A 144,179-nucleotide genomic window follows, 5' to 3' on the forward strand; every position below is an offset into this window, starting at 1 on the left:
AGAGTGACTTGACTCTATTTTCTACAATACTCTATTGTGAAATAAAGAATTGAAATTGTGTAGACCACTGATATGCTGTACATGCTGGGCAGCGATGCAGGTTATGTTCTTTGCAGCCCTTCAATGTGTTGAGTTGGTCTATCACATTCAGTCATTTAAAGATGTAGACACTAGCGTACCTATGGGGGGCAGGGGGCAGACTGCCCCCCCCCCTCTGACGAGTCCCAACCCATGCAAGACCCCCTTCTTTGAAGTTGAAAACCTTTTTTTTTCCTGGTACGAGATTTTGCCCCCCCCCCCTGTGGAAAATCCTAGGTACGCTATTGGATGTAGATATACATTTATTTGGACTCGAGTTCATAATAAAGTTCTCCAAATGATAGGTTTCGCTTCAAAAATAATTTTACCGGAGGCCACATTCCCTCTTTTGTCGTTGAGGGGCGGGGAGTCAAACGTCTCTAAAATTTGTAAATATTGCTCTTGAAATTAAGATTTTTTTGCTCGTTCACTAGGCTCCCTCACGTACTAAAACAACTGGAGATAGTAACAACTCAGGTAACCTTCCTGATAACCAGTCTTGTTCTCATTGTCGTGAAGTGAAATCCTTATGCTCTGATGGGTGTTAGACATCGAGATGAAATAGTTTTGAAAACATTTTAAAGCATTTTGCATGTTATGTTTTTTCGCTTGGTTGCTACACTCTCTCGCATAATATTCTAAATATTTTTAAGCGGTGGGGGCAGCTGCTTGGTTAGTATTAGTCTCCCTTGTACAATATGCTGCCCACGCAATGACGAAAATTTCTCAAGCTCCCGGAAGCCCCAAAAACTTTTAGTCCGCGCCTTGGATTTCCGACCATTAGGCATTGACCGTGTTACTCCTTTGTGGTCGTTATACCTTCAGCTGTCACAATTCAAAATCTAAAGTTTTTTTTTGGGGGGGGGGGGTCGGAAAAGTACGGTGGTCATTGAACTTCATTGAAAACATAAATCTTTGTAGGAATATTTTTTTTATAATATTGTAGAATTAATGATTGAAGAAAAACTAAAATATAGATTATTCTAGTTGGCTGGGAATGTATAATCGGCATGTTAAAAAAAAGAATGAGTATTATTACCAAAAATCGGAGTATAATGTAATAAAAGACTTATATCATTTTTGCAATAATAATACAATAATTCATTCCATTTTGAAATATAATTTTTCGATCAGTCCGATCTTTTTTTCTCTTCTTTTTTTTTCAAATGTGTTCCATCCGTAACCAAAACCTGTATTTCAATAACTTCATCATTAATCTTTCAAGGGTTTCTTTCTATTTCCCTCATTCTTCCCTAATTGCCAATGGTAATGTCTTTGCGCATGCGCGCTTGCCAGTGACATATCATTGACTACTCTACAAACTTGACCCGACGAGGTCATGACCTTACGAGACACTTACAATCCATCCTAGCATTTTGGTTTCTCGTCCCACCCTTTCTTTATGCTTCCAAACTTATTTATCGTGCAGTCAGTAGGTGGTTAATGGTGTCTACTCCGTGAATGCGTTTGCAGGCAAATGATTATGATAATCATGGAAATTGAATCTTTAAAAAGACAATAGTTCAAAATCTATCAGGTTTTTTGTTTTCAAGTACTTCGCCTTCTCTAAAACAGATTTTGACAAAATAATTCGAAAAACGTGGCACACCTATACTAGGTTTAAAATCCAAGGTTAAGGAAGGTGAATGAAACATGGCTTTGAAAATGAAAATGCAAAATTTATTTTTTAGGTAAAATAATGACTGCAATCATCATTTTGCAGTTATATCTGGTTACAATAAATCTTACGATTTATTAGGTGTTTATGATTGATTAGCGAGTTAGACAATTAGATAGAAGACCATCTCTGTCATCATCTTCGAAAACCTTCAAGAATTATTTTCAATCATTTTATAAATTTTGTGTTAAGTCCCCATATAAAGCCAAAACCTATACGAGTCAATGAACTGATGTAAAAAAAAACGCAGTTGGAAAAAATATAAACAGCCGGCTAACCAATCAAAATAGTTCTTTAGAATTCGCATTTATTTTTAAGATGTCTTATTTATGCCATTTACTTGTCGTATGGGGAACATGCTAGTAATAACTATATAAAAGCGTGGAGAGTGTCAAAATGTGAACTGACGTCTTGTAAAAGAAAGGCCGCTGTGGGATTCGAATACCGACCTCTGATTTTAAGTCATTGGTCAGAACCACATCACTTCACGCTTCTTCATATAATATAATCTTATTGTTTTAGAATGAATACATTAATTTAAATTCAGATTTTTGTCTACAAATTAAAGGTTATTAGACATGCTGTGAGCTCTTACCATGAAGTGCTTCCACTGCAACTTAATTTTGACTCCGAATCTTATATTATTTTTAGGAAAGGGGGTTTAAAGTAGTCAAACCATATTTTTTCCATGAAGCAAATCTCTATGAAAGGACATCCCAGAATGAAGAAGCAGTAAGCGGTAATTCATTGTACTTTGGCTGCCTCCGCTGGCAGCCAGTGACTGGTCCTGATTGAAGGGGCGGATTTAAATAGCAAACAACAATGTTTAACGAACAATGGTTGAACTACGTGAACATGATGTTCTAATTGTAATCGACATCCCAGTCAGAGTTCGAAAGAGAAGTGAGAGTTGGGCTGCTGAGGTGCCAAAAATAAATGCATTTAGTTTATTTTCCTCTTTTTCATAGTGAGGGCATGCAATTATGGTATCAAACAACATTATCCAAAATGCAGTTTATCTTATTTTGGGATTTTGGCGAGGGAACTTGTTTGATAATGATGTGCCAATTGATAATACCAACATGATCTTTATTTAAATAATAATGATAATCAGTTGGAAAAAACGATTAGAATCATTTAGGCCTTAGTGATGATGCCCTAAAAAAACATTTAAATGAATATTCCGTCATTTCACTTTGGTTTCATAAATGCTACTACCTATCGATTGCAATCCTTGAAATTAAATTTTGAAGGATCATTCTACCCGACATTGTTAAACGTGACATAGAAATATCCCCGTATGCTACAGTCAATAATCAGAGATGCACGACATATTCGTAAAATAGGCCTCGACAATTCTTCCATAAACCTCCGAGTTTCCCGTGACTGGGTCATTGAGACGACCCACTTGACCCACATCTTGCCCATTACAGCCCGCAAAACTTGACCGGTCAGTGTCGCCATAGTAAACATAAACAACATAAAACAAGATCAATTATGATTCACTAGTCATATTCATATCAAGGGGTTCTGTAGGCCTTGCCCCACATTTGAGTTTGCTTTGAGTTAAAGAGCTCACAAAACAGATGGTACAACATAATAGCGGATCATGAGGAGATAGGTGTTTAAATGCCATATGGGCCTAACCATGGTCATTAACACAAAAAAAATGAATACACCACTACCTCTTTCAAAATAACAAACATTTAACGAAACAGTTGGAACCATACTATAACAGGATTGTCTCTATACTGTAATCAACGGATTCATTTTAAGAGTGACCCGTCTAGTTTTCTGAGTGAGTACATGGCTGTTAAAGACTAAATTTACCTTATTTCATACGTGTCAAGAAGCATCGTGGTAAAGGGTCTACAAAACTTCTGTTTTTTCAGTGGGGTATGATTGCTTTTATTCATCTGTCGTTTTTATCATTTCCTGTATTGACTTTTTTTACATTAAGTACTCGATGTAGACATTATACTCATTCTTGAGTATTTACAGCAAAAACCAAGTCTTCAAATCAAACGAAGATGTTGCAAATAAGTGAGAGAAATATTGAGAGAATGATATATACATCCTGAATTATTACTCATTTCATTCATTCGTTCTGATAAACTTTTATCCTCTTCCATTTTCACAAAATATCATTTTCAACATGAATTAGACGTATCCAGTATACATGGTATATATATATATAGCATGTATAAAAACTACCACTGTGACTTTTGATACGTCACAACTTAACATTAAGTGTACGATCACAAATTCTAGCTGACATGGCTGAAGTTGTTGAGTAATTTCATATCACACATTGGTTCTTTAATAAAATACAAGAAAAATCTTGTAAATTCATTTTTATTTTTGTTTTAATTCTGTCTTAGTATCTCAGTGGTTTTGACGATTAGTACAGGAAATGGCAAAGAAATGTAAGAGTGAAAATTTTACTTTCAAAGAAAGTAATATATGTATATATGTGCATATGTATGTGTGTGTAAATATATGTATATATATATATATATATATATATATATATATATGGGTGTGTGTGTGTGTGTTTTCGAAATATTCCTCTGCATACATTTGCAACGAATTTGACTGAATACCTTTTAAAAGTAAAAATAAAAGGGATGTTTGTTTTTTCTATACGATTCCAAGATTATTTTATTTCACAGTTCATATCAATGTCAATCATAAAATGTAAAACAACATTTTAAAGCATAATACTGCCACTTGCATTACTTTATATTTATTCAGTTATCATGTGTCATATCAATTTTGATTACGAATCATTTTTTCAAATTATTATCTAAAGTAAACATATAATAATTATGCGAAATTACTTCTTATCTTGTGTGTAACAGGAAATTATGCTATCACAAAGATATATTTTCGAGGCTTTAGAATAAAAGACAATAAACACAAAGTGAGAGATACTAAACATGGGAGACAAGACATGCACAGTTTTTATCGTGTTTATGGCGGAATATAATACATCACTGCACGATATACAGATCTAAAGCTGGAATAAATTATGATGATTTGTAATAACGACTGATTTAAGAGAAGGAGAGGGGTTAAAGTCGACTTCGAGGCAAACAACGCCGGGCTTATGTCAACGACATTAATAAAAACGGGCCGATTTTTTTTCGCATTTTAACCCCCTTCTGGAAGGGCATAGGCGGCGGAAGCGGGGGGGGACGGGGGGACGTGTCCCCCCCCTAAATTTTAGGTGGGGGGGACGGTCCCCCCCTAAATTTTATTTTGATAACCTTTTTTTTTCTTTTTTTTTTTGCTTGTCAATTTTTTTTCCTGCGTCCCCCCCTAAATTCACGTGGCCCCCCCCTCAAACGTGTGTTGTCCCCCCCTAAAATTTAGGTTGATGACCTTTTTTTTTTTTTTTTTTTTTTTTTTTTGCTTGTCAAAAAAATTTGGGGCGCTTGTCCTATTTTTTACATGTGTCCATCCCAAAATTTCAGGTGGACACCCCCTAAATTTATTGGCTTCCGCCGCCAGTGTGGAAGGGTCATGGTTTTTCGTTTTCCTTCTTTTTCTTTTGCAATGCGGGTGAACGTAAAAAAGTGAACGCAAACGCTTGAAGGGGGGGGGACTTTACTTTCATGATATCCCCCTCTCACTCACATCTCTCTCTCTCTCTCTTTGTATATTGACGAACATTTTTTGTTCATCTCACACACCACACCCCATTCGCTTCATCTCCGTCTCATCCGTTCCATCTGCCCCAGACTGTGTTCCACTCCCCCTTCCTTTGTGACCCTCCTCTCTCTACCCCCCCCCCCCCTTTCACTCTTCCTCTCATCCATCTCCTTGTTATAAAATATCATTCAAAACAATGGTCAAATTATTTTCCTCATGTCCCCTCCTGATCTCTCTGTTTGTTTCCATTTCTGGACCGTGGCTTAAACCCTTCCCCTTTACCCTAAACTTTAAAGACTGCCAACACATTCGTGCTCTATGCAAATGTTGCCCGTCTTAAGGCCTCCCATTCCGTCATTAATTCAAACCTGGTTGTCGAGGGTAAGACATGATACAGTCTACATCGAGAGACCATCCCAATCTTCCGATTCATGAACATTGCCAAAGTCCTGACAACATTGCATTTGGCGTCTGCTGCAACGTTATGTTTCCAAGAGAAATTAGCGCGCCATTAATTGTAACACCTGGTGACGTACAGAGTGCGTTGTAAAGAGCTCTCTTTTGGTTAATATTTAACCAAACAATTTCTATTAGCAGTTTCTGCTGAAGTGAGGGTGTATGTTTTCTCTTTATTTATGACGGCGCACTTGAAGATAAGGCTGGAACTGGCACGAGAAACTTAGTGGGAGAGAGACGAGGCGCCGTAACAGGGTCAAGATCACTCGACTAGCTGAGGTCCGCATGCAAGAGACGTGATTGTCTGTGAGCTGCACCTCCAAGAAAACGCGGGAAAGTTAGTGCCGAAATGACACGAGAGGAGACATCTGTCCTAAGAGAGGCTATTCTACAGGTAGGTCTTGGAAAACCTTCCCAATAATTTACAATATTATTTTATTCCACAGATATTAAGATAAATTTTGGAATTCGTTATTAACATGTTAAATGTAATCATTTAGGCTTTCCAAAGTATATCTATTCTGGCGTTAAAAATATTTCAATATTTTTGTCTATGACCATGACTTATTTTTGTTATGAATAACTTTTTAAGCTGCGTAATTCCCATCAAACTTTTGCTTATAATCATATTTTCGTGATGTTTTTCCCCTCTGATCCACCCCTCATCTGTCAACTGAACGCCTCTAAAGGGCCATGGGCATACTATACATCACCATGCGGTAACAAGTATTCCAGCTATGCTCTGTGATCCCCTGTGGAAAATAAGACCCGTCGTATAATCTCTACCAGCGCGGCCTCTGCCCCGGTGATCATGATCATGACCATGGTGTAGGGGCCTATGATCACCTCAGTTACGACCTCTCTCTCTCTCTCTCTCTTTATTTCTTTTCATCTGTCATCAAATTAGTTCGTTTCTTTTACCGTGACCCTATAAGAAGCTTCCCAGGTTCAATTTGAGTAAGACCTGTTTAGATTTCTCGTATATAAGAAAGGCATATGTATGAGATGGTGCCATATCGTCTTTAAACTCCATTAGCGTAACACACGGTGTATTTCAGTTCCTCTCTTTGTATTTTACACCAGTTTTGTTCGTAGTTTTTGACAAGAGAAAAGCTCTGCACTGCAAGTTGTGGCAAAACTAATAACTGCATTGTTTTAGGAACATAATTATGGACCAAGGCGTTTACTTTTTCTAACCGTTAAGAACTGCACTTCTAAGAAAAATGCGGGAGCGGGGACTTTTAAGAAACAAAGTAATCATTATTATTAACAAATTAATCTTTCGGGTATCCCTATGTTGGTTCTCAAATTTTCTCTGTCTCGAAAATTGTCTGCATCCCCTGTGATTATATCGTGGTTAACGTACATGCTTGTAATTCATATGACATTGCAAACTAAAAAAAAGTGATTTACCGAGTTGTGCCCTCGATCATGAAGCCTGAGTTCAAATATGAATCCAAGGGGTATGAATGCATTTAATTGTGTATCTTTATGTACCTTGTGCACCGTGCTATGAAGATCCAAATTTGAACGTTATAATCGTAAAATGTTATCGTTACTTTGCAAGATACAACTTTACACTCTGATTTAGGGCCTAATATTACAACCTATGAGGTGCTGCTATAGGCCTCTTTATCATGTCTATTCCTTGTAGTATAGCAAAAGTTAAGACTGAGTACACTGTTAGAAAATTTGTCTTTCAAATAAAAGAAGTTCCTGCAGCAGAGTCTCCAGAACACCTGTAATCTTACCAGATTGCGCAATCTTACAGAAAATTGGTATTTGGTGTATGGAATCTTATAAACTTCCTTAAATAAAATACCCTTTCCCCCCTTTTTAAACAGACCTGTTCTGTTAAATTGCAGAAAAAATAATGTTTCATGAATTAACAGAATGATTCTGTTATTGCTTTCTGCAATTTTTTGTTCTTTTTTCTGTAAAATCAGGGTTTTTCTTTACAGTGTAGGATGTGTATGAAAAATGGCAGAGACACAAGCTTGCAAACACACCAACAAAAAGTTAGGTCGGTTATAGGTTTTCAATTTTAAAATGTATACAAATCGTTGGGTTCAGTCATGTAAGTGTTTCGAAAGACATTATTAACAATCTATAAAAACAGATATGAAATGATCGCAAGACTTGCAAACGCTCTTATACTTTTTTGATTTCATGTTCACTTTAATGAAAATAAAATACCGCTCACTAAATACTTCGAAATTTGCGAATAAGTGCGAATAATAACTAGCGATGATTGTGGCTGACGTTGATGCGGATAAAATGGAATGGGTTAATATTTGTCATCTGCACCCCTAGAGCTAAGGGCGTACAATTGTCATGATTTGTATTGTTTAAACAGGGAATATTTTCCGGTGTGTAGATACAATATATCAACCTTTATACATATGGAGTTATAGAGAGAGAAAAAGATAAACATAAAACTAGAAAATATATATTGTGATGCCCAAATTGGCATAATACATCATTTAGCACAACTGTTATTACTGTAGCTGATAGCAATGGTTTATTAATCAGTAAAAGTGCTGTTTTTCTTTCAAAATAAATCTTGCCCAACGTTTTCACGACATAGGAACAAGTAATGGAGTCCACCCATCAGCTCATTTCTTGGTAAGTATATTAAGGTAGGGCATATACCTTCAATTATAAATAGAGCAATCTTCTCTCGTACTAAGTAGCGTAGAGATAAAACATGCAATATGGATCTATTGTGTACCATCAGCCATCTTTGTTTATCATAATTTCGTCATATCTTAGATTACTCATAATAATAATAATATTGCCCCGCTACTCTTACAAGCCCAACGCACAAAGGAACCTAATACATGTAAAACATGGGGCGTTTCCCTGTACATGACCGCTACCCGTAGTGTGCCTGATGTGCGATGCCAAGTCCTACATCTGGCCAACCATCGAGGGCTTACGTTCCTTCTCTCCCGGGAGTACTCGGGCGATCACGTTCGTTAGATGATGGCGGATAAAGTTCGACACTGTACAGGGTTCAGTGGAAAGGGCTTGCTAGATGGAACGACACGGAGCTATATTTTGTAACATGATGGGTTTTTTTTGGGGGGGGGGCGAAGGCCCAGATCATTAAGTAATGACTATATATTTCTGTGTACATTGCACATTTATCAATGGCCTAGTACATCACAATTTTAAGGGAGAGGATTACTTAGCCGAGTATTGATGCATCTAATACACTATGGACAACATAATATAACCACATACATATATTTAAGAGGACCGTTCATTATTATATCGAAAAACATACAACTTCGATATTGTTTCATAAGTATATTTTGTTGAATCAGGATTTCTGCCATATATGGGCCTACTAGTCAATGTTTTCTTTTAAACATATTTTACCGTTAATGCTGACCATTCGAATTTCTACATTAAACAAACACATCAATGCTGACCATAATAAACTGGTAGAAACGATGCTTCATGGGCTATAATAATTCGATGATTACATTAAAGTTGTTTATTTATCTAATCCAATTCAATAATCATTTTCTTATGCTTACAAAGCGCTACACATTTTATTTGTTTTTGTGGATAACATGTTATGTTTCTGTCAACTAGCTCTAGCTCATTTATTGTGCTGACTGTGCTCTCACTTTTGACCAATTTCATAAGTTTTACACATCTCTTGTAAATATACTGATTTTATTTGATGTCGTTTCATTAAACAGAAAACGAAAAATAATTTTCCAACCCTAGCAATATCTGGGACTTTTCACTTATTGGTGTTGCAAAATTATGTAGTTATGTAATTTTGTCTTGCTCTTTATTGGGCAAAAATAAATAAGTTTACTAGTTATAATTATCTTTTAGCCAGTGACATAATGAGCAAAAAATTTCGAGGGAGCTAAATACGGCGTAGCTGGCAAAACTTATAAAACGCGGCGGGCGGGAGAGCAAAAATTTCGATGATTTTTTTAATGTAAAAATCAATTTTGTGATAGATTTTGACATAATATTCAGAAAATAATATCACATTTCACTCTTATCTCTTTCATTTTCTTTCCTTTTCATTTTCTTGGTCATTATTATTATTTTTTTTTTGGGGGGGGGGCAAGCGCCCCATCCGTACGCTACTGCTTTGATCGACTGCATATTAATGGATTATCGGTTCCGTATCAGTGGGGGTAGCCACAGATAGGAATATATTATTCTATCTTTGGTATACATGGTATAGGACGCTTATCATAATTATATGGTGGGATAGGATAGGTTAGCTTATAGTATAGTGCTGCATTTCTAACATGTTAATTACACAAATAATTTCATCCTATAGGTGTATATACATCTCTATTTCATCATGTTCATCATGCATAATAGGTCTTTGTCATGCATTATTTTGGCCGTGGTTAAAAAAAATATTTGTGATTTGGGAGATCGTTTAACATACAAAATGTATGGTTTTCGGTTCTTCCAAAATGATTAGTTCAATAATTATCATCCATTCTGAATTTAGTATGTACACCATCATTGAATTGAAAGGTGTAGACCTAACAAAATTGAAAAAAGGAAAATTTCAAACATAAAACAATATCCAATAATGTTATTAGTATAATGCCACGTGATTTTTATAAAGCTGAGTGCAGAAAGACGTAACAAACAGCCACTTTAAGCCGAGTAATCATGTGATATTTATGACAGATCGTGCTTTATGATTGCAAAATCATAAACACTGGGCGTTAACGCTCGTTTTTCTATAATACGCACGAGTACTGTGGCCAATAAAATATCGTTCTAGTACACACCCGACTAGACTATAAATCTCCTTTTTGTAGGCCTACCCCCCCCCCCCCTTCCCCTTGTTTCAGATATGCCATTTGCCTTTACGCGCATTTTAGACCCGTGATGGTGGTCCAAAGAAAGCAAACACCGAAACAAACTGAAGTAAAACACAGAACGAGAGTAAATTTAGAGAAAACGACCCAACCATATATACAGAAGGTCAGTTTGATCTAATTTGCTACAATCTGCACAGCTTCGCCCCCTACATTTTCATGATTTTCCTCACTATTTTACCTAAGAAAATACCTACATGTAAAAATACCACTTATTTCTTGATTTATGATTAGCTATGTAAGCGAAAGAATGGTTGGTATTTGTCAGGATGTAATTTTGAGTACAAAACTTCATAGTTACACGTACCAGCCGCTCTATGTTTGGGATTTCACTCTTAACAAATCAACAGTATGCAGAATGTAATATTGTTTTTTTTTTCTTTACTTTAACCAGATCATACGCCTTTTCATTTCTTAAAAAAACTTGCGGTTGTTCAGCCATCTTTCTTTCACCCCTTGCTATATTCGCCATCTTTTTTATAACTAAAGAAACCAAATACATTTTGCAGCCCCACTCTTGTGAAAATGGGGGCCATTTTCGATGTTCATGAAGAATAAGGAAAAAAAGTTTTGATGAAGAATATGATTGAAGAGGGTCCAAACGTTACCCAAGGGTATGATAAACCTAGGTCTCTCCTGCCGACATCGTTAATCATCACCAAGTTCATTTGCTATAGGGCCAAGGATGTTGTACACCAGTCATTATACGCCCTTCACTGCCGGGGTGTATCTACACTATTTTCCTACAGGATCCTGAAATGGGGGGGGGGGCGCAGGCTGTTATGAATACAGATGCAAATACCTTTGTTGAAAATCGACAATTAAAATACTGACCATGTTGACAGAGAGACATATAAAGATCTTGCAAGTTCAAAGGATTTTTATTTTTGTTGAAATTCTTTCTTAAAACAATTATTTAATTTCAAGGTTTATAATTATTCTTCTTACTGAAGTTTATAATATTTTCCATGCATGAGACAATTTCAAACAATTATTTGGTTTGAAAGTTTCAATGGTAAGAAGTAAACCCTTAAGCCCCATGCGTTAGATTTCTCATGTGCTTATCTCTCAGGTGTTTGTCCATTTTTTAATGTACCCAAATGGTGCAAAGGGCGAAAGCTAAAAGGAAGAAGGGATCATGAGACTTCTGACCGGAAAAAAAGAAGCTTCAACTGTAATCCTCAGGCATGTCTGGGTATACTATTATGGGTATAATAAATCAATTTATAACTGGCACATTTTTTAACTGTCGAGTGACTTTAAACAATTAGACAATATATTATATATATATACATATATAAACAAGAACGAATTAATTCAAATGATTGTGATAAAGGAGGGGTTCTATCTTTCGTGAGTTGACGTCAATGTGGTTTAGATTTAGAAAAAACAACAACGAGTTATTAATGAAAGTATTTACGCAAATACTCCTTACATTTTTTTTTGTTCTATTAATTTGTGATGTCACTTGTGAGTTTGCTATCCCACATGTCATGCGATATAAAGTAAAAATGCCATTTCCTCAGAATTTTTTAATAATCTACCTATTCTTTCAGTATATCGGATTCTTAGATCATGAACTTATGGAAAATGTGAATTCATGGAATTTCATATAAGGGGTTAGTTGTACGGAATGTGAAGTCACTAAACAAAAAAAAATGTAAATTTGTTATTCTTTGTTCGACTCAGATCAAACTTTTCAAAATTTCTTCCTAATCTCTGCCTTTCTAAAATCAACTTGATTCATATGCCCCCCCCCCTTGTTTGTAGACAGCTGCATGAATACATAAAGATGGATTTATTTCCTATGTCATATTGTTCAATCGTCTTTGGTGTTTCTATAGTTCAAACATTTTAAGCTGGTGATATGTTTTAGATAAACATTTCGAGTTATTAAAAAAGTATGTAAAATGATGAAAAAGGATTTCAAACGTTATTTCTTCCTTCTTTTTCTTGCAATGAAATATTGTCTGCTTAATGTAAATCTGGTCTCCTGTAATATTTGTAATTGATATCATTTACCTTTCAGTAATATCATGAATATGTAGGGCTGCAAACTTGTACTAATACACTGACACGGGACCAATGAAATTGAGATTATAATTCATTTCGTCCACTGGCTCGGATCATTGTAATATATAGGTCACCTATTAAACATGTCAAAAGTGGATGTTTTGAATCTCAATGCAATATTTTAGAATGTACTGCAAGGCAAAAACAAGGAATAAAAATGTCAAAAGGTCAAGTGAAATATGAAAAAATAAGGAAATTGATTAATATGAATCAATAAATAAATAGACAACTAATCAAATGAATGCTTTGATGACGAATTGTAGAAAACATAATGGAACTTAAAATGCAAATCCATTACTATTATTTGACAAGCCTATATAGAAGCATGGATTGATAGAAGGTAATGCATGCCTGTCAAGGATCAGAGCTCTACACTGCGAACAGATGGGGGCGCTCTGGGGAGGAGGCTATGGATCCCTAAAACGTAATTGTAATAATGATGATTGTGATAATAATAATGAATATATTAAAAAAAAATCTCAACCAAGACAAAGACAATTAAATGTGAAGAAATATGTGAAAATGTATCACGAACTAAGATTTTTGTATCAAAAAAGATCAAAACGTTGCTCGATCGCTTCGCTCAATCGCTCGCAGGTTTCAAGAAATTTTGCCCCATACGCCATTTCTGGCCCCTCAAAATGTACTGGAGCTCTGTATCCACTTGATCTAGAGGCAGATCTCAGACAAACACTTTGTCTACTTTGGTAATTCCTGTTTGGTCCAATCATCGTTTGGTCTTTTGCTCACTTGGTCTAAATGTCATTACATCTTATGCCCCATTGGTCAAAATTTCACTTCTACTGTGCACTTTCTCAAATAAAAAATAACTTCAAAACCAGCTGATCTAATCAAAATAGACGAAGTGGTGTTTGACCAAGTGCATATTAGATGAAATTTGTAGCATTTTAAATAGACTAGCTGCCTGAAAATTAGACAAAGTGGTAAATCGATAGACCAAATGGTAAGTAGACCAATTGACTGCAGACGAACTAGAATCATACCATGTTGGATGAAACTATAGACCAAGTGACACTTAACCGGTCGGGATATACCGCCCTGGCCCCCGATCAGATGTGCTTGTAAAACTGTATCTTATCCTAGCTGCGCCGCCAGGGTCTCGCATAACCCTTCACTGCAAGTTTCCAACCACAACTTTCTTCAGGCTTCACTTATCGTATGAAGTAGTTCTGTGACTGGTATGCACATTGAGTGAATGTCTGAGGATTTGGTTTGTATTCCCAGCAGATAGGTCTTGAGTGTCGGTCTTGAACTCTTTAACCATAGGATAGAGGGAGAGAGAGAGAGAGAGGTGTGTATCGGATTATTATATCTCTCTGAACAATGCTTGTCAAGTGCCATCGTGTCTAAATCGGGGGTGGATTCAGTTAAGGGCTAGACGAGTGGGGGCATTAGAGGCCCTTCCCCTCCCTCATGTAAAAAGAAAATATGTTGAGGTCCTCAAATAAAGTCCCCCCCCCTCACCTGGAAGCGTTATAACTTTCTTTTCTCAATTTATCTTGTGTCATAATTTCTTTCAGAAATTAGTTCCAGATCATCCCTGATCAGTAAGTAATATATAATCATTACGACATTTCTGAGGTGAAGTCTTTTCCAAGCACACTGCTATGCTTAACAGCAAATACGGGTTTGGAATCCTATAAAACTATTTTGTTTATACCACATGAACAAGAATATGAGGGGGCGAGGTCGTGCTGTGTATCGCTAATTATTTCAATAAAGACAACAAATTTCATGTCATAAATGAATTTGAATTTCAAATAGAATGAATCTCATTTAGTGCTAGAAAGTCGCAAATAACAATAGTTCAAATATAGAAATTATGAAAGTAAAGTTCTCAAGCCATTCTCTTTGTTTTTTAAACAGATTTATTGAAATTTTATGAAATGCCAAAATAAACTGAAATCTTACAAAACTTCAAAATGCAATAGACTTAAAAAACACTGTGATGAAACTTGAAGCACTGTACTGTATGAGTATGTTATTGGTAACTGTACTCCCCGAGCATTGTACCACGTTTCCTGTAGGTACTTAAATCCATTTAGGTCATAAGCCAGGTGAAGTTCGCAAAGTATAAATCCCGCGCAAACATGGCAAATATGACCGTGAAGTGAAGAGAGGTGCAAAAATTGAAAGGTGAATACTGCAGGCTGACGAACACTATACCAACGCCTTGTTGGACAAGCTCTCTACAACTGAAAACAGCACAAGCAGAGGGTATGATTACCAAGGGGGGATTCGAGGGGAGGCAGGAATTTGTTCTCCTCCTGCCTGAAGCCGACCCGCGAGATTTAAGAAGATCGGAGAGGTCAGCTTAAACTTTTCTTAAGATCTCGTCTTTAAGCGGTGTCGTCTGCACAGCCAACATTCCCCATAGCAAGTCATGCAGCGCGCTCCGGTCCAGTTTAGGCCTACACTTTCTCTGTGTGCTGCCGTCGTACTGCGTGCGCGCCTGATGGTGCATTGAACACAGACATCAGCTGTTTGGAGGATTGCTCAGGAAAAGTGGCATGGAACCGGCCCTCCTTTAAAATTTTCTTTGGCGAATATTTCCGTCTTCGAAACATGGATTCGACTTAATAATTTCTTGGGCTTACATCAACCCTGTAGATCCGAATTTGTGTCCGAGTTTCTCGCCTCTGGAAGTCACAGATTCGGGTCTCTGGGTAACTGTATCCCAGGGTTAACAACGGCAGACTAACGATGCTCACAATGCCTACGGGAGACCTACACCCATTTTCCTGGTCATGCTGGTGGCAGCCATCTTGGAATTATTTTCTCCTTCCATATTTTACCATCATCTAAATTGTGTAAGTCCACTCATTCAGCTTGAATATCAAATATTTTATTTGAAAGAAAGGTCAAGCAAGTAGAAAATATGATTTGGTTCCTTATGGTAATAATTTATATTTTATTGTATGATAACTAAGTATTGGATGTCATAATCTGGCTGTCACTTGATGAATAAACGATTAGTCTATGCTGTTAATTACAATCATATTATTAATTTCAACTTTTACATCACTCATTGCTGTGTATTGTTTTTTTAAGATTCTGTGACCAAAATATATGTTATTCTTGTTTTAAAATGTAAGCTTGTCCATTCGCGGAAATGTCATAATTTACTCTATCCATTCAAGGTATTAACACACTTATTTTCGTTGGTTCATATTGGTTTCACATTCTATGCCTTGCCAAGATCATTGTTCTGTGATCTCCTGCTCGTTGGGCTAACATACTTTTTTTAATGTGGCGTTTAATGCCTTATCAATACTGATGTGATGCATGTAGATGGATCACTAATTTATATGCATTCCCCCCCCCCCCCCCGTGATGGAAAAATCTATTCATTAAGTCTTTTCATTTCATTTACATCCAAATGTAATACAAAGTCATATAATTGGAATAAATAAACTGATGAGCATTAGGTTGCCAATATTGAGAGAGAAGGAAAGAGCACGCTTTATTATATTCGCACATGCATTATTAAACGGAATTATCACATGAAAAGTGCTTTCCGGTTATCCAAAGCGGAACAAAGATATATTTCATTTTTATTCGTTATGAATGTGAAATGCAACCCCGAAATAAAGCAATCAATAGCTTTGACAGAACGCAAATAAAACACGGTTTCTTCTCAAATATTTGTCTGAAGTCAAATATGTGCATTGCCCGGCATAATGGGTACGCTAGAACTACATTCTAGGAGTGAAGTCGTTAAGATATGCTTGGATCAAGCATATTTGAAGCATGATTCATTATGGCATACGTATGCCATCTTGGGGTTTAACAGTATATATGTAGAATAAATCCTGCATTCGTTACTTTCTTCATTATATTATGTTTATAGGATATTATCGTGCATTATTATTCTGTTTATTATTGAGCTAACTATCAATATATTTGAAGTATTATGTGCAATTTTGTTTTAATACTTTTGCAGTAATACTCACACAACACAAACTGCAGGGCTTTGAGAAGAGGAATTGTAATTTCGAAATGCACATTCGTTTTACAGATTCTTAGAATATCCTTTATGTACGGTCATCATCTTTTCAATTGATTTATTGCACTACGATATTTACCTTTCCAACCACTTTGATATGCAGTTTTCTTCATTGAAAATTACTGATCTCATAGAAAAAAAATTGATGAACATACACCTCGATTGATTTCTTTGAAGCCTGTCTTAAGTATTGGTAAATGCTCAATAATGTAAATTATAGGCAGTATCGCAATCTCATAAAGGTGTATTGGCTGGGAATTTATTTTTCCTCCGTTGATTGTTTGCGGAAAATTGAATTTTGTATTTTAAATTCCAGTGCCCTCTCTTGGTAATTTCGCATTATTTTCAACGAAGGACCCTCTAAAAACCTATTTTACAAATTAAGTGATTGTGTTTCATTAAGCTTTATACCTGACAAATATATCATCCTTAACTTTTTGGCTGAATGTCAATGTCAAAGGAAGCAATATTTTTATATTGGTTAGCATTCAAACCAAATAAATGTTCCTATAGAGCCACTAAAATAATTATTTAATTTCACATCAGCCAGACGATAACAGTTTACGGATATTCACTTATAAAATGAACTGTAACACCGACATATTTTTTTTGCCGGGGATTCACCAAAAACTGAAGGATATAAAAAAGATAGCATTACCCTACAACTTCCGTGAAATTAATATGTTTTTATACATTTATATCTCGGTCTATTTGACAATGAATGAAGGCTCAGTTCTAGATGAATAATACAATACTTAAATAAATAATTTTGACATATTTTCATGAATTCGTGTAAATGCTGGTACAATATGAAGATTAATGTGAAAAACGAAAGGATTATAAAGGGCTCTGCAATTATTTAGCAACATTTTTAAAGTCAGAAAAATAGTCTAAACATATAAGTTCATCTTTACCAAACTTTATATAAATGATTTTAATCATCAGAAATACTTTTTTTATTCGTGAATTTTTAAGTCTTGATCACAATGATATGCATTGAAAACAAAATCATTACACTTTTATTTCAAGATCAAATAATATTTACAAAAGAACGATGATAGCTATGATAATAATCAGTCTACTTTAACATATTCTTTATGGCTGTAGAAAGAGGATTAAACTGAAGCAATTTTTTTAATGAAATGTGCTAATTAACATTGCAATATCTAGACAGAAAGGACAACGGTTTTCAAAAGAGTCTATCAATAAAGCAGGCCTACAAAGTTTACATAGGCCTATATTGTGTAAAGAAAATGTTTACTTGCGCCAAAATGCCATGCTTTACAACCGACGAATACAAATCTTTAAAGGTTTTTGGAATAACCAAAAGTTGAAGTGAAGGCCATTTGAGGTTGTACTTCCTTTAATAGAAAAGGGGGGATGTGTTCATATGTACATATTTATGATTACCTAACTAATTAAGTTCCCACTTTTTGTTTTAAAGGGATTATTTAAACCAAAAAAAAATAATTATCATCACTAGTAATACAAGAACATGTATATATGTACAAAGGTTAAGATGTTGTTTCGATAGCTCGAATATACATTATGAGCAAAGTTCAATCAAGAGTAGGCCTATCTCTTTTCTTTATGATAATAAAACCACAACAGCGATATCCTACTCCTTTTCTCTGGTTTCTCCTTTTTTGTCTTTTCATCTAAAATCCCAGTCATCGGATTTCCTTTCATATACCAAGAACTGTCTGTTGAATTTTGTCATGTTGAAATACATCGGCATATATGATTTTATAAGTCACATGTATACTATTATTCAAGTATTATTTCATCATTTCCTATATAGGCATTATAGGTTAATATGAATAGATATATGTCCAGTTCTAAAGTAATACACGAATCCATATAGGCCTCGCAAATGTCTCGAGAACAGAAGACCAACGCCTTAGGATTCTTATTCAAATTAATCAATATTGCTTAGGCTATAAGTCGATTGGCCTGTTCCTTGTGTCATCATGATCGAGGGAGGAATTCGTGTGTACACTAGATTCGGAAGGAAAGCATTTAGGTAGTTAGGGATGTATTTTTTCTTTCTCTTATATATTGGTGTCTATAGTTCTGTATCAAACAATCAAGCAATCATAATCGATCAAACAATACGGCCTGTTGGTACAGTTATCGGTCTGTCCAGATCTACACATGATTACAGTCCAAGAATGAACCGACCTATATTCGATACCAACAGACACTGCTTGGTCAAGGGGAGCTCATTATGTGCGTTCACCTCCCGTGTAAACCATGAGTAAGGTGACCGCTGGAGATGCGCACGCATCTTCATCATGTTCACGTGATGACCTTGCGATGTCACATCTTGCCCAAATCTCACTTGCAGTCATATCTCGTGCGAATATCGTAAGCCTTGCCCATGTTGTGCAAAGTGTTAATAATGCAAATTATTCGTTACTTCCTCATTTTAATCGGTTATGGATGTATTTCTATGCCCTAAAATTACTACTTAAATTATATACTTTTTAATCGTAATTTAATTGTTTCTTTCGTAGCACGGCAGTTACATTACGTGTATATGTTGCCTAAAATATTTGCAATATGAGATCGTCACCCTCGACCCTTGCTATCACAATTCATCTGATGCCCATGGTGTATAAAGAGAATACATTTCGTTAGTACTCTGTTAATGATTGGGTTTCGTTGTTGTGAAAGAATGAAGAATCGATGTATAGAGGAAAGTTAACAAATACAATATTATTCAGAAGTTGTAGACGAAAACTTGTATAAGATAATACTTCTCCACAGAATAGTCACCATGAAAAACTGCATTTACAATAAGAACTGATCGGGTATTGTTCGAGCTTTAAACCAATTGTGAACGATTTACATTTACACTGCTCAATTTGCAAAAAAAAGAAAGAAATGTATCAACTTTACTGTTTAGCTTTTTAAAACATTTTGTTTAAACTATCTTTACATACTTAAAGAACAGCAGTAAGTTTATAATTATAGTAAAACAGATTTTATTAAACTTATCAATAATGATTAACTTACTTTTTAAATTGCACACACATGTGTATAACAAACTTGCATTGCAACATACAAATTGCAGATCTAGTGCATCAGATTGTATTATGAGGAATAAACAAGCAAAAATGCAAAATAATAAACCACCCCGAACAAATTAATGAATAAATGAATAAAAATCACATTGAAAAAGTGATATTGCTAACAACCGCAATAAAAACTTGGGCGACGTGGCCTACGTGTATATTTTTTTCCATTTGGATTTCTGGCAAGGGAAATACTATATCATAAAATTATATATCAGCGGCATTTTTGCTTTCTCAGCGAGATCTTTAATTTTATATTTCATTTTCTATATATTTATAACAAGTTGTACATTGTGTGACTTTCGTTTTGATTTTCAAACAGTTCCTCTCATCATAGATATTATCAAAGTTTAATGATGCGCTTATAAACTGCATTCCATAAAATGATTATTGTCTGTTTACTTACACCATATCACGACTATGCATAGAGTAAATATCATGCGTTTCATGATTTAAAACATTACGACTGAACTTGGAATATCACGATTGTTTCAGGGGTTTATGGAAACGAAAAGGGGAGGATTGTTTGAGTTGAGATTACAGCCTAGTAATAAATTACCTTTATCAATATCATCTTTCCTGTATGTTACATACTTGAAATGAACTCTTTCGATTGAAGCTGGCGTTGGTTTGGTGTTTAATGATTAACTTTGTAAGCATAGTAAGGGTGATAAATGTGTTGCAACTGCATGCCTAATATTGCTTTATGATAATGTTTATTACCAGGAAAAAAACCCCGCTCATTTCTCTTCTACCTTATGATAGTTGAGGTAATTACATAAAGCTTTCAAGAAGAAAATGTATATTAGAACAGAACAATATTAATACGTAAAGGGGAGGTTCACCCTGACGAATTGTTTATCGTAAAAATAGAAATATTGGTGAAGGTTTGAGGAAAATATTATGATTTAAACGATTATTAGAATTGTAATATTTGTATTTGTGATGTCATGTGCGAGCAGCTTACCATGAATCGTGAATTAAAAATATCAATGAATAGTTATTTTCTCAAAAAAGTTGAAAATAGGTTTCATTGTACCTTTAATTCATCAACAGACAAATTATTTCAAGAACCATTATAGGCAAATACTCTCTTGTTTTTGCATGTGTCTCATCCTCCCTCTCTTACCCTTCTGTGTCTCTCCTTATATCCCCAAATTTCTCTCTTCTCTCCTTCTCTCTCAATTTCTCTCTCTCATTCACACACTCTCTCACCCTTTCTTTTGTTATTTCTCGTCTTTATTTTTATCCCTTTTTTCTTAATAAATCCGTTTCATTCTAAGATCTCTATTATCCCCTTTGATTTATCATTGTGAATATTGAAATATAGAGAACATTCAATGTTTCTTCTCGTATAATCCAAAACATGATGTAAACGCTGTTACTGAAACGTATTATTGTTCATTCAACATGTTCAAGAGATTATGTATGACTGGTCTTTCGCGTTTTCGCGGAAACAATGCCTGATTTAAGTCATTCACGTAGTTTCCCTAGCAGGTCAGAAGTATCATCAGCATCGGCAGGAGATAAAATGATATTAATAACAAAACTTAGGGTTAATATAGCGTCTTTCCCACTTTGATTAAATGCTCAGGGCGCTTAGAAAAGAGCAACAAAAAAAGTAAGAATTATAGATAAACACATTACAAATGAGGAAGAAATGTTTGTCTTCAAACCTGGTACCTGCTGATGAACAAATGCAATTTTAGGTTGCCCTTTTTAAAGGATGTCGCCGAGTTTGAGTTTGAACATCATGCGAATGTTCGATTCGCATGATGGGAACTTCGGCAGAATTTATTAGAATCAGAAAACAGCATGAAACAGCAAATCTCATCTTGATTCTTGTTCAAAAAATATTTTCCCATTCAAAACGATAAATATGCACAATTCATGAAAGTATTAAGTAGTTATACATTAGATGTAGGCCTACAGGCATATTATTTTATTGACATTTTTAAACCAAATAAAATGTATTGTAATGGAAAGATCATTTTATATGCTCTCACATTTATTGTGTTGTACTTAATATCATTTAATCACCCCCCCCTAAAGTCCTACAAAGTCATGTGAATTATGGAAATCCTTGTAACTCCCCAGTTTGAAAAGCTTAAATAATGACTATATTCGATAGTATTTCAGACGGTATTTAACGAACTAGAATAGATAAAAGGTAAGAATCATTTGATCCATATGGACTTGTTCTCTGCAAAGCAACATTTGATAACCCCTTTGCCCCTTTTCTTTATAGAGTAGCCCCTGCCCATTAAAATAAGAAAAATAGTTCGTAAAACGCTGGTATCGCTGAATATATAGGGCAGAGATGGGATGGAGTGACAAGTGTTTATAAATATCCGCATCAAACTCGCAAATATCCCATGGCAACAGCGATGTCTTGGCTCTGCTTATTATCGATGCCTTTTACATCTCATAAGAAATTATTACTTCAATTCAGCCTCAAGTTCGGAAAATTTATTAAAGGTAGGTATTCTAGAGTCATTTCAATCACATTAAATATATGTATTTCTTAAAAAATAGATAAACTTTCAATCTGTGAGTAATTTCTATCTATATTTTTTTCAATATTGTCTGTTGTAAGGGATGTGCCAAATTTATCTATGATTTTTTTTGCAAATCCCTTTAAGAGAGTGAAAATTGAATTAATGATACTGTTACATCATTTTTTTGAATAATTTGCTGAAAATGGAAGAATCCACTTTGTTGAAAAAAAATAGCTTGGCTTAGGGAGGGGGTATGTCATTATCCGGCTGTAAAATAATTTTTAAAAAGTCGAGAAATATTGAAGGTCAAGTCACCCAAGAAAAAACTTGATTTTAATCAACATAGAACAATAAAAAAACAGCATAACGCTGAAAATGTCATCAAATTCAGATGTAAAATAAGTAAGTTACGACATCTTAAAGTTTTGCATATTTTTCACAAAATATTTATTTGCAAAACTCAGTGATATGAAAATGAGAGAGTTGATGATGTCCCTCACTATTTCTTTGTTTTTCTTGTTTCAATTATCCAATGTTTCATATCTTACAGATTTGAGAATAATGACCAACTTCACTGAACCACAATTTTTTTTTAATGGCAATGCCTCATGTTCAGAGAGGAATGAATCTTTGTTTCATATATGACGATGATGAAAAAAAATGAAATTATTTGATATCTAATATAATGAAATACAAGAAAATAGTGAGTGGGTGACATCATCGGCCCCTCATTTGCATACCGACCAGGATGTGTATATCACTGTTTTGTGAAATTAAAACGAAACTTTAAAATTTCTTAACTTTCTTATTTTATATACATCTTGCCTGATAGTATTTTGTGGGGAAACTGCATAGATGGACACATCGATCCCATTTATACCAGAATAATTCTTAATGGAATGATTTTACCGTTATAGGGACGTTGTAGACTGTTTTATCTCTACCTGCCTTCATTTATGCGAAGTGTTGTTCCATCTTGTATTGCATAGCTTTTACAAATGGTCGTCAAAGAAGGTAGGTGTGGCTACTACCATCTGAAGATGAAAGGGCTTAAATGGGAGTAGAAAGAAATAATCGTAAAATTTGTACATTAATGTTTGAAGACATGAGTGAATTTTAAGGATTTTGTCAAGTAAGCAATTATAATTTTCTCATCCCTTTTTTCCCCCAGATTTTAACTTCCACATGATCAATGAACACGATGACGTGACTTTCTTGAATTTCCTGTTAAGGCGATGTGATAACTCCAAACTATAAAAGTAGTTCAAGGTTTTCATGGTTCCTTTTATATGAGATTTTTGATAAGATTAGGGTTGACTATAACGTTTGATAATAAAACCCTCTCATAAAATAATGTCTTAAGAAACCGTTTACACTTCTTGCTCATCGATTTTATTTTGTTAAAACCAATGAACTAATGAATTCATGTTTAGGTTATAACGTTTCCACTTTGAAGGATATGAATCTTTTGCAAAAGAAGTGGATTGTGTCATAGAAAAACCCATCTCTCATGGGGTGCCGCAAGGACCCATCTTGTGTCCGATTTTTCCCCTTCTTTTTATAAATGACTTACCTATATTATATGTATCGATAAATCATCAGTACACCTTTACGCAGATGATACCGTAATCTATTATTCTGATAAAGATCCCATTTTAGTTCATAAATACTTTACAACATGAATTAAATTCATCGAAAAATTGGATGTGGCAAAATAGATTAAAAATAAACTCTACCAAACATGTATGTTTGTTGATTGGTTCAAAACATATGATTCAGAAACAAAATACAAAAACTCTTAAAATTCATGATATTCCTGAAAAATACTGAAAATGCAAACGTTCATTTCAGTTTCGTTGTGGAAAATTATATAACAATTTACATCTATACATTAAAAAAAATCATTTTTTCTACTTATAAAAAAGAAGTTTGAAATTAACCGGTGAAATGTAATGATGGTTTTAATGTTAGGAATGTCGGGGGGTATTGTGATCTTGCACAAGTTCATTCATCTATATTCTTTGACATTTTTATATTGATTTGTTATTTATGTATTTATGAATAATTTTTCATATTGTAATGTTAATTTTATTTATTAATTTATTTTCAGGGACCCCAGGAAAACAGGTTGGCTATTAATAGCCAATATGAAACGGGTCTATCCCTACGATTTTGTATTACATACATTGTTAAGTTTGATCATGTAATGTTTATTTGTTTATATTTATGCATTTTAATCATGAATAAAAACCAATCAACCAACCATAGAATAATTGTATATATCCCATTCGATACATTAAAACAAGAACTAATGTCCATGCCAGCTAGGTCTCTCACCCCTTGTCAAAATGACATGACAATAATTATTTAATATCTCACATTTGAGTAGTATAATGTTCTTCGCTTCGAGAATTTCAAAGGAAACAAATTTTGCATCCTTCTCATGAATAAAGGAAAAAATATATACCAAAAGACCAAAACCAGCACTTTAACAATGGGGTTATTCTAGTGAAAGGGAAAAGCCTAACGCTCAAAGTATCATGGTCATGATCAGTATGCTCGTTTAGAATAAGAGACTTTATTGTTGGAAGCATCCTGTAGACGTTTGTTTCCTGGCATTGTGGGTAAATTGATATTGCACTGCACAAGACAACATTGCATTCTGGGTAACGAACTGGGAGATATTCGGGTGCTTCATACTAGTAATTCAAGGTGATGATATTCATTGTTAGCTCTGTTCATTTACCTTTAAGTTGTTTTCAGTTCTTTTTGGAAGCATGAAATATATTGTTTTCAATAAAAGAGTTCCATGATTTTGAACAAGATATAATCTAAAGTTTATGAGTCTTTTGTGTGTGTTCGGGTTTGGTATACTGCCTCAGTGAGTGAGGATGATTCCATTTTTTAATGATTTCTTCCCGTGACGTGCTTTTTTAATCAAGGTGCAATAATGTTCCCTACCACTCAATGTTCTTGATGGATCTTAGAAGGAGGCAAAGCGCTGTCGATGTGCAATCATTTATAAAATGTTATCTGATATGTGATGCTCTGCTCCGAGTCTCAACGAGCTTCATGTTTATATTGAGAGTGATATCATGTGATAGTGCAGACGTCATTTATATTATTGGCTGCAACGTGTAATGTGAAACAGCTGAGAAGGGATGGTATGGGAGTGTGTGAGGGATATTTTAAGTGGGTTTAATTTACACTGGTAACCGAGGACGTAGTTCACATTTAAACCGAGGACACAGCGAACCGAGAGTAGAGGTAGTCCTCGGATGTATGTGCGAGATCGTTGGTATGTGTATATTTATGTGAAGATGGCCTGTATTGTATGGACCTACAATCACGGACGATTTTATGTTCTAACCCACTAACTTACCGGGGACGTGAGAGACCCAAGAACCGGGGACTTACCAGGTCCAGATACACATACCAAGTAATTCCTCAACACATTCGAAACCAGTTTTTACAGTCTAGTGGCGTAATAGGCAAAATATTTTGAAGGGGGTAGACAAGAAATTAAGGCGTATGGGGCAAAGTTTCTGAAAAGCTGCAAGATACCAAGTATTTGGCCGTTTCAATATAAGAATCTAATTTGGTTATAGATGTTAAAGTGATTGGTTAACATTGGTTTGACTTTTAGAAACACCATCTTAATTTCACCCCATACACTTATGTGTACTATTTAGGTGTCTATAAGACGCCCATTTACATAATCGGGGTTCGCCTTGTAGTTTTAGCTTTTCATTCTCAATAATGGTTGTTTTCAGGGTTTATTAGTTCTAATACATGAACTTGTACACATGTTTCATCTTGGTTTGAGAATTTTTCAAATCGGCTGCTCACAAAGTTAAACAATACCTTTAACATGAAATTTAGATGATATTACCTTTAGCCCCTTTTAATTTCATTTTCTTTACTCTTCCCCTTTTATTATTAGTTGTGAAAATGTGGGGGTTCATAGCATCAAGCCCCCTCCCCCATCTGTACGTCAGTGATATAGCCAATGCATAAAACAGTATAGTGATGATATCTATGGAATGCAAAATAATTTATTAGGTACTCGTTGGACCATATCCGACTACACATAATAAGTACATTTTATACTCTCCTTTTTATGTTATATTGTCCCATTCACACAACGAATCATATGACACAATCGTGACATATAAATAACGGAGTTTTTTTATTGACTCTATTGCAAGGACCTGGGAACGATTTGTAAAGAGAGGGTGCTGGTTTGTTACAAACGTTCCCAAATTAAGTTGATTCGGGTAATTTTCTTTTTACCATGTTTACATTGTGACATATCAAACTATATATCCAGGGGATTCTACAGCGCTTCCGACGGGCATGTTCTGTGGTCATGCTTTGTGGTACATGATTTGAAGTATTTTTTTTTCATCAGGTATATTTTATTAACATGTCAAGATTTTTTCATTCTGAAATTACTCGAATGATTCCGAACAAAACGCCAAAACAGCATACATAATTGACACCTCACCAATCCCTAATTTAAGGGAAAATGTATCAAGAACACATAATCATCATATATGGCTGGAAAGAGTATCAAATGATACGATGCCATATTTTTGTGGTATGTCTTCACGCTTGGATAATCGCTAGGTATTCTTTGCAGTGATGCAAATTTCATTTTGCGCCAAAGCAAGGCATGACTGCAATGAATGAATACAAATTCCAGTACGGTCATGATCTTACAAGAGTTAGTAAACATATTTGCAAATCCCTTTTCAGTGAAATAACTTGAGAATTGATACTGAAAAGTGTTCGTTTAACAATTATAATGTAAGTTACTGTAAAGGTGTTTTGAAATGGATTTTAATGCAACCCTTGTAGGATTATGGCATCATTGACTTCTGAATTCATTAGTTGCAGCTATTCCTTACTTTGGCTGAAATCAAAATTTACATTACTGCAAAGATTACCTCCTGATCATCCAAGCGTTCACACATACCACATGAATATAGTATCAAACCATTTAGGAGAACATACTCTTTCAGGCCATTATAATAAGTATGTGCCCATGACATTTTTTGTTCACATGTTTGATTTCTCTTTTTTTTCAAACCCGTAATGATGAAGGGGAAAAAGAGATATTTATATATAATGTATACCAAAATGTAAGATTAAAAAGATGCTGAATAGATACGTCCCCATCCTACCCATCCCCTTTCGCCCTATGAACCATGATGTCCCTGCCCCAGATCTAGGGCATGCCTAAGTTATCGGTCACCGTACACCATGGAATGGCAGTGCTATCTGTAAAAGGACCCAGACATTTTGAACAACAAGGTAATCTCATTTTTCACTTCCATGCAGGGAACTCGATTGACTGTCAATCAGCCAATATGAGGAGTGGGGTTGGTATTAAGGTTCAACTGACCCAAATATATCATGATATCGCACAATTTAGTATATGAAAATAAAATAAAAATAAAATAATAGTTAGATTATGAAATGATTAAAAATAATAATGGTATTAATAATTCAAACAAAGGGGATAATGTTATACATTTAAAAAAATGAACATAGGGCTTTCCTGCTAAAGTTTATTTTTTTTTAGAAATTTCTTGATGCTATATTCATTAAATGCCATTGGTCTTAGTTATTGTTCCAATTCCTTGTGGAAGGCATTTAATGGATTACCTCCACTGCATGTTAATGATTTTGTTTGGGCATTAGGGACGTGTGTTTATTATATGAATATACATATATATATATATATATATATATATATATATATATATATATATATATATATATATATATATATATATATATATATAGAGGAAAAAATGACTACGAAGTGGTCGTTGCTCCTTGCTTCTCCATTTAATCAAGCTTTCGATCAATGCATGATCTTCCTCAGGACTATAAATACATAAACAAAGTACAAATACAATACAATAATATAATAATACAATATGATGGCCTCTAAAATAATCTAAACATGCTTCACGGTTACTTATAATTATTAATTATTTTACACTATATAAACAAGAGAACATATATATATATATATATATATATATATATACAGAGATTTATTATAAATGTATACATATGTATATATATATATATATATATATATGTTCTCTTGTTTATATAGTGTAAAATAATTAATAATTATAAGTAACCGTGAAGCATGTTTAGATTATTTTAGAGGCCATCATATTGTATTATTATATTATTGTATTGTATTTGTACTTTGTTTATATATTTATAGTCCTGAGGAAGATCATGCATTGATCGAAAGCTTGATTAAATGGAGAAGCAAGGAGCAACGACCACTTCGTAGTCATTTTTTCCTCTATATTGACCCTCACCACTATGAATGACCGCCAGTGTTACGAGGCTTTTGGAAAATTTCTTCCGCTATATATATATATATATATATATATATATATATATATATATATATATATATATATATATATATATATATATATATACCTCTCCTCTCTGCCCTGAATGATCAAGTCACTGATGTTAAAGATCTGTTTTTCGGGAGTTCTTTCCATAAATGCTATCTACTGACTGATAAGGGGGGGGGGGTAAATTTCCATTATTTCCAGTTTCTCTGCCAATAAATCCAAATGACACCTTTCCAAATATTCACCTTTTTTAACTAAAAAAAGATCGGGATGGATTGAAAAGCAAAATCTACTTGGTTATCTCTTATGAATAATGTTATCATTATAATTTTGTGTGCCGGCCCTAGGTCCTCAAAGCTAAAATTTTCTACTATTATTTTATTTTTGAAGTACAGCTTTCTTCTTTGTGTTAATTTTCTAAGTTTAGTCTCTCTCTCTTGGGGGCATGACTCGTTTTGTTTTTCTACTTTCTCCTTAAGCCATTTCTGTCTTCGTGACATTTCCTTTTATGAAGCAGCATTCTTGTCCCGTTTTATACATTGTGAATTTTCTGATTTTCTAATGTTCCTTTTCTTAAATGAATACGAATCTTGAATATCAAATTATTGTTATCGCTTTTAATATTAAGGAGCCTTATACATGTTATACAACACTATTAAAATATTGAAATTCATGCATTTCGTATATATTTCGGACAGTGGGGGAAGGGGGTGGCAAGAGACTGTTAAACATACGTTTCCTTATCATATGCGTTTCACTTTCTAATGCATGGCAATACAAGAACATAATCCTATGATACTTTTGTAATCATTATCATATAATGATATTATTATTATTATTGGTAATATTAGCGGTGGTGGTGGTGGAGGTAGTAGTAGTAGTAGTAGTAGTAGTAGTAGTAGTAGTAGTAGTAGTAGTAATGGTAGCAGTATAGTTGTAGTAAAAAAGTAATAGTAGTAGTAGTAGTAGTAGTAGTAGTAGTAGTAGTATTAGTAGTAGTAGTAGAAGTAGTAGTAGCAGTAGTATTAGTAGTAGTAGTAGTAGTAGTAGAAGTAGTAGTAGCAGTAGTATTAGTATTATATAGTAGTAGTAATAGTGGTAGTAAAAAAGAAGAAGAAGTAGTAGTAGTATACTATAGTAGTAGTAGTAGTAGTAATAGTAGTAGTAGTAGTAGTAGTAGTAATGGTAGCAGTATAGTTGTAGTAAAAAAGTAATAGTAGTAGTAGTAGTAGTAGTAGTAGTAGTAGTAGTATTAGTAGTAGTAGTAGAAGTAGTAGTAGCAGTAGTATTAGTAGTAGTAGTAGTAGTAGTAGTAGAAGTAGTAGTAGCAGTAGTATTAGTATTATATAGTAGTAGTAATAGTGGTAGTAAAAAAGAAGAAGAAGTAGTAGTAGTAGTAGTAGTAGTAATAGTAGTAGTAGTAGTAGTAGTAGTAGTAGTAGTAGTAGTAGTAGTAGTAGTAGTAGTAGTAGTAGTAGTAGTAGTAGTAGTAGTAGTAGTAGTAGTAGTAGTAGTAGTAGTAGTAGTAGTAGTAGAAGGAGAAGAAGAAAAAAAAATAAATTAGAAGACTAGCTATTGTATTTTTTGTCGAATTTGGAACCTATTTTATTTCAAAGTTTTCGCAAGTATCTCTCCTCAAATACGGCATTCTTAATTCAAGCTCATTGATTTTATGGAAAATGTCGCTGCACTTAAGACAGTTTTTACTTTATTGGCACAAATTTGCACACAGGCAGACATACACAATGCATTTGGGACAATGCACAAGCATTTTATTTTCGCTGGTCTACGGTGCTGGTCTACGACGCTTGGCAATCTGATATGGTTTGCACTGTCATCTTGTTATGTAAACACCATCTCAACCTTTGGACTGGGGACGCCTTGACCTCGGAAGAGGACACAAAGCGAACATGACCGCACCGTAGACACTCCATGGAAAATGGGTAAAGACTGGATGGGGCAGAGGTAGGGGAGGTGGGGTGGTTGGGGTATTTAAAGACGTGATTATTTTGCCCCTTCTTCAATTTGTAGGCCTGATTTATCGAAACGTATCAGGGCAGCTTCCTCCCCGGAGGATGCCCCCTTCCCAAGGATGGGTACCCCGAAGGACAGCTCCTCCAATGAAAAGTCACCCATAGGACAACTCCCCAAGTAAAATTCCCCCTGAAGGACACCCCATCCCCTTACAAATTCCCCGGAGGACAAATCCTTCGGAGAACAAATCCTCCGATGCTTTGGTGGACAACTTTCTCGGAGGACAGCTCCCTCTGTAATGACTATTAGTATTACTGATTGTAACATAAAACAATTGTTATGGTCACGGTTGACAGACGACGAACTGCACAAATCGGATTCTCTCTTTTTTCTAAGCAAACAACACTGATTGGTAGAATATTTTTATTTTTTCAAATAACCATGAACCATCCCAGAGGAACATCTATATATGGGCATGGTGGAAGACAGACTAAGTTCTAAATGATTCTTGTTTTTTTTTCTAAGTACTCTCACCTCCCCCTCCCTCTCTTTCTCTCTTTGTAAGCAAAATAATCATTCGTGAAAATGAAAATTCTCAGTAAACAGAGGTTCACTCTGATCGGAACCAAATCTATTTATTGTCAGAATAGAGAGATCAAAAATTATATAACGGAAATGAGGGAACTATGATAAAAGCTTAATAAGGAGAGGAGGATTGTTCTGGCCTATTATCTAGTAATAGTATTCAGGTAAAGGAGATGTGATATAATCAAGCATACAAAAAATGACTTTGCTCGATCAAAATTAATGATCCCTTTTCTCTACTGAGCTATTGCCTAATTGTCACTAAATAGGATCCCGAAACTTCAGACTTTAATTTCTTTTTTATTTTATAATCTTGTCTATACTTGCAATGTGTTTATTCTTCATCTATATATATATATAAAAAAATGTACGAAAACAGACGAAATACTCTTCAAGCATGAACTAAATCTTGAATTTGAAAATTTGAAAGATGGGAAGTATTCTCTTCTGACTTTGCAAGAAAGCGGTGAAAATGAACCATTAAAACAATATTTTTGCTGAAACGTAACGAGGAAAAGTATATTTAGGTCAGCACTGTCCGAATTCGTAAATATATATATATATATGACAAATGTTATGTGAGGTTGACTATAAATTATGTGAATATATGAATCAAATCATTCAATCAATCATGATTACAATTATATAGCTTGGAACTATAGAATTTTGTGTAATCTGGGGCAAATAGACAGGTAAAAAATCTATATATACAATTTATTCTCATATTTATAGATACGCAGGGAGAGTTATTGTACCACACAAATCAAAGGGACAAAGAAAGATGTGTACATCGAGATGAGGAAGGACAAACAGTCTGACATACAGATAGCAATGATAAGAATAAGTGTTCCTGTATGAGGGACTGAAGATGCTCCGATAAAATACCCAGACAAAGGATCTATACCCAACTCTGTTTGGATATCAGTAAACATTGGTGTACCGACGGGGGCACAAGTGCACGTGTTTGACAACGGAAAGATTTTGATGGAAATAAGAGCGAAATGAGATAGATACATTGGATAGACCTGTAGAGAGAAAAAAAGAGGAGAGAGAGAAAGACAGACAGACAGAGGGGGTAGGGTGAAACATTAATAGTGGGGGAGAGTCTGCCATTGAGACACCCTTAGAATACTTGTTTTTACACGTACTCACACCCCCCCCCCAACACACACACACACACCCTCACACATTCTCGTGATTTGACATTCGGGGGACACTGTCGGTCTGTGTTCTCATAAATCAAAAGTAATAATGATAATTAAAATTAATTTAAAAAATAATAATAATTCCATAACCATGCTAATTTAGCTCATTATCGCACAAACTTGAGCATAACTTTATAGTTCGCTAACCGATGACGCATCCTACCACCCTGCACACTCAAGTTGAGGTTAATTGGACGAACATTTACCAATCATAGATTTATTAAATAAATCTGTTCGAAACGAGATGATGAATTTATTTACATGTATATCTGGTCCGGGGACATCCTATGCTGGGTGGTTGATGGGTAAAATGTAAAAAAAAGTGTCCAGGAGTAGGTCATTATAAAGTCCTAGCATCACACACACGCACACCTTGCTAACACACCAGACTCGCATACACGCTATAACATAAAAATATGATTTTTTTCATCTATGTTTGTTCACACAACCACACCGACACACACACACATGCTGCCTGGCAATCCGCTCCCCTTATATCCCTCCGACCTCTCCACCCCCCCCCCCTCTCTCCCTCTCTATCTCTCTTTGTCTCTCTCTATCTCTTCCCTCTTTTTTCTCATTGTATTTTTCCATTAAATTATTCTTTACCTATATTTTTATTTATTTCCGTTCTTATCTTTGAACTAAAAACCTCGATCAATCTCAAATAGGAAATTTGCTAGGAACTGTGATCGTCATTTCCTTTTTTTTAATGAAGTATGAAAACCCGCATTATTTTCGTTCGGTCTTCCCCTTGTATTTTTTTTAATAATTGGACATTTCTACGCACATTAATTTTTTGTGTGTGTTTTTTCCATTTGTTATTCTCATATTTATACTAAATATGTTGTAACAATGGCTTATAAATATTAGTGGCACATGCATGGTAATGCAAAATCAGTGCGAGAGCGTTTGTTTCAGTATTTTTTCATCGATTTACCTCGCTAAAAATTATAATATCGTTTAATAATTCAGTGATGGACAGTTTGCGTAACTTTGAAAAGAGATTTTTAATATATCACAAGAGGGCGACGTCCAATAAAATGAGGCAATCTTGATTGACTTTTTTTATAACTGCGTGGTTCCCGGGCGTGGTTCATCTGATTTGTATCATATTTGTGTACAGGAAGGGGAAAAAACCCAAATCATCTTATGAAAAGATGACTCTAGAGTTTCTCCATTTCCTCAACAAAACCTTTATCATCATTTCAAAATCAAAACATTCAATAACGTTAAAGAATCAAATATTTACTTTTTTTCAAAGGGAATGGTGATGATGACGATGATAATAATGATAACAGTAATAATAATTATTATTATCATAATAACAATTAATATATATTATCATCATCATCATTATCATTAGTATTATCATTATTATTTTAACAATAATAATTATATGATTACCACCACTACTATTACTAAAGATAATACTTATGATAATTGGTATGATAATAATAGTAATCACAATGGTAATACAAAGATAATAATGTGGTCATATCTGTCAGTTCCTTTAGGTTCAAACATATACAAGTGAAAGAAATTGTTACAATTAGCTTTTCAATAGAGTGGTGCATACAAGCAATTTCAGAGCTTTCGTAAGCGAAGTAACGGGGCAATCTTACATGTCTTAATAGGCGGTTCATGGCGATTATCAAACTGCCGTGAACCGCGAATCATCCGATCAATGGGGTTGGAATAGTGACGTCTCCTTAACCCCTCCACCTTATGTTCAAGTCATATTTTCCCCTATTGCCGGGGAGTTTTATGTTTCGTAAGTTAAGGCCTGGTCTCACTGGCCGAAGGACACGAAACGTATTCAGATCGGATACAACGGACAAATCAAAATTTCCGTTTTCATCCGCTCCAGACAATGGACAAAATGGGCGAACAATAAAATCACAGTAGACGGATGCTCGATGGATATAGAGCGTATGAAACACGTATGCAAAGAGTACACAGCGGATAGATAACGTTTCCAAACGGATGGCAAGATTCTTTTTCGTTTTACATCCTCTCTGCATCCGTAAGTGCAGTGGGACCAAGTGTTTAGACCAGGGGCGTCGATCCATTTTTCACATGGGGGGGGGGCAAAATCTTAAATCTTTAACGTTCCAAAGGCGCTGGATCGTACAAGACACCCACACAACACACACACACACATATACAGTATATATATATATATATATATATATATATATATATATATATATTAAGATTGGTATCTAAAAGAAGAATAGATGCGAGCGCGAAGCGTGAGCTGAAAATTTTGATTTTTTAAACTGAAAAAAAATGACAGTTTAATGGACGTTTTTGATAAAGAACAAGATATACATGTATATCCAAGAAAAGATGATTGCAAATCGAAGCAGTTCTTTTGAGGCTTGAAAGTAAAAAGGGACATTGGCATTCACCTATTTAATCATGAAAAATATGGGTTTTTACTACAGAAATTATGCGAGCGCGGAGCGCGAGCTGAAAATTTTTATATTCCAATCAGAAAAGCAGGCATTTTGAGCACGATTTTAAATAAAGAACGAGTTGTGTATCTCATTCTCGCTTGCTGAACATTACAATCTTGTTTTTTTTTGCCATATCCGAAATTATTGGGGGGCAAAATGATACGTTTGCCCCCCCCCCCCAATATTTTCATTGGTGGGGCGATCCCCCCCCCCCCCCCAGGATCGACGCCTCTGGTTTAGACCATGACGTGAATCTTCAATCTTTTGTCATTCTTCATTCCGCGTGGTAAATAATTGTGCTTTACGTCCATGTTTACGTGCGACGCGACATGACATCGCACTTAAAGTAAAATAGCGCCATCATTCTTACTGAGTCATGTACGAATTTGACGAAAAGGTAAAAATTTCCAGAGAACGGCTGTGATGCAAGTAGAACTACATTGCGCGTGGTCGTAAGAGCTAAATGAATTCATATTGGATAAGAAATATAAAGCTCCCTAATAGCTGATGATTGGCACTGACAATCACAATAACTTAACACCTGACGAAATAAACCTCTGAGTATGTGCAGGCTCATGGGTATGTATCATTTTAAAGGAGACGCAGACTGTGCAAAATATTGACGGTGGATACGATACGATGGTTGTTTTCATAGGCGGCGGAAGCGGGGGGTCCCCCTAAATTTGAGGTGGGGGACAGTCCCCCCTTCTTAAATTTTTGTTGATAACCATTTTTTTTTGCTTGTCAATTTTATTTCCTGCGTCCCCCCTAAATTCACGTGGACCCCCCCCCCCCCCTATAATTGAGGGTGACCTTTGTGTCCATCAAAAAAATTCAGGTGGACCCGTCCTAAATTTTTGGGCTTCCGCCGCCAATGATTGTTTTTGGTGGTAAACTTCGATTTCTATAGTAAGAAAAACGTCTAGGAAAAAAAAAAACAACTAACGCCCCATGCCATCACATTTACGTGAAGAGTTTATCCGACATATACCCTAGCGATTTCACCCATGACATCTCCACGGTGGCTGATTTCCGCCACTTTTTTTTCTTCCTAAATTACGGCGTTATAACGCCCTATTACGGCGTTATAACGCCCTAATTTACGGCGTTATAACGCCCTAAATTACAGCGATAATTAAAAAAAAATGATTTTTTTTTTTCAAGGGGCCCTCAGGGATATCCCGACGGCCTAGCCAGGGTAACCACCTATCCTAACCATTATAATCTTTCATCTTCCTTTCCTTTCTTTCCTTTTGTCATTTCTTTTTTGTTTCCGGTTTTAGAACTTTTTGCGGAGCTTGGGGCAGTGTTATCGGATGGGGTCCGGAACAATAATGGCACAAGGGTTTTTATCCTATAAGGAGGCAAAATAACATTTTCGGGGGGGTGTGACACACAATTTTTTTTTAAATCGAGCGAGAAGTGCGAGCTAATTTTATTTTAAAATAATGGTGTCCCTACTGACTTGAAAAGGGACCTGTTAAGGACTAGCTGTTTTCATTAATTGGGTTATGAAGATGATATCTCACCAAATAAATAGTGTGAGCGCGAAGGGATGATACCTGGACGTTCTAAGCACTTTTTTGTCATCATGAACTGAATGGCTAATTCTAAATCTAATTCGCTGAAAATATTTCAGTTATGAAAATTATGAACACGCATGATATGTATCTCGCTAAAACAAATAATTAAAACTCTAATGACATTGGATTTTTAAGACCCATGTAAATAGATAATTTACTTATTTCAATTATTAGTTACTGCGAGCGCGTAGCGCGAGCGACATGTTGAATTTTATATAATGACCTGAAAGATCTATGTTAGTGACCAAAATTGTCGGGAGCTAAATGCTAACGGTGAATGGATGAGAAAATTTTCAAAATTTAAAGAACAAAAAAAAAGTTTTGGAGAATTATGACAATGTTTACTAAACATTTTTTTCTTCAAAAATTCGGGGGGGGGGCAACTCACTGGGGCCTCATCCTTTGGTGCCCCCCCTGGTCTGGGGCGGAGCCCCCGGAACCTCGTGTTATTTTTAAACTTTGCAGATGGCCAACATTTTTTTATCATATCGCGGGTATATACACCACATATTATATTAAAGGGATGGTCCGGGCTGAAAGTATGTATAGCTTAATAAATAGAGTAAAATTCACTTAGCAAAATGCCAAAAATTTCATCAAAATCGGATAACAAATACTAAAGTTATTGAAGTTTAAATTTTAGCAATATTTTGTGAAAACAGTAGTCATGAATATTCATTAGGTAGAATGATGATGTCATATCTCCACTTGTTCTTTTGTATTTTACTATATGAAACTAGGTCTATTCAGATTTTTTCCTCCAAGAGCTAGAAAGATTGGATTGTCAATTGATTTAGTGCATTAGATATTTATTGCTGCAACTTATTGCATTGTAAGGGAGACATAATTATTCACACAAGTACGAAATAACGGGGGAAAATATATGTAATAACACGTTACGAAAAAGGAAAGTGGAGATGTGACATCCTCAGCCCATCTAATAAATATTCATGATGACTGTTTTAAAAAAATATTGCTAAACTTTAAACTTGTTTGTTTTATTTCCGAAATCAGATAAAAAAATAAACAATATACAATAACGGAGGATCACCCAATTCAGCTGTGTTTGCAAAATACTGCTGTTCTTCCTTGGGGTCCTACATTTACCAAACAAAGTAATATACAACATTAAAAAATACTAAAAGAAAAACATTTCCAAGTAAAATACATTGACAGAAAAGTGTTTAAAAAAAACTTACTAAAACTATGAAAAAAAAAGAAAGAAGTAAAAATACAAATGCTCAATCTTAATAATCATAATAGAGTATGAAAGGAACTTAAAGTTGGTGCGTTATGAATTTCATTGGGCAACTGATTATAAATTGATATCCCCCTTTAGAAAAATGTATTTTACAATTGTTAGAATTTGGCTTGGGTAAATTAATAACAAATACTTTAGTATTTGTTATCCGATTTTAATGAAATTGTTGGCATTTTGCTCAGTGAATACTACTCTATGCATTAAAATATAGATATTTTCAGCCCGGACCATCCATTTAAGTTCAAAGCAGTTGCGGATAATAAACGAAATATATTAAAGCAGCAAAACATAGCAAAAGTGGAAAATTTGTATAAGTCGCCAGCGAGCGAAGCGAGCTAGAAAATTTTGGCCTTTTAACAAAAAGATTTTAAATATAAATTCTAATTATGTGATGGTCGCATTGGGAATTCAGCCGATCAATCAACCAATAATTAGTCACGTGATATCGTATAAAAGAGACATGTTTATTCATAATACAATTATTTTTTAGGGGTATAACTCCTTGTTGATTAATTGAATTGAAGGCTACACATGCAATAGAAAATGTCTCCTGAGAATCATTTGAAGATTAGAGGAGCATTAAACGCATATTTTATATTTCAACAATACGTTTTCTATCGATATACGGCCCCATATTTTCTCGGTATGTCTATTTTCTCCGAGAGCATGCAGATATGCCGATCTACAACAGAAGGCTAAAGATATTCATTCGACCCAACCCATTCTCATTTTTTCTTACTTTGTAATCTGATTACAAAAAAGTAAGTATGTATAATGATTAGACTGATTCTAGAAAAAAAAATGGGTAACAACTGAACAAACTTTTTGCGGATAAAACAAAATACATGTATCACTCGGCTTTCGGAACTATGTTAGTGGCGGAGGAATTAGGACTGAGTGTCATTAATGAATAAAATCTGCTGATGAGATGCTTTACCGAGTTGCCCCCTAAATGTGCATGCGCCGGGTCAAGCAGGTGTTTATCTTGTTGCCCGAGTCGAGTTCTACAAGTTAGGATAGGTGGTTACCCTGGCTAGGCCGTCGGGATATCCCTGGGGGCCCCTTGGAAAAAATACTTTTTTAATTAAAAAAATGGTCTAAATAGCCCTTTATTCCCCTTAATTTTGTTAATTTGAGCCCCTTAATGTGCATGCGCCGGGTCAAGCAGGTGTTTATCTTGTTGCCCGAGTCAAGTTCTACAAGTTAGGATAGGTGGTTACCCTGGCTAGGCCGTCGGGATATCCCTGAGGGCCCCTTGAAAAAATCCTTTTTTTAAATAAAAAAATGGTCTAAATAGCCCTTTATTCCCCTTAATTTTGTTAATTTGAGCCCCCTAAATGTGCATGCGCCGGGTCAAGCAGGTGTTTATCTTGTTGCCCGAGTCAAGTTCTACAAGTTAGGATAGGTGGTTACCCTGGCTAGGCCGTCGGGATATCCCTGAGGGCCCCTTGAAAAAAATCCTTTTTTAATTAAAAAAATGGTCTAAATAGCCCTTTATTCCCCTTAATTTTGTTAATTTGAGCCCCCTAAATGTGCATGCGCCGGGTCAAGCAGGTGTTTATCTTGTTGCCCGAGTCAAGTTCTACAAGTTAGGATAGGTTGTTACCCTGGCTAGGCCGTCGGGATATCCCTGAGGGCCCCTTGGAAAAAATACTTTTTAATTAAAAAAATGGTCTAAAAAGCCCTTTAATTTTGTTAATTTGAGCCCCCTAAATGTGCATACGCCGGGTCAAGCAGGTGTTTATCTTGTTGCCCGAGTCGAGTTCTACAAGTAAGGATAGGTGATAACCCTGGCTAGGCCGTCGGGATATCCCTGAGGGCCCCTTGAAAAAAAATCCTTTTTTTAATTAACGCCGTAATTTAGGGCATTATAACGCCGTAAATTAGGGCGTTATAAAGCCGTAATTTAGAGCGTTATAACGCCGTAATAGGGCGTTATAACGCCGTAATTTAGGAAGAAAAAAAGTGGAGGAAATCAGCCACCGTACATCTCCTAAATGTGAGGTTAATTTATTCTAGTGATTCCCCAATAAAACTTGACAAAGGTAAACAGATAGTTGTGTTTGAAAAAAAGAAAGATAAGGCTTACCATTTTTACTGCTAATCCCATATCGTGACGAATACAGAAGTAGATATCGAACTCAATCAAGTTCTTCCAACGAAATGAATATGAATTTACTTTAGGTAAACCGAGTTGTGTGTAGAGTTTATGAAGGAGATAAACACGGCTATGATTACAAAGCAAAGCTGAGTTGCCAGTCAAGAAAGCGTCAAACCGTAAGAGGTAGTTGTTACTTCAGTAGTTGATTCTCATAATTTTGGGCAAAGATGACCTGCAATCATAATCAGACATGTCGAAAAAAATGTTCTGTTCAATAGCACTACAATCAACAGTGGGCCAAAGAGCCAACAAATGGTCCAATCTCTCATCAAAGTGCACTCAACCAATACTTAAGCCTACAGTCCTACCCTCATTTACATATAAAAATACAAAGGGGAGCATGCAACCCCTATCTGGATTAAAGCTAATCATGCTAATGAAAGGTTAAAAGTGATGAATAAAAAAAGAAGCAAGCTTATTGGCCTCTCCGGTGATGAAAACGTATTATCTCACAACAGTGTTACCCTAAAATCTTTTGTCCCATCTGTTATTTTTCCGTACGAATTTCACATTTTACAAACTTTGTAATATCACGGACCTATTAGCTACATGTAGGTCACATTTTTCGAAATGATTTTATGTAATTGTACCGTCTTAACTGATTGTAATATAAAGTGACTTGATTTGCCCAATCACTTTACTCTTTTGAGGAATGAATAATTGGATGGTTGTATTTCATAGAGTATGAAGAGGGCCCATGTCTGCGCATCTAAGTATGTAAGTTCAGATTTAACATGAATTTCTTTTTATTTCACAAGAAAAATCATTTGATAATGTTCCTTATATTCTTATGAGTAAGTGTGCCAAAAAAATCTCATACAAATTTGAAAGAAGTACATGATTTTCTTGGAAAAAACCCAGTCATTTTCAGATTGAACAAAAATAGTGCCCCATGTCTGCTCACCCATCCACTTTACACACGATTCGGGGATTTTGATGAGAAAGGCTTCATTTTAAGGCCGTCTCATGAAATGCCAAAAATTCATTATTTGTCCACCATTTTCGTTAGATCTTTTAATGAACATCTTTATACGTATTGCATGTGTAAATTTTGTCGTTGTGTATCTACTTATCAGAATCGCACAGTATGACACGCGTGTGTACAGACAAAGGGGACTGCGCAGAGTTCTGCCTACCAATGGAGTATTTGACGTAGTTCAATCATTTTGTTCCAATATTGCACTCATCCACGATTCGCACAAAATTGGCCATAACTCTTGAAATATCTGCGGTATCCCATTCTGAACTGTTTAGATATTGACATTGTTCAGGGGATTTACCCAGATTTAATAGAGCCTGAAAGAGAGACTTAATCATGTTTATGGAACTTCAGTTTTCAAAAACATTATTTTATAAAATGTCATAACAAAAATGATGTTTTTTAAGGTTGGGTCACATATAATAGCACAAGTGATGACTTCCAAGATTTAAGAGGGCTCAAGTGTGGGTTTAACATCAATCTGCCCAATTCTGTCAGTGCAATAGCGCCTCTAACGACGTTGCTTGCACTGTGCATCGATCCGTCCAGTATACATTTTTCGTTCTCCAATGATATCAGTGTAACAGTTTAATCGTGTTGACCTACTAACGTAAACATAATTCTTCAAATGAGAAGGGGGGGGGGGTATTGTTCGAGGGTATATTGACGCTGTATTAGTCGAACCCTAATGATAATGCATTGTAACATCTTCAAGGACTTCAAATTAAGAATGAACATCTTGTTTACTCCGGTGCTGTCCTTATAATATCATGAAACCAAGTTTAGAGACTTACTTCTTAAACAGGCTTTTCATTGTTTTATACAATACAATCAAATCTACTGAGTTCATTTTGCCTTAATTCATTAAATCCTTTGATCTATAATTATAATTAATTGCTGTGTATGTTTCTCAGTATATTGCTTATAAAATTTTTGACTTTCTGTGTTCTGTTTATTTTGTAATTTTGTAACAATAAAGGAAATCGATAAAATGAAAATCTATATCTTAATCGTAGCATCATTTTGCACACATCAGTGTTGAGGCAATCATGTCATCCAAAGACTATATTTTATGTTACTCGGCCAACGACCATCTCATATTTTTATTAATAAAATCCATGTGGAGGGGAAATGATTTTGTTTTATTTTAATCTCATATTACCTTCTTAAACTGCCTTGTGTCGTATATAAGCAACTTGGATCGAATTTTCTCCTGACAAGGATAATAAATTAATTGTCGGTTGTCTATATAGGCCACCTGATGCCGACGACGTATACTCAGAAAAAATACTAGATATAATAGAAAAAATAAGAAACGTGAATGAAGAACTGATTCTCCTTGGTGATACAAATATTGATTATAGAAATAATGATTTACAACCCAATAATCTTATCGCTAATATTGAAAACTTATTTCTCCTCACCCAACTGGTTGATAAACCAACAAGGGTTACTCTTACGTCATCAAAATGCATTGATCATATTCTTAGTTCGATTCCAAATAAGCATAGCATGTGTGATGTAGCAAACATTTCACTAAGTGACCATTACTTGATATATACATGTGTTAATTTTAAGAAACAAACAAAGGATCATACCGTCAGGCGTTTTAGAGATTATAAACATTTTAATGAATATGATTTTATCGAAAGATTGAAAAATACCAAGTGTTTCGATGTTATCGGTAATAATGTATTAAAGGACTTGTGTGTTCAGACAGCATGGACAAAATGGAAGGATGCTTTTCTAGAAATAAGTAATGAATTTGCTCCAATGAAAGAAGCAAGAATGAAAAAGCGATTTAATCCCTGGGTAACCCCAGACATCGTTAATCTAATTTATAGGAGAGATTATTTAAAACGTAAATTTGATACTTCTAAATGTCAAGAAACTCTAAATGAATATCGGAGAATAAGAAACAAAATTACTTGTATGATAAGGGAAAAGAAAAAAGAGTACTACAATAATATATCTCATGAACACAACAATGATCCAAAAAAACTATGGAATGAGTTACACGCTGTAACAGGCAACAATAAATATGAGAATAACACATGTGAGGTTGACTGTGATGAAATAAACAAGCATTTTGCAAACATTGGTCAAATGATAGCAAACACTTTTCCTGAAAAAAAATTTGAATGGAAACATCCTGAATGTGTTTATTCTTTTGAATTTAGAAATATTGAGATAAACAAAACTTTAAAACATCTAACTCACCTTGACAAAAGCAGTAAGGTGGATGTTTTAGGCCTAGATACAAAATTATTAAATATCGCAGCACCATACATATGTGATTCTCTAACCCTAATCTATAATAAAAGTTTATCTTCTGGCGAAATACCCGACGACTGGAAAATAGCACGAACAACCCCGGTTTATAAAGGCAAGGGATCAAAGAAAGATAAAAATAATTACAGGCCTATTTCTGTTGTGAGCCATGTTGCTAAGATCATCGAAAAAGAGGTTCAATCCCAACTATTGAAATACTTAAATGAACATGACATGATCAATGTCGACCAGTCGGCATTTTTACCTAATCACTCTACCTCTACTAGTCTACATCGTATACTTGATGATTTTTATGAAGCCATAAATGAGAGTGAAAAGGTAGCTGCTTGCTTCTTAGACATTTCCAAATGCTTTGATTGCATTGATTATGATTTACTGATTAATAAATTAGAAAAATATGGAATACGTAGCAATCAGCTTGGATGGTTTCAGAGTTATATTGCTAATAGAAAGCAAACTGTACAACATCAAGGTAAACGATCACAGATGAGGAACCTTACTATAGGTATTCCCCAGGGTAGTGCCCTTGGCCCCACCCTTTTCCTTATCTTTATTAATGATATTTCGGAATATGTTACAAATGGTTCATGCAATATATTCGCTGATGATGTGGTTGTTTATGTTAGTGGAAAAGATAATACTGATGCAAATGCAAAATTACAGGCAAACATGGTTGAAATCAATAAATGGTATGTTAATAACAGACTTCGAATTAATAAAGATAAAACTAAGGTGATGCTATTAAAATCAAAATCCTTAAATGAACTTAACATTTATATTGAAGGGCACAAGATTGAGCAAGTCGATAACGTAAAATATCTTGGACTCATGATTGATGATAAGTTGAAATGGAATGCTCACACTAATATTCTATGTAAATCAGTCGCATACAAAGTCCATATTCTTGCCAAACTTAGTAAATTTGTTAACTCTAACTTATTGAATATATTGTTTAAATCCACAATTCAACCATGCTAAGATTACGCATGTTCTGTATGGGGTAATTGCCCGGAAGTTTACAAAATGAAATTGTTGAGAATACAAAAAAGAGCAGCACGAATTGTAACGAAAAACTTTGATTATGATAAATACAATGGAACTAAGTTAATGACTGACTTGTCGTGGCCAAACATTGAACAAAGATGCAACTACTTTCTTGCAACACTCATGTATAAATGCATTAATGGCACAGCTCCTGGAAGATTATGTAATGAAATTGAGATGTATTGTGACCGCCATGGTTTTAACACAAGAAACGCAGATTCTTTAAATGTAATAATACCTAAACCTAAGCTAGAATTATTCAAACAATCATTTAAATATGCTGGTGCTAAAGTATGGAACGAGCTTCCACCCAGTCTCCAAAATGCAACATCATTCGATGATTTTAAATTTAAATACAAGAAATTAATTCCGAAACCCTGATGTGCAATTCATACGTACTACATTACCTAAGAGCTTTAATTATTAAGGAATGGATTTGTAGCCCAAAACCCGATATACAGTTTCATGTACTTTTAACCTACCATTTTTTTCTAATACACTTCGATCCAAACCTTGTTTTCTTTTTCTTTTAGTACCTATATCTTTGTCGTAATTCGTTACAATTTATTATGTATTATTTTTTTTTTATATATTTTATAATTCAATTTGCTTCATATAAATACATGGAACACAAGTGTTATGTATTCTCATACTTTAATGTAAATTATACCACTTTTTTTATTCCTATTACATATCAATGTTCAACTTGTGAATATGTTTTATTAGCCTGAGTTTTACCGATTTTTATATAGTTCTATAATCATTAATTCATACATTTCGTCCATGAATCGTGTACTTTTTTGGTTATTTAATACTTAAATTTAATTACATTTACTTTATTTCTTTGTATAACATATTGTAAATGCTCTTGTATTGCATTGTATCATTTCAAACACAATCTTTTAGATATTACTCTGATTTTTATCTCATCTATAATATATTATTGATTTACATGTATTTATGTTTTTAATGTCAGGACCATGATGTAAAACAGTTTTTAACTGATCTTGTCATCCTGTATAAATATATTTGAATAAATAAATAAATAATAAATGAATATGAATTTTGTTTCTTTACAGTTAATTTTAAAGTGGATCGTAAACACAAAGAATAATCGAAATGACAATATTCCGTATACACCGTTTATCATGATTGTCATAATGTTTAAGAATTTTAAATCAGATTTAATATTCATAATATTTCAAGTATTAATTAAGGCTCTTCTCTATCCCCATCTATCCCCCCCCCCCCTCTCTCTCTCTCATTTTCCCGCCCTCTCTCCTTCTCTCTTTCTTTCTTGACGAGCATTCAAGGTCCTATGATGTCATCGAAGGGTTTGACCCTCACCGACCCATATCAGCCCAGTCTCTCTCCTTGAAGGTTTCGAATCTATTGATAAGGACCGATTAATTTCACCTGAGGGCTAACTGAAATAGGCGTATATTGAGGGTAGGAGCGCGTGTGTGTTTGCATTGCCACACACCCCAGAACTTTTCTTCAAAACTTATGAGTATATTTGAATTTAGAAAGGAGAAACAAGTTTTGCCTGGCTGTTACGGGTTTCTTTTTTGGTAGTTGTAGTTATAAAACGGCTTACCCACTCTTATTGCAAAGAAAATTGGTTAAAATGGTATAAATGTTGCATTTAGAAATCAATATTGTTATACCATAAAAAAATAGTGAAGCTTTTTTTAGATACCTATTTCATTAAATTCCATTTATTCCATTTTCAACATTTTTGTTTCAGTATATGGTCAATACCAATTCACTTCGGTCGGAAGGAATGGATCAAGTTGTGTATAATGATCGGTCGATTAATGTATATTCTAGCTTTTACTTACTAAAATTACCCTTGAAACTCGATCACAATAGAAAGGTGTGTAGTGATCTTTCTAAATTTTGCTGTGGGCGAGAGTGATCTATCTAACACGAGTGTACGAGCTTACTTTTATTTTTCCGCTATTGATCAAGTAATGAATTATATATTTTTTTATATGACAAATATACTTCAGAATATATATAGACATTTCAATTCAATTCAGTATTTATTTCCAAATTCATTAAAAAGAACAAAAAGATCATTAATTATATCCTGATTTATTGGACCCACAAAGCGAAGTATAGGCTTCTAAAACTTACCACGTCGCATCGCCATCTCCCACACCTCTCCGTCCCTCCTCCTTTAAACTTGTTATCCAACGAAGAAAGTATATATTATATCTGGTCTGTGTATCACCAGAGAACAGTGTTGAGCGAGACGACAGAAAAAAGAAACCATGATTTCATATTCAGTGGTATGCCTTTTCTTTGGCAACACACAAATCTTATCTTTGACGTTTATGTGCAAGAATGTTTGACTTGATTTTTTTTTGTTTTACTGAAAACAGTTATTCAGTTGTTTTTATAATCTTTCCAATTTCATTTTAATGCATTATATCGTCCAAAGTACAGATTCGTGTATTGGTTCTATTCAGAGCTATATATATATTTACACTTGCAATTCACTCACTCTTCGATTTCTGTTTCAAAAATTAATCAATAAACAGTATAATTTTACGTCTTAAAATCTATATTGATATAGTGATAGTTTCATGACAAAGACTAAACATGTGGTAAACAACCCTTTTTTGAATTAAAAACATGATTTTTTTTATGATTATTCCGGAGAATGCAAACTTGCAAACATGAAGCAAGGTCCAGAACCCACATGCAGTAACGCAACCCATAATTCTGCCTTTCAGTTGGAACTATGCTGTTCAACAGTCAGTCAAAATCAAGGCTTGCTTAATAGTTTGGAAGTTACAATCAATTGCAAATTCGAAACTATCCTGCGACAGGTTCAGGTGCCTGTTTCATTTGAATTTATTTGACATGGTAAAAGCTCATTGTCCAATCAAAATGATCATGATTTTCATGATAGTTACCAACCGGAGAGTTGGCTCAGTTGGTAGAGCGTCCGTCTCACAACCGGGAGGTCGGGGGTTCAAACCCTGACCGCGTCAGACCAAAATACGTTAAAAGATGGGAGCTACCCTGTTTGGCGTTCAACAATTTCAGGGATAGAGCCTCGTCGATCTGACGCTGCACAGCGGCTGCCGGGCCCACGATCAATTGGGCAAAGCAAATTTTCGAAGTATTTCATTTCATGTCTATTTCGATCAATAAAATATGGATTTTCATCATTTTCATTTCATTGGGTTTAGGTTCTGAGAACGTCCTCAAAACTCTCACACGAATGTAAAAATACCTTGCACACAAAGTCCATGCGCACATGTTAGTGCTGCATATTACTGGCTTATACATGTTATACTCTCACTCAGACACGCAAGCTGCACCCACAATGTGAGATCTCATTTCATGACTTCTGTAATGAATACTTTATAAAGAATGTTGTCTTGAGAAACTTCGCAGACCTAAATCCTTTTCAACATGTTTCAAGTCAGATATTGCCATGGATGTTGCCCCACCCCTTCGCACCCCATCCCTTATTTTGGCCCTTCCCCCTTTTTATGATTCGTCCTCACGTCACCCTTGATACAGTGATGAGTTGTAGATGAATTCCTAGCTGTCATTTTGTGACGAGGCATATCTCTGACATCCCTCCTCCCTGAAACTAGGACTGGAGATAATCTCATGATATTAACATCTTCTCTTGTTTCGGCTGACTGCTACCTCACCCCCAGATCCCGTTTCACCTTCAAATACAGTCTGTTCCCAGTCTCACAATAAGGGGCGTCCCTAGGATTTTCTTAGGGTTTTTTTCTTTTTTTTTAGAGAAGAGAGGGGGTATCAGTCGCAGTTGCCTGATTTCCTTGAAAAGTTGTTCATATACAGCTTGATAGGATGAAAGAGAAACATTCAGGTTAGTGACTCCACACCCCTTCTCACCCCCATCATTCAAGAAGAGTGTCGCTGGGGCGAGCACATAATACGCCCGCCTGTAACGTGGAAAATGGAGTTATTGGTAAAGCAAGAAAAGTGCAAGGTGGCGACGTGACCTTTGACCTTTTGACCTCGAAATAAATAGAATCCCTGGCATCCATGCTAGGAACATACACACCAAATTATATGAGCCTAGGTTAAGTTTAACTGAAGTAATCGCGTTTACAAAGACTTCAGAATGGTAAGATAAAAGCATGTCACTGTGACCTTGACCTTTCCCCTTTTGACCTCAAAATCAATATTCTTCCTGGGGAGCGTTTCATGAAGTACTTGTCAGACGTTTTATCCGACAAGTCCTGTTTTATCCGACAGTTACTATAGTAACAGTGCTTCTCAACCAATCAGAATCCAGGAAAGTTGTCAGATCCGACAACTTGTCGGACGAAAATATTGATGAAACGCCCCCCTGGGATCTATGCTAGTATCATCCACACCAAATTATACGAGCTTATAGGTTAAGTTAAACTGAATTTATCTTGTTTACAAGGAAAAGTTAACGGACAGACAGACAGACGGACACCGAGCGTGATACCATAATACGTCCGCCGGATGGGCGTATAAAAATTAGGGAAAGGGTCACAGCCAAATCATCCCCAATAATAATTTTATCTACAGAGAAACCGATAATACAGGGTGTCTTTGTACATTATTCCACATGTTCCAAGTAATGCAACATTATTTTGGTAATCTATGACTTTTCCTCTCGCTTTGCTTGTTCAGATGGCTTTATTATTGTATTTTCTAAGATATGGCGTGTGTATTTCCAATCTACTATCGTACAAAATACAATTAAGAGTCATATGAGCGGTAACAATATATCAAGTACTTTCTTGACTGCTTAATTATCAAGGAATTAAGTGACTTCGATATAATAATCTATGGAAGATAATCAGCAGTACATTTTTTCTTTTATTTTGTTGTTTGTTTGTTTTGAGGAGATGTGAAAACTGCTTTCATGTATCATGATCATAATCTTGATCTTTTATGACTTTTGTGGCTTGGTGTACTTTGAGAAGAACCTGGTTTATTTTTCCTCTGCAACGCCAATTGTGACGTTGTTTTTTTTTTCTTAATCTCTTTCAAATATATCTAGATAATTATGAATTTTTAAGCTCCGTTTCATTGATTTCGTTCGTCTATCAGTCACATCGGAGAAAATTTAATCCACACTAACAATATAGTTGTCATGCAAATGTTTTGCTCGGCGTGGAGTCAGTTTGGTTGATGGAACTAGGGCATTGTCCGTGATATTCCTAATGTAAGCTATCGGCGACATTTTAAGTCCTGTTCGTCAGTATTGCTAGAAAAAAGTCAAAGTAAATCTTATTGGCGACATGAATAGCATTTCATGCGTAATTGATGGGATCATGAGAAAAAAATGTGGGCAGGGGAATTTTTATTTCATAAAATTTATTGCATTCTTTTCCTGTGTTTCATTTGTGATGACATTTTTCCCCAAAAATAACTTTACATTGTATAATTTTCTTCTTCTTCGTCTACTCCCTCTTCTTCTTCCTTCTTCTTCTTCTCTTCTTCTTCCCCTTCTTCATCATCATCATCGAAATCATAATCATGAACATAATCGTCACCTTCATCGTCGTCATCATCTGTAGCAGTAGCGACAGCAGTAGTATCATCATCAATAGGTTGTTATTTGCGATTAAATTGCAAAGAGAATATGAAAAATGATTAGATATATTGACTATGAATATGCTACGACAAATTTGAAAATATTAGCCCCTCATTCCTCAGTATCATCATGATCATCTCAATGAAGAATTAAAATGGGAGATGTTTTTAATCATGTTTTAAGAATATCTACGCAAGGAATTGAACCACCGAACATGTTTCTTTATTAAATAAAATCGACAGACCTATAATAACTTTCGTTTATTATACCATTTCTATTTAGTAAATATATTTTAATGGTGTAATTGTTAGATGAAACGATTCTGGCGAAAAGGGAATGTTTTAATTAACCTCCTATTTTCTGATCCAATTCCAAAGCTTTAGTTGAAAGTCCGCAGTAGTTCGAGACAGTAGGTCCAGGTTGTTATAACTGTTGTTACGATGTAACCTCATAATTCTTATGAAAAGGAGAGACTTTTATATCTCAACATATCATCATCGTTATCTAGACTGAAACTCGACATTCATATTCAGTGAAGACAGTAGGTCCAGGTTTTGAGAGCTGATGTTACAATATAACCTCACATCGCCACACAACTCACCACGAACGATGTGACACAACCCCGTCACACCGGCTCCTCTCTGTTGACCCCGCCTGCCCTACCGGCTAGCTCACGTCACATGTGATTGGTAGAAGTCGCGTCCTCAACTTATTAAGCATTCCCCTTCATCTCCCGATCAATCCGCCGTATTTAGCTCAATTTTTCTTATTAAAGGTTCCATTGTTGTATGAGCTCATGGGATGTCAAAGAAGCTCCGTGGGTGAAAGGAGAGTTGCGTGCCCCCCCCCTTGTTATTCACCCTCTCATTTGTTATCATGTGACTCTGCATGCAATGTACCGTAGTTTTCTTCTACGGTAGATGTAAATCGGGACCATAACTGTAAAGGTACGATTAAGCAGTGTATTGATGATATTTCGTTGTGTGTTTTTTTCAAATAATAAGGGGGTGGTTTCCTTAAATCTATACACATGATACAGGTTCTTCGTTGAATTTAAATTTCGAACATCATACGTGAAAGTTAAGTTATCGCTATTTTTCTATTCGTACCCATCGACCAGAAATTAATCACTATTATTGTATATCAAGGTCGAAACTTCGGTTTATGTAATCTGAGCATTTCTAAAAAGTAGGTTTACTCGGTTTTATTCAAGTAGGGCTTCAAAAAAAGTCTTATATCAACCATTACAAACTTTGAAACTTAATGATATTGTTTCGTGTGGTGACGAAGGTCGGTCTATGCGTACTCCTTGCGATCCATTGTGCTTATGGGTAATCTGTTAAAGTCGAGATAACTCTGTCCTGATGAAGTTCATTGAACTTTGACCAATTACGCTACTCTCGTTGAACATCCAAGTATTAATATCATTGCTTCTTGGTATATCAGTGCTCTCCACCCAATATTCCTTGGTAATAAATGGGCACTATGAAGAAGAGGTAACGAAGCATCATAATCGGTCATTGTTCTTAATAGATGTTGAATCTCTATTCCTCCTCCGTCTACCTCAAACACATTTTTATATTTTCAAGGGTTTGAACGTTATATTTTGACCAATTTTATTCGATTTTCTAATTGAAACAAATTTCGACATCGTATTTTGTCCCTCTACTTTTCCCTCTCTATAAATGTCATAATTACAGTTTGAGTGTGTCAATCTCGCTCTTTATTTTAAGTTATTCACCCCCCCCCCCCCTCTCTCTCTCTTTTATCCTAACACACACAAACCCACACATGCACATGGACCATCACAGATACTCGCACACATTCACCTCACCCTCACCACACCTTCACAAAAACCTACAACGGCATAAAGCCTATTCCTATCCACTATTATTTTTGCTTTATCAGCATTTATGCTTAGACTCAATTTGTATTAGTGTATATTATTTAACATACTAAACTTGCCCCTCCCCTAATAAACTTATTTCTCCCCACACTCCTGCTTTCTTCTTCACACTCACTCGGCGCGCACACTCTCAAATGCACCCGCACGCACACGCACAAAAGGTACGCCGTTCGTCTTCGTAAGACGATACGAGTGTCGTGTCGACAGACAGGGACCAAGTTATTCCTCCCAGTTATTTACATTGACATCTCTCCAGGATTATCCTCTGATCCCGATCATTCCAGAGTCAACAAGCATAGGATTCACTTTAATCCTTTCTTAGCATTGAGCACTTTCTTATGACTGTTCATCCAAATCTTATACATGTATGTATCTCAATCGCAAAAGGCGGTGATAATAAATGCTTGGTTGCTAGTCAAAGACCGATATCTTTAAAGATGATTAAGGATATATGCCACTGTTAAAGACTGTGTACCATAACCAACTAAAGATATAACAACCTTTTTCACTATTATCTATTTATTTCGCATATTTAAAAAAGGGTAGCCCGAGTCAACATTTATTGGATTTCATCAGGGCCCTTATAGTAAACAATACATCAAAACATTATATAAATACATCTAGACTTATGACTGGAGAAATGTTAAAATATGTTGATTAAGGAAAGGGGTTGATTTGAAACCAGATGGATCGTACTGATGTATAGATTATATATTTGATTTAGATAATTCAAGGTTAGGGGAACAACGCGTCTCTATTAGTAAATCAATGTGTAAATCAATGTGATATTGCAGTGGACACCAGTGATCGTTTATACAATTCAGAATTACATCTTGGAATTTCAAATTTCAGTTGATGTGAATTGCGTGTTGTTCGATGTGCTACGTCATCATGTAAAATAAATTTATTGGCCAATAAGGGGCTACAAGATTATGCACACATTTAAATGTCATACACGCCATAACTTTTGAGTACAATTTTTGCAATGTTGAGCAATTTGATTTAGTGAGCATTTGAAGTATGTTGGAAGATATAGCCCTAGTATAAGAAGCTGAGATAATTAGTGTTGAACGTACCCTTGAGCCTTCTCAGAATACGTAATTTCTCTTAAATTTGTATTGCAACCTTTTTTCCTGATGCATGCTTTGTGAACTCTAGATTCTCATGTATTATAATTTAAAGACATTTTATCATGTTTATAGCTCTAGCTGCTTGAAGTATTATTTGACATTTGTTTCAAAATAGGAAGATATTAGAGCCCCAACAGAGATAAATTATCGATATTTCTTTTTTTATAAATTATTATAAGATTTTATTCAACCAGGGTAGAACATTTTCACAATATTCTAAAAGATATAATGCAACGTAAAAATGGATACATCCATTAGGAAAAATGCAAAAGGGGGAAAAACGAACGCCAAAAACTTAATTGACTTAAAAAACATAAATTTTACCAGAAACTTTCTTTAGAATACCCTTTTCAAAATGGTGATGTAGTAATATTTTAAATGATTTATTTATATGTATTCGCCGCAGTACGCGGGGCTTGTTTTCTAGGCGGGGGGGGGGGCTAGAATACAGGAATACATTAAAGATACATGCATGCGAGTTACCAAGGCGACTGACCCTGTTCCGAAGGTGATTTTTCTGCATTGTATGACTAAGAATAAACGATCTTGCTATATAATATTGCAATATAAAGTGTGTTTAGGTCATTTGTGGGACAATACCCCCCCCCCCTCTTCATATTTATCCATAAATAACACAAATAACATAAAAACAAATTAAACAATAAAATCATGGATTCATGCACCCATTGTATATAAAGATTGGCCTGATATCAAAACGTTATTTGTTCCAAAGAGCTAAACAAATCCTATGTTGGGTAAATATGGTACACGCTAGTTTAAGAAATATGTTTCTTATATCATGCACATAATACAGCGTTAACCTTTAAAATATTCTATGCTGTTTTTTACCCATTATTTTACCCAACGTTCAACCAGCAAACTTAAATGTTTCCTCTTTACCCAGTATTGGGCTAACCATTTTGAGACTATGAATAAGAATAATTTCGCTTTCATATACCTTTTCTGTCAATGAAGTTAACTCAACAACAGTCATGACAATGATATTTACATTTCAAATTTTCACTTTCAAACGTTTGTGGCCATAACTAAATAGATTCTCCCTTCATATCCATTTATGTAATATCTATATCATGTATCAACATAAAATCTACACTATTTGGTATTTTTATTTTCTGTAAATCATATTTCCCAACTTAGACACATGGATTGACTCATTTGTTATCGAAAAGATGGTAGTAATTACTGTTCCACCCAAGATATAATTACGCACAAACGATTATACCATATTTCGTGCAATCATCGCACGTTATGATTATTGAATACGTCCTCTCCGACCCTTCCTTAATTGGAAGTGATCGAACATATGAAATCTGGATTAAGGAAGAGAGAAGGGGTGAGAAGGAGAGGAGGGAGAAGGATTCTCCATAATGAAACAAAGACGTTTGTGTAATATGTTAACGATTCCCGGAAGCAAAATGTCGAATTATAGATTACAGGAATAACACCATTGTATGCTGGTTGGTTATGTTATAGTGATGTTATGGTACCAAACAAAAAATGATGATGCCACATTGGTACTGATTTATTTACTAAACATTTTTTTTTATTATTATTTTAAGCATGATTGAAGCTTAAATCGCCATGCATACCATCCTCCACGTACCCGCATACACGTGCATCCACCAGCACGGGTGTAATATTCTTCAACGTCGATAATAATACTACAATTATTATCGGCACAGCCAACATCATCGTCTTTGACCCCCGACACCATCAGCTCCATCACCACGACCGTTTACCCCACCATCATCAACATCGTCACCCCTATATACCATCACTATTCTTCTCCTCCCATCAAATTTCTCATATTTGGCTAATACAATTGACATTCAGGGTCATGTTATTTCTTAATATGATTAAGATACATCAAAAAAGTTTTCGATTCAATATTGACAAATGTATTTTATTTAAGATAGACATCATAAAATATATTGATAATGCTGCTGCTGATGATGAACAGCATTTGTAAAGCGTCGTTGATATGCAAGGCAAGGTCAAAGGAAGGTGTCGGAATTGAGAAGGTATTCAACACTCTAAAAACACTTGGGGCAAAAATAGTGGAAAAGGGTTGAGAAGTGACATCATTTTACACCCTTATTAATGTTGTCATTCATCACCCCTTTTAAAAGATGATTTACCCCATCCCATCCTTTCATTTTAGGAGTGTTTAATTCTTGGAAATAGGTAATAATTGATGAAGAATTCACAAAAAAGGTGTGCGCAATAGTACATTTTAGAACAAAAAATATGACTTAATAGATAAGCGGCGAGTAATGCACGAAAATGTACTGTAATTATTGGTTTCATAAAAAATATATAAGCAGCCTTAATGTTGGGAAAGATACATGACTGTGTATTGAAGAATGTATTTTGGCGCGTTATCCCCTTCGCGTGTGTTCTGTCATCTGCTGATCCCATCGTGCGTAGTCTACATCCGTGTGGTAAAACCCTCAGAACATGGGGGCCGCCATTTTGAACGTCTCGCTTGGCCATTGACCCGTGGGACTGACGCCTTATACAGGTGAAGCAATATACGAGGCAAAATTAGGCAGCTCGCAAAAACAGACGGTGCATTTTGCGTCGCTTTATTGGCATGATAGCTTTCACATATGAGAATAGGTAGCGCTGAAACGCTCCAATTTTTAAAGATTGCCCCTCGCGTATTATTCCCTCTTATGCGTAATTTCCGTGTGTTGAATCGTTGGTAATCTGTAATGCCATGTTGTTTTGAGAGGCATAATGAGCACATCATTTTCAGTAATTCACATGATAAATGCTCAAACATGCATTTATGGGTATACCATTGAGGGGGTCGTGAGTGGAGCGCTGATGGAATTAATTCGGCGCCGTAGATGTTTTGCCACGTGTACTATAAACATTGCTATAACTATAGGATGACTTTCACGGTTTAATTAAATTTCGTTCATAATTATTGTTTACTTGACGTTCCTCATCCCCATTTCACATGCGAAAATAATCTCATGGAAATAAGTATGATGAAACAAAATAATGTTAGGACCCATGGTGACAAATAATACACATTAGAGTTTGCATCGTGTTCATATGCAGTCAAATGTGAGTACCTCAAGGTTCAATGTTAGCAGCTGTATTATTTTGTATAGTTGGGTCCAATATTTTTGTTATAAATGATAAGCTAAAATATTAACATTGAATCATATCATAATTATGATATAAAGAAGCTGGTATATTTTTCTAATACTGACATCAAAAGTTCTAATGTAAATAAAGCTTCACAATGATATCCGATCAGATTTAATATTCCACTTCTTTTAGACCCTAGTTTCTATCGTTCTAGATTGTTTCTCTTTCTTTAACAGTTTTACGAATCATATTCTAAAATGAGTTGAGTAGCGTTATGTGAAATTAAGCAAGAATTTTCAACTCTCATGTTGAAGCTTTTGTACAAAGGATATCTTTTAACATGATACATCAGTTTGGGCATAAAGTTATGTATTCGTCTTTCTGTTAGAAGTTAAAGGTCAAGTCCACCCAGGAAAAAATGTTGATTTGAGTAAATAAGAGAAGAATCAAACTAGCATAATGCTGAAAATTTCGTCCAAATCGGATATGAAATAAGAAAGTTGTGACATTCTAAAGTTTCGCTTAATTTTTACAAAACAGTTATATGCAAAACTCAGTGATGTGCGAATGAGATATAATACAATATATTGTTTGAATTACAGAATATTTCATTTATAATAAACTAAACAATATGGGCCAACTTGACTGAATCAAAATATAGTATGAAATGTTAATTCCACATGTTCTGAGAGGAATTAATCTTTGTTTCACTTGACAATGAGGAGAAAACTAGAATATTTCATATAATAAAATACAAAAGAAATAATGAGTGGATGACGTCATCAGTCTCCTCATTTGCATACCGAACAGGATGCATTACTGTTGTGAAATTAAGCGAAACTTTAAAATGTCATAACTTTCTTAGTCTACATCCGATCTTAATGATATTTTCAATGTTACACTCGTTGGATTGTTCTCGTCTTATTCAAATCTACTTTTGTTTTGGAGGATGGTTTATTCTGGTAAGCTAATTATGTCTTAAAGCTACGTATACATGGTATAAGGAAGTATTCGATTATCGTTGTTGTTTAGGGTTTTCTTCTCTTTTTTTGGGGAGGAGTGGCTATCCCTGGATTGCACAGCTCTTTTACTCCACCTCCAAATTTCGTATGTCATCATCTTTGCCCTACTATCAGCCCAATCAGTCTGGGAGGAAGGCGACTTGAGCTCCTATTCATAGAGAAAATGAAAAAGGAGATGAAGAGAGGGTGGAGAAGGCAAGAGGTACAGGGCAGACCAGAAGTCCAGAGGCGGGGCGGCCTGATAAAGAGGGTCTTTCTTAATCCCATCTTCGTCCACGGGGTATTGTCTTGGGTTTGTAGCCCGCCAAACCGGACCCACGATCCCGGTGAGCTTCTATCATCACCTCTCCTGACTCCGGTATCGCGTACACTAGAGATGAAAGCCTGATCAAACCTCCTTCCATATCAACACAAGTCACGTGATGTTTACCATGGTTACCATGTAGGTCAGTCAAACCTGAGATGGATGACAGAAATAAGGAAATATATCCGTTACAAATTGAAAAGGCATAGCTTTCATGAACTATTACTTTTAAGTGCCGTCAACACCAAGATAATTACTGACAAAATGTGCGCGTGGGTGTGTGCACAACATAAACATGAATATTTTTTTTTTGGAAAGTTTGGTTTGAAATTTGATATTTAGTAGTGTTTATTGATTGTATAATTTTCCCGAGTCCAAGTTTATACCGGTGATCATTTCACTGACTCCTCTACTTAATGGATTTTGGATAATGATTAGGAATGACTTGTCACTTAAAACCACAGCCAAGCAAAGTTTGTCCAAGTCATAATTGCCTCTATAGGTACTGTTTTGTTTTTATTTTTCCGTTTTCGCTAAAAATCATTTAAGTAGTTACATTCTATTGAAATGATTTTTTTTTCCTTTCAAACTAGGTATGTTGGAATGTATACGATATTTAGGCATACGTACATGTAGCTACATTCTTTCCATTCCATGAATAGTAAACGATATAGTATATTTAAATTTCTACTATGAAAAAAACTTTTTCGGATAGGAATAACAAATTGGTCCATTTGTCGAAAATTAATCGATTTACACTTTGATGATAAATTTTATCATAATCTGGAGGTCGTTTGAATTTTCAAGATGTTATTGCAAAAGTAGTTAATGTTTGAATAAGGTGAGAGAATTGGATTGATACTAATGTGAGTTGGATATAACGGGAAATAAATATGACATTTTAAACTAGATGTATTTTAACAATATCGAGATTTCAATGCGCCTTAACACATGTGCATTAAAGGTTAATGTTTAAATTAAAGCTTATGTTTAATCAGGTGAAACCAAAATATATCATTTTTAGGCGTCATTTAAAGACTATCTTTATTATTTACTGTGCTAACCCATCTCTCTTGTCCTGGTGTATTCTTATTCTTCTAATTTCCTTCATGTTTTTTCTTAAGTCATGTTAGCATATATTTGCTTTTAACTATTCTTTTCATATTTACATCATACTCCGTCATCTGTTTTGAAAAATGGACAGCATGAGCAATGTGGTATCCGTCATTTTCGCACTTTTTTCAATCTATAATGCTCTGACATTGATCAATGCTCCAGTCTGAATATTTCTATTGAGGCATGCCGCGGGGTTAATTGTGATGATGACACTCCGAAAATCGTTCTCCCTCGATTGTTTAAAACTACTTCCAACAATTTGGATATTTATCAGTAATGTAATATGGCCACATTCTCTACGCATGATCTTCATGGGAATTGAATGTCTACAATAATGTGTTTGCCTTGCATGTATCATTTGACAATACAAAAACACATGATTTTTTCATCTTTTTTTTCGAGGTCTGGTGTATCAAAGCAACTGCTCTGTCTGTTCAGTGTCGGTATGGTCGTTGTCTTGTGAGTTTGAAAACTCGGCACAGGTTGCGTCTTTTTTGTTAATCGAACCCGGTCCCTCGTTGCGGAAGGATCTGGGTGGATTTTCTCAAAGAAAGCTTTGAAGGGTTCCGCGTGTGTCTTGAGTATGTATGGCAGATGGAGAAAGAGAATATATATATATATTTACCCCCGAGTACACTGAGTTTTCTTCCTTGGTGATAAAAATAAAAATGGTAGTCTTTATCACGTATAATCAGATGTCCTGTTCCCAACCACGATGACATTCTTCTGACAGCGTCTAAAATATAATTCAATTATAAAATGTGCACTCTTGATCATTTCGGAAGGACCCAGATGTTGGTGAAAATTTTTGGCTATCAAAATGAGTAAATCATGCCCAAACATGGTCAAACATGATCTATTGACAAATTTGTGTAAAGAAGATGCCGTTCAATTAAATTAGGTCGCATTGATGTTAAGGAAAATTAACCTCTACCTTTGGCAGATTTCTCTCAGGGTTACATGCGATTTGAGTTTAATGTATGTTAATTATTCGCCAATGACAATTAAACAACAGAGGTTGAGCATTGTTTTCAAGTATCAAAAGTTCGGTATTCTACTGACCTTAACAGTTTGACAATTAAGGGACCCTTTTGCAGAAGATGTTTAAAGGATAGTATATTAGAGTCAATGTTAGTTGCATATTGGTTAAATTATATTGGCCAATTGTTTTAAATTGTTGGTGCATGAAAATTACTATTTCCATTTTTCAAGCAATATTCTAGTTAATTGTGACCAGTTGTTAGAAAATTTATTTATTCATATATAGATTTCATACAATTCCATATTTCTAAACTTTCAGACTCAAAACGAGAGAATTATTAGTTCGAGCCTATTTAGTATACTTCCACAATCCCGCAAACGTTCAGATATAATAAATTATTATATAAACAATGTAAAATGTAAACATTTTAAACCCCATGTGGAAAATCCCTCTAATAGTAAGGTACACTCGAACGGATCAACTGACAAATGTTGCAGGCATTACTCCTTGACATTTCCACTGACATAAGAAAATCTTGAAATTCATTTCTTCGCCTAACTCAAATCGCAGAAGTTTACTATTTTAGCGACAGGCCAACTTTTCTGGCTATTCTGTCATTAAATATTTAACCAACAGATACTTTTATGTTTCCTTTAAAAAAGGAGAAATGTCTTCTTCCAACTATTAAAAGGGGGACTCTATAATGACTATGTACTATCAAAGTTAGTTAAAACACACTTTTAACGTTTTATCCTTTGATATTTCCAGCAGAGTATAATGATGCGCGCCCAATTTGTGGTTGCTTCCCAATTCGATACCCCTTGGGGAACTAACTTTCTTCAAATCACGTTTTGTTGCTGGCCCGATTTTTGTGATTGCAGGTCGGTAAACTCCAGAGAGACCGTGTAGGCATCTTGGCTCGGCACCACGGAGTCTAGCAGCCGCCAGCTCTGCCTAGTATCGCCCCCGGCTGATCGGCATTGGATGAATGCAGACGTACATCCTATACCAAATACAGGAGAGAAAAATGCGAAGGATAAGAAAAGACGATGAAAAAAATACAGAAGAAATATTGAAATAAGTGGAACAGAGGCGAAGGACAAATTGGCAATCTTTATAATTGATCTAAATTTAGAACGTATGAAAGTTAAGGAGGTGGATATCGGAGAGTCCATGAGTACTAACTATAGTTGCAGATATTATTGACACCGATTAATGTTTGAAAGCAGAAATAAATACAAATCATAAAAATAACCCTCAATATCTAACGTTGATGTACAAAGATAATGGATGCTATCATTCTATCAAGTGTCATTTTTTAACACTTCAGAGAATAAAATTCTTGGCTAGAAAATGAATGAATGTAATGAATAAACATTATCCACTTGGAGAAAACTGAATGAACACAATGTGGTGGTCTGTTTTTCGTTCATCTGTCGAGTAAACAGTTTTGAGTTGTAGAGTCACAATAAAGACATGTATGCGAAAAGGTGTATTGCACTGTACATTATCCTTGGTAAAACGTATCGGCTGGTAATATAAGGTTCCCAAGTTTGCAAAGTCCCCCTTATCTGCGCACACGCGTATCTGAGCAATTTTAGTAAAAGAAGATAGGCCTACGCAACGACCACAATCTTTACACAAGCAATGCATAGAAAGATTTATATGACACCTAGATAGATCCTTGTGATTTAATTGGTTGTTTGATATCGTTCATTCAGTCCATTTTGCAATGACGTCATCAACCGTGCAATTGTGGATCCATTCACCGTGCAATTTTTGATCCATACGATTTTTTCCATTACACGCGCGCACATATACTGCAGCTGCAGGCACCAGCAGTGCGCATGTTGTAATGACGTAACCGAAGCAATCAACGACCAAACTCGCACTGCATGAGCACGTTTTGCATCGAAATTCATAAATTTCATATATGAAAAAAAAACAATTTTTAGGTGTCATATAATCCAAATAATTTTTTTTCATTCTTGCAAAGGACAGAATACTTCATTCGGTGAAAGATAAAATAATGATTCATTGAACTCGTGTACTCCTCGTTGAAAAGATCATTTTCATCTTTCACCTCATGAAGTATTCTGTCCATTGCACTCATAAACATTCATTATTTGTATAATGTATCGGATTTATTTTGATGAAATCTGTCTATTTATTGCAGGAGTCATGTCTGTGGTTGTTGCGTAATGATCTTCTACCGTGTTTACACTTAATCGGCATTTTGGTTCAGAACTAAATGCCGATGCAGAATAGGCTTTTTGTTTTCGTTCACACGTTGTCACAGCTCGCGGTTCAGAACCGCGAGCCGATACGAAAACCTGAAATGATACGCACACCAACAATATACGTCAATAAAGACAACGCTGGATCAGTGCGCTTACAATTACGTCACAATGGTAAAGTAAATGAAATGCGCACAAATTGCCGGTGCAGAATCGGCTTTCTGTTTACACGTAGTAAAAAAGCCGATTCTGCATCGGCTCGCGGTTCAGAACCTACACTGTTAAAAAAACCCTGATTTTACAGAAAAATAAAAGAAGATTTTGCAGAAAGCAATACCAGAATCATTCTTTAAATTCATGAAACATGAATTTTTCTGCATTTTAACAGAACAGGTCTGTTAGAAAAAGGGGAAAAGAGTCTTTTATTTAAGGAAATTTGTAAGATTACACACACCAAATACCAATTTCCTGTAAGATTACGCAATCTGGTAAGATTACAGGTGTTCTCGAGACTCTGCTGCAGGAACTTCTTTTAGTTTAAGGATAAATTTTCTAACAGTGTACTACTTAGGTGGTGCAAATTGCCGGTTCTGAATCGCGAGCCGATTCAAGTTACTCGCGTTTATACGCTATGAAAAAGCCGATGCTGCATCGGCTCCAAATGCCGATTAAGTGTAAACACGGTATCGGTAGCACATTCGAATGAGCGTAAACAAGCGCGCATTACTAACGCCCAATATCGAAGTCAATGCATAAGTGCGCATTAAAAGCAAACAGGGCCTTACACCCAAGAAAAAAACTATTTAGTTTTTACCACATGACTTCACATTAACGCTCATTTTAAAGCAAATAATCTCTGTTCGGTTCTTAACCATCACTCTCTCGATGAAGTGAAAGTATAGTTACATTCAAATCGGCTCGGAATGATAGTCCGTCTTATGGTATCACCAACGTTAATTATATGCTTACTATTATATGAATTTGCAATTAAAAAAATAGAGACAGAAAAAGAACGAACTGCTGAAAGAATGAAAGTAAAATGTTCCTCATATTCTTGTTTGTTCAAGCATTACGGATTTTAATTAAAGGAAAATCTACAATGTGTTCTTCTGTGGGGAAAGTGTTACTCAAATTAATTTGTTGTCATGTTGTCATTATCATTTAGCCGTATTTGTGTTACCTTTGGGGTTTTTTAGCATTCCATTAGCCCCAATCCAATAGCAATGAAATACAAAATGAGAGTAGAAATTCATGAGAAAAGAAATAACAGCCGCTCCATTGTGCTCATGTTGAAATGTCAGGAAATACACAATATACAAATAATGAATGTTTATGAGTACAATGGACAGAATACTTCATGGGGTAAAAAATTAAATGATCCGTTCATTAAAGCGTTGCCGAGTTGAATGAATCATTCTTTGCATCCTTCACCGAATATAAAGTATTCTATCCAATGCACAAATGAAAAGAACATTCATTATTTGGTTTATATGACATCTATTAAAAAACAAATTCTTTTTCATATGAAATTTATGGATTTCGATGCAAAATATGCTCATGCATCTGTTGATTATCGCGTACATACAACATGCGCACTGCAAACACGATTGGTTTTACTTGTGGTGCCTGCAGTCTCGGTGCGCGCGTACAATGAACAAAATTGTATTGATCCAAAATTGCACGGTTGATCACGTCTTGGTAAAATGGGCTAAATGATCGATATCAACCAACCAATCAAATGACAAGGATCTATCGTGGTGTCATATTATTTACATTATACATCTCATACAAAGATTATTGTCATTTGATTGGTTGAAAGCCATTCAATATATGACCCATTTTGTGCTGCATGCAGATTTTATTTTTCCATTGCACGGTTGACTTCTCTCCCTGAGCATGTATGTGTGCGTCCATTTTGTATGCTTGTGTGTGTGTGTGTTTGCGCGTATCAAAGTAAGCGCATCAACCTTACCTACTGTGCGCCTTAGATTCATAAATCAAAGTGCGTCCCCAAAGAATGAAAACAAGAACTTTTTTTCATACATGGAAAAAAATATTCATATCAGAGAAAGTGAGTTGCCAGACAAAGGCAAATATATACTAATTCCATCTTTTCCCCCTTTCTTTTCTTATTTTTCTATTTTTTCAAATAACACGATCGTAGAGTCGTATAAACCAAATGATGCATTTCTTCATTCGTCCATTATGCGACCTATCCACTGCATTGAGGCTTCTTGCAATAGATTGAACAGAGCCTCAACTCAAGTGAAGACAGATCGCATAATGAACTCGTGTGCGTGCCATTTATTGTAGTGATAACAATGCGTACATGATATCCCAGTCTATTTTCTTTTTAGCCATTTTGAGAGCAAGCAAAAATATATTTTCAGGTATGAATAAAACGCTGGTATGTTCTATTAATACTCAATACTTAATAAATTATCAAAATGTGTTGTATAGTCTGCAAGCTACATTTTGTAGTTTGCTGTTTATGATGAGGGTTTCGATCGATCATACACTTGAAAAGTGTTATGATCGACAACCGACACGATCACAACCACACAGGCGTAAGATAATGTTGTTTCATGTATTTTTTCAAAAAAGGTAGATAGTAAAAACGATTTGTGGGTCGATGTTTCCATTGGTTACTTTTACAAAGTACTAGAACGAATGATATCAAATCATAGGGATCAGTGGGAGACTGTTAAAGATTCCCAAACATCCCGAAACTAGAGCTGATTGTTGACAGGTCCTCCACATGGCAAAAAAATGCAAAAACGAGACGAAAAAAATAACCAACAACTTGTCAGTGGGAGCACCTCATCCTTTCGGCAAGCCCTCATCAAAATTTGAACGCTTACTACGAGTTTGGTTTTGTGTGCAGCTCTCGAAAATGTATTGCAACACTACTATTCCCCGACGAAAGTAAGCACCAGGATAAAAGGAGATGAGGTGGTAGTGAGATGGAAGAGAGAAAGAGAGACGGAGACGAAATCGTTGTCACCTCTAGATGTAAATACCAAACACGTTATACCTTGACTAGAACCTTATCTAGATAGTACCTTGGTTGTTGGTGATTGGTCAGGACGTGTCACATGACCATTGCTACCACAACGACAATCTGTTTGTGTCTTTCTTTCTTGATAATGGTGTCAACTCCGACTCAGATTGAAATAAATTTTTGGACGTGGTGACACCGGATTCTTGTGCGATGCAGGCGGTTGAATACTATGAGCGAGCACCAGCCATCTATGGAGCCGAGTACTTTGGGAGCCAAAATGCATCGGCTAATGGCTACGCCTATGGTAGCAGCGCTGGCCACCACCATCATCAGCAGTACTTTTACCATGACCAGGGACAGGGGGCCGTCAACGCTGGCGGTGGTGGCTACCATGGAATAGACCCACGGGAAGCAGCAGAAGCAGGAGGACTTTATGGGTCGGGTGAAAGCCCCGACCGGGCAAGTTCCGGCGGGGCAGGTGGTGGTAGTGGTGGCGGATGTGGAGGGAACTCATGTTCTGAGCAAGATGTATGTGCAGGGATGGTGAATTGTAGAACAGGTGCTGTCAATGGACAAGTCCCGAAGACTATCTACCCTTGGATGGTGGAATCGAGGCAAAATACTAGACAAAAGAAGCAACCAGAATGTGGTAGGTAAAATATATCAAGATAACAAAAAATTAGGATATGAGGAAGATGAAAGTTTAAGCTTTTTTGATCGGCAACTATGATTCACAGAAAAAAAAAACAAATCGACGATACATGATTCATGGGTAAATGCATCTCTCTCCCTCTCTCGCTTTCTCGATAACGACAAACTATGAAACATAGATTAGTAAAATACCTGGATAAAGCATCCGGCCATTTTTTTCTAGGAATCAAAACAAAAAAAAGGAACTAGAATATAATGTCTTTGATATCATATAGGTATGAGGTATCCATTTGGTATCCATTTTTAGAAATTACAGTAAGTGGAAAGTGTATGACGATGAATCTCTAAAAAAAATATGATGAAAATATATCATAATTGTATTTGTTGCATATCATCCCCTATAAAAGGGTAAAATAAGAGAGAGGGGGAAATTTTGCTATATACTGTTACAATAACTTTCATTAGCGATTTGTGACATCACTTTAACTGTGAATCATGTCAATAAATAGTAGGCCTATTATATACGAACGGTATTAATATTTCTGGTGAGTATGAAATCTGCCTATAGTTGCAGCATATAGTGACTAGAGTACTTTATTTTGAAATGGACGAATTTTGTACTACCGGGAATCGATTATAAATGCATATCTACACACCATCGAAGTTACTTGAGTTGTAAATAAAAAAAATCCATCAAACTAGGATGAATAATTGTCTCAAATTGAATATAAATATTCTCTTTTGAAATAGAAAGTGATGTTTTCATTCTCTTTAGTTTGAGATTGGGTATTGTGGAAATTATTTATTCCTTATTTAGCCTACATTCAATTTGCTGTATAAGAACATGAACCGAGTATACTTTTGAACTGAAATAATTATTGTTGAACACTAAACAATAAATAAATAGTTTATTATTCATTATTACCTTTGAAACTTCCCGTTCACGTATGTCATAATTTGGCTATCACAACTTTAATGCACATGGTTTCATTTATCCATGTTTTTGCCAGATTTTCATGACACTATTAAACTATTCAACATTTTGGGTTTTTAAGTGTGATATTGAATACCTCTTCGAACATATTCATGATATTGTTCCATGTAGAATTACTCCTCACATACATCATTACAATCGAAACCAGTTTCCAGATAATATCAGTATTGCTACCACACATGACACATGATCAGAGTCGTGAGTGATTTTTCAAAAATAATCTTTCATTTCTTGAACACTTTAGAGTCATATCCGGTGATTTATGTTTGAAACTTTTTTAAGGATATCCACAAAGACAAGGGTACTATTGAAATTAAGGGGTGGAAAATATAAGAGATGTCTTTATGTTGTGTAAGATTCACAGGATTAAAAAAGGCGGATGCAAGGTTTAATTTAGTAATTATATATCACATTCGTCGAGCCGTTAGTAGTAGTAGTAGTAGTAGTAGTAGTAGTAGTAGTAGTAGTAGTAGTAGTAGTAGTAGTAGTAGTAGTAGTAGTAGTAGTAGTAGTAGTAGTAGTAAAAGTAGTAATAGTAGAAGTATACTGGTAAAAGTAGAAGTAGAAATAGTTGTAGTAGTCAGTGGCGGCTCCATAAGTATAAAAGGGAAATGCCCCCCCCCCCCACCCACCCAGATTCATGATAACCATATTTTACTATGTGGTCCACCCGTGAAGTGATAGTTGATAATCTGGATTCTAAATATTGGACCTTAACTACATGACTAGTTACATTCAAGCAAATTGTTTTAAATTTTGATAGAGCTTATTCAATGTTCATTTTATCTGATCTTCAGATAAAGTTACCTAAGACTTCGATATCAAAAAAGAACTTGAACGTAATTTAATGGTGACACGACATTTTACTCCGATCTTAATATTTCAGAGAGAATATCGTTAGAGTTAAGATTGTAATATAGTTTTGGAACAGACCAATGTGAAAATAAGGATTAGGGCTTATTTAGATTTGGAGGTTAGCTTTATGTGAAGATTTTCCATCAGACTAATAATTGTCGGCGGAGCAAATGTCATAGAACTAATTAATAATATCGGAGTTTTTTGACAATCGTATAATAATATTCCTCCATTCTGTAGTGAACATACAACTACACTGTAAAAACTGCGGTGTTAAAACTGACACCAATTTGTGTTATAAGAGGACCACACCCTGAGGTGTTAAAATTACACCCTAGAGATTAAGCATAATACCAAATAGTGTAAATGTAACAACAGAAGTTGTTGTAATAACACCTATAGGTGTAAAACTAACACCACCAATTTAACACCGGTGTAAAATAACTGGTGTGGTCATCTATGTACACCGGTTAACACCACAGTTTTTGCTGTGTAGAGCCATATCTGAATTACGTTTTACATGATAATAATAATGTATAGCCCAGTTAGAAAATAATAATTCGTATTTTAAGAGTACAGTTTCAATTAGACACGTTACAATTTGTCTAGCTGCGTATTTATTCCTGATTTTCAGCAAGCCATTATTCTTTTGATTTAAAATGGCACAATTCCTGTTGGATTATCCAATTAAAATATTGACATCAGAAAAACTTATCATCTTTTTAGTTTAGAAACTTGAGTGTAAGTACGGTGTTGATTATCTTACCATGCCTATAGGCATACTTTGAACATCGGATCGGTGATTAAATATGAAATCTTCCTCAGATTTGTTATGGCATTTCAAAGCCCCACAATATTGACCTGTATTGAGTAGATCACATGTTAACCACCTCTTCAGTTCTTGATTCAATAATATGTACTCTTCCATGCAGCTTTAGAAGATGTAGATGTAGTAAAAGTGGATTTTTCGCAGATGAATACAAATTAACAACGTTTACGTTGAATAAAGAGAAATATAAGTCGTGGTTATGAAGTAAGACCAGTAGTATTTTGAATCAGCGTTATCATTCAACGAAAGGCTTTACTTAACAACAAATAAATATATTATCAATTAATATTACAACCAAACAATGGAAACGTTTATCTTTGAAAACCAGTCTAAAAGATTATCCAACGAGATTTAAGCCCTCTTTACAGAGAAAATATAAGAATTACTTTATCTTTATTGTTATGATTGTGTGTCACTTTGTCTTGTAAAGACATGTGTAACGTCTTGAGTGATCAGCGCTTGTACGTTGGAAATACTTTATATTATCGTTGTTATGCTTCCCATAGACCGTAATAGTTAAGTATCACGACTACATTATAAATTTAGATGTAAGTATCGGTCAAAATACTTTATATCGATTGACCTCGCGTGTTGGTGTTGAGTTCAACATCTCAATCATACCAAACCTACCAGACACGAAGACATTTGGCATCAACGCAGATTGGTGGCTCTTTCCTTCTCTCTCTACTTCTCCTCCTATGTTATGTGTGACACTCATTTGAGTTAAGTCATTTACCACTCTCTCTTTCTCTACCAACTACAACACAATGTAATTCTTCACCCAGCATTTGAACTCTCGCGGAATATTAAAGAGGAGAATGGATCCTGGAGAAAGATAACCCAAAGCAGAATTAAGATATCTTTGCTTTTTTCCATGTCAATGTAATGGATAAATTTGCAAATAAAAAGAAAATTGTATTAAACATGTGGTTAGAACGGATTGACCACACCTCCGTCAGATATTATGCATGCACGTGATAATATCTTATGTGGTCTCTGCATGCTTATTATTTTGTTCATCAAAACTTGTTTGCTTTGAGATATTTCAATCATATTTACACAATTGAATATATTCTTATTCTCATAAATAAACCGGATGGATATTTTCCTATCACCTCAACATTACACATGTTGTGAATGTCACAATGCAGTTAATCATGATTCCTTTTTCATGCAAATTGTTTATCAACTACAAACGTTTAAACGCTATGGCAAAATACATGTGTAATTATGCAACTCTAAGGCAGGAGTTTGGTCGCCTATGGTAGTAATTTACAAGGTTTTATGAAACCGTTCCGTGCTTTTGATTTCATCTTTAAGCCCTTCACAAATGAAGACATATAATTTGGACGGCGTCTCGTTGAAATGAAGGAAAGTGGTGTAGCAATGAACTAGCATAGAGTCTGGCTAACTCATCAAACAGAAGAGTGGCATTTCACGGGCCTCACTTCATGTGAAGGCAGCCAAAAGACACTTGACTTGGAGGTCACATTTATAAGCAATTGTGTTTTAAAGGTAGACTGGTATTAGTCAGGTCCAATGGTGTCTTTATATTTAAAATTTAAAATGTTTCATCTCTAATTGAGAGATCATGGACACTTAAAATCTCAAATTTTACACATAATTATACGCCAATGTTCTATAATAGTTAAATGACATCTGGGCTACAATCTTAACTTATATAGTTATGGGAAATGCACTTTATTTACCGTATTAAGCACTGTCTTATTAAGTATACCTTGGAGGATCTACATGGACAACGACGAGTCCATAATAATGTTAGGACCAACGTTGACATTTCCCATCCACCTCATGATTACTTCCGGTTGGTGATAATGTGAAAGTCGTCTCCTAGGAGCAGACTGCTCGTGTAACCCTTAAAATTGATAACAAACAATGTCAAAAGTTTTCACTTAAAAGAGTGACATGAATATTCTAGGTAATAATTAAGATAATGTTGAAAATGATTTACTAGCAGACAGTAGAGGGTAAAATCTTAGTGGATAATTTCCCGGACTCATCAACAAGATCCGGGGTTCGAATCCCACTATGACGCTCGCGTCCTTTGGCAAGGCGTTTGTCTACATTTCCCACTCTCCACCCATTAGTGTATCCGGCAGGAAGATAATCATTGAACGCTCGAGTGTAACCATGCTAAAACGGGGTAATAGTATACACGGCTAGGAAACATTGTATAAAGCGCTGTATAAATGTTGCATATTGTTATTATTTGCTATAGCATGATAAAAATAAGTGACATTGCAGACAGAGAAGGGAATATTCTATTTAAAAAATGATTTGTCTCCTTACACATCTCATGAGATCCTAAACATTTCTTCTTCAATTTTCTTTTAGTCGATTTAACCCAGTGCACCCATATTATTGAGATGAGGATCCCGTTTCACAAACTACCACAAAAATTTCGATTTGGCTGCTGAGCCATTTTCACCATTACCGTAATTTTTTTAAAAAACATTGGCCTGATTTTAGTATTTAAAAAAATACTTAACTTGCATGAGTACATTGGACTCAAAGTGCATCCAAATTGTTCTAGTAGTAAATTACTCGAATTCAATTACATTTAGTAGAATCTTTGCAAAGACGAGTTGATAATTCTGATCATTTGCACTAGTATCGACTCTAGTAGATTATGTCAGTGCCCATGTGATCCGATGAGATAGCAAACTAATAGTCGCGAACGGCTACATGGCAAGTGAAATGTAAATTTTGAAATTATACAATTTCCAATTTAATCATTTTAAACGTTTTTATCATTCACGAAAGATATAAATTAAAAATAAATAAAAAAGCGGACACTATTTGTTGTAATTCTCCTTTCTTGTGGTTTAGTTTTGAGGAATCTGCTTGAAGATTATTGTGCCAAATCACATAAGCAATGACTTTGTCCTAAAGGGGTTAACTGGCAGTTTAAAACGGTTGAATTCCTTGATAAATGATACGTGAATCAGTGGCAAGGAATTGTGGGTTGTACTGAGTTCTTCGAAAACTTTAACAGGAAGCATTCTCTCTGATGTTGACAGCTACGTGTAGTGGATTTACCAAATACCTGTATAGGCCTACACCTTAATTCGTAACACATTCGCTACTGATTTGCGTGAAAATCACCAAATTGAACCCAGTCGCGTTCCCGTTGTCTAGGAAATTGGCTGTACTTGACCTCTTACAATCAACCTGAAAAAGCTCATCAAATCGTCATTAGTCGCCAGATTTCGTCTGCTTGATATTTCAAATGACAGACACAAGACAGTCTCTCACTTTTAGTTTTACTTTACCTTTTTTTCTGGTGAGGGGTGAAAATATTCGTGTACAATACCTTGTATAGTACACAATAATATTTTGTAGTCTTGTGATAATGTTTAGATTGAGCAGTGTTATTCTTGAGGTTTCTAATAGTAACATTTCAGTTTCACTAATATGGAGATTTTTTTCAAGAATTCGATGGCTAATAATTTTGACATCAGTCATTTTACTCTGAATGCCGTATTTTGGAGACCGGAAGTGAATAGGCGTTGTCCTGTATGTAAATGATTTTAATATTTTGATCCTATTTTTATACACACTCCGAATGAAGGAATTTTTATTCTTTTTTTATCTGTCTTAGTCAAATAAATTGAATTCAATACAAATTATCTTCAATAAAAAAGACAACATAAATTACATGTATATAACAGAGTTAAGTGATAAAGCAAGGAAGATAACATAAGAAACCCCTTCCAATAAATTGTGGGTGGTTGATGGTATTCTGTTTTATTTCGTTTTTGCTTCACTTTTTAAGCATTGTTTTGATATTTTGGGGCGGTTCATTTTTTTCTTTTTCACCCATCGACATAGAGAGCTACAATATTTGCAGAAAAATAATTATTATATTTTCCTTCCCCTTGTTATTGTGCATATTCTGGACTTATAACATTGAAAATATTATGTAGCTGTTGGAGATCGAAAAATATTTCCAAATTTAGACGTTAGTTGCGAAACGAACCGTTGGCAATATAGGCCAGGTGCATATCATATAAACTAGTTCACATAAGAGCTTTAACTTTCACTTTCGTATTTAATATCCATGATGGTTTTTACATATTTTCACTCATTCTGAATTACATTTTGTTCATGCTTCAATTATCCCACCTTTGCTGAAGACAAAGAATAAACTGGTACTGCGAATACGATTACCTGCATCAAGAGTATATGTCCTCAGGACTACAACATAAGACACCCCCTTCCCGCCTTCGTTCTTTCCCTTCACGTAACCGTATCCCTCCGTTTCCGTAGAAAATTTATTTATTTTTGTTTCATATCATTTGAATAAAAACTTGATAAACCTATTTTGCCATAGATCTTTTAAGTTTTCCATTGAGTCATTGTGTTCAATCTTGTTAAGTTCTTCGAAAGCATTACATGCTAACAGAAAAAAATAAAGAAGAAGAAAAAGTAAACAAATATTTTACATCTTTGTATTGTCTCTACTTACTAATTTTGAACTTTCGAACCATCATTCCACCGCCTCACTCCCCCTGATTTTTTTATCCCTGTGTATCTGTTTATCTATCTGTTTGTTCACTCTCTCATGTATCTACTGCATTGGCAAGCAGGCCACCCCCCTCCCCTCCTCCATCCCCCCCTCTCTCTCTCTTATTTTTGGGGCTAGAGAGTAGAGGATATATCGAAAATTATTTTCTCATTATCTCTATGATTGAAATAGCACATGTATCAAAATGAACAATCGCACCGAAGTATGATGTGCATGTTAATGATACACGTTATTCGTTCTCTCAAGGTCATCCATTTCTATTTCTAGTACCACTGATTTGCTCTGGTTTTTAGCAGGCTAGGTTCAGAGAGTACAGTAGATGTGCAAACTGAAACTATTTTACCGCATTTCCAGCTGCTAACTCTACCAAAGATATTGGTATGGGAAAGTACGTGTTATTTCGTGAACGACAGTTAGTCCGGAATTTTATCTATTCGTAGTTTTAATTTTTTGCTTTGTAATTTATTAAACACCTCAAAAAAGGGCTTTGATATTTAGTCATCCCCTATTCATAAATCATCACTATCAAACGCAAATATGTAAAGATATAATCTTCATACCGGACTTGTGCGTTATTACTCTAAACATACACCTGCAAAGAAGTATTTTGTATTTCAATTTTTGAAAAGGGTATCAGAAATCATTATTGTGTGATTAGATATAATTGAACAATCTACTCCTTAACTATACAAACATATCGATAAATGGAATAGTGAATCTATAAATGGGTGGATAATTAAGTGAATAACGAGTATCTAATACAATAATTTTAGTGTTTAAGAAATCAATATGACGAAATATAATGTTTTTCATATTTAAGTTCTTTTTACGCAATGATAGAAATATTAGTACTATTATGGGTAATTACTGTAAAGCCATATACTTCATTTCGCATAAGATTTTAATTCTCCTTTCAGTTGATCTAAATCATGATATATTTAACTAACAAAAAAAATGTTGCATCGTTTTCAAAAAGTAATAATTGCTAATTAACAATATTTATCACTTTGAATCATTACCCTATAGTCTCAACTCCGCAAGAGTTGTTTTGAATCAGTGTTGAAGACTGTCAAACTGGGAATGATTAATGGAATAATTTACGCATCACAGTACAAACTCACACTCATCACTCACCGAGTCTCTTTGAAGATGGGAGCGAGCCGCAAGCGAGGCGAACCCATGAGTAAACGAAAGGTGGACTTGAGGCTAATGGGGTGACGAATTATCCATCACGGCCTAAGAGAATGAGTGTTTACTATACCTTTTCATGCTATTGTATCAAAATCATCTTTGCCCACCATCGTTTGTTTTTATCGCTGATCGTTCTCTCTCTATTTCTTTATTCACTCCCTCGTAGTTGCTTATGTTCTTCTTCTGTCACTGGTTTACAGATGGAGAGGGGCTTGGGGGCACTGACCACTCACAAAAAATCACGACTAAGGAAAAAAGGGGGGGATAAAAAAAGAAAAAAGGACAGGAAAAGGAGTAAAACATAAAACTATTTGCTGAATATCATGTCAATATCTTACGAACAAATTATTTTTTTTTCTTTAAAAAAAATCCAAATATTTGGTTGCTTGTTCTCTTCTTTTGAGACATGTTTCCCAATTTGTCAAGGGTTCTAAATTTTGTTTTTAGCTGATTATGCTACTGGTTTATGTTCACTTGATGATCCAGCCGAACCCATGCAAATTTAGTCATCATTCAGCTTGTTAAATAAAGCAAACGTAGATCTGTAATGATAATCATATACTGCCTACATACTATGGCAGGTGAATCGCGAATAATAAAAAAATATTTGTATTGATAATGAGATGATGAAGTTACTAATGTTTCGTCACTGTCACAACGAAACAGGAAATACCGGGGGGGGGGCTACGTTTGTTGGGATGATGTATGCTTTGACGCCTTTCATTCACATCTTTGACCTAACAAAATAATGTTGTGACCCCCCCCAAAAAAAAAAAAAAAAATAGTTTCATCGTGTTAATATGGTTATTCGTAAAAATAAATTGTTTTCCATGCGCTGTCGAAATGCCAGTGTGTGAAGTTCGTAGAACCGAAAAAAGAACGCGCATCCTTGAGTTTATATGCGCAAAGACAGCTTCGTCACGTCCCGGGACTTTGCACGTAATGTCACTTCGACAAATGGACACTCATGATTAACCACAATTTCAAGAAATCGGCAACCATTAAGAAGAAATTGGCTCTAACAACCAGCAATTGAAACTCTGAGCCTTTAGTAATTGATGTGAAAGCTGAAAGTAAACAATCAGAATTAATATCTCGGAATCACCTTTTATCGACCAATGGTCTAATGTTCCAGTTATTGGTGACAGTGACAATTTTAAGTCTCATTCTATTTGACAGTATAATACTATCAAACATGCTTTTACTACTAGGTTGAGCATAGGGGCAAGTTGAGCCACCACCCCCTGGCCAATAATGAATGAGTCGGACATCGTAGTGGTGGCATGTATTGATGACCCATTGCATAACCCCTAACCCCACCACATTTTTCAACTTTGAAACAAAAGTACTTTTTTAGAGGGAAAAATGCAAATTTCAGCCCCAAAAGTAAAAAAGGTGTGAAATAGATATGTGCTTTTTACACGCACACGTCTTTAAATATAATAAAGACATCAGATCAACATTGTTAGTCCAGGTATGGATCTTCATTCTTGTCGTAGTTTTTTACATGATGGATGCATAAGAAATGTGTGGATGTGAAATTATCGCATTAAGTAAGGACTGGGGTAAGTTGAGCAAGCAAACATAGGGCAAGTTGAGCCATGGTAATTCTTATGGTAATGTATATAAAAACAAAGAAACCTTAAAAAGCCATCGATGTGCAGGCAGAAAGGAGCAAATTTACATGACTGTTCCTTTCCTTTAGAGGATGTTGGTATTTATAGAGAATAAGTGAGTGAAAAGACTTTTAAATTAAAAAAAATACATGGTGGTTCTTCCCCCATACATTTTGTACATAGTTTTTGTGGCTCAATTTACCCCAGAAGGTGGCTCAACTTACTCCACAGATGGGGCAAGTTGAGCCATCTGACATGTCTTTTTTCAATGGTGACAGTGACTTTCAGTGTGGGGGGTAGAAAGTTACATATAGGTTAAAAATCTTTCAAAAGAATTAGATTTTAAGGCATGCGAGGTACTTATTTCTTCAAGATCATTAATAATATCAATTCTAACATGCAAAGAGCAAAAAGTGTCACAACCTACCCCGCCTTCCTATAGTATAAATCCTTACCTTATTATTTGCCTTATTTATGTCTTTGCCTATACAACATAGCCATACATATTAAGTCTCCGACTAACAACGTGCTTTGCCATACATCTTTGTTTTAATTTCCACCTTACAAGTTGTCCTTATTTTATAATATACAATTTTATTTCGTTGTTTCTGCGGGATTTTTGACATTGTAAGCATAGTCTCTCATTCTGATTACTATGACGTATGTAATAATGCTTTCTATATTTATGATTATGGATTACCCGTAACATAAACATGGTATGCGAACTCATGGTTGAAAAAATTATGCAAACGTACGGTAGTACAATTTATACTTAATTTCTGTCATAATCCTAATCCTATTCGAGAAAGTTTAGGTCCATGTAATGTATATATTTTTTCACAGTCATTGACTCCTTCATTGGATATAATGTGCACGGTTTATTCTCAATTTGAACAAATTCTAAACGTATCGTCAGTGAGATCTGTCCTATAGTGCTTTATTATAAACCACTTCGATTTTGACAAAGATTATTGTGACCTTTTACACTAAAAAGATTGAGTAAAAAAATTCCCTATTTTGTGTAGAAAGGAAACATGCATGTTTGCTTGGAAATTTCCCCCCATACTGGGCAAAATGCAATTTAAGAGTAAATTTCAACGCAACGTTGACTAAAATTTACAATGTATTTGGTATCATTTTACCCAGAAAACATGTCTATACTCGGCCTTCTATTCCTGCTGCGCGTTCCCATGCCTTTTGCAGATCTTCCAATCCTCTCATATTCTTCAAAATTGCTTGATCGTCTTTCCTAAGTCATCTAATGCCTTTGATGTTTATTGATATTATGTATTTTAATTTTGTTTATTATGTATTATATAATATGTCTTAAAAATATATATGTTACAATTAATTTGGTATGGTTTTCCGGGATGCAACACTGTACGGGTCATTTTATCCTTGTTGTCTTCCTAAGACATACTATTTTTATACTTGTCAAAATAAAAAAAATAAAAGATGAGAATGATCTTCAAAATAATACAATATTACACAGTGTATCAGTTAAAGTTTTAGAACAGATTAACCAAAGAGTCCTGCAGGTTTGTCATTTTCATCATATTCAAAAATATGTTAGCATAATATTCAACGCTACACAAGAACAATATAATCAAACTGTAAATTTCACCTATTGATATTAGACTTTATTTTGGAATATTCTGCTAACATCCTACGGAAGTATATGTGCTTCCAAAACTATATTTGTATCATTTTCCCGACAAAAACAAACAGAAGAAAATGTTTTATTTATTTGTACAAATTTGTTTATGCGAAATTTTCACATTATGCTTACCACATTTCGCTTTATATGTTTTATTGTAATCAATGAATCACAGAGGGGTAAATGGCTTTTATTCCGAAAAAAATATTAAACATTATCGAAAGACTACTGACACTAAATTTGATAAATAAAAAAAATCAAATTTTGACAAATAATCAGTAAATGAAAAGTACTACAACGGCTTGAACACTTTCGTATGAATGCGATGAACATTATTTCAATTTCATAATTTCATTGAACTTTACTACAGCTTTAGAAAGACATTGTAGTAAAAACAAATGGATTTTGATAACAATATGTCGATTCTTTCTCGCGTAATCTATCAGTATCAATATTTTTAAAAGAGCTTTAAAATGCTTGATAATGATGATAATAATAATAATAATAATATTAGTGATAATAACAAAATATAACTTTTATATATAGCACTTACTCCAATGTTTTCAGTCGGTACATAATATAATTATTATCTTTTTATAATTTTATACGCTGTTGATGAGCATGATAAGAAAATATATAGATATTTAATATTTTATGCCATCTCGATGTGCTCTCGACTGCTGTCAAAATGTCTTTCTGTATTTTTAAAGGTTGTTAAAAATCCGTGCTTATTTTCTATATATTTTCAAATATACATTAAGAAGAAAATTATTTCTATATAAAAATCACCATATGATTTCCAATTAATAATATTTCAGAACGATTAACGTTAATATAAATACTTATTGGGGTATGAAACACAAATTTCTTAGATTTATTTTCATTTTTTCCCATCTCTAATTTTGTTTCAGTAATCGAGGATAAAAAGAAACCTTTACCCTCGGTAGCGCCCAGTGAGAGTCCGCCTATCATCCCAAATGATATCCACAGTGGAGGACATGGTGGTGGAAGTGGAGCAGGTGGAGCACCAGGAGGGGGAGGAGGGGAAGGAGTAATCGGAGCCGGACATGGAGCACAAGGTAGCGCGATGAGCCCAAACCTGAATAACCATGCCAACGGAATCAGTCAAAGAGAAAGCGGGAGCTCTGGGTCGATGAACGGGGGAAGTAGTGGCGGAAACGGAGGTAGCAGTCCGAAGCGAAATCGAACGGCTTTTACCAGCGCACAGTTAGTCGAGCTGGAAAAGGAATTTCATTTCAACCGGTACTTGTGTCGCCCACGGAGAGTCGAAATGGCAAAATCTTTGAATCTCACAGAGAGACAAATTAAGATTTGGTTTCAGAATCGAAGGATGAAATACAAAAGAGATATGAAAGAAACAGAGCGAGCTGAACGAGGTATCAAAGTTTCAGACTCAGTGCTAGCTCGCCAAGCCGAGAGAGCTGGACATGTCAGCGGCGAGCCGTTTCTCTTCGGTTTCCACCCGGGTAGCTCACATCACTCAGAAAGAACATTTCGCGGGGCGCCTGCCTATTGTCAATTTTCATACTCTTGTACACAAGAACAATCGCTTGAAGCGACTCCGCATCTAACACACTTGTGAAACTCAGTATGTCATATTTGATGATGTAAATATTGACACACAAAACGTTTTATTGTGGTTCAGGAACTACGGATGTGATTCGAGATGACGTTTTCAACCTGCAACTGAATGACTATGCATAACACTGTGACAATATTAAACATTTAGTATTTATAGTCTTATGAATATTTCACAGAGCGGGAGAGTATGTAGGACGTTTTGTTGTTGAAAATTTCATTGTAAAAAAAATAATGTACTGTATAAAATATTAAGATAGTGTTAAGAATATACGATAACACAAATAATGAGTATGAACTCTTTCTTTATAACAACCAATAAAATTCTTGCCACATTGTCGATGACAAAAGTAAGGCGAGTGTGCCATGCCATGGAATAGATGAGTAATGGCAAAAAATTCTGATTAAAATCTATACATTGCTTACAATAAATATGTGCAATGTCACACTTTACATACCTTCCAGCACCTTTTGTAAGTCTTGATTAATATGAATGAAATCCATTAACTTATGGTACATACAAGTTGAATTCGTGCATAGTTTAACCTCTGCCATTTGAATATTGATCTGCTGAAACTCTTGTTGAATTTATGACGAATTTTGCTAGATTTGTGATGAATAGATTGAATAATATCATTCAAAAACTCACATTGATAGATATCACAAATCCTATATAACATTGCTGACCTTACCCCCCCCCCCACACACACACACAATAATATTAAAAATAGAAAATACTGATATGTTAAAAAGGAGATACTGCATTGAAAATAAAAATGATGTCATACCACATATTTATGATCAAACTGATAATCAGACAGTAAAGTTGAAGCCCTTCATGACATGAATTATTTCTCCGCCGGTATACCACGATCTTATTCAGTGCATAGTGTTTAATACGTAAGTAAGGACATGCCATTCGCCATTGTGTTGAAGGTTTCACTGTCAAATATTTTTGAGATATATTTGAATATATGAAATAATGCAGCCAAACATTTAGAATGAATAAAAAGTTCTTAAAAAAGATACGACCAGAACACTTCATTTGAAAATTAGTACTCTGAACATGTTGAAGCTATACTTTGATGCTACAATAACAAAGCTAAGACGTCTATATTGTATGGAGAGGGCCATTGTGTACTTTATTACGTATTTCAGTATTTGCACATACTTTATTCGACTTCAAATTAAATAGTAAATTTCCAAAGGGCCAGCTCAGCGTTAAAACGCTCAATATTGGAACACGACACTATGTCCAGATCTACTGTAGATTACGTAATAATTCACAGAGTGACGTACAGGGCTAAATTGATGAAGTAAAACGATTATGAATGAAGAAGATCATCTTTTGAAAGGAAAATATAAAAACAAAATTCAGAACATTATGCAGTTGCTGGAACTACCCGGCTGGTAGCACATGCGTGGTATTTCAAATACATATTGTATCACGTATGGGGGTATCCGATGTATTAATTGCTGAATTCAAACTTGTTAAATCTATCACAGTACTCTGAAATATATATAAAAATATGATTGACATGAGATGAAAAGGTGAACATTAGTTGTCATTGTAAAAGAAATGTAACAGTCATCTTGTAACTGAGTTTGAGAAATGAAATAAAATGAATAAATATAAATGAGAAATACTGTTTATTCTCCCATTGTGACTAACGGTATGATGATTACTATGAGTCCAGGGGTAGTGATTGTAGGATAGCCTTGAAACACAAATATTTTTTTCTCATCATTATTTAGAACCATGGCTGATGTGTGTGTGTAGACACGCTGAGCCCTTTCAAAAGTGCGACATCTCTTAATCGGTGTAATTTGTGGATATTATAAGCTAATTGCATAATTAGATGCAATTATCTAATATGTTTGAGTGGTTGCTCGTTTGATTAAATGGGATAATGAATCTCTGACTGTTTGATGGATGTAATAATGGGTAGATGTTTTACTTGGATATTTGCTTCATGAACGATTTTATATTGCATAGAATTGATATGCTTCGAAAATTGTGAAACTCGAATTAATATTATCGATTGATTCATTTAGTTAATCAATGATTGTATCACAATATTTCTATTGATGCAGGTTTTGATTGATTGTTTGAGTAATGCTTAAGTCAAAATCGATCATTGATTATTCGATTTATTTGTTCAATGATTTTTTAGGTGAAGGGATTGATTATATTTGTAATGGCTGCTCGGTTGATCGATCCTTTAATTATTTATTGTATTTATTAATGATTGAGTGGTTTAGTTACGAGTAATCTTGTTTATTTCTGGTTGATTGCTTGATTGATGAATGTCAATTGGGTGATGACTGACTGATTGATTGATTGATTGATTGCTTATTTGATTAATTGTTTGCTTTATTGATTAATTGGTGGGTTTATTAATGATTTATTTTTTTATTGATTTATTGATAGATTGATTCATTATGTAAGTAAGTGAGTGCATGAGCGATTCATTGATCGATTGATTGATTGATTGATTGATTGATTGATTGATTGATTGATTGATAGATTGATTGATTGATTGATTTTATTATGGAGTTACATAGGTCTATTTGGTCGAGTGGCTTATAGTGAGTAATAATTAAAGACATTACATGTCTTGAATTCATTATGATGACGGATCAGTTGTAGTTTATTCGATTATCTGTTTACATTACACTCAAATATGATGAATGTTTCATTCTCTAACTCCCCCCCCCCCCCCTCTCTCTCTCTCTCTCTCTCTTTCACTCGATCTCTATTTTGACTTATTTTCTTGTAAAGACACACTTTATTTAGATGAAACAAGTATCTTTAAAAATCTAAATTATATACACGTTAAACCCATGGCGCATACCGTGAAAAGTGAGGAAAGTGGGATACTGTGAGAAAAAACAACAACACATATCCGACATGTTGGTATGTCGGAGTGCATTGTTACAGACATGACGGTGGTGAGTCCTCCTCGAGCAAGCAGTTTTTCTCATCTTCTCATTTGAAGGTCATCCTCCGCACCATCATCTTGCCCTTTATTGGTATGCCAAGCGTGTCACAAGATAGTAACGTGTCTTCATCTTCTTCTTCATCATCATCATCTTCTTCACCATCTCACGTTGACCCCATCTGCTATAGCAAACTTAGACCGAAGAGATAACAGCCGAGGTATTAAGGCAATTAAGTCAACGCAGGAATTAAATGCATGACGGTTTCAGCAGTCTTCATTAAACATATAATTATTATATGCCCTCCGTGGTAAATAAAAACGTTATACAAAAGAAATCATGTCTGTTTAAAAAATTGGTTCCCATGCACTATTCTCAAATTTTCAAATTCATAAATCAATAGGAAAACAAAAATCATCATTGTGTTTTTTAATTGTAGATACATGAAGAAAGAATTGTGAAACAAAATTAGTTTATACTCTCTTGCAACGTTTCTTTATTGCAAGCATGTACATCATACAGTTTTCGAAACTGAAGTGGCTACCCTGGGTAAATGTACCTATATTTTTATTTTCATCATAATGGGAATGTACAAGTGCAAATTTTATTTTTCTTTTTTCAAAGTCAAAGGATTCAACTTTCTTTATATCAACTATAAGTTAAGGTTACAAAGTCCTAAACGATTCCTTTTGGATGTTGTGTACCGATAATTACCGATGTCTATTATCGCTGATGTTCTTAATCTTGTGATTGAAAACAAAGATCTTACAAAATAATGTAGGTGGATAGAAAAAGCAATACAGCACTGGATGAATTCCAATATTTACTTTTGCTAATTGGGATTGTTTTACTTCAGTGTTTATATTCATTCTATTTCAACCTAACAAAAAAATCCGACATACAAAACTAAATGCATTTTACCGAGAGAAGAAAATACAAAAATGTCCACATAACCTTAAAGAAAAATGGAGAATGGGGAGAAAAAAATTGTCGTTTTCTCTCTCAAATATGATGAGTTCTTTGTTTGCAAGAAGGCAATGTGAAATCCCCACTTGTTCTCGTCAAGCCGTGACCAACTAGTGTAGAGCAATATCAAGTCAAACGCTTTTCCACTGAAATGGCACCTGCAAAAACTCACACATCGAGTCTGCACGACTGCCTTCTAAATGATTCTACCGTATGCCTGCGTATAATGAACGCATTATACACTAAAACGCTGTACTAAACACAATTTAAGGTGCTTGATACTGTTTTATCTGGGAGCAATGCTTTGTTTTAGGAGCACGATACTTTATCGAGGCATATGTCACATGCAAACCATGTTTCTAGCCAATCAATTACTGAATTCGTGTCTTAATGGATTAATCAAACGATCACTAACCCGTAAAGTATTAATTAACAGTCAATTAAAAGGTCTTTCACAGCAAGATGTAATTAAAAACTTCATGATATCATCATCATAAGTAGAAAAACACGAAATGTATGAAAGTGTGTGAAATTACTTGAATCTTTATTACACTATGATAAAACCCTACTCATTCATATCATAGTTTCGCTAATGACGCATTATTAGAAACAGCTGCAAAGATAACATGGCTCTACTTATATTTTATGCAACATGATTATTATTCTACTGTTCCCCTCGTTTGATAAAATTATATTAAGATGCAGTATTAGAATGATTATTTATGCATGTGGTTTCATTCATGTTCAAAATTAAGATATGGATGTGTAATATACATGAAGATTTATATTCATTAGTTGTCGTCGACCATGGAAAGACTAACCTCACATGGACCTATTTTATGTGATTATTAAATCATTACTTCTTTTGTTTCCTTTACGTTATTTCCAATTATCATTTTGTATATTAAGGGCAAAATGATATCATGTCGTATGGATCTTGCCTATATAGTAGAAAAACTCTTATTTCACAACGTGAGATTCTTGTTCCGTTCATTTGAGCAATGGCAAGATTTTGACACTTAATTATTGATTTTGATTTTATCGTTGGGAGAATTATACGGGACACATGAGGTAATACTTAAGAACTTAACATAGAGTAGTTTCACTTATAATTGTTCAATATTCATTAGTGAATATCTATTTTATTCATTTTTATCTAATTTTTGGCTACCTTCACTCTCGTTGAGCCGAATGGTTGGTGGATGGTTATTATACAATTCATGGATTATCAGAACGTTCATTCTACTTTTTATTTGATGAAAATGAGCAAAACTGTTGAGTTTTCTAAATATAATCATATATTTACAAAGTCTACCCTACTGCAAAGGAAAAAGTGTCCAAAAGTGTGTTAACAGTGTGGAAAACAAATTTAAATCACCTTCACACTGCTAACTTTTTAGCATTTCAACTGTGTGAATCACGTATTTACATAGATGCCAACACACTGTGAACATCCACATTATCGACGGTAACCACAGTGAGAAATTCCTTTCACACTGTCTAATGCGACCATTTAAAAGTGTGAATAAAATTTTCACATGGTCTATTATGAGAACACACTGTGATCACACTCTTCAGTTGCATTTAGTTATCATGAAAATGGTTGACAAACATTGGACTGAAGTTTTAGACTAGGGCTTTTGGCGCCGTGAGTGACGTATTAATTATTACAACGCACAAGGACGTGTTCTGCTACCGCAGTTCGGTTGTCACTTCACAACTATGATTGCTGGACTACGTGTTTATTTCACTAATTTGTTCAGGTACTGCTTTTAAACTGCAGAACCGATAACAGAGTTGATTATAGACTTGTAATATTATTCTAGTTTTGAGGAACACTGGTCAGAAATGGGGGAAAGGGGATGAAATGGCCGAAGTGTTGTGATTCCTATTAAGCAACATTTTCTCGCTCTGGTGAACAAAAAGTAAGAGTATTTGTGTGTTAATTGGGCACAGTTGTATTGTAATATTTGATTGATGATATTAATATTATTATCTATACAACATCTTCATTAAAATGTTGTGCCCTATTTTGTCTCTACACACAGACACCCTGTCTCTGTCTGTCTGTCTGTCTGTCTGTCTGAGTGTCTGTAAGTCTTTCTTCCTCTCTCTCTTCCACTCCTTCTGTCATACCAATCTTTCTCTTGTCATTCATAATAATTATTCTGGTAATTACAAATATGAAATTCATTTGTTTAAAATGTGTGTTTAAAAAAACTTAGCTCTATCAACTTAAGGGTATACGAGTTGTCTATCTTTACTAAGATGTATGGGAATTCCTTTAATCTGAAAAGAATAATTATGGGGGACGAGGGAATTTTCAAAATAAACTTAAACACTTGACTCTCCACCCACCCCCCCCCCCTTCCGTGGTTTACCTCCCTGGCCCATGTGACCCTATCTTTATCCCTAGCTTACCCCCGGGAGCCCCTGATCAAAGCACTGGGGGGTTCGTGGTCTTACCCCTGCTGTCTTTTCTTGATCTTATTTTCACGTCGAGAGCTGCAGCTGATTCGGTGACAGGAGGGACTTAACGGAGACTTAAGCAGGGCTTAAGCAGTTCAAGACGTCTCGAACGAGAAATTCTCTTGGTCTCAGCTGAATGGTAGAAGGTGAGAGAGGTTAAACAAAAGATAAGTAGTCGAATGAGGACCAGTGGTGGCAGAAAAATACTATTTTATTTCATTTATCTTCTTTGATACCCCTCCGTAAGTTCACTGGGCAAATTTTTATATAAGCATATATGCTCTTTCAAGCAGTTAAATGATTGACTATTCTTTCATTATGGAATGAAATTTTATATAGGGCTTTAACCTGCTATTCACAACATTGTACAATTAACAAGGCTTGAAATTTCTAACTTTGGCCATATCTTATAAACAATATCAAAATGATAAATACAAAAGAAGACAGAAAAAAATAAGGAAGATACAGCCCCCCCCCCCCCCAATAACTCACCCAATCCTTTAATTTATTCTTTTTTATTTTGGTGAGTTTCTTAATCCTTTATACTGTAAATAATTATGTTATATTGCGAATACATTTTTAGCTAAAATACATATCGCAATACATCTCAATCATGATAAATCCGCATCCTGCGCATGCACTGCGCTATGTTATTATAGTGGTCGTCTTGATTTTATTTTGTAATCCTTTTTAGTGATGTTTTTTCTGCTTTTTTTTCGTTTATTTCTTGCTATGAAGTTGTTATTCCTATCCTAATCCATCACAGCAGCAATATGAACATAATAATGTACTACAATCATATAATATCACGTTACAATCACTGTGATGACGGGATGTACGATGATTGCCAATTGGTTTGTGACCCGAATTAAGACCTCACCCTACATTGATATCGTCCACATATTTTCCGGTCCATTTGTGAATGAAACGGTACTTGATGGACGACATGCAATGCTGTAGCCAAGTATATCGACCCCACGGGGATCATAATATACAAACATATCCACTATAGACCTGTAGAAAGGAGGTTATAAGGGATTAAATAACCTGTTGTTGTTTGTTGATGATCTAAACAAATGCCGTGCAAGGTGTAGTGAAATAGTAAAGATCAATTCATTTATGTCACATCATTCATGTTTTATCTACATTACATGTTTTCCATTCAAATAAGCAAAATTTTCTACCGCAATTACATTTGAAATGTATCATTACGATAAGATTGTGGCATAATCCCGAGTAATACAGGATGGTTATGATTAATAATCAAAGCCTTCTAAAACCGTGATAACGATTCTGTAATAACTGAACATTTTGAATGTGGACTAGTAATATACTACCTTAATCTTATAGAAATGCAGTGACCGTTACGTACGTTGATTTTTCTTGATACGATCTTCGCGAAATTCTGAATTTGACCGACAAAGCAAATTTCGCCCTCTCTTGGTGATCTTCGCACTATTTTCTCTGAATAATGCCCCTACAAACACTACCTTTATATAGCTTGATTTATTTTTCTTATATCACCTAAATGTATACGAAGGTTGCTTTTTGTATCGAATTACATACGTGACAACTGGTTTCATACCAAGAAGGACGGGGAAAGGAGTAACTATGTTCGAATGCCAAAATCTTAACATTGGAGATGGTTGTAATCTTACCCATGAAAATTAGGCATTCGATCGACTCGTTCACACATGTGTTTAATGGTATCATTTTTCGTTAAATTTGACAATGGTTTCAAACTTTCAAATTAGTCATAGATTTACCAAAATGAAACAATACTTATAGTCATATTAATAGTATGCAGGAATAGGACAGGCGTGTACGTTTACTGTAGGACATAAATATAATTGCCTTAATAACAAGTATAAGATACTTTTAACGGGTCATGGCTTAACCAAATCTTGACGAAAATTTATTTAAAATCAAATTTATAACAGAGTTGCTAAGACCTGGATGCTATTGAAAGCATGTTACTTTGTAGATATAATTGACACCCTGAATAGAATTTCATATTTTTTTCTTATTATTCATTTTTATTTAATCATTGTATCAAAAAACTAATTTTCATCTATCTGAGTAATTGGAATTTATATTTTTTTTACAATCTTAATCCAATACTAATAAAAATTCTTGGAATTATGAAAATAAATATGGGATTTTGGCCCGTTCATGCAATTTCTTGTGGCTCTTTACACCTCCCACATCTTGTACTGGCTTTCGAGAATTCAGTTAGAATCTAATTAGTTAGTACAGATCAAAGATCCATGTCAGGCATATTTCATGATATGAATATGTTCTACGTGTATATAAGAACCATTTCATATCTTGAAAACAGACATATAATCGCTGCCAAACGTTTTTAAATTGTCATGTTTTATTTCATTTTTCTGATTATTTTGCTCGAACTTAGTTATCATGCAGGTTAATAATACTCACCTTTTTTAGATCATGATTTTTTAAAATATATTTAAATAATTCGTGAATTGACAATAACCTAAGATGCAGGAACGTATACACAACCAACATTTTATGTTGCAAGGTCTATCGGAAGATAGAGAAAAAAACAAAATACAGACTAGGTGAACTTGGTCGATATTGAATAGACTTTGAAAGGGGAGCAAAGGGGCATCTGTGAAAATTTGTTTGTGATGACAGAGGTATCGGGCATGCCAAGCCAGAGTCACAAGGGATAACTGGGTTTCGAGATGTAAATTTGCAATTCATGAACCAACATGGTTGACGAAATACCGTCGCAGTCGAAATAGTTTGCTGCTCAAACCTTCCAGCCCCCTCTCCCTTGTCCTCTACCCCCCCCCCCCCCTCATAGAATAAATAATAAGAGAAAATATACATTGTAAGGCTCCATTACTTTTTTTAACGTATGTTTCTTTACACTCATATATATATCGAGTTTTTTCTCCTCTTGAAAATGCCTCCCATTTGTTTTCAAATATGTTTCCGTATTCAAACAAATTACTAAATGATATAATACAATTCCTAATTGTCCACCATCTAGAATCTTAAGCAGGGACTAAGCTCCCCACCCCCTACACTATATCAGCACTCATCTTTGTAATATTCTTTTCATTTTGTATCCTCTTAAAAAATCCCGTCGCTGTTGTTCATATACTGTTCTCCAATTTAAACCCAAAATTGATCAGGACGGTTGTTGTTGTTGTTGTTAATAATTATTGTTTCTTATTTGCTATTGTTGTTGTCGACCAACCATCTTCTCTGTTATATTCATTTTCATTTTTTATAAACTTCCTTGGACATTGTCCTTTGATTCATCAAGTTCAGTATTATCCTAATATTATGTAGATGCCGTGGACTATTTGTGTTCTTATTGACACTACAAACCCTCATATGCATGACATAATTTTCACCTTTTTATGCGTTCAATGATGTTGTTTACGTCATCTGTGTCTGGGTAAATTCAACAGATATTGATGAATGTTGGTGTTGACGAAGATTGCACGAGTCCTTGACCTTGTGATCGTTACCGTCTTTGGTATGATTAACATGATACGAACATATCGACTTTGTGTATTATTAGACGTAACCCCCCCCCCCACACACACACACACTCCTACCCACTTACACACACATACGCTCACACCCTCACGCACACACATTTGATTACTTTCCCTTGTGAAGCGCATGCATTGTCTTTACTTTATGTCGTTTTAACGTCATTAAGACGATCAACTCGAATTTGAGAGAGAATGAGCTTGATGAGAATGTTCCAGTTGTTATTTTGAAATAGCTCCCTCTGCGTTGCACTATGGGAGGAAAATAAACCTTCCGAATTTCCATATACATGTATACATCGTCATGGTCGAATGTACTATCAGAGAATAATTGGCTTAGTTTAAAAAATATCTTTTTCTTCTTGTCGCAATCTTAAACAACTAGGTTAAGTAAATACAAAATACAAACAAAGTAAAAAAAATGATAGGTTTATAAATTTATTTATAATATTTATTTTGCATGAACTGAAAAGTGAATGAATTCTTGCAGAGGAGCACACAGAGAGAGACGTCACACTAGCCATTTATGATTATGTATGACTATAATGTACTTACCACTAGTATTGGTAAGTATCTAAAGACTTAGCTGAAAAGAACAGATGTTTGTATCGTTGTCTCGGCATGGCTACTGCCTGCGACATAACATTAGACAAGGGATGGAGACCAATATCATAGGTCAAAGGTAAAAGTTCATACTGCGACTCGTCGATATAATTACAATTTCATACATATGATCGCCTTGCGTCATCACCAGACTAGCAATAAGGTGTTATCTGATTGGTTATAGAGGAATATGCATTTTGTCTTCAATTGATTAATTAATTAATTCATTGATTGTTTATTAACATATTTATCAAGAGAGCTAAGAATAATCAACAAATAGAAATTATATAACTGTTCAACACACTATTAATGAAGTGACATGGTAAAATAACAAGTATATTTTTCGTCATTAATCAGGACTCTAGACATGCAGGCTTTGAAATACATATCGAACGGAAAGAGAATATGTATTCTATCGTACATGCCGTCACGTATTAGTAGACTTCATGTTGACGACATGCTGAGCAATGAATACATGGCAAAAAATAGGCAAGTAACTAAGTGAGAAGGCCTAAGTAAATTCGAATTATATTAAGTAAGTAATAAATAAGAATTTGATACGGAAGTATACGACTTGATGAAAAAGAGCTAAAGTAAATAAGAATTCCCAAGTTAGTAAGTATTAACTAATTGAGTGGGTAACATTTATGAATATTCAAATTAAATTAGTATCTAAATAAGTATTTAAGTAAGTTAATAGTTAGCAGGTCTATATAAATAAATTTGCATACAAATTTATTAGAAAATGAAAGAAAATTAATCACATAGCTAGGGGGTCAATGTGATATAAGAAAGCATAAATAAAGGTCAAAATGGATAAGGTAAAAATATGCTTACAAACTAATGATCAAATACGTAAGAAGTAAAGAATTTAGTGTGAATTATACACTAAAAATTCGAATGTTAAATCAACATTTGAAAGGTTGGAGGAGTGACAACCTTTTCCAAAATACATCCAACCTTGTATAAAGCTGAATCTAACATTTTAAGTGTTGGGTATAACCAGTTAAAGTGGTAAATGCAACATTTAGAAAATGTTGTCACTCCTCCAACCTTTTAACATTCGAATGTTTAGAGTGGATTATTACGTAAGTAGGCCTATAATTCAATCACAGCTTTAGTCCAAAATGACAATTGCCAGATTGTTACTCTCTTAATCTTCATTATTTTTTAATGGCTATTCTTTATTTTTCATCATGTAAGTGATATGATTTAAACTTCTCAAGGGGAAAAAGTCACTAAATGGAGTAAGATGAGGGAGAAACACCTTTAAGATATTATAAATAGATGTATGATTATTCACTCTTCAAAATTGTACATGCTTGCTAGCTGAAGCCGGAGCAATGATAGATATCCAAAGTCACCTTGGACGTGGTTACAAATTATCTGATATTGTTATTAAAGCATGCCAAGCGTCCGAAAGTTAATCTGCTGCCACCTACGTTTGAAAGTACCCAGTAAATCAGTATTTTTTTACAATAATTTGAGTTGCACCAACATGAAATCAACTTGAGTATTTAGAATCGTTTGATATAGCTTTAGTTTATTACAAAGGAATTAATTTTCATAAATCCCAGTTGCATAAAAATATATAATCTTTTGGTTACTTTCGGTTATCATCAGTAGGTATATTACCTAATTTTATGAAGTATGGAATCTTTACACTAATGAATTAGCATGTTATTTCTTTACCATTTCAATACAAAATAAAATCTCCAAATTAACAGTTCCATTTCAAAAGGAATGCTGTGTTTGCTAAAGTACTTATTTGTGAATTTTACCCTTTGGCTATTTGCTTCTTGCCATTCACATTTTCTTACTTCACTAGATAGAGTATATAAGGACATATTCATGACAAGAAAAATTGAAGATTTCACTCTCCTAAACTTCGCACCATCAATATCTGACTCCAAAAGCTGTATCTTTGCATTAAAAGATTTGCTTTTAAATCGACTTATCAGTCAAGAGTCAATAAATGTTTCAACCACCATTTCTTAAACTGGCTATTTCCTTTAAATCCTGAGCTATATTCTTACGAAATGTACGTAGATGAAGTATTGGCGGTCATGAGGAATTTACAAGATGGTATGTAAATGTAATGCACGCTGTGTATCATCTACTATAACCATATCCTTACTTGCTACTCATCCAAAAAGGAGTTTTTATTCGCTATTCCTAGGTTTTAGAGTTGTTTTTGTACGCTTATTCATTCTATGAACTATAGATCTGTCGATGAGTAATTGAGAGAGTGGCATGCACGCACGGAGAGCAAGCGCTGCATGCATGGCTGCTGCTATACTGGACTTTAACTGACGACATGATCTTACCAACATTGACTCGACAAATAATGGTTTGCCATTTTTGGCGGGAATATTTCTTGATCTTGTTCTTTGGAGTGGAGACCAGGTGAATCAACCAAACACTGACACTGGCTGGCAGTTCATGAGGGATTACTCAATATACTCAGCTATAGTGCTTCCCTCTCTATTCGCGCTTTCCAAGATTCACTAGTTTACTTTCTCCATTGTTTTAATGAAGAAAGAGCCATGTTGACACGTCCTTGATGAATTGTTGTCCTTCGAAGAGTATTTCATCATTACTCTTGATCGATATCATGGCTAGCTTGAAGATGGATCGAATTTACGGTCCGCTTGACATTTGGCTTAAGTGGGTCGAGTTTATATTTAAACCCTATGGTATCGAATTTCTTATTAATTAGGAATAGTCAAAGTTATACTGCGATAATTAGACTAACTCCTTTGTTTAGTTTTCCAACCATTAGATAAGATTCGGTACCATAACATTCTAAACATATAGGGCGGAACTTAATGTGATGTCATTCAATCATTGAATAAACGTGAATATATTCATTTGGATAATTTTCGTTTGAACTTATGATGTAACATAACCATATCAACGATGTATATGATATTTTTTTAAACCTCTGTTTATACGAAAGTAATATTGTACGATTTTGATTATTACTGGTGTAGTTATTTTTTTTAATGATTGTGTTGCCCGATTGCTTCGATCTCTAAACGAGCCATATAAACGATTATATGGAATGAGTATACTGTAGTATCCTTGGCCATTAGCAAATCAGAATGAAGTAGGGGTATTGATTTTATGCACATCAACATCGAAGGTGGCTCCCAGGTTAAATGAACTTCATTTTAATGCATATATCACACTATATCATCAATATTTCTATATATTTCAATTGTTAAAGCTACAAAAACCAAAATTGCTAAAACGCAAGATCGCCAAATATATTTGGTAGAAAAAAATCAAGAATAATAAAAAAAATATCAAAAATAAGAATGATTCGCCACTTCTTTAACTACACATATTGAGCCTATTATTGGTGTTGTATTTTTTTATTTGCATGTTCTTTTACATGATTATCATTGTGGTTGGTATAATTTTCTGTTTTCTCTTTAACACTTTGCATCGTTGGATTTCATTTAATTCAGAAGTGTAATAAAATAATATTTTAGAGTTTACACCATAATTTCCTATATATTTTCTTTTCTTCTTATTTGCTGAACTTTTCAGGGTGACTATTTTTTAATTTATAATCTGTTCCTGTTTTATTCTTAAATTTATGATAGTTGAGAATCAACACTATTGTGTTGTACTATAGTTGTGGTATATTGCATTTGTTTAAAATTAACCAGTTGAAGCGTTCACAGACTAACCATATATCTGCATGAATCCCTCACTCAATCATCCCCTCGACTTTCGGGAATTAAAATCAAGCAGAAAGGGAAAAGAGGGGGAAAATAACAAAATAAAATGGGGAGAGGTGGAGAGGAAAAGAAGCGTACATAAAGCATACTAGACGAAGGAAAAACGGACAAGCAGTGATAGTAGTGGGTGTAAGCTATAGGCTATCTGATAGCCCCCTGTCCCGCTGGTCGTTCACACCTCGCTACCAATATGACGGCAAATTACACCAGATCAATCCCTCTTCACAAAGAGTATTCAGCAAAGAGTCGCCATCTAACAGAGATCGAAACACTCTTCCTTCCGTATCCCCTCTGTCTATCTCTCCCCCTCTCTCTCTTTCCCTCTCTTTCTCTCTTCGTTCACCCCTCTCCATTTCACCCTTTTATCACTTTAATTCACTTACTCGTCATTTGAATGTGAATTTTACTTTCTGTCTTTCCTTCCAATCTCGACACCTCATCAACTCATCATGTTTTTTTTCAATATAATTGATTATCTTGATTTTGTCTTTATCTATCGAACTCACTCCCCTCTGTCTCATCTCTCTATCACACGCATACAATCACACTCGCATCTCTCACTCTCTCTCCCTCTCTATTTCTTCCACACATACACCCTAACACACACCCACACACACCAAACTCAAATTCTTATTCGCATTCCCTGCTCTGTTGAACGTGTTTGTCCATACTGCTCCTAATTTGTATCCTCCTTCATTCTAATAATCCATCTCCATCTCCCTTTCTTCCCCTCTCTTCCTCTCTCTCCCACTCCCTATCACATTCCCCATCTCTATCTCTTTCCCTCTCTCCACATCATGGTGTTTTTCCGAATTTTTGTCGCCTTTTCGTTCTTATGTCAGGATATCATATCGAATGTCCGATTTTCAGTATTTCATGTCCAATTTGGGAATACAAAACAGGGAGGCAAGGTTGATAAATCTGAACAAAATGAAGTAGTAAATAAAGCATTTTACGACATCAACCTGAAAGTAAGGTGATTACATCCCAGGAAATTTCATATAAAAGCTACTCTTAATATGACCGAAATTTCATTAGCCTCGAAATTTTCCGCTGGTGTGTTAGCGTTGTTTATTATATTATACAAATATTCTCGTGATTCTTATGACTGTATGATTTTTAATAAGGAGACGTGTTAGCTCTTACTTCCAATTTTCAAGGTGTATGTGACACACCTTGCTTTAAACTCAGCGTCCATTCGAGCTGGATTTTATTGAGGAAGTTCCTTTGGGGCAAGTGGTAGCCCCCTCGCGTGGGACATTCTAGCCAGAGTCTTTCAAGACAGGTGGGCTGCCCTAATCCATCAAATGTTTCCCCGCCAACGCACCCCCGTCACCTTTCCGCTAACCTGCGAGCCAATGTTCACCGCTTGGTCTGCCTTTCCGTGCGATGTACCTCCCCAAGTGGCAACCTCTTCTTCTATCACAGGAGCAAAAACAACAACAACTTCAACTTCACCTTGTCATAACACATCATCAACATCACAGCCATCGTTATCGCCTTCCTCGTCTCCTACCGCTTCATCGTCGTCATTCGTGGGATCCGAGGTTTCACCGTGCTCGACGTCCTGTGCGTATGCTGAAGGTGCACAGCGGGATGGACATGTGCTTAAGATGGTAAGGAGTGGTCCCCAGGTTACCATTCCATCTGTCAGGCTTCCTGAGTACCCCTGGGTCAATGATACCCCTCCCGTACAGATGGATGTCACTGGTGTGGATCAACACCAAGAAACAGGTTGGTGTTCCCAGACACTCTGACAACCTAATACATGTATTAGGAAAAGATCTTGTAAGAAATCAGACTCTCTTCTTACTGTTGATTTAACTCGTTAATCTAAAAAGATTTATTCAATCTAATATATTTAGTATGATGAATCAATTTGCCCTATACAACTGCCAAGGAAATCATAATTTTCCGCACGTCTATATCAAGGAACAACTGAATTTCTCACGAATTACAGTCAATATAACGAACAAGACATATTTTCAACATCTTCACCATAAATTTCTTATTTATAATGAATATCATTATAAAGAAGAAATTTATGGTGAGGATGTTGAAAATATGAATTTGCTTTTTAATGTCATCTCCCAAAAACGAATCAACTGAATATCGTATTGTTCAATGTACGCTTTCCTAATTGTTCTTTTAATGATGTTAGAGTTGACTTTGTGACTATGGAGTGAAATAACAGGGCTCCGGTACAGAAAGGGTGAAAATCGAACGCATTAAAAATTCACAGGCAAGTCCAAAATAACCTTTGATGCGACTTTTAACGCAACTGGCCCTAATCTGATATGAATGATAGTAACAAATTACGTGTGTTAATTCTTTTATTTTTTTCACATTAGGCCCATCTTCTGGTCGCAGAATCCGGACAGCCTTCACGACAACACAGCTTCTTGAACTCGAGCAGGAGTTTCGTATCAACCATTATCTATGTCGTCCTCGTCGCATCCAAATCGCTGCGTATCTTGAACTTTCTGAACGCCAAGTAAAGATATGGTTCCAAAACCGACGCATGAAGCAGCGAAGACTAGAATGCAAGTCACGCGGGGTTGGTAAAACCTCCTCGGCCTCAGCGACTCCCAGATTGGACAATGAACAAAGAGTTGGTAGTGATCCACCAATCAAGAACAACCTTGGTGATGATAAAGGAAGTGGTTCTGTAACGAGTGATCCATTTGGAGAGAAGTTGAATGTATCTACGCCACACTATGTCGGGCGTAGTGACAGCGAATCAATTGAAGGGGAGAAACACCAATGGTATTGTGATATTATGAGGAAATGTGATGTATTATGTGGCTCGCTCATCAACGAACAAAATGGATGCAGTAAGTCAGGCTAAATTGTGCATACATAAATGATAATCAGAAAATCCAATTGATTGTATATGATTTCCTTATTGTGTTGGTTACTTGAAGAAAGTAATGATGTTTTCATTTAAAGATGGTAACACGATTTTTAAAGAATATTTTAGTCATTGTGGCGTTAAATTTATAGAATTGATGGTAGTCAGCCCCCATCTGAAGGCATATCCAATAAGAATACAGAACAGGAAAACATTTGCATAAAAGTCAAGATAAGTATCACACATGAATCCTCAAGGCTCAAGGATTTTTTTTTTTTGGGGGGGGGTAACTACATGTACATTTATAATATCCCTATTTCTATGTATGCATACATAGTTTGGACATTTCATGCGCAAGATAAACACGTTTTGATATGTCTGTCATTATCTTTTTTCTTCTCTCAGATTTAGAAGCATCGAGAAAAACTATTGTATGGTAAATTTATTCAAGGTTATTGTAAAGATAAGGGTATGACTCGTTGATACCTCAACTCCTCTTTAACAAAGTCACCATAGTTTGCTGAATGGGTTTGGAGCTTTCGAATTTTGTATCAACTATGCACGTGGTTTCTAACCGCACCTGTCAACTACATTGACATACGTATAATTTCGCTTGAGCTTTGGTGAATGTAATTCTAATCTTTAATTCTATCTTTATAATTCTTGAAATTTTGATCGTGTTTCAAAATCAATTAATAAAAATGTAGCAACATTGAAATTTATGTTATTAGATACAAGTATATGTGATTATAATAGGTTGTCAAGAAATGTGTCAAAAATAGATGAGTTTAAACAGGGGAGTTTTTTAAGTGTAGAGCTAGAGGGGCACTAGCTGAGAGAAAACACCACTTTTATCTTTCTCGCACACAGGCAAAAGATTAATACACACATCTCCACTCACCCTTTGCAAACAGATTCCACATCCCACTATACCTTACCTGAGGGGACAGGGGGCAGAGAACCCCCCCCCCCCTCCTCCTCCGAAAGACTGTTTTGTAGTTTTGCATGTCATATTTTTTTGGACGGGATAGAGGCCCAAGAGTCAGCTTTAGCCACACAGCATACACACACACGCACTATTGCCAGGGCCCGTAACTCGCTCCCCCCCCCACACACACACACCTCCTCCAACGCTCAACAAACCCGCACACGCCCACAAACATACATCAAACTTTCTTTTTAATAATTTCATTGGAAATCGTTATTGCATGGATATCAACTTTTATTATTATTCAGTAAGACTATACTTAGGAAATATGGGAATCACAGAGCAAAAATTCAAGATGTAAATTGACCTATATAATTTTGAATGATTCGAAACATAATAAGAATAAGTTCTCACTCCAAAAAGCAGGTGTAGAGAAAACATAAGACACAGTGTCAATTTTGACAAGTAACAGTGACAATTTTGACAAGGGGCCCTGTGTCCCGGATTGTCCACTGTGTTGGGTAATGTATGTTGGTAACAAAATACATATTCTGGGCAATTATTATCCAATTGAACAAATTTTTACCCAATTTCTAGTGTTTATTACCCAATTTGGACAGATTTAAACAAAAGTTGTGAGGAAAATATGTTGCCCAGTGATGGTTAAAAATTTGGCATTTTTGGTCAACCTTTTTAAGAGTGTGGCTCATATTCTGAGCTTAGATTTAATTTAAACTCTGGTCTAAAGTCGTAGTTTAACAATGGATGGCCGATTGTTTTAGAAATCTCAAAAATGAAAGATTTGATTCGACAACACTTTTAGTGCTCACTTTACCGCTGCTGTTTGGAAATGATAAGAAAATAGTTTAATTTATCATTAATGCTCTGACAAGAACACCACAAGTACCGGAAGAGTACAAAGCGAATGGAATTTTGCCCATTTTTGGCTTAAGTTAAACCGGAGTTAAGAATTCTGGCCTTTGTGTTTTATTCAACAAATTTAAAGACTAGACATTTATTTTGCACAGCATAATTGTACGCGGTACACTGGTACGCAATCACGTGGTTTACGACTTTAAGTTTGTGTCAATAACCTGGACTACGGCTGTTAAAATTTAAATTGCAAGAATTTTCATCCATGTTTGGCTAACCCTGTAAAGTCATCAATGTTCTGTCAGGAAAAGTTATGCTAATGAACAGAGATATGTTAATGAGAAATGCGTGTTGATCCCGCGTCCTCATTTTCAACCCGTCGCGATCTTTTAATTTGTTTATCATCTTACGCTGACGTCAAGTCGTATACTGACTCTGATGTGTGACATTATTCACATAAACATTATTTTGATGCCAACTACTCTGTATTTTACTGTTTTATAATTATTTTTATTGATCTTTTGCTGAATGTATTCGCAAGCTTTAGATATCATAATGAAATATTTATACTTAGTCATTGATATTGACTCATACATTTTCATTTCTATATTATTATTAGGAGAATGCAAAACCAATGCAAATGTGAATGCATATTTATGTAAACTTTTGTGTAAACATGTGAGCCTTACACCTTGCATTGTATGATATTCTATCATACTGCCTTTACCTAACAAAACGCTTGAGATATATTTAAGTGATATATATATACCCTTTGGATAGGATGTTAAAATTATAAGTTGTTATTTTGATGTAAAACGTCTAGTCTGCAAGTCCATTGGTACACCGCCATTGTATTGCTAATCATTGTAAATGCAAAAGGAAAATATTTATAGATTCAACATAGTTTTATAAACTTTATTGTGTTGAGTATTTTATTCTTTTATAGTCACCTACGTCATTTTACCAACGTTTAGTAAAACAACTTTGTATATTTTGTATTAAACCTTACCCAAAGTGGTTCAAAGAATATAACTTGAAAGTTGCATTGGTTGACTGATGTCAAACGTTGGGTACAGAGTATTGTATATTGGAAACATTCCTTTTGTGTTGAGTATTAATTGTTTTTCTAGCCGGGATTCACTTGTTCTCGATACATCTATTACCTCTTTTTTAATTCAAGTTATTTTTTTCATGTTTATACGTTGTAATACTTTTGTGGTATTTCACTTCAAAATCCCTGTTATCAAAAAGCACTATATTAAACAATGTATAATTGTTATTGTAATCATTATCATTGAGAATATATAAAGGTCAAAATATTTCATAGTAATCAATGTCACATTTGTGATGTATTTCTTTCTATTGCTTTGAAAAAAAAAAACACCCATAAATTAATATTTGGAATGTTTATTAATTTATCGATAACAGTACTGATCCTGTAACAACTCATTGTAATTCCCTGTCACTTCATCTATGTAATCATATCTCCCTCTTTCTCCTTCTCTCTTTCTCTTTGTATGTGTATCTCTTTATTTCATTTTTCCCTCTATATATATATATATATCTCTCTCATACACACACACACATGCAATCTTACTACTAAATGATTTTTTAAACACGTGAACAGGTTGCGACCAATAATGCCTTCATGACGTTATTTTGCATACTGATTTGAGATAAAAAGAGGCAAAATAGACAAAATGGCTCGCCCTAGGGAACAAAATGTAGTTACGGTAATCGACTCTGGGCTTCGATGCATGTTTGGCTCCTAAGATCATTTTGACATGGCACCCCACTTATGCACATCCACCCACCCCCACACCCTTTCACACATACACACGCACCCACTCCTTCACAGACGCGCACTCCTACACGTGTTTTCTTTGTGTGTGGGTGTGAGTGTGAGTGTGTTTATGTTTCGTTGTTAATTTACTTTATCTTCCAGACCTATACAAACTATAAACTGCACTTATATTTCGATAGATATAGTATAGAAAATATCCTCTTCTTTACTCTCGTGTCTGTTCCCTTATTTTTCCCACTTTCGCGGTCATTTCGATTTGGCCCCACCTATTTTTTTCATTTCCTCTGCGTGGGCATTCTATTCCAAGTAGCCAAAGATCATTACAGTATACATCCCTGAAGCATCGAAAGAATATAACACATGTCGGGTAATTAATATTGCATTGATTTAATAACGGAAAGGGGATCCCTACAGGAACGAAATGCCCAACAGAATCGGTATGCTTTATTGCTTTGGGGAGCCCGCGGTGAGTCCGCTAACAGCAAAAGAGAGAAAGCAGATTTGCAATCCGATTCAGAGACGGAAAAATAAGGCCACTATTTTGAATGATGTATGAGGAAGTAGAACTCATGCAACAATCATAAAACCAAACTATAAAAGATTAACAACTTTGTTAAGATTGCAATAAAGAGAGAAACTGGAATATTAAATGATGAATTTGAGGTACTATTAAGGAGAGTATATGTTTGGCAATAAAGTTTCCTAACCATTACATCATACATCATAACAAACAATAATAACAATAACAAAGGGATGAACAAAAGAACAAAGTATTAGAAATGAAAATTTAAGCGGTGTTGCAGAAAAAGGAAAAAGAATATTAGAACCTTTGCTCTAAGATGGATATATATTAAAAGATGAAATGACGGTCGCCAGAAAAACGAAAGAAATTTATAAATTTCACTGACAGTAATATACAGATCATGCATATCATAGTATTTATGAAATATAAGACGCGATGCTAAATGTGGAATGAAATAGAAAGTACACATATTCACTAAACAATCTATTTTCAAACATGAACATGAAATACATTATGGATTTAAAAACTTACAGGCTTTTTTAACGCTTATTTTATAAAAACCTATCTTTCTTTAAACTAAACAAAAATGTATGAATTCTGAAGTCATTTTCAACTTTTCTTTATTTTCTTTGCCGCGATACAATTACAAACATTCAGAAGCATGTTACGACTCGGAAAGGGGGCTTACTGAAAACACATCACGCCAAAAATTCCTCTCCCCTGAAATGACTATCTCTCTTTGCACATCAAAACTCGGGCTGAACTTGACGGTTCGGAATGCGATATGCTCTCCTCGGCCCGCGCTAATTCACATCGGCCTCTTAATGACTTTATCAGCTGTTTCTGCGGCGCCAGAGTACAGGCCATGCAACGCTGCTTTCCCGATGGAGTTTTCCCCACTGCAAACTCTCCTCTTCCCGATGTATAACTGCTAGGGCTTTTCTCTCTTCCTCTATTATCACCTTATCAATTTTTCATAGCACGATGGGAGCATATTAATCACTTTTTATCGCCTTTGGTCAAAAAAGCGGCGGGAGTGAAAACAATATATTAAATGAAATACTAAAAAGGTAAGGTGTTTTAATTCTGCCATGAAAGGAGAAAACACCAGGTGAAATATGCTCACTTCGAAGGGAAAAACATAAAGCAGTCAGACTATCAAAACACTGTCATCTCCAATAAAGGCAATTGATTTCAATAAGTAGATTGATTTCAATAAACAGTTTAAATGAGCTTAATTTTTGAAATATTAATAATCATTATAATCATGATAATAAACATGGTTTATATAACAATAATAGTCTTCATGTCTATATACGTGCTTCAGAAAGAAGAAAGGAACGAATGAAGAAAAGAAGAAACGACCAATGAACTAAGAGTCAAGACCGGGTTAAAGAAAGTACCTCGTCGTTTTCAATTTACGTCGTTTATGTTGTAATGCTATCTTAAAGGTTCCTCCTTCATCATGTTCAGAAAAACTGAGAAGAAATTACAAACATCTTTTCACATGATTTGAATTATTTATTTCAGCCCCTGTTTTTTGTGAAAATGTACTATTTGTTAGGCCTAAGAAATGCCGATTTTCTTATCTCGGTATAATTGATTATCGATTTAAATTGTATTTCCAGACGAAAAAAAATAATAAAGTGTATTCATATTATGAATTTGGAAATGAAAGTGCATTCTTTATTTTATTGATTTTTTATATTTTTACTGCCGCCTAAAGTTAAGGAAATGACCTGATTCATTGACGTTTTGTCAATTCATAGTAATTCACATTTCCTTTATCATTTATTTTCTTTTTCAAAACATGACAGTCCCATCCTAGTTCTGCTATGGTTCATTAATTTTGTTTGTTTGAAACAGTAAAAATAGAAATTAAAAAAGGGATTTTACGGGGAAACGGTCAGAATGATCAGGGGCGGATCCAGCTTTTTATAAAGGGTTTTTTTGGGTGGTATGCGAAGGAGCATAGCGACCGAGTCCAAGCGAGCGGAGCGAGCGAGGGGGGAGGGTGTGGGAGGGGGGAGGGTGTGGGAGGGGGGGTGACCCCCTCCCACAGTAGGGAAAATTTTTGAAAATCTGTGTGTGAAAATGGCGTTTTCTTGCATCTAAAACACCACTATTTTTGGTATAGAGGTCGTTGCCAAATTAACCCCCATGAAAATTTGTAAAATTAAGTTGCATTTTCCTGCAATGTAAGGCCAGTTAACAACACAGATACAAAGAATTGGGGACCTTGGAATAAGCACTGTTAGCCTAATACTTTTATTATGAACAGCTTGTCACTGATAAGCTGATACCGTGTCCTCAAAAAAGCTGATGGGGGGGGCAAGGGACTCTGTGACATTTGTTCGCCCAACCCCCCCCCCCCCTCCCCAAAAAAATAACTTATAATAATAATGATAATAATGATTATAAATGAAATAAATACATAGAAATAGAATAAAATAAAATTACATGTTAAAAAAAGATAAGATTTTAAAAAATGGTCCCCGGATTTTTTTTTTTTTTTTTGGGGGGGGGTTGCAACCCCCCCCCCCCTCTAGATCCGCTTCTGATGATTACGATTATTTACATTACAAAGGCCAAATTTAAGGATGAAAAACGTAAACCCTTAGCTTAACGCTATTAAATTGCAGTGGATAATCGCGCAACAAGTTTAACGAAATGTATCGATTTGTTTTCACGTTAATGCTTTTGACTACAAAACTAAAACAAAGCATTTTGAAGTTTTCCGCAGTGCTATACAACCAATTAGTCATGAAATTGCATTTCGATTCAAAGTGAATCCTCATACCATCGGCATGATTAAAAAATATTTTGATTGGATCTTTATTTATTTTAGATTTTCAAAAGGTACATTTCTAATCTAGAAAACTTAATTTCAAGTCACTTGACATAGTCAATTGACATTAGGATAATTGACATTATAATTATACAGGGCATAACCGTCTCAAAAGATAAAAGCATAATTCAGTTTACTTTGTTGAAATGATTCAAATTAGTAAATAGAAGAACAATTTGGATAGTAGAAAAAAAAAGTTTGTTGTACTTTTGAAGGTATGCACTAATTTGTGTCGATTGATCAACCTTGACTTTCAACGTAGGCTTTTACATAATTTGTTAAGTTTGTAAGGTTAATTATTTATGTGCAGAGCTTTCTTTTTAATTTCATTTTTGTAAGTAATAACCAATACCGTATAGATGAAATAGAATGGGCATCGTTCCAAGCCATAATGGCTGATTTTTTTAAGATGATAATACCCCCACTGCACAGGTTCACCCACTTTTGTTCTATTTTACTTTCACCGATGTCTACCTTGTCTAAATCTAACCTTGCATAGCAGCTGTGAGGAGTCAAGACCGGGTTGTCAGGCTATCCATATACCGGATTTACAAACGCCAAGCATTGGCGAGGGCGCTATGCCCACGAGACTACCCAAATTCCAATCCGTACGTGCAGGGGGAGAAACGGGGAGGGTAACAGAGGGCGGGGTCATAATGGGTCACAAGGGGACAGCACCTTTTTGGAATAAAGAAAGGCTGACTGTGTCGAGTCATGAAAGTACCCTCTTTAATTCTCATCCATTTTCAAACCTGTTGGATTTCATGAGAGTGCTGCCGTTCCAATTACACAGCCTACACGTTCGCCAATCCTCTCTATACTTCTTCATAATTTGTTCGCATCTGCCGCTCTTCATTCAAACATTCCAGGCTATTTTGACCGCTGTGAAACACTATAAATTACGGGCAAACAACGCCAACATTTATACAATGTTTCGACATTGTTTGACTTTGTTCAGCGTTTAGGTATGCATGGTTCAAAAAAATTTAACCACTTCTCAAGATTTCGAGTTTAGTTCTCATAATTGTTTAGAGTTACTAATCCTATAGATTGATTAAGAAAATGATTTTAGGATTATGGTCTTGAGAATATGCTCACGAATGACAACACTGTATTATGATCGGTATAATACTTCACTTCATTTCAAATTAAGCCATTCGATTTTGTCGATAACGTGATATCTTAACAGGAATTCATAATTCATACAATTTTTCTAATGTCGCTGTCTAAGTATAATGATGTTTCGGTGAATGATCAATTCATGAACTTATGTCGTTGGGTTTTCTCCTTTTCTTTTCAAGGTTTTTACAGTATACAACAGGAATAGATCCACATAAATACTGTACCAAGCGGATTACAGAAAGATTCGGGAAAAGGAGAAATGAGAACATAAACTCTTGGCTTGACATTTATCTACATTTTTTTTTATTTTGGGTTAGTGCAATCATTTATATTTTAAATGATATATTTCCTCGTGTTCCATGGCCATATCCAGGATTTAAGAGGGGCAACAAACGTGATTATCCCCTTTTGATTTTTTACAAGACCGAAACTATATATGCTGTAAAAAAAAACAAAGCTTAAAATTCTAGGGAAAATATTTGACAATAGAATATCACGAAATTTATTTTTTCTAACTTTTACCATCCTTTCTTTATGTTTTCTTCTCCTTTCAATATTTATTTTAGGGAGATTCGATAATGGGGTCTTTTATCATTTTTCAAGTGGTGAAATAAAAAAATCCCAAATGGGATTGTAAAAAGTTCTTCTTTACTATTTAACATAACATGGCTAAATTGTAGATAATCAAAATTCGCTCCAAAATTCTTTACCATCCCACGTAAATAATTATTATAGAATGACATATTCAAGTTCTTTGAAGAATATAAGATCATTATCATATTTTTGAAAGAGATAAGCATCCCATCCTCATATGGGATTTTTTTTGTTACGTTAAAATGTTTTCATTAATGATTCGAAAATTTATTTGAGTAAAATGTTTATTTGAGTCAACAATAATTTATAAGTGTTGCAAACTACTTTATCTTCCTAAAATGTTCGTTTCAAGCGCTTTTTTTTACTTTTAAATGACAAGAATTTTCACATCTGTATAACAATTGCAAAATTGTGTTATCGATAAATGAATTATCATTTTTACAATTTCATACTTAATCTTGTATCTATTTTAGTATTCGTATTCAATTTCAATTGTATAGATTCTGCTTTAAAGAAAAAATGTATTTTTCAATTTCGTTTTTAAACGTTTTATTTGAAATTTGACTTTCAAGAATTTGAATATAACGCTACTGTTAACTGTAAATTAGCGGCGAATGCACATCTCCAATCTCCTTGTGGACTGTTTTAACTGAGAAGGGCACTTATTTGGGGTGATAATATGATTATCATGTCAAGCAAAATAGTCCCTGCCTGATATCAACGTACTTGTAAGAAGAGGAATAAAGTTTGGGACATTATGTTTCACTTTAGAAGACAAACTAAGTGTACCAATTGATCATCAAACTTCAGAATGATTTCAAAGATCCATTCATTTCGTTATCATCTTAAACACAAACATAATGAATAAAACTTTCTAGAGACTCGGAAGTTTTGTGAGCCTTGATTGTACGTATTAGGATGTGTACACTTTGGAGCAAATAGAAAGTCGAGTTCAGTTGGACTTCATGAACATAGGATACAATCTGGACGGCTGAAGTGGTATCCCCTCCGGGGCAGGCCTGGCTTCGATTTGATGCCACACATGCCTCTCGCACTCCGATACGCACGAGTAAGTTTCGTCGTCAGGCAATTAACTGGTCGTCTGCTTTTGAAAATGGAAAGAAAGTATAAATTTTCTCGACTTTCTTTCTTTATTTCAACCTCTTTTTCTTTTCTTTTCATTTTTTATAGTTCAATCATTCAATTCCCGGCAGTATCCCCCCATCTATATAATCCTTTTCTTTCTCTCCGTCTTCTCTGCTTCTCCGTTTGTCCCTCTCTATCAAAAGCTAATTTGGTTTCTGTTTTTTATCAAAATTGGAATAAACACAGAATCAGCACAAGATATCCTAATAAATGTTACGCTTAAAAAGAGCAAGAACAACCACTTTTCTACATATAACGTGTAAGGTATATGTGTCTCATCACCTTTTAGATTAATCGGTATCAGTCGCTTGCTGTTGAGCTCTTCTAAGTATTCCACCCAATTCCCTCTCCCCTCTGCCACCCATGGACCTATTCTGCCCCATCTTCCTCCTTCCCTCTCTCTTTCTCTATCTACATATATTCCTTCTCTCTATCCCACCAGATTCTACGTTTTTCCGTTCTTTAATTTCATCTTTCTATTTTCATCTCCTTTCAGTTCCTTTTTCTTCTCCTGCTTGACGAAAAAAAAATATGAGAGAGAAAGAAGTGTGCCATTATCTGGCTTTACCCGAGGCCAGAAATTTCACGCCTATAGCGAGGGTATTACCAGACTGGTGTACACCAGGGACCTAGGTCCAGTCTATCTCTGGAGAATGCCCTATTCCCATGGTGATATATGTCTCATTATCGCTTGCACATGCTCTCTTTATCTCATTACGTATTGTCATCATGTTTCTTCTTTGCATTGTTTTATCCTTGCTTCTTGGAATCTATCTCCGAAATTCATTTTTTCCGATTCTGTTTAAGGACATCTTTGTTGTTCGCTCTTATTGTACATGCTCCAAATTAATTAATTAATTTTCCATATTTATACGATATATCACATATCCTTCTAGAACAACTCTTAATTTGGTGTAAAATAAAATATTTCACATTAACCTCGGAATAATCCTACACAATATTTATTTGGAATTTAAACTTGTATGAATAATGGATTTAGTTACTTTAAAGTATTATTTTATGGGATCAGCAATAGTAATCACACGTCAAATTACATTCGTCTTTCTTATCATTAATACTTGATAAATTAATTTACGTTCTTCAATTGATCATAATGTGTAATAATTTCATATCCTATTTATCACTCGCTCCAGCATTACATCCGATTAAAATTTAAGTTGAAATTTACTGCGGCTGTGAATTTCATTTTATTCTCTGTTTTTTTTTACATTTAAAGATTATGAGTTATTTCTTAGTATTAAATACACAGGCTTTGTTAAAGTACTTATGATGCGTTATTGAATATCGTCTCGGAGGCTTCGATTGGAGACTAATGTTGGCGCCTCCGTCCAAGAACAAGCATTCTAACTCAAACGTAGAGGGCTTATGTCCGATACAAATTTAGTTAATGTTGCAAACGACATACTAATCAGTTTCTCAATTCCTCCTCTCTCATGTTTCTTAACAAATTTTCTTTTCTTCCACCTCTTTCATTCGTTCTATCAAATCTATCATTGTCATGTTCTTTCTCTTTTACTCTTAAAATAAAGATAGTAGTAGTATATAATGATAAAAATGATGATAAAAATAATAATAATAATGATAATAATAAGAACAATAATAATAATGTTTCATTTTAATTCAAATATAGCTCTACTCTACAGGCTGCCCATGATATTATTACTCTTCTCCATCACCCCCCTCCCCCCCCCCCCCCCCTCCCCATCCCCCTCTCTCTCTCTCTCTCTCTCTTTCTCTTTCTCTTTCTTGATCTTATTCTTGCATCTTTCTATTTCCGTAATGTAAAATTAGAAATAGGTTTTAAATCATAATATTATCCTTTTTCCTATGCAAATTTTAAAGTAATCCAATTTTCAACGGTAGAATTTTTCAAAAAGTGCTAAATATGTTTGACGTGATTTAAGATTTTGAATGCTAACAAAAATGAATGCAATTTTTTCATCTGATTTACTTCAATTCGTATTATTATCATTTTTATAGATCAAATAAAAAGAAAGCAGATCCAATGCAAATATTGCAAAGCGGAGTGGTAACGACACTTTCACCCAAATGCAAAAGTAAGCCAACATAACCTGGATTTGCACGGAGTTTTAAAATGTCTTCTTTGGAGATCAATTGAGAGACTAGCACATGTTACTCAAAGAGGTACCCAGGAATTATCAATAATGCAACAAATAAAACAATCATGAAAACGTGTGTAAAACTGAGGAGGACTGTTCTGTTGAGAAAAACATAATCACTACGTAGGAAGAAGAATACATAAATATGAAATATGGGAAATGAAATGATAACAGAACCAAACGCTGCTGGCGCTAGACCCGTTACTGCACAGTAGCAATAACCTATCTCTCACAACTTGAGCCAGAAGATTAGGATTATTTAGACTTTTCCCAAAATAATTTTAATTATCAAAAAGTTTATATCAAATATAAATGGAATTTATAATACCAATGATCGTAGTGATGGTAACAATGGTCCATAAAACAAAAAAGTAAGCGTTCTGCAAATAAAAGTTGATATTTTGAAGCGCTTCTTTGAACTGTCAACATATCTTTCATAGGCTCAACCTTTCAAACTTTACTGTTTATATATATTTCAAGATTTGAAATGCAATCATTATATACACACACATACTTACCATCACCTAGACACACACCCACTCACATAATATGACAGCTCTGAGGGACCTCGAGTGAAGCTTCGCATCTATTATTCTCTCATTTTCATTTTTTTCATTATACACACACATATCAATATATATTCACAAAAGATCTAATTAAAAGAGTTTTTATATATATATATATATATTCCGTGGGGTCCAAAAACATTTAACATAGCCACATAAAGGGTGAAAGAGAAGTATTATAATATCGATGACATTACTTGTTAAAGTAATAGTAACAATCAGGATAATGATAAATGTAAATGAAATTTCCTTATAAAAGTATATAATTTATGAATGACAACATTAACATAATAAAAGTAATAACAACTCGAAAAAATAATCGTTTCTTAACTATTTCAAAGATATGTCAGACAAAGGAGGCAAAAAGGAGGATTCAAAATTAACCAACACTAAAGCAGAAGTAATAATAGCAGTGATAACTGTAGCAACGGCAGTAGTTGCAGAAGTAAGGGAAGAAGAAGTAGCAGTATTAGTAGTTGTAGTAGTAGTAGTTGCCATGGTAATAGCATTAACAGGAGCATCACCATTAGCATTGGCAGTACATCAATGGTAGTTGGGATATAGAAGTAGTTGTAATATGTTTTTTTTTGTAAGCAGTAGAAGTGGTAGACTACTACTAGTAGTAGAAGTAGTAGTAGTATTAGTAGTAGTAGTAGTAGTAGAGTATAGTAGCAGTATATAGTAGCAGTTTAGTAGCAAAAGTAATTTAAGTTGTAGTAGTAGTAGGAGGAGGAGTAGTAGTAGTAGTAAATATAGTAATAATAGTAGTAGTAGTAGTAGTAAATGTAGTATTAATAGTAATAGTAGAAGTAGTAGCAGTAGTAGTAGTAGTAGTAGAAGTAGCAGTAGTAGTAGTAGTAGTAGTAGTAGTAGTAGTAGTAGTAGTAGTAGTAGTAGTAGTAGTGGTAGTAGTTGTAGTAGTAGTCGAAGTAGTAGTAGTAGTAGTAGTAAGTTTAGTATTAATAATAATTGTTGTAGTAGTAGTAGTAGTAAATATAGTAATAGTACTAGTAGTATAATATAATAGTAGTAGTAGTAGAAGTAGTAGTAGTAGTAGTAGTAGAAGTAGAAGTAGTAGTAGTAAATTTAGTATTAATAATAATTGTAGTAGTAGTAGTAGTAGTGGTAGTAGTAGTAGTCGCAGTAGTAGTAGTAGTAGTAGTAGTAGTAGTAGTAGTAGTAGTAGTAGAAGTAGTAGTAGTAAATTTAGTAATAATAATAATTGTAGTAGTGGTAGTAGTAGTCGCAGTAGTAGTAGTAGTAGTAGTAGTAGTAGTAGTAGTAGTAGTAGTAAATGTAGTATTAATATTAATAATAGCAGTGATAGCTGTAGCAACGGCAGTAGTTGCAGAAGCAAGGGAAGAAGTAGCAGTAGCAGTAGTAGTAGTAGTAGTAGTAGTAGTAGTAGTAGTAGTAGTAGTAGTAGTAGTAGGTAGTAGTAAATTTAGTATTAATAATAATTGTTGTAGTAGTAGTAGTAGTAGTAGTAGTAGTAGTAGTAGCGGTAGTAGTAGTCGCAGTAGTAGTAGTAGTAGTAGTAGTAGTAAATGTAGTATTAATATTAATAATAGCAGTGATACCTGTAGCAACGGCAGTAGTTGCAGAAGCAAGGGAAGAAGAAGTAGCAGTAGTTGTTGTAGTAGTAGTAGTAGTGGTAGCAGTAGTAGTAGTAGTAGTTGAAGTAGTTGCCATGGTAATAGCATTGACAGCAGCATCACCATTAGCATTGGCAGTACATCAATGGTAGTTGGGATATACGGTAGAAGTAGTTGTAATGTGATTTATTTTGTAAGCAGTAGAAGTGGTAGACTACTGCTACTACTACTACTAGTAGTAGTAGTAGTAGTAGCAGTAGTAGAAGAGGTAGAGTAGCAGTATATAGTAGCAGTTTAGTAGCAAAGGTTATCTAAGTTGTAGTAGTAGTAGTAGGAGGAGGAGTAGGAGTAGTAGTAATAGTAGTAGTAGTAGTAGTAGTAGTAGTGGTAGCATTGACAGTAGTCGTAGTAGTAGTAGTAGTAGTAGTAGTGGCAGTGGCAGTGGTAGTGGTAGTGGTAGTAGTTGTAGCAGTATATACGTAGTAGTAATAGTAATAGTAGTAGTAGTAGTAGTAGTAGTAGTAGTAGTAGTAGTAGTAGTAGTAGTAGTAGTAGTAGTAGTAGTAGTAGTAGTAGTAGTAGTAGTAGTAGTAGTAGTAGTAGTAGTAGTAGTAGTAGTAGTAGTAGTAGTAGTAGTATAGTAGTAATAGTAGTATTGGAGGGGGAGGACAAAGAGTGTAATCGTTATTAAAAACTTCAGCGTCTTTGTTGTAATCTTCAAAAGCCGAAGTAGTAGCAGTAGTAGGAAGGGCGGTAGTTATCGTTCTTGTTTTTTAGTGTAAACAGGATTAGTTGTTACTGTTGATATTTAAGTAAAATTATATATAATAGTTTTGGTGATGGTGTTGATAATTTTTTAGTTGACGTTTTACATGTAGTTGCTTCACATGAAGTCTAATTGAACAGATTTTAAGGTAATTGATCATGTTATCATTGATCAAAGTTATCTACCTTAGATCTGAAAGTATTGAACATGCCTTGTGACGCAATGCCTAGTTACGTAATGCATTTAAGAATCTTGTGCAACGTACATATCAACGCTATTGGGTAATCAAGGGGTTATGAAGGCCATTCATAGATCGGTGTGCTCACCTATTTACCCCCCCCCCTTGCTCTCTCTTCCTCTCTACCACACACACACACACATCCCCACCCTTACTCTCTCTCCTTTCAATGTCGCACACTCATCTTATTTCACATGGTCAGTTCTCATTCTGCCCCAGCTCCTTTATTATTTCCTTCCTTTATTTTTAGTCTTTATGTCGCACAAATTGTTAACCTATCCCTCACCTTTCTTACCTACCCCAAAACCAGAACGAGCAGAACGGTCAAGCTCTAATGATTACAGTCCGAGTCACTCTGCTTATCCAAGGTTTGCAGTAAATCAGTTATGCGAGTCCGTTTACTGTCTCAATTGAACATGACCTAATACAGTATGACTGTTCATGTATCAAAGAGATTAATTAATACCCAGCCTTGACCGGCGTGAAGCGAATCACCACTAATTCATCATGACCATCCGTCCCGTGCAACTATTTTAATTTCCGCACATTTTTTTTTCATTCACACTTAAAATCAGCCCATTTTTTGTATTTCTGTGACAGCTGATTATAGAGGAAGCATGACTCAATAAAATAAAAATATTACTTTAATCTATTTTGCGAATGGTTTTGAAATTGTATACGGAATGCGAATGCTAGGTCATTAATCACAAACGCATGTTTCACCGTACTTAAAATGCTTGTTTGATTCGTTCATATTTTGTACGAAAAGGAAATTATCTTTGATAACGTAAAAGATATAGGCAATATCATTATTAAAGTCATTTATTTCTGATAAAGTAGATATAATGATGACAAGCCTCGCCTGTAGCTAATAGGGTTGAGTGATTATTTGATTGATAAAGTGGATTGATTTCTATTTTATCTAATGACAAGCCTACCATCAACAATGTCAACAATAGATATTACAACCTGTATTATATCAATAATATGGACATTAAATTGTTATTTTGATAGATTTGATTTGACAAGAGAATGATTAATAAGAAAGTTCAGTGACTACAAAGGCTCTTTCATAAAGTAGTTTGTTAGTTACGCACCATTTTAGTACAACTATAGATCATGAAAGATAAATGTTCGCTAAAATGTTTTCTTCATTCTTGCATTATAAATGTACATGGGAAATAAAAATGGTTACAAACATTTACATAAATTAAGCTTAATTTTGGGGAGATTACATAAAATATGTACTTCCGACCCCCTATATGTGGGACCTTCATAAAATTTTCTGTCTCTGATTTTTTGTTCTTTTGACAGTCTGTAATGTTCTCAAAGGACCATGACTTGGTCAGTTTATGAAGTGAAGTAAAACTGGAGAAAAATGGGGTCGGACGTATAAAAAAATGCATGGAGTTTCCCGTTGGTTAACACGAATTTAAACGGATTCAGAAACTACTTTTAAAGCACTTTATTCCAGTTGATCGTGAAGTTGATGATAATGATAATAATAAAATGGACCATATATATAGCGCAGCTACTGTACTAAGCTTTACAATTGGTATCATAATTATTATTACCCCGGCTGGATAGTAGCCGAGTCGCCATACTAGGCGCTCAAGCATTCGAGGAATTTCTTCCTACCGGGTACCCATTCACTTTACCTGGGTCGAGTGCAGCGCAATGTGGGTAAATTTCTTGCTGAAAGAAAACACACCATTGTTGGGAATTGAACTCACGTCCCTCATATTGAAAGACGAGAGTCGTAGCCACTAGACCACGACGCCCCCGTAATGCGTAAGTTTGACGAAAGCTTCATGTAACACCTGCATAAGATGGATATTGGAGATTGGTGAACAAAACGATTTATTGCTTTCTTGATTTATGCATTATTCACCTTCTATCAATTTTTGAATAGCATGGCAAATTCGACGATTGAACAACATAGAAAAGAAAGCAACATTCGATCTGTGGCAAGCGAAGATATTAAATGTACGATATAAATATCATTTCTAATTACCCAATTACGACCGGATGATGATTGTTATTTAATACGTCTGATATACATGATTTCTAAAAACATTATCATGAGATTAACTTTCATGTTTCATCAACATTTGACATTATAGAGAATGGAGCCGAATACGAATATTGTTAGAGTTCATGATTTTGTTCCCTATTACCCCAAGATTAGTCATGAAAGTTCATTCCCATTGGGCAATGCCTTGCAAAAAAGGAAAACAAATATATCAATAGGAAAACATGTAAAGGGCAATCATTGCAAAGGACCCTTCAACAACATAAGAGAGAATTGGACCAAGGGCAATGTAATTATCTCCTTTTTGTTGTTAAAAGGGTGAATAGTTACCACACACAGGTTCAAAATTTCCACATAGAGTACTTGTATTTTACCGGCTAAATTAAGAAACGAAATATATTGAAGACTTGTGCAGATTCAAACACGATTTAAATTTGTATGGCATGAGGTCAATCGACTACTTTGATATTTTTATGATATAGGACCCTTCAACTCTCTATAACCTCTTACTTTGTTTCCGTTTGTTTCTAACAATTTTTCTATTTCTTCTTTTTGTTATAAACTTATAATTATTCTCGACGCAGTGTTTCTTATTTGCAACATTTCATTTTTTAATCAAGCTATCGTTTGTAGGACTATAAAGTAGAAAATATACTAAAATATACTGTAGTATGTTTCTTGGTTTAACCAGCTATATCATTTTCTACTTATAAATTCCATATGTTATTTTAGTACAAAATGATTTCAAACAACTCAGTGGTGTAATGAGAACAGAAATTTTAGGAGGCTATATGGCTTTTCGCGTAAGATTGATTAATAAAATTTGCGAGCGAGCAAATATTTCGACATTTTTATTTCAAAAATCCAGTTTTGTGAAATATTTTGATATAATATTCAGAGAATTATTACATTATTTCACCTTTCTCTCTTTCCTTTTTTCCCCTTTCCTCTTTTTTAATTTTATTTTTGGGGTCATATTTTTTTATATTGAGAGAGGGCAAGAACTCTCCCCAAGCCCCCCCCCTCCCCCACCACCACCATCTGTAAGCCATTGCAACAAATCAAATACTGTTAGAGATCTGGTGATACATATTTAAACCACTGCTTTTGACTATACTTTAAATCAGGCCAGGTATAATATAAGATTTGGACATTCTTATTCTTTTATAGTATAGGGCTCAATCGCAATTTATACTTAGAATATTTCATTTAATTATAATGGTAGACGAATAGTTGAAACAAATATCATTGTAAACCCAATAAAAACAAAAATTCCAAAGAATGTTGGCATAGAATGTAGTGGAAAAAAAACCTAAATCTTAAATTAAGGATAGCAAATGAGGTGCATTCTAACGATAATACCATTATAGTTTTGCGGAAGAACGATAGGACGTTGGACGGTGAATGTTAGGGGTTCGAGTCCCATCACGATAGAGTTATGCCTATACAAATACAAGATGATATATTCTTTAGCTGGAACCCACAAAAGTACAATAAGTGCATATGATCAGGATGCTAATTAATTCAAGACATTCCGGCAAGTTTCGAAAGCTGCTGTATTTTTACTGCATATTTCCTTGTACAATTATTTACTATTCGTCTGTATATCGTGATTAATTTCTTATTCAAAAACTTTATAAGAGATAGATGGAATTTCAATGAGAAGCAATGAAAAGAAGTTGTTAAAAAAATCTCTTCGTTTAGGAACTTATGTAAAATAAGAAATGCTATGTACCTATACACAATTTAAAAATTAGGGTACAAATCTGTAATGAAATCAAGCAAGACCTTTTGAATTCATGGAACACTTGTGAAATTGCAGAAAATTGTTATCCACTGTCTGAAAGCTGAAAACATTATACATCTCCTACAACAACACATTTTCTCTTCAATATTCTTTTTTTAGACAAAATATGTTCTGTTGAATTACATAAAATTTCTAATTATAAAAATTCACAGCATGATTTCGGTTTCCCTCCTGTAAAATTGTTTGTTTTTAAACATCAAGTGTAGCGAAGCCAGGATAATTGGCGAACCTATTTTTTTTCTTTCATGTGGAAATCCATCAGATTTTCATTTATTTCTGATATTGTTATCATTATCACCGCATACATAATTGTATTTCTCAAATGCATGCGAGCGATGAAAGTTTATCCCTAAAATGATAAGAGAGAAAAAAAAGAGAGGAGAGAGAACGAATGACAGAGAGAGGGGGAAAGAGAGTGACATAAACAAATATTAATAGGACAAAAAGAAGGTTGGGAAAGATAAAGAAATGGAGACAAAGAGGGAAGGAGAAAAAGAAAGAGATGGAGAGATAGAATAAGAACTTTGGAAAATATATAAGAAATAAAAGTTTATCCCTTTCCTAGTCAAGATCTGAGCCAAACACGAACAATGCAGAATAAAAGCAAACATGCAAATAAAGTTTGGTATTGGCGATTCTTTACTCTCTAAACAGATGTAGTCCGTCGCCTAGGAAACGTGATTCTTTGTTAGGGCACATTTCAATATTTTATTTTGTTTATAAAGTGATAATGAAGTATGATGGCTAACAGAGCATCAATCATAAATGACAGTTAGAATGACTATGTGAACAACTTTTTTTCAGGACGTTGACAAATTCCGAATCAGAAACTTGAACAAAAAAAATCTATATAATCCGATAAGTCGTTATTGAACAGTGAAAAACACTATTTTGCTTATTTTCACTCATGGGGTTATTCATTGCTCTTGATAAAAATAAAATAGATGACCTGATTCTCATCATTCTACATCAATACGATTAATTCGTAGACAAACAATTATAACAATTATGATAATGACAATAATTATAATGATATAGGTATATTCATCCTGGGTATAGCTTCTTCAGTTACAAAACACTGCTCTCCCTGCGAGCCCTGATATTATCATTACCCCGGCTAGTTAGCTCGGTTACTTACAGGCACTCAACCATTCCAGGAAATTCTTCCTACCGGGTACCCATTCACCTCACCTGGGTTGAGTGCAATACAGTTTGGGTACATTTCTTGCTTAGCATATTAAGGAAAACACGCCATGACTAGGAAATGGCAAATATAATGTACATCGTAAGAACTTGACTAGTTAATAATGTACATTAGATGAAAATAAATTGTCCACGTTTATTGAAATAAAATAATTTGAAAGGACAAAAAAAAAACACATAATGTTATTTATTCGAGAGTAATCGGACGTAGAATGTAAGTCAGTCTGTAATTAGCAACTTGATGGGTAGATAGTGACGAATAGTAAATAACAACTTTCCCATTTATCCCGTATATAGTTGTGTGGAGGAGCCGTGGTGTAGTGATTCTGACTCTCACCTTGTAAACAGAGGGTCGTGTGTTCGAATCCCAACCTGGTCTGGCGTCCTTTGCCAAAGTGTTAATCCAGACTTTGGTATTAGTTGTTATTATTACTATTATTATTATTATCATCATTATTATTATTATTACATGTATAATTATTACAAGTTCCTTATCAGGAACTAACGTTTTTCCCTTATCACCTTTTCATCGGGGTGGTAATTGAAATGTAGCATAACAATGATTATAAACCCTAATAAACAGATAAATGAATTGATTTAATCTAATGATTTGGCTTGGATAACTGTTAGAAATTAATATGAAATTGACGGTACGCTTTGAGAAGCTAAAACTAAAATACCCCCCCCCCAAAAAAAAAATAAAATAAATAAATAAATAAATAAAAAGTGTTGTGTCTCCTCATAGCATGAAATTCTTGGCAGTAATAAATATTGTTGAAATTGGTGAATATTGGTGAAATTGATTGGGAAGAAGAAAGAATTCAATGAAAAGTACATCATGGTCATGGTAAAATTGCGATTATATCTGGTTACATGTTAGTTTCTTGTTCATTTTGAACTACAATGAATATTGATATACCTTAGTTCCTCTGGTCCTTTTTATAAATTTTCTTGCAATACTAAACCCCATTAAATCCATTTATACACAACATATTACAATACTACATGTTAAAATCTCTGCTATCAAAGGATCATTTCATATGAATGTCTTCACATCAGAAGAAGAAGTGTTGTTCAAGCCTATAAAATTAAAGAGTAATACATTCATATCTATGTCTAGGTATTAATATCAATATAATATAGGCAATTATACTCCTCCAATCGTAAAAGTGGGTAAAATTGTGTCCTTTTTGTGTCCTTGGGGGTTCAACGGCTTAAAAATGAATGACATGTTATAATATTGCACAAAAGGCTTATGCCTCATAGTAATATTTTCTCCTTTTGTCCGTGCCTTTTTGGCGTTCAAACTGAAATAGGAACACGTGTTTCATATTTTGTTTGATAAATTTTGTATCAACAAGATTTATCGCAAGAATTGAGTCACTGTAAACGGGAGCTGTATTATCCGAATGTGCGAGATGACAGGTTCTTTGTGAGTAAGCTTTACACGATTTCTAGCCCTGAGGGGTGTATTATAGCTAGCTCACCAAGCCCTATGATTGCATTGCCGATATACCAGAGGGAAAAGGAATGAACTATGTGTTTTGTATTTTTTAGTCTGTTTTTCTTTTTTTTTCAATCTACACGCTTGGTCACCTGCCATGACCAGCTAAGGGAGATTTTATGGGGTAGGACATTTTCTCCTTTTCTAACATGGTGATTTTTGTGAAGGTTTCATTATACCAGGTGTCGTGGGTAACGTGAAGGAGTGTACAAAGCGAGAAGGGGTAACTCGTTGGGTTGCTGCGGGGCGTTTTAGACTACGAGGTTCGGTCTCGCCTCCGTGACTATATTCCAACCTATTGTCTTTCGACCCCCCTTTCTCCCGGGACCATCTAGATGTTGAACAAAACCTCCGCGCTGGGATTTAAACACCAACCCCCTTTCGGTCTCTACGGACCTTATGAACATGATAAAAAGGAATAACTACCCCTGAAATTTAGATAGTAGGACGGTGACGAGAAATAGCACTAGTTAATGTTAATGTTTAAAGGTTATAAGGACGACAGCTTGGTTGAGGTGCCCAGGGGCCTTCCTTACATTTTTCACTTCCAACCCTCCTTTCTCTTTTCGGCGGCAAATCAACTTGACTTCACGCATTACACGTACTCAAAATACACTTCTCTCATTGTAAATGGTAATTGGATTTATGTCAAGAATACCAGCTCAAAGACTTGATTTGTTCCGTATTCGGGAACTTGTAACGCCACCTCCGTATCTTTTCCCCGTTGCTTCTTTTAAACAAACTACACGGGGGATTATATTACCTGAGAGTGAGAGAGCGCCAATTACAAGCGAGTGCCACCATGCTCTCCGTGGGTATCAGTTGCTAACGTCTGGTACCGTGGCTTCTCCTATAGCTTGCGACTTACGCCCGCATCGTGAAGCGTGCCGTATGTCCCATAAAATTATCTTTGCCTTGGCCTCAAGGAGAATGAAATAACTTGCAACTTTTGGGATGTATTTTCGCCTGAGAGAACTAAGCTATGTTAATTTTTGCGCAAGTTGATGGGTTTTATCACCAAGGGAACGATAGAGTTTAGTTAACAGGCGGAACTTTGTGGCATCTATAGAAAACATTGAATTTTAGGAAGGAACGGGGGTCCCATTTTCCTTCAACATTTTTTCATTGTTTGTACATTGTTTTTGTTTTTTAATTATCATGTTTAGTGATATTAAAGATAAACTGGCATTTCTCTCTGAGGAAATGTTAACCTGTAAAAAATATTAAATTGGCCCATAATTTTGTTTTAATGAGGTCACCCCTTTTTAACTCGTGTAAATTTTTATTTCATATCAAAATAACCTAATCTGCACAATTATGCATGCGTGTTGGGTCTTAACATTGTTTACTCATTTTCATATATGAAATAAGTATGTTTAAACTGACCGACTACCCTCAAATGTACATATAAAAACATATTTTTTTATAATGCCGTCCCCGGTTAGCAGATATTGTTTATGTTTTCAACACAAACAATGCTAAAATTTTGTTATATCTTTCCAAATTGATTTTTTCCCCTGAAAATAGTCTTTTGAGGTAAAAGTCAGTCTTATGTTTATTTTATACATGATCGGTATCTCTGGTTACTATCTTTAAAAAAAACTTATAGGGTAGTCATATCAACCTAAATGCATCATGGGATACTGTCAACTTTCTAACCACCCTGAAAGGGTTGAGTTCAAATTTATCCAGTATTATAAAGAACATGGGAATATGTGAGGTTGGAAGGTAAAAAAGGTCTTACATAGGGTAGAATGCATGTTCTATGGTCAGACTTTGTGTACCATTGAGCAAAGTTTTCTACTCATACCGATTTAATATCAGCCGACAAACAGAAGAACATGTACGGTTACGTATAGCAGCATAGGCTAACAGGAATTTAAGGAAGAATCAACCTGGCTTCTTTGCTCCGCTCTTCATGTTCTACAGCAACCAAAGGTCTTCACAAGATCTGCACTTTCTTTCAATATTATCCCAAATTTTCTTCAATCGAAGAAGTGTTCTTCTTGAGACACGTGTTAATGGGTCGTTTGGGATAAGACGTAGATCACTTGTGATGAGAACACTGGCGTCTTAGGAGGAAGCGGGATGCGATCCGCTTTATCGAGATGGAGAGCATGAAGAGGGTGAGCTATCGCTCAATAAGTGACCTTGGGTTATTCATTGATTAAGGCTTGAACACCAAAATGAATCACCTCAGATTTTCGTCAAACTCCAACTTTCAACCAAAGTGTGAATAATTTGCGGAGGTGCAAAAACAAGATATAACAATTTCTCCCCACGCAATTTTGTTAAACCAAAACAAAAATCAACTCTTTTTTAGTAACACTCGTGCTTCAAGAATAAAAGAGGAAATTCCTACATTTCCAATTGAGAAAGAGGCGATTTGATTTATGCATTATTTATTGGTGAAATCTTATAAAGACGTGAAACAAAAAGGGACTTTCCTTTTGAGACAAATATGCAAGAAGAAACTTAGTATTAGTAGTCATACGTCTATATCGTCAGCTTTTAAATACTCTCAAGTGACCTTCGGTCGATTCAAGAAAATAAAAAAGGTCATTCCTACCTGTGTCGTGGAATATTGTTAAACTACATTTCTAAAAGTTACAATAAGAATAGAAGCTAGCACATACACCCCCCCCCCCCCTCTCTCTCTCTCTCTCCCTCGCTCTAACTTACCCACGTTTTTGTTTATGCGTTGTTCCCTTTCAACATTTGTGACAAAATTTAGGTCCATGAAATATAAATCCAACAAGAAAATAAGAGTATTGCCAGAAAGTTTGAGATAAATTCTATAATGGATTTTGTATTCAGATACCAATAATCATATTGAGTCTTATTTGCGCAGAATTGCCATTTGAGCTATAGCTGATCTATCAGCGGAATTCGCACAACGCATGGAGGTATTAACCTTCTCCGCTTATCCTATCCAATACGTAGAGCACCTGAAAAGAAGACAGAATGTACATATGAAAGTTTTTGGAATGACTCGACCGGGGGTCGAACCCACGACTTCCCGTTCACGAGGTGTGAGCTGTACCATAAATAAAGCTCCTATATCTGGTATGGCATAATGTGATTTGTTGATGGATGTGAATTTTTGACGTCCGGGTTACCTGTGTAATTCCGTTATTCGCTCTGCCACTCCCCCCCCCCCCCAAAAAAATACATTATTATCAATATGTTGCTAGTTTTTGAAGCTTAAGTGCTAAGTGACGTCTTACAATATCGAAATAATTATCAAATCGAATCACTCCGATTAGGCTACTGTATATAGATTCGGGGATTTTTGTGACCCCCTCCCCCCCCCCCCCCCAGTCGCAGGCTGCCTCTCTCTCCCTTTATTTCTCATCCCACACCATAACCTTTTCCCCACACACACTTTCTCCTCCTTCTCCCATGCATACCCTCTCTGTTTGCTAATATGACTAATTATCTTCTATTTCCCTTCTCTTTCTTTCTCTATTTTATTTGGTTTATCTCACTTCTAACTCGCACATGTACCCAAAACTCATCCCACACATTCCCATACACAATACAATTTATGCTTAAGTATGACGATATTTTGATAATAGGAAATATGATCTTGATTTCTTTGTGGTAATAGTGATGATAGTTTAGTATGATTACAATGGTGAGTTTTACCACATCAATGTCACGTCATGACATGAGTCCTTTAATATCCAGCTTGCCCCGTGATCATGGGTTCGACCGGAAACTCAACTGAACTGCATGGTACACGAAACCGGCGCCACGGGGCACTTTACCGTCTCGGCGTGCGGCCCACGTATTGCGGGCTACGACCCTACGTCTACTGACGATACAGTTCGTAGACTTCACTTGATGCGCTTCGCTAAATCGAACCATGATGACACTCTTATCTAAATCTCAATATTTCCGCTTTTTCTTCTGTGATTCCCCCATTCGCTCCTCTCCTTCTTAAATTAACCATTTTAAAGTGTTTTCCTTCGTCTGCGTATTGTCTTCGGTAAGTCAACAAGCGCACAACCACGTTGTACTTGAAGTTAAATGTCTCATTTTTTCCCTCTCCTCCCTTTGGTGATTTTCATTTTGAGATATCTTGAAAAGTGAAGTATTGTCCTGACAGAATACCTCTTGGTGGAATCAGATCATGTTGCTCAGTAATTTAAAAAGCTTATCACACAGGAATGTCACTGTCACATCATACCAACAAATATTTGTTCTGATTCAAAAGCAAATTATTAAAGATCTAGCGTCCATTTCAAACAGAATTTAGGGTTATGGTTAATTGATCTTTTTTGTAGCAACTATACCTTGTTATCAACAGGGCTCAGTAGCCAATCAAGTTCAATGGTTTTCATGGTAATTATCATAATAGCAAACTTACGATGGTTGCAAGTCTTTAAAAAAATTAATAGCTTAAATCCCTATCGGTTATTTGGAAGTTAAAGTGTGTATATATTACCCCTGAACCATTATATCCTATTAAATTCCATTGTTTGGACTATACATTCTGATTTACAATAATAGAGCATATAAATAGAGCATACAAAATACTTTCTGGGAGACGTTAGTGTCATATCTTTGGATATTTTGTCTCTTTCTTTACAGGGAGGTTGAGTTCGGGGGACATGACGGAGGTATTTCAAATAGTAGTCCAAATAGTTTAAATATTAAATACTTATACTGTCTCATTATTTTCATTTTTTCATATACAATGTCTCATCATTTTACAATCCGTGTATTTTACGTTGGCTTAGACTTCTAGTTCCATGATAAGTTAAACCATGTTTTATAATAATAATAATATAGGATATTTATATTGCGCACATATCCACCTTGTTAGGTGCTCAAGGCGCTCCTATATTACCCGGCTAAGCTAGGCGTTCATAGCGCACACAGCTTCTAAAGGAATTACTTCCTACCGGTACCCATTTACCTCACCTGGGTTGAGTGCAGCACATTGTGGATCAGTTTCTTGCTGAAGGAAATTACGCCATGGCTGGGATTCGAACCCACGACCCTCTATTTCAAAGTCCGAAGACTAATCCACTGGGCCACAACGCTTTTATATTAATTTAAAGAACGTTGAACTATGTGAACTATCATTCATTGAAGGAGAGGGTTTATGGGTATTCCCTCATTTGCATATTGTCCGTATTATGCATCACGGTGAAAAAAAAACTTTAGAAATACATATATAATTAAACTCAAACTGATAATAAATATTCACCAATTACGTAACACTAAAGAAGCTGCTATCCTGAATTATACACAGCTGAAGAATTAGTCTTTTCATCCGATTTTGATTAAAAAAATCAAATTAATTTTGTTTGTCGAGGTGGACTTTGTCTTGAATAATCTTCGAGATATTCATTGAGTAAACATCGCTTGCCAACTAAAATCAAGACCATTTTCCCCCTCCCAAATCTCTATATCCCTCTCTCTATTCCTCCCATCACTCCTTCTTCTTCCCCATATCCCATCACACTTTCCAACATCGACTTGGATATAAGAGAGACCGGTGTTGCAGTAGCTTTCCATGGATTGTAAAACAATTGTGCATGAAGACATATCGATTGCTTATCCTGCGGTTGCTTGATTGATAAGATAAGCGATCATTGATCGAATACTGGTCCACAGGGGTGAGTTATAAAGCGATATTAACCGATGGAATTCCTGACCAATCGTAAAAATAGAAATTGAACAAATTGACCCAAGAAGGTCAAAAAGCTCAAATACAGATAACCAAGCAGATTCATATGCTCGTGAATTACGCTATATCCAATTTTCCCTTGTGATAACTCAGTAAGTTTGTATATTTATAGAATGGCTATCGAATCGCTTAAAGCATGGGTTAAAAAGAAGGAGTCAAGTAAAAGTAAAAAGACAGGGTAGGAGCGATAGAGGAATGAATTAAAACAAAATAGGGGACGAACAGGCAAGGGGATTGTGATCTAAAAGTGAGAGGATGAGGCTTCTGGTATTTAAAGGTCATTCATCTGGTATTTACTACGGTGGTACACCAATAACACCCAAATATATGCTACAAATCTTTCAATTGAGCCATAGGTTATACAGAATTCTTAGATTGAGCGTCTACATACAGTACAAGTGACAAAACCTGATTCCTAGGAATGCTTAGAGATGATGAAATATCGATCAACCTACCTCTAGGCAGCGGTCAGCTGTCATTGTTGGAAATAGCCATGTCCAGAAACATAACTCGACTGGTCAGCGGGAACGTTGGTAATATTCTTTAAGTCAAGAAAGAAAAGAAGTAGATTTTGTAAATGGGTCGCATCAAGGAAAAAGCAGCGAGTTGCTTGCATTTGGTCAGACGTACTTGGCAGCTAGCATGGTCGCCTAGCTACCAGGGTTGACGGGAGAATCGCGGCACCTGCTCAAAGGCGCATCCCACTTTAGTATTTGATTGGGATAGAAAGAAGATGCAAAATGGTTGTCATCTTCATGAAACCTTGCTCTTTTTCACACAATACAGACGATCTATTTAATACCACGAGGGCATTATGCAGGATGAATGCCTTACTCAGCCATTAGTTAACGCGTATGGGCTAGATACAAAACAATCAACGTGATCTAGGGTGCATGTTTTGAAGATAACCTTGCTTCGTACCAAAGTACTCCTGCTTAAAAGTGCAACAAATTTTCCAGATCACCACAGCTTTCCAAATACAAAGATATAAAATAAAATGTTTATGCATGCTTCCAGCCAATTTACGTTAATCAATAAAAACTTCCCCTTTTGTATTGACTTTTCATGAAATAAACTCTTTAACTCGTAAGGATTAGCCATAATCATGACAATAGCTGGCTCTTCCAGACGATAATTTCTCGCACTTTTGATCGGCCTGGTGGCTCAAGCAGAGAGTGAAGGTGCAATGATAGGCCAGTCATTATTGGACTGATGAATATTCATTAACGATGATAGGCCGAGTGTCAGATTTAATGAAGTCTCATTTGGTGATTCATTTGAGACTATAAAAGACACATAAAAGTGCAAGAGTCTCTTCGAGAGTAGACGAGAGGCCATATTTAAACTATTCCATAAGAGCGTAAAGGTAGATGTAAAAAGGATTGTGTATATATACCTCTAACTTTGTCTACTGCTTTAATAATTTACTGGGTATGTTTGTTTGTTTGTTTGTTTGTTTGTGTGTATGTTTGGGGGTTAATTCAACAAAGGCAGACTACCAACATATGGCAAAGTGTAGATGGACGTCTTAACACAATAGTCCCAAGGTGGATTCAAACACATGACCCTTTAAGGTGTGAGTATAAACCACTATGCTATTAACCACTGCATAAATTTCATATGAATTAAAACTTGTGATACAATATCATTAAAAAGAATAGCAAAATTCAATCCATTTATTGTGTGTGACGACGTTAAATGCTGTAATAGCTTAAAAATATATAGATTGCATTTATACCATGTATACGAACTGAGCATCACTGTCATTGCTGAAATTGTATTATGGCGTTCCATACCCGGCCAAGGGAATAACTTCTCTATATACATACCAACAAAAATATATATCGAACATGCTAGAGTAAGCCGGTCTTATTCTAATTTTGTCACCTTTAAACATATACCTCTTATTTGACTTACAATTAAGACATTTCTACCATTTCCATTAATGATTACAAAAAACTTTGCAACTTTATCCGTTTAAATGTTTAAAAGTTACAACAAAGGTTGGTCCTCGTGGTCACAATTGCAATAATTCCTGCTTACGTGCTGCATATCAATATATTTTCTCCTTTCTCTAAAAGTCATCGTTATTTCAATAGCAGAATCAATATTTTTGGCAGTAATTTTTCTTTCCTCTGTCCTTGAACCAACCAAGCAAAGACCATTCCTAGAGAGGATCAGTAAACAGTAGTATTAACCTAACCTTGCCATACCTTTTGTCACTAGAAATAACCTAGACAAATCTTATTCAACATCATTCATCAATCCATGGATTACTTCCCAAATGCTATTGTTCGGTATCTTTGATCTTCCATTGTTTAATCACCTGCTTTTATCGTGTGCCGTCGATTTTTTTTCTAATACATCAAACTAGTGATCGGAATGACTTGTTTGGTGATAAGCAAAAGTCAATAATTTCGTATTTCTTAAACAAAAAAGGAGGCAAATACAATTAATTACAATTTGACGGGCAGAACAGTGTTCTTCGCGAGTGAGACGAATTATTCTCAAAGTTAATGAAATTACGTTATGATATGAACAAAAAATCAGTAAGATACACCTGTATTGATAAAAAAAGTCATAACGCTAAAAACTTTGCAATCTCGATTACCAGGAGGGATATTATTTGCTGAAAGGTCACATCATCCACATGAATGATATAAATGTATCGCAAAATGATACTGATAAATAGTTATTAATCAATAGAAAAAGTCAGGGGACAGAAACACATCTTTGCTAGTGTTAACATTGCATTTATATTCACTGGTCATAATTATGGTATCCTAAACATACAAAACACGGATAAGACAATAACGATTAACCGAAGTATGATTGTAACCATTCAATCACAAATATTCAGAGGTAGTTTGGACATTGTGGTAAAATAAAATTTGTTCCCAATTTGGAGATGTATTTTCTTTATCAATTTCCATAATTGTTATGAAACTGTTAAAGTGGTTCCAATTATGAAGAATTTAAAAGGGCAAATATTAGAGCTTTGGGGGATTCTTCTTCTTTTCAAAATAGCATAATATTAATTATCAAGTTAAGAAGGTTAAGACCAATAAGCATTCGTTCTACATTTCTTAACCAAGTAAAAGTCACATCAGGTATATGTACATGTATATTAACTGAATCCCTTCCATTATTTAAAAAATGGTAATGATATGATAATCAATTATAATACACATGATATCGTTTAGTAAACCATGTAACTTTGTAAAAATGTCCTTATATGATTCATTACGATTTATCTGTTGTAAATTTTAGTCAAAGACATGTCAAAGAAAATTATTCCAATCTATCTTTCTTCTGTAAATGATTTTTTTGTTATACATGTGTTTAAAATTTGTAGAATTTAGAAATCTATGAAATATAGACCGATTTTGCAAATATAAATATAATTTATTATGAGTTTGAAAACGATAATACATGATCTTATTTATGAAACAAAAACTCACCTTAATCAGTACTGTATCCTGGAGAATGAAATAACCGCACGTGTATCCATCGCGAGTTAGAATTCACAAAATGTTTCCAATAAAGCCAAAATATTAGTATATTCTCTACTTTGATGCACTCTTTGTATATATAGTAACATGATGGATACGTTTAATATTTTCATCGGGTTAGATTATGATCACGAATGCATTTAATCATCCGATTAGGGTGGGGAATGAGGGCCATTGGAATTGATGATTGAAGATGTGGATTGTCCGTGACGCCATGTTTATTTGACCAGGCACAGACGCGTACTAATCAAGGGCCTCATCAACGAAATTCACCCCGAAAATATTGTTTATTTCAAAATCTGTAAGTGTTTGTTTAGCTCTGTAGGAATTGTGGGTGACTTTGTCTACATTTCGCAAAATTTAACCGAATCTGAAGTTGGCAAAAATGTGTCATTCTAAGGTTTGGCTGTTTTCCAATAGTAATGATTTGTGGAAAGAGTAGAATACCATCACTATTATCTAAGTATCTTTATTAAAGTTTATAAAGATGATATTCAATACAATTACTAGCCGACATCCAAAGAATCATCTTGGAGTGTGTCGATTCCACTACACATGAACATCTGAGTCCACATACCCTTTTGAAAGAAAAAAAATGGAAATTTGATGCTATACTGCATCTACCGTGTCCAATCCTGTATTTATAGGGAATGTTTTTCATGACGGGGATGGTGTTTTATTGCTGTTCGTAAGTCACACAAGGCATTAAGAGTCATCTCCCAATATTCATAAGACCCGCTATTCATAAAAGGAAATGTGCTCATTATTCATAATGGTCGGTATCAAAATCCTAGAAGTGTGTCATTATTGAAATTTAAAAGGGAGTAGATAGTCCCTGAAAATGAATCGTTAAACTTATTAGGATCGGGTAATCATTCATCAATTCAATATTCATAACGTTCGCTAGATATAATCGAATAATGGAAGAAGATGGTCTCTAGACATAATCGGATCATATCACTATACAAGATTCTAAAAATACTCAAAATAGTGACTTTCTTAATATTAGATTATAAATACCGACACTTTCTCTCATAACAAATATATCATTATCATGATTATTCTCCCATTATGGAAAAGGACTATTTTCGTCGACTTTTAATACAAGTCGCCTCAATCTTTCATTATGTCTAGCAACCCCCATTCCATATTATGAATATCTTCCGTTATAATTACTATATTTATAATTTATACTATGATAAGCGACCCTTTTTAGTTTTATCAATTATGGCCCCAATGTCGGATTCCGAATACATTATTCTCCCATCTTTGCGGTGTATAATGAATAGCGACCCTTAACCTTCATTATTATAGCAAAGCTTCTAGTAAGGAACTTGTACTTCATGATTATGAGTAGACGTCTTGATGGCAAACAAGGCATACAACTTTTGAAATCCGTTTAAAATCATACTGGTCAAAGATATTTTATTCTTACCATTATAATAGCATAAACCAAATCACGCAAATTAATCTGTCATAATGAACAAATACGTTATAGAGAGTTGAAGTATTTGACATAAAAGAAAGAAAATTCACAGAACATGCAAAATAGAAATATTTTTCTTCCTAGTCAATAATATCTGATGATGAACTATTTTAAATGAATTAGAAATGGTGTGTATTTTTTTTTTGAAAGTAGAAATGAAAATACTATTTCTAAGGGCTGCTCGATTTAATCGAGTCTCCAAATGCTACAATCATGATTATGGCAAAAATAGAAATGAAATATTATGTTTACAGTTTCTTTTAGTACAATTTAGTTTTTGCCATACGATAGCAATATACTGTTGTTGGAGTTGTTGTGAAACTGAAATTCTAGAAAGTGTGTGTGGATGAGAGGAGAGGACAAGTGAGGTGGAGATTGGGAGTGTGTGCAAGAAATGGAGGGGTGATGAAGAGAAAAATATGAATAGTGGGGTTTAAAGAGATGCGAGAATTTGGCGTTTCTCGTCTTCTTCTATCCGAAAGCGTAAATCCGTGAATAACACATCTCGGCGTGTTAACAATGATGGATGTATTATCGCTGGCGTCTGATAGATGGGCTTCATTATAACGGTATTAACAGCAAGCTCATGCACCAAAATTTTACCTAATCTCCCCCTTTCTTATAAAAAAAATCGAATTTCTTCTCATGAGATGCAAAAATGAATCTGTCCATTTTGTGTGGGTTTGATTTAGAGAATTTCCTATAATGAGATGATTTTGATTTTTGTAGAGTGTATGAAAGTTCAAACACTCTGTACTTGATAAACACTAGTCTGCTAGATGCAAATGTAAAACTCAGATTATGAGATACTCCTTGGAAATATATAAAAGCCAATTAAGTATTGTGTAGCGTTGACTGATGATATATGTCGGATATCAAATCCTTGATATCACTTTTCCCTCCCCTCTCTTTCTCTCTTTCTCCCATTTTGTATTCTATTCGTCTATTATTTTCGCATTTCTCCTTTCCCTCATCGCTCCCCATATATAAGTTGAGTTGTGTTCTAGATTTTCCTATTACTATATTTTATTATCATCATTGAAATCATAAATTATTTACATCCTCTCTCTCTCCCTCTCTTTCGCTCTATCCAGTATCTATCAATTTATCTATCTATGTATCTATGAATCTATCTATCCCCTTATTTCTTCTATAAGATGTAATTTGATTCTTCGATAATCGGACATATTGCAAGACATTTGATTACAGACTTTCTTCATGTTCTTCATTGATAGAAATTCATATAAGATCTTGATAATTTTAAGGGATTGCACGAAAGTATGTTGCGGTGATCCATAAAGCTTAACAATGAAAAAAAACCTGAATGCTAATTCTTCATCTCTTAGAATTAGCCATTGATTATTCATGAACAAATATTAATATCGTTAAATTTTCTCGTCCTTTTTAGAAATGAAAAGAAATTAAGAAGTTGAACAAAGCTTTAAAAAGGATTGTTATATTTTAAAAGAAAGCACAATACTTCACAAAATATTAACATCATCAATGTGACACTATAATTTCATTTTTAAAGACTTAATCTAACATTTGTTATAACTTTACGTATGTATGGTCTTTGTCAGGACTGGAAAGAAAGTATTGCAATACAAAACTTATACAATATTCAGAGCTTTGTCGAATGCTTTCCAGAAAATGATATCTGAAATAAGAAAACAAAAATATCAACGACCACAAAGATATTTCGACCTGAATAACTGGGGTATTACTTTGATCCTCTACCCGTGAATGTATAATAGAACTGTGTAACCTGTTGGAAAGTTACTACGATCGTTACTTTAAAAAAATCTTTGACATTGAAATAGTTATTGATGAATCTCTGAGATCTTGACTTTATGACAAAACAAACCCTGAAAATGGTGTTCTTGTTTCTGGTAGAGTAATTATAAATATCGAACGTTTGATACGCTCAGTATTGGCCGATTGGTACGCCGGCGACAGATAGTCCCGGACTGAAGAACAGCAATTTTCAAAACTCGTTAAAGGTCTGAAATTCCATCCCTTTTTCTCTCATTTTCAACATCCAATCTGCAGCGTTATCTTTCTTCTTCTTGTCTTCCCAAGATCAGCTTCTCGAAGCACAAGAGGGTAAAAATCTGTTCAGTTTGCAAAAGGTGTGAACAGAGTTGTTGAAAAGTGATTGATAACGAGGGCGTTTTGATCAATGGTCTTGTAGGTTGGATGCAAATTTTGGTGTTAAGTGGTGGAAGGGTTGCCTCGATGTCGCATTCCCCGGGGTATGGTCGAGTTACAGGGAGCCTGCTGGTACTAAACAGCCCCCTGTTTCTTACACCTCAGTCTCTTTCCCTTGTACTCTTTCTCACCCCTCCCCTCCCTCCCCCTCCCATCTTTTCTCCTCCTCTCTATCTCTCTTATTCTCATCCAGTTGTAATATTCATTTTAAACTTTTTTTCTGTTAGGAATGCTTTATATATTTAATTACTCCTTTATTTTCATTAATTCAGCAATTATTTTTTTTACCTAACCACTTGTCCGTTTCAATGTCATTCCATTGGATTTCGATTTGGATTATTTTATTATTTCACCTATTCAGTATTTTTATCATATATCTGAAAATTGGATGTAAACAAAAATAAAAAGAACGATAGATATGAATCAATTAGAGTGCCGATGTATGATGTATGCACTTTTCTATACAAGAATAACATGTGACTGAATGTAATGATAATTAATACCCGTCAAAATGCATGAACAAAGGTTCCGAAACCAATATGATTCGTATAAATAGAAAGCAGTCAATTATTGATATCTTTATAGGAACAAACAATCCATTGTCAAGACAATGTTATATAATTTATACACCCCTATACACTGATACTCGGATTCACGCTCATGACCAAGTTTGTATTATCTGTAAGGGTGAAAGTGCAGATCATAATGCCAAATTTCGGTTGATGTGTCAGTTTTAAGACACGTTTTAAATCCTTACATGCCCGGCATTAGGGTATAGTGATTCTGATTGGATATCATTATTACATAGCTTATTGTGGGACTTACATCTGAAAATAAGGCGAAACAAGTTAAGGCGATGCAGCGCACTTACGGGTGTTTGCATGTTATTGCGAATACAAGAGAGGCTTGCATCGCCATAACATCACGAAGTTAAAATTGTGCATTATTTGTTTTATAAATGGGTCGAAAGTATGAATTGATGTGGAAAAGTTGTTCGGTTTCCTCAATTTTTTTGAGAATCGCACTAACAGATGAAGAAGTCACACCTGCTTTCTACTGTGACATCACAGACGTATCTACTAATACGCGCGCCGAATTAGAAAGCGCCGGTGAAGCGGCGGATCCGGTGCTAGGCAGATACGGTTCTAGGAACACTATATATCTGCCGACTGATCGTGTTCCAACTTCGGAGGATTAAGAACCAATTTCTCGATCTGCATGCACACGGTACCTATTTCCTTCAAAACTATACAGGACCTACCATTTTTATTCATCTTTTTTAATAGGAAAATGAATAATGAGAAAGTCAAATCGCGTTAACCCGTCAGATGGTTCCGAGTAATGAAAGGTGTCTGCTGCTAAGAACGATACCTGACGGCGGATACCGTTTCCACGGCTGCCGGCGGAACCATATATACTGCTAAACCAGCAGCATGCCTTTCCTTTGAAATAACAATATTTCAGATGACGTCTCAGTTTTTACGCGCTTTGGGGAAAAATGATTGGGGAAAATGCACAGTGCTGCACCAAAGAATGCACGAATGGGCGGTTGGGTAGAATTACTACAGCATGAACACGTGTGGACTTGTATACGAACTCACGTACAATTTAACCCGATTTATGATTTTTTTTTTAAATATATATAACACAATGTAAGTTAAATTTCTGGGGAGCATTTTATGAACATTGTTGTCCGATCTGACAAATTTTCTTTATTTCTATCGGCTGACAAGCATTGTTACCATGGTAACTTTCGGGTAAACAGGACTAGTCGGATGAAAGGTCTGACAAGTTCTTTAATGAAACGATCCCCTGGTCTGAAGAATATTTTTTAGAAATGGCTTATTCCTCACGTGGAGTGGTTAAATCGTTATGAAGCATTCTACCACCAAGTTGGGAGGTCATGTTTTCGTTAACTTCTTGTTCAAGTTCAAGGAAAATGTTCCAGAAACTATCGTTCAAAAGTTTCTTTCCATGCAACCTTGAACATTCAATACGAGATCAAACTTTTCTCGATTCAGAACAGATGAAATAAAACAGATTTACCTGCACAATCCCCAAAACTCGACAGAATATGTGCCCCTATCTGCCATGAGATTTGAGAGAGAAGTAAAAGAAACATGAGATTTCTTCGCAAATTGGCAATCAGCAATGGACGATCTTGATGCATGGAAGGGGGATATCCGACCACAGCCCTTCGGATATTTGAGGACTCAGGCGACGGCTAAAATACATCCTCGTCCAAGGTTTGTTTTCCCGAGGAGTCATGTATCTGTTTTCAAGTGGCAATTTTCCATTAAATGACAGTTGATAAATACAATTAATTCTAGCCGCAAGAAGATTTTGAAGAGGGGTTGCTTTGCTAAGATAGGGCAACATTTTCTTTGACCATGGACAACACACATTAAAGGTCCCTTGGGACACATGGTTGTCGTTAACAGGTTTATTTTAGTCCTAACATTCTGTGATAATTAAAGTGTTTTTACGTTGCCAAGGGTGACACGATATCCACCTAGTGATCAATTGTCAGAACAACAGCTAGATAATACTTCAAACCAATTGAAAACGTATTTTCCATTTAAAAATACATTATTGTATTTTCCTCGTGTATACATGATCATGATTAACAGACAACTGAAGTTTCACTAAATGAAATCGCCAACCTGCCTAAAACTTTATCTGGCTAGAGAAATCATACGTTGCACTTCAAAATTATTCGAATAAAAAGTGAAAAGTCAAACATGTAAATTTTACCTAAGTCAGAATTAATATAAATTATGACGTTTTGAAATATTGCTTATTTCTTTACAAAACATTTATACGCAAAATACAGGTGTAAATACGCAAATAAATGATTCAACTAAGGCACACATTCACCATTTCCATTTTATTTTGTTATCTGACCTAGAGAATATTTCAATTCTACAAATTTGACTAGGGAGGGCCTTCATTGAATCACAATAGGTTACAAAATTTCATTTTCAGAAAGAAATCAAACCTAATAACAACTTTTCTTATATTTTATATAATAAAATACGAAAGGAATAATGTGAGACTATTTTTATAAGGTCAATGGTTCCTTCGTTTGAATACCGACCGGGTAGTAACCATAATTGCTTTGTGAATTTAGACGAAACATTGGAAATACCTTTACTTCCTTCATTTATTTCTCAATCTAACTGAAGTTTTCAGTATCAAGATATGGTTATTATTTTGTGTTAGTTATAATTTCATAACTGACATTAAAGGCCATCTCCGATGGGCCTGGTAATAGCTGTTTAATGAATAGTGCACTGGTTAGAATAGAACCCTGGACTCCGGACTGCGAGACTGACCATGTAGACCTCTCTACCAATTAATCTTTAACTTTGAACTCATTTATTCAACACACACAAATGGATAAGAGTCTCTTTCGATTAGGATTTAGAATGTCACTGGCATTTTATAAGCAATTATTTCATGTTTTCCCAATTCAAATGGCTTCATATTTCTTCATAAGAAGTATTTCACGTGCTGGGGGAAAAGGAATGTTGATTTTATCCCCTATATCTATCTAATAGACATGTCTATAGTTTTCTGATACATAATCTATATTTGATTACTGTGTATATTGACAACGGAATGTATAACACGATAGTACGTGCAGAATCAGATTTACCATTGCGATCAAAATAATGTTGATTTCTTAGAGTATCAGTTTACATTGTATCGCATAGGCGTTAATCATTACCTATGTGAAAGCATATATCAAATTAAGAATCGTCGTCTTTAACCAATTTATTTGCCACCCGCAGTAATTAGAAAATTCGTAAATAATCCTTTGCTATAATATTTGTATAACGTGATGAATAATACCTTCAGAAATAGTTGAGTATGCACTTTTAAGAAACTCTCTACAATGATATATTTCGATTCTTCTTTTTCTTCTCCTTTTCTTTGGCCAAACTGGCGTTTCGTTGGGCCACAAAAAAAATCATGTAATCCACCGCGGTCCCACGCTGTACCGCACTGCCCAGCAAAATAACCCCACACCAATCCGTCTTTCACTCACCAGAATAAGCTATCCTACATCTCCCTGTACAGTTTGTATATACCCATGACTATTTTCCCCATCTTTCTATCTATCTATTTTTTAACATTCTATAGCTTATTCCCTCCTTCTGTCTCACATCCTTTATTTCAATCTCGTCTTCTCACTCCATTTTTCATGTTCTCCTCGCTCACCTCATTCTTTCACATTTCCTACCCTCCCTTTCCCCCACGTATATCTCTCTTACTCCTTAGGGCTCGCTGATATAACCGGTTTTCTTTTGCCTCCTAATTCCAATTGCTTTCCCGGTATTCCCCCCATCTCCATCTTCTCCTTCTCCGCTTACATGAATTTGATCAGAAGGGTATAAGAGAAGACGCCGTCACTGTCGGGGTAGGCCAGGCAGACGGGTCGGGTGATAGATGGGTGTATGGACTCAAGACAGAGGAAAGTTGTCAAATGCCCTGAGGGGAAACTACGCGCTGGTACTCGGGTCGCTAAATGCTTTTCTTTGCCTGCCGCCATTTTAAGAAAGGGCAAAATAAAAGAAAGTTTGAGTTTCTACAGTGGGTTTCACAGGAATGTGAATGACTTCTAGAACATTCGACAGTTGTAATTATCATCAGGTTATTTTTTTATTGAATATTACGTTATCTTTCTTACATGTCTTATCAAATGACTTTATACTACCAGACTTCACAGCTTCAGTGACCTATTGACACTTCACTAGATATCACGATTCTTCACCGTTATATAAAGGTTTCTTATAATTGTCAGACCATTTTCCCCCTTATTTTTCATATCTTAATCTTAAAGATAACAAGTTTATTTGTGGGCAATCAGACCTTGGAATTACAACTTCAGAGTGTCGGATTTGTGAAGGACAGAATATATATTAAGGTAAGGTACCACTTTATAGGAGAAAATACTTTATTTAAACATCATCATCATTTTACAAGCATTATAAACACTCCTAAAATTCCTTGCACAATCATTGTGGAAACGTTATTGTTATTTTTCGAGAAGTTCAGTGGCAGCTATTGAGATGGTAAGCTTCATATGTAACCCTGGGCTAAAATATAGTCATAAGTAATTTTCAAATATCGTTCTCAATAATATTGTGCATTTGACCATGGAAGGTTTAATTCATTTAACTTGTAACAGTTGCCAGATAGCAGATTCTCTATAATCTGTTTGCGTTAAACTAATTCTATTTGAATATAACAAGCACCAAAGGCTTGAGTATGTTGAAGGCATGATGATTACAATGATACCATGATGAATGCTGTTCAAATCATTGGATTTAATCAGCTAGGCGGCCTGGCCAGGATATAAATATTAAAATTATGTTCGTTCAAAAGGCTAAGAATATAGTTTTGTGTTATGGATGGTTGTGTACCATGTATTCTTTATGTATTAGTGATTGTTGTTTATAAGTCAATGACTCACCAGATTCGGGCATGCTCTAATTCAAGCTTGAACTTTGGTATTTAAAAAATACTGTTCTCGTATATAGACAAAAATTTCAAAATAAAGCGTTTTTAAACTCATCAATCACCCTACAATAGACTATATACTGATAAACTTGGAGAGTTCCAGTTGACCTAAAGAAGCGAAAACACCCTTAAAAATAATTACACACAAATTCATTCTTTTCAGGGGTTATCGCTCGTTACTGAAGCAAGTTTTGATGCACCAACTGGACTGACACCTTTGCTTTGAGAATGATTGAATTATCCCTTTGTAGAACGTGTTGTGGTTTCATTGGATGAAATATTGATGCATCTGAAGGGAGTTACATTCAGCTATATAAATTGGAAATTGACTTCCTTGAGTATTCATTCAGGCAGTGTCTACACGGAGATTTTAATCTAGTATGTCTTCGTTTATTCACTTAAAAAAAACTAATACATTATAGTTATTCTTTTTTTTTTCGATTGCTGATTATTTCGAATGCTTAAGTTTTCGTTTGTCTCTAGTATTCATCAAAATATATACTATTGGTTGCTTTGTTTTTCTTTTCCTTCTCCATGCCTAAAAAGCATGCTCAACCCAAGCTTTCTACGAAGTGTTTTATTATTACCAGAATTTTGTCCAATGCCTACTTCAACTGTTTATTAATATGATGTGTCCATTTGACCATGCATATTAACATCCTTATCAAAATGGCAATAAACCCTATGATATAGTTTTGTCCTCCTGCCACTGCTGTAAGTTCATTTTAATAACATGTATGAGGGGAAATTTTGCATTCAATTTTCACCATTTAACTTGATACTACAAAGCAGTAATTAAACTATACTTATCTGCTATCCCCTTTAAAAAGTCTCTATGCAAATCTGTCTTTTTTATAGTTATATTCTTTGCAAATGTATTTGGTGGCTTCTAGGGCTGAATTTCGATATGATTACATTTTAATCTAAACATTTATTGTGATTTACTAAGTATGAGATAGTTATTTGGTATCGATAGATAACTGATAAAAATATGTCTAGACATAACCTAGAAACATCTTCTTTAAAAAAAGTCTAATTTAAACAGCCAAATAGTTTCCTGAACCGACTTGTTCGTGTTTTCTCCCATGTTGTTCATTTCTATTATTTACCATCCCAAACAAGTCAATCACTAGATTAACAAAGAAGAAGAGGTCAGATTTGATATATTTATGAAGATCGTCGTGGGCCATCAAATTGAATAGGTTAGTTTTCATTATGCCCCTTTCCTTTCTCGATACTTTATAGTACCAGACCAGCATTGAAAATGTTTTAGAGAATTGTCTGTTTGAATTAGACCAGAAGTCACCCTCTTCGTTTATGAATCCTTAAAAGTGTTGCCTGTCTGACAGGTATAAATCGAGTACAAGCATGGTCTCAACCAAAGTTAGTATTCTAAATACATCGCAGCTTTCATGAAACAAAAAGTGAATTTCACTGATAAACTATTATAAGCTACAGAAATCCTCACTAAAAACCACACTGATGCCCTTATAGCTCTACCCCCACACTGACACACACACTCACCCCCACTGATGCCATTCTAGATCTACCCCCACACTGACACACACACACACTTTCACCTTCACTGATTCCCTTCTAGCTCTACCCCCACAATGACACACACATATACACCCTCCCTCACTGATGCCCCTCTAGCACTATTCCAACACTGACACACACACTCACCATCATTGAAAACCTTCTAGCTCTACCCCCACACTGACAAACACACACACTCACCTTCACTGATGCCCTTCTAGCTCTACCCCACACTGACACACACACACTTACTCACCTCACTGATGCCATTCTAGCTCTACCCCCACACTGACAAACACACACACACACCTTCACTGATGCCCTTCTAGCTCTACCCCCACACTGACAAACACACACACTTACCCTCATTGATGCCCTTCTAGCTCTACCCCCACACGGACACACACACTTACTCACCCTCACTGATGCCCTTCTAGCTCTACCCCCACACTGACACACACACTTACTCACCCTCACTGATGCCATTGTAGCTCTATCCCCACACTGACAAACACACACACTTACCCTCATTGATGCCCTTCTAGCTCTACCCCCACACTGACACAAACACTTACTCACCCTCACTGATGCCCTTCTAGCTCTACCCCACACTGACACAGACACTTACTCACCCTCACTGATGCCATTGTAGCTCTATCCCCACACTGACAAACACACACACTTACCCTCATTGATGCCCTTCTAGCTCTACCCCCACACTGACACAAACACTTACTCACCCTCACTGATGCCCTTCTAGCTCTACCCCCACACTGACAAACACACACACACTCACTGATGCCCTTCTAGCTCTACCCCCACACTGACAAACACACACACTTACCCTCATTGATGCCCTTCTAGCTCTACCCCCACCCTGACACAAACACTTACTCACCCTCACTGATGCCCTTCTAGCTCTACCCCCACACTGACAAACACACACACACTCACTGATGCCCTTCTAGCTCTACCCCCACACTGACAAACACACACACCCACACTGATGCCCTTCTAGCTCTACCCCCACACTGAAAAACACACACTTACTCACCCTCACTGATGCCCTTCTAGCTCTACCCCCACACTGACACACACACTTACTCACCCTCACTGATTCCCCTCTAGCTCTACCCCACACTGACAAACACACACACTCACCCTCACGGATGCCCTTCTAGCTCTACACCCACACTGACAAACACACACACTCACCCTCACGGATGCCCTTCTAGCTTTCCCCCAACACTCACACACACACACTCACCCCCACTGATGCCATTCTAGCTCTACCCCCACACTCACACACACACACTAACCCTCACTGATTCCCCTCTAGCTCTACCCCCACACTGACAAACACACACACACTCACCCTCACGGATGCCCTTCTAGCTCTACCCCAACACTCACACTCACCCCCACTGATGCCCTTCGAGCTCTACCCCACACTGTCATGCACACACTCACCCTCATTTCTTCCTTTGAGGCACATTAATTAAGCTGAATGCATGTACGGAAATGATATTGGATTAAAGAAATAATAAAAAAGAACATCAAACATCTTTGTCATTGGTATGGTCATCATGCTGAATGAGGTACATCTGAGATAGAAAAATATTGAAAATTATAATGCTAACAAAAAATAAATGAATAAGTAAATAAACATTTGATAAATAAATGAATAATAAGTAGATGAATAAATGTATAAATAAATAAATTAATTAATTAATTAATAAATATGAAGAGATAAGTAAGTAAAAAAGCAGCCAAAACGGTGATGTAATATCACTTTCGGAAAATCATGTCAATATCTTTCACAAATTTTGATTTTGAAAAGGTCAAAAATATTTGCCTTCTCGCTCGCAAATTTAAAGATAATTGTGCCTCATATGCCATGTCTTGCACCCCTCAAAATGTTTAGCTCATTCGTTGACTACACACTCCTAATAATGCATTTACTCTACATAATACATATACACGTCCACTTTTTTTTCGACATGTTTTTATTAAGGATTTCATTCAAATCATTTACGTAAACTCAAGATAATTGTCAAATTTTCAGTTTATATCAACAAGAATATACACAAATATTTAATAATAAACTGAAGCAAACAATGACGAAATGAAATGAATGTGGGTGCGTGATACCCACGCACACACACACACACATGTATACATCATGAAGTTGGACCACGTGGAATCCCCTAGGTATTTAGAGCTGTCTACAACGCTGGATATGAGTATGCGCATGCGTGGGTGCATGCAGTTATATGATATTGTATCTTTTTTTTATAGTTTAATCATTTTGATTTATTTGTACATGCAATAACCATGCCTAATTATGATAATATTCCATATCATTTTGTTGTTTCTCCATATCACGAAAATCATGTATGGATTTATTTAACCTTTATTTTCAGTTTTTGATGTTTTCTCTTTTTGTATTCTTTTATTCATATTTATTTAAGTGTGAGTTGGGAATGTAGGGCTGAAGTTTTAGTTCTAAAAATGCTTCCTGATTGCATCATATTTCAACAACATTGGGAATCAGTGTAGTTCCTTAAAAAAGGAGACATTTTTTTAAAGGAAAAGATAAAATTCATTACCATGTCGCATATGTTTGATATTTTCCAAAACCAATGGATTGTTGTACATCAAATCAACCATATCTAATAACCAATTAATAGACAGTTACAAAAACAGAACAAAATGAGCAATAATGGGTGCTGCAAGAAAAGTACAAATATCATCATGATCATTATCATTCAAAATTACTTCATACCTCACATAGAACAAATAAATGAACTATTTAATCAAAATCGTTGTTCCGTCAAGGTGTGAACAACCAGGACATCATCAAGACGAATGCAATCTATGGTAATGTATTTTTATGTCAACTTTAAATGTGTTAAAATAATGTATGCATAATTTAGCATATATTTTTTCTAATGTTCCCTTGTTATTAGCATTTCCAGCATCCCTAACCCTAAATTTAATTCAAACTTTGTTCAGAAGTAAAGCCCGATGAAAGAAAAATTGTTTTAGTAAATGTGACATTATCAATATCAACGTGTTCATCCGAGCACATAGTTTTATTTCATGACTATGACCGCACACCTTCTAGATAAATGCACTTCAATTTCATGCTTTGTAATTGCACGAGTTTACAAAAATCAATCAAGAATGCATCCAAATAATCGCCCGCTGACCGAGGCGGGAACAGAATCATTTAACTGACTAATTTATCGGCTGGTGTCGCACGACTAATCTCTCTCTCTCTTTCTCTCCCTTTTTAATATATTTCATTTTCCTATGACAAGCCGGCGCGAAATTTACTTTTTTTTCTTACTTTCACGTGGGGGAAAACCGGCCTTGCGGGGTCCACCTTGAGCTGTGTCTGAGCCGAGACTGTGGGCGCCTAAGCCGACAAGGATATGCGTTTTAGCACGTTTTCCTTGCCACTCTTATATTCATTATCAAAAGAAAAGGTTGATGATAAAACGTGAAACAATCGACCACAAAGAGAACGTGATGCCTCCAATAATTGCGTGTTCACAGTGCGGCGCGCTTTCAAAGATCGCATTTTTTTTTCAATTATAAGATGTCTTCCCATCACTATCGTAATATTCCATTCTGCCTGCCATGGAACTATCAACAGCCAGGCCTTTTCCACTGTAAATCTGTCTTTTTTAAACAATCCATTCTTTTCCTAAAATTTTAAGGAGTAGACTAACTATAATCAAATGATTTTGTTTGTTTTCCCTGCAGATAAGAGAGTACATTCAATGATAATATTGTAACATGAAGGGATTAAATCACTATTAACATTTTATTGTTGTTCTTAAGTAAAATGGGACCTGGATGTAGAGTGAATGAAGAAAGTGAGTGGTCTTTCAAAAGATCTGAAGACTAGGATTTGAACCCCGATCCAGGGGCGGATCTCGCTTTTTTCCAAGGAGGGAGTTTTAATGAGGAATTTGGCAAGCAAAAAAAAGGAAAGTCTCACATTAAATGATGGGTCATTTTGGCATGTTTGGTCTGGAGAAATTTGAAAAGCACCAAAAGGGGTTGGCTCCAACATATTGGTCATTATCATTATTATTATTCTAATCATTATTTTGCTTGGCAGCCACCCCCCCCCCCCCCCCCCCCGGATATGCCGGAATAATTACCATTCAACAGAGAGACACTCGTTAGCACAGCAACTGAAATATCAATATATGACGATTGTAAACACAATTTGGAGATCCTCACTTACATACACACACACACCCTCACCCACACATACACCCATGCACACACACACACCCTTACAGAGCTGGCATTATTTGGGGGTGCATTGCTGACCTCCGCCCGCCCTCCCCCCACTTGATATTTCATGGGGAGTGGAAAGCAGAGGAGGAATATTTTAGAAAGAGGGTAAAGAGAGAAAATGAATTATAATAACATATCTTCTGCCCTTTCCCTCTTGAAATACCCAAGTGCTACTTCTAGGCTCACACGTGCATTATCTACACGAATCCTCACCGTAACGCGGCAGTGATATCTATACAAAAAGAGCCCCTCAAATGGAAATTAATGATGGTTGTAGACACACACAAAATCGAAAACTATCACACACATACACGCTCATCCGCACACCCTCACACTATTCCAATCCGTTCGTAACCCTCGCACGCACACACACGCGCGCGCCCCACAGATAGTCACTCATATCATTTATATTTTAATCTAAATTGATAACTAGGATAGTGATCAAAATTATGATTCGAAAATTCGTCATCTTTATGAGAAATCATTGTGACTGTAAATAAGATAGACATGATAGAGGCACTTTAACAGAACAGCACTGGGGTCAGCGGGGTCTGCTGACTTCATTAGTACACTTGATTTTTTTCACAATCTAGTAGACTACAAGGAACATGCAAGAAAATGTTGAATTGCATAGCATTTATTCACAACCTGATTATGCATAATGGGGATGAACAGGGTCTCGTAACACAAAGCTCAACGACCGTGTGTGTATTTGAGTTTTGTCAGACGTGTATCAATCAGGTATGATTATTTACGTCTGGGACCGACCTTTAACGTCACCATCCGAAAGACGTGATCAGGGCTCGAACCTCGAACCTCTGCATCAATTTGTAACTTCCCCCACAGCTTGGATTACAGGCGCATGCCACAACGCCCAGTTATGACCGATCATATGGATTTTTTATTAATCAATTGTACATCATGTTCAATGCAGTTACTTAAAGAAAACTGGTTTATGATCGATACCATACAACCTTTGTGTTAAGGAGCCCTGATCAGGTAATCTAATTAAATTAGACAGTTTTAGAGTGCAGTGCGAAGAGTTAACTTGTCAGAACAAACTCTTTCCACCCTTTTCTTGGACTCGTGTCCGACCATGAACTGGCTTTGCACCTATTCAGTAAACATGGATTATTTATCCTTTAAATAGGAGCGATTTTCCACTCGAGAAAAATGAACACCGCATTGGGATCTGGTTAACAATGACTACTCCTTTTTATATTCCACAATAGAGACAAAGTCACTCTCGCGATATGATTCGAGTTAATTGGGACATGAAACATTTCTACAGCTTCTCTCATAAAATGACGATTGTCGCCTGTGATATAGAGATTGTAAAAGAAAACTTTGAAATGCGCTTAGAGGTCTAATCCAGAGGAGTATTTAGCTCCATGCCGGCGCCGAGGGTTCAACTCCATCTTTTCATAATGTAAAGCAATAATTTGCTTATAAGAATGATAGTTCATATGTACATTTCTGCTTTTTGTCATTGATATTTTGAATGAAGCAAATAAGGCAAAACGGTAATTTATACTAGTCCGAGTGTCAATCCCTATACTAGTCACTGCGCCTAATTACTATATACTAATTGTACATGCTCATTAATTCGTCTCTATAAATTCATACATCTGCATGTACTGAATTACTATCGCTTGCTTCTTTTTTAATAAAAAATACATATTAAAATTAGAAATGAAAGGTACAGGAAATAATGGCATACACGTCAAGGGATACTGATAAACGCTGTAAACTACGATTATCTGGTTTGACAATCGGCATGGTCAGTCGAGAAGCAAAATCAACTTTGTGGTGCGCCCTCTTGAATTCAAATGGAACATTTCTCTTTTTTCGTCAGTCTTGGCAGATTAAGCTGGATTATAAAAGAGATATCGTCGTTTTTACAATCATGTTCGTCTTGACCTCCTTTATTTAAATTATAATTATTGCAATAGTCATTTTCATCAAAACTTAATTCATAATCTTCGAATCACCTTCTCGTCTTCCACTCTCTTCTTATTCTTCGTCTACTTCTTCTATTTATTCTTCTTGTTCTTCTTGTTCTTCTTCCTCTTCTTTTTCTTCTTCTTCCTCTTCTTCTTTTCCTCCTTCTTCTTCTTGTTCTTCTCCTTTTCCTCATCCTCTTGTTCTTCTTCTCCTCCTCCTTCTTCTCCTTTCTTTTATCCTTCTCTTTCTTCGTCTTATTTCAATTTTCATATATTATTCATGGAATTTCATTTCAGAAGAAAAATAATATTGTTCGCAGTGAAAATAAAATATCTTCTTACGAATTGAACGATGATATTTTAGAGGCATAAAAACAGTTTTAGGGGGCTTGTCAAGCTCACTCGTCGGAGTGTGCGCTACATATCTAAAATATCGCAATGGTTTAGCCA

At 35.1% G+C, this 144,179-nt stretch overlaps 2 protein-coding genes and 1 long non-coding RNA gene across 3 annotated transcripts; 2 read left to right on the forward strand and 1 right to left on the reverse strand.

Moving 5' to 3' along the window:
- Window positions 1-56,994: 56,994 nt before the first annotated feature.
- Window positions 56,995-85,199, reverse strand: LOC121410699. Its single transcript, XR_005969365.1, has 3 exons — window positions 85,069-85,199; window positions 60,352-60,520; window positions 56,995-57,572 (listed from the first exon to the last, which is right to left on the reverse strand). It is a non-coding gene; the product is annotated as an uncharacterized LOC121410699 (long non-coding RNA).
- Window positions 64,701-80,349, forward strand: LOC121410698 (homeobox protein Hox-B3-like). Its single transcript, XM_041602948.1, has 2 exons — window positions 64,701-65,404; window positions 78,009-80,349. The coding sequence occupies exons 1-2, from the start codon at window positions 64,966-64,968 to the stop codon at window positions 78,698-78,700; spliced, it is 1,131 nt and encodes a 376-aa protein (XP_041458882.1). The 5' UTR covers window positions 64,701-64,965; the 3' UTR covers window positions 78,701-80,349.
- A 6,047-nt stretch (window positions 85,200-91,246) lies between the features above and the next one.
- On the forward strand, window positions 91,247-95,841 carry LOC121411998 (homeobox protein Hox-A2-like). Its single transcript, XM_041604911.1, has 3 exons — window positions 91,247-91,292; window positions 94,175-94,690; window positions 95,308-95,841. Exons 1-3 carry the CDS (start codon window positions 91,247-91,249, stop codon window positions 95,802-95,804), a joined length of 1,059 nt encoding a protein of 352 aa, XP_041460845.1. The 3' UTR covers window positions 95,805-95,841.
- Window positions 95,842-144,179: the final 48,338 nt, after the last annotated feature.

Source organism: Lytechinus variegatus, chromosome 3 (genome assembly GCF_018143015.1).
Source record: "Lytechinus variegatus isolate NC3 chromosome 3, Lvar_3.0, whole genome shotgun sequence".
Taxonomy (NCBI): Eukaryota; Metazoa; Echinodermata; class Echinoidea; order Temnopleuroida; family Toxopneustidae; genus Lytechinus; species Lytechinus variegatus.

Coding starts and splice junctions, on each gene's coding strand:
- LOC121410698 (XM_041602948.1), top strand. CDS start 64,966: ATGCAGGCGGTTGAATACTATGAGCGAGCACCAGCCATCTATGGAGCC. Junction 65,405..78,008: donor AAAGAAGCAACCAGAATGTG/GTAGGTAAAATA, acceptor ATTTTGTTTCAG/TAATCGAGGATAAAAAGAAA.
- LOC121411998 (XM_041604911.1), top strand. CDS start 91,247: ATGTACGTAGATGAAGTATTGGCGGTCATGAGGAATTTACAAGATG. Junction 91,293..94,174: donor CATGAGGAATTTACAAGATG/GTATGTAAATGT, acceptor GATTTTATTGAG/GAAGTTCCTTTGGGGCAAGT. Junction 94,691..95,307: donor GGATCAACACCAAGAAACAG/GTTGGTGTTCCC, acceptor TTTTCACATTAG/GCCCATCTTCTGGTCGCAGA.